This window comes from Channa argus, chromosome 9 (assembly GCF_033026475.1).
Source record: "Channa argus isolate prfri chromosome 9, Channa argus male v1.0, whole genome shotgun sequence".
Taxonomy (NCBI): Eukaryota; Metazoa; Chordata; class Actinopteri; order Anabantiformes; family Channidae; genus Channa; species Channa argus.
In genome coordinates, this window is record NC_090205.1 from 18,166,151 (window position 1) to 18,289,151 (window position 123,001).

Below are 123,001 nucleotides of genomic sequence, written 5' to 3' on the forward strand. Positions count from 1 at the left end.
AATTTTTCAAAATCTAAATTATTCAATTAGCAAATCCCCAAATTAAGATTGACAGAAAAGTTGACAGTGAGCATATGTCACTGCAGTGCTTTAGATTTAAATACATTATTATACATTACATGAAATGAATCATAACATGTATTGTCAGCATACATATGGCACAAACTGTATTGTATCTTATTTTTTTTACTAGTTATGTGTATTATTGTGTTGCTCATGTGCATTGGTATAAAGTCTCCCTCTTACCTTTAGATCATGTTCTTCCTGCCTAAATTTTATTCCAGGATCGGCGTCTTGATTTGTGGAACACTGCTGACATCCAGTGGTAAGTTTTGCTTAAAGGATTCAGTATGATTTTGACTTGATCAGCACTGAAGTTGCACGCTTGATGTATAAGTTACAATGCAGCTCTAAGCGCACGAGTCATAGAAACACTTGAGAGGCTAGTATCATATAGCTGCCAATGTGTATTAGAAGCTATAGCAGCTTTACACTTGACATGACACCCAAACTGTTACACATGGTAGTGGTTTTTTTAGTGGATCGGGGGCGACAGGGGCACTAAGAACTGTCTGCAGATGGGCAGACCCATACACAGCAAGCCTTGATGCTTGCTGATGAAGCCAGCGTGACATTTTTTCCACACTGACCCCTGTCCACCACAATATTAAAGCTGCCAGGTGTATTAAAAGTTATGACTGATCCATGTATATACAGTATTTGTGTTATGTAAGAGGCGATGTATTAGACTACAGGATCACCTAAACATTTGCTTTTGTCAGTGAGCATCCATCCATTATCTGTACTGCTCCTCCAAGCTTATGCCAGCATTGACTGGGCAAGTAGACCTGACTGCCTGTCTTTGTATTATGGAGGAGAGTGTTGCCATGCAAACTCCACACAAAAGAGACCACTGCTGGATTCCAACCAGAGACCTTCTCATTATAAGGGGAAGTGGTGACCACTTCACAAACATACTGTCCTGTCCATAATCAAGGATGACTAAAGTATAATTTGGGATGTCGTGAGACCTAGATTGGTTGTGACACTTCCTTATAAATTGTCTTCTCCTTTATTGTACCATTATTACTGTATTTAGTTTTTTAACCCTGACGATTAAAATACTGCATGTTATGTCAGGGCTTATCATGTAAATAGACATTTATTATGTAATTTTTCATATGATAAACAAATATGAGGACTGAAAATCTAGAAGTTGGCTGAGGTTTGCAGCACATTAGAGTCTATTACAGAGATGAGAGAACAGTATTATAGTGGATTGGTATGAACTTGACTCTGGTGGTAAAATGCTACATTGAGACAGAAAAACAATGTACTGTATATCTGAACACTCCAGGAGAGTGATTCCACTCTCTTCCACACTCCAGCAGATGAATGAAAAGCACTGCATGGTGCAAATCCAGCCTTGGTGCTGAATCTCTAAATTTTGTCCTTAGTCTGGCTAATTATTTTGACCTTTGGTTAACTTGAGTACATATAGTAACTGTCATTGTCTCCTAATTTGTCTTTGGAAACTGTCAAAACAAATCACAGATCTCAGTAGACATGTTTGCTCTCGATGCCTCATCTCCATGTACAGTAATGAATCATTTAAGTTTAAGTTGTCCTTGAGAGCAGCTTTCATACAGTGGATACTAGGTAGGCCTGTTCAACAAGGAAATTAAGTTTAAATTACATAAGCGTCATGTAAAGTGTGTAAATATTATGAAGGGGTTTATGGTGAAGGGTAAACACACATGCACATTTGCAGATTTAAAACGTCATAAATTGTAATTTCTAATCACTTGCAAACCAATTACCTTATAAAAAACAAAGTAAAATAGAGTATTTCTAACTTGTACCCACAAATAATTATTCATAAATGAGCATTTGTTGGTACAACTTACAATTCCTACTCTACTTTAGTTGTTTAAGGAAATGCATTTGCATGAGGTAAGTTAATTAGAATTTATATTGTATGAAACCTACTTAATGTGTAAGAGAAAGAAAGTCAGAGGTGAAAATGTCTCCCCTCTTTACCCTAATTAGGTAGCTCATCATTCTCAGTTGTCTTTTTCTACATAGGATTATGACAAAAAACGCAATCACCAACAATGGAAAACTGCCGGGGGGATGATTGGGAAAACATGAGAAACCTGTGCATGGCCCTTTATTACTGGGAGGGGGGTGATTAGCTGCCCTCCAAATTCTTCCCCTGATTGGTTGGGGTGCGGCTTAATAAGCTCCAGTGTCTGTCATCAGTGGAGGCACCCCACATTGTCTGCAGTGTTAAGTGTGAGTTTCAAATGGTGACCAAGCTTAAGGGAAGACGTAAATAGACAGCCAGGGTTCCTAGTCACTCTCTTTGCCAGGTTTCCAAGTGTAGTCTTGGCCCTGAGATGACAAAAATAATAAATGTTTCGTTTTAAGGATCTCTGATGATGATGTTTGTTCAGTGTTCTGTTCATATTATATCAAATAAACAGTTTTAAGTTATTGACATTTTATATGCTATTCAATACGGCAGGTTTATTTGTATAGCATCAGCGTGCTTTACATAAGACATGAACAAGAGAGTCAGGCTTACAGTGTAGTGCAAGATATGAGAGGAAAGTTCAGACTTTTTTTTTTAAGTGAGTGACAAACAGAAAAGTTTCCAGCTTTTAATTTAAAAGTTGGTGCTTATTCCAAATATGGGGTCCAAAATAAATGTAAGAAAAGCTACTAATTGCTTTCCCATGCCTGGTTTTGACAATTGGGACTTATGACTTGAGAAGTATGAATGCATAATAACATAGGAACAGATCAGAAATCTACAGGTGCCTTTAATGAACCAGTAACTTAACATCAATTAATTTAAGCCATAGTGCAATAATGATGAGTAATGCGTTGCACATATAGTAATATGAGTAATAGTGGTAATTCTGAATGTAGTCTCACAAACCAGGAGTAGGCACAGTTCTAAATAATTAATAAATTAATACATAAAAATACAACAATTACTTTGTATATGTCATTTTTTATTGTCCCCTTCAATCATCACTTGCATAAATCAAACTAAATGTATATTACTCTCAGAATATAAGTTCTACAAAGTTAATTTGTGTGCTGTTGTCATGTGCTATTTTATCACCATCTTCAGAACTGTCCTTTGCTCCCATCCAGATTCCGTGTTTGGGTATAAAAGACCCGCACGCAGCATCATCGTTCTTGTTTTGGGTGAAGGCATCATGACATTAAGACAGTGTGATTGTCCTGACTGAAATAGCAACTTCAGCCTCCAGAGTGTTAAAAGAAGTCCAAGTCATCCACTGCACAAAAAGGAGGAGGAGGCTGTTTCTTTTGGCTGGTATCCGATTCCCTTCCTCTATAGTGATGTAGAGTCCCCAATAAAAAAGGCCAGTGGGTAGCTTTGTTTAGCCTGCCCCCATCTAATCCCTGTGTTGCCAGTGGACGGTTTTTGAGAGAGCGAGGGTGGGAAAGAAAGCATGCAGCCCCCTTAAGGAGCCATGGCCCCCACTCTTAGAAATCCCAAGAAACTTCACACCTCTCTGCAGGGACTATAAATAGGCTCCATCTGTCCCCACAGGCTCAGTTACAGCCTCGTTCCTTTTGGCATGGTTGGTGGGCAGGGAAGGAAGCACTCAGGGTTTAAAAAGGGGGGACCGAACCAGTCCAAAATCTCCTCTCTACTCATCACAGATGGCCGACTGGGTCACCTCTGCTGCATGTTTTGCAGTAAAGGAAGTTCATCAATGGTAGCCTTCTCTACAGTCACACCTTTGATGCACCAACTCCCCACAGAGGCAAAATGGCATGCAGTGACCTGACCCGTCTTTGAAATATTACACCACACCTCACTCATCGCAATATTTTTTCTTCTTCACATTTCATTAATCATTCTTAGCGTAAGAGGCACTGTGTCTTAAAATCTGCTCCCTCCCGTCGTGCCCCCTTCGCAGAATCCTAATTGCACAGCTCACAGTTTCATGGCTGATGTTTTAGTCCTGATTCTGGTAACATGAATGACATTCCCAAGTTAGAAATAGTATGAAATGGAGGGTTGAGTTTGAAAAAAGCAAAGCAACAAGCGGGCATCCGTGCTTCAGATCACACCATTCATTCCTGAGAAGGGACAGTTATAGCGCCTGTCCTGAAACAAACCTGGGGGTGATTTGATGAAGTGCTCTGCTGATCCCCCCAAGGACAAAGCTGTTGGGTGATGATGTGATACAAAAAGGAAAGATCAAAGCGTAGTAGTTTGCAAAAAAAAAAAAAAAACGAAAATCAACCAAACTTGTTCCTTTCATACACTCAAAAAAGTCAAAAAGTGAAGTGTTTGATTTGCAAACTGTAATCATGTTTGACAAATAAGAGTATAATATGTTTGTTGAGCTGTAATGATGGAATCATGTTTGTTGCAAATAAATGAAAGAAATTTCACATGGATGAGATCAACTCTTGTTGATCTAATGAGCATGAAGCGTTTTAAAACAACAAGTCGCTAGTGCGCATGTCTACAACCTCCGGAAATACGTAAACGCAGCACCCGGAAGTCGGAGTGTCAAAGAGGGTGATTTGAATCTTCAGGCATCCTTGAACTTGTTGGTAAGTACACAATAAATAACTGTTCGCATTTAGTACTGTGGGATTGCTGATTAGTTAGAAGTAGTTATTGGACACATTTTTAGCAATATTATCTTGTTTAATGCTACCTTTAGCCTTACGCACATGTTACAGTCTATTGCCACATTCCGAACGTTAACTTTAATCTCTGCCAAACTGTCGGTATCCTAAATTTATTTCTGCTGAGCATACTAATAACTTTAAATGTGGCGAAAAACGAAACAAGCGGTAAGAACCTTTCGAATTGCCGCGCTACTCTTTACATATTTTGTAGAAGTGGCCGGACAGCATGGGAGAGCATGGAGGCTCTTAGTTCGGTTGTGTACGTCTGTGCATGTATATCGGACAGTTATACGCTAAACAATCTTACTTAAAATTTGTGGCACGATGCCATATAACACTTTGAAACAATCACAATTTGAAAAGTGAAAGAATTGGAAAGGTGAGATGAAGCCACGACTTTAGTTGCATGCACTCTGTCTCAATAATTGAGTATAATGTAATGGTAGGTGCAATATGGAATGACTTATGGTGGTTAGAAGCTCTGTGTTTTTTTTACTACTAAAGATTACAAAAAACTTTCATCTTCTTTATCAGATTTGCATCGTAATCTAAATCCTTCCCCATGCTCTTTGTGAGCACTTCATACATGGTAAGTCAAATTTCTTGATACAATATAGCATGAAAGTTTTATATCAAAAATTTTTGAATACATTCTTTTTCCTTTTCCCTTTCTTTCAGTGATGTGTATGTGGCAGTGCAGGCATTGTGCTACAAAGCAGAATTGAAGGTATAAATTACTGAAAAACTACAGACTCTGCCAATATAGTGGAAGCAGCCGTCATTATCTTAGTATATATTTGAATTGTCCATGTACATTTAAGACATGGGTTGCACTTAAAACACATGTTTATAGATCTCAAGATAATTTACTTTGTGATGCATGTTATGTGAACGCACAGACATTTCCACGGAGAGAGACTTTTTCCCTCACATTGGAAACCATTTGAAAAACAATGAGACGGTAAATTGTGTATTTGCTGGCTGCTCATTCAGGACAAATATTTTCAATACTTTTTATAATTGTTTTTTTTTTTGTTTTTTTTAGAAATCATTTATTTTCATATTTTTGAATTATTATAATTTCTTTTAGAAAATGGAGAAGACTTTCTCATACAGAAGACAAGAAGTTCTTCAAGGACAACCCATGATTGCAGACTTTAAGAGCAGATGGCCAGCTCTCTTTACTGCAAAGGAGGTACATATCCTGTATTACATGTGTCTCATAATGTGTTCACCCACAAACATTTAGAAGAACAGAAAAACAAGTTCTAAAACAAGCAAGAAACGTGTCTTCTATGCTAATTCTTTCCATTCTTTCGTATACACAGTTAACGTGTATTGTTATTTTTTACAGATTGATAAGGAGTTCATGAGGATTTCCACTGTCCCCCTACTCTCGACATTTTTCGCCGGGCTTGACCAATACATTCAAAGGCGGTATAGCTGGAAGAAGAATCAGACAGGTCATGCTTGCCATTTCTGAGGTTTGTGTTATGCTTTTATTTTTTCCCAAGTACTGTTGCCTTTTCATTCTCTCTTATACATTTTCTTATTTTATTTTCTGATCCCACAGGATGACAATGTACATACTAGAAGAGCTTGCATCTTTAGGTCTTTATGCGCCTACCTGAATGAAGACCATGAAAAACTAGTAAAGGAATATCTGGTGAGTTACGCTGTAAATACTCACATACCCTGTACTTCTGCTATTTGAGTGTATTAGTTCTTCAAAGCCCTCCAGAGATAGTAGAAAGCTAGATTTTATCATGGGAGAGATTGCTAACTGGTGCATGTGTACTCGCTACCAATTTCATTGGGTAAACTTATACAAACCTATACAGCTCTGTTTTAAATACCATCTTTACAAGGTTATATTTTCATTTGTAAGCAATATCACTGTCAAAATGATATTTCTATATGCATTTGTTATTTAGGCCATAGCTGGAGGTTTGTGTGAGTGAAGTTTTATTTAAGCCTCAATTTTAATTATTTGGAATGCATGTTTCATTAAATCTTTGAGTCTGTCTTGCTACACTTTATCTTATGTGCTTAGATGGAATTTCATTTTTTAATGACCCCTCTTGTATTTAATCCCACAGGACACAGACCTTGAGGTAGATAGTAACATGGAGGAAACAGTGATGGGAGTGTATGTCATACTGAAGGATGGTGCGCTGCCTGACGATGACCCACATGACATTGGTGTCCTCATTGAAGGTGTGGAAGTACTCACTTGCTTGGGGAACATTGCACTGGCTTGTGCTCTGTTATTTGGACTCATTTACTGTTTGGACCTAAGCTACCCAGCAGAGCTCAAATGCACTTTTTAAGTCCTACAGAAGATCTTTCTCAATCTTGATGGACAAAGGTTGTCATCCAAGGTTCAGTTTCTCAAAAGTGAGTTACGCATCTTTGACCTTCAAGAGTGGACTTGAAGTTCTAGTTATTGTATTGCCACAATGAAATTGACAGAATACAACACCACAGGGACGATTGTTTTAAATACTTTAAGGTTAGTGGTGCTCAAAACACTAATATATTTTAGTTTTAAAGTTACCTAAAGTGGCTATACTTATTTTTTTTTTTTTTTTTTTAAGGCATTTTTGTTGTATCTTTAGACTGATTATTTGGTACCTAAGAGTTTTTTTTATTGCTCATGTGTCTCTTGGTTATTTTGTGTAAAATATTTGAAATGTTAAAATACTTTTATGATGGGCATGTTTTTAGCTCAGATGTTACTGAAAAGGTTTCTTGAAGTCTGAAGCCTTGAAACACAAATGTTGTGTTTGTTTCTGTATTGTTGGTAAATGGCTTGTTTAAAAAAAACATGTTTTTGTTTTAATATCTAAATGACCAAATTCAGCATTTTGCAAGATGCATAATTGGTTTCTTAAAGCCACTACATTTATGAAATTAGAATACAAATACTCATTTGCAATTAACTTTACTAAAATAGTAGCTGTGCCACTGATATTTGGCGTGAATCTGCAAGCACTCACATCTCAGATTAATAAAATGTAGTGGCTTTGGCAAGTTGTCTTGCATGTTGGTACCCTGTAAACACTGACTGAAACTCGACTAATGTGTGTAATTTGCTTAACTGTTATTTACTCCAGCTATGTGTTAAACATTGAAATTGGATGTACACAGTGTTACTGCGATCCTAATTTGTGGCCTATGACAACACACAGTACAACAAATGTATGACATGGACCTAAGGGAAACAAGCCATTGTTCATGTATGTTAATCAATGGTTGTAAAACTGTTTTTGTTTTTATCTTTGTATTTTTGTGTCATTTGACTAAATTAAATCTAACTGAGACAAGGAAACAGGCTTGTTAGTTCATTGAACAAAAGGGATTTTAGGGTAATGGACAAGGTTACTGATGTAGAGCGAATTAGAAATACATTTACTAGCCTAACCAAAAACAAACATTTAAATACAACAAAATGATAATAGATTGGATGAACATGATAAAATTATTTCTTCTCAACAGCTATATGTAGTGTTCAATTAACATGTTCAAGACGGGCTGTGTTTACTTGGTTTGATTAGATGCATTAAAGGTGCTATGATAAAATCATGTTCATTGAACATTTTATTTTTTTGAGTGTACTTTAATCTAAATTGACACATAAATCTGTCTTAGTCTTAATTCGGATAAAGCAACTGAGGTCTCTGCTTTATTGCATTTACATACTGTGTTTTTGTTCTATCTACTTCAGATGTTATAGCCTGCAGCATCCCCTTCTTGGCTGCACAATCCCTCCATGCTCATGCAAATCAGGTGAAATAATTTAAATAAAATAGCTAATAATAGTGTTGTGTTTAAATGAACTAGATTTGTTCTGTTCCATTTTGTAATCACTTTGGTTGTTGCTTCCCATTACTCTTTGCTAAAGCTTAAACGCTGCAATTTTCTATTGGCAGCCGGCAACGTTTCAGTCGATCTTATTCCCGTCAGACTCAGAATAATATGATTATGATTATGTTTGGAACACCAGTGTTTTGGGGGATATAATTTGTTCAACTTAAAAAAAGGTTTGTATGGAAGTAAATGTAGATGTCATTATGTAGATACCCATACAAAATGACCAGTTTCTTTTAATAGGCAATGTGTATTTTTTGCACACATCATTTTGCAATCTTGAACATTCTAATGGAACTTTTAGGCATTTTTTGAGCACATGTTGGCCAAATGGAAATATTGCCAAAGAAAGAACACGGGTCAAGTAAAATATCAATAGCTGTGACAGCTGCCATTAACAGACAGGGCTATAACGAGGATATTTATAGGTCAGTATTGTTTGAGCAAAGGCTAAATAGTCACCCTACATTTCCTATGCACTATACTCATATCTGAGTGAAAATAGCCTAAATACTGTCTTACAACTTTTTGCTGAGGTTTGCTTCAACAATACTGATTCAGAAAAACTGCTTCTTTGGGTCTGCCCAAATTTACAGTGAAGCTAGCAATGTCCATTTTCCTGTTTTGGGGATTTAAGGCTTCATATGCACATGTGCTGTAAAACTGCAGGAATCGCCCCCAGATAAGAAACTTGCTGAGGGACAGTAACTACTGTGTTTGTGTAGCCATGATAGCAGCGTGGCTCTAAGGACGCCAATGTAGGTATGTTGCTGTGTCGGTCAGTTTGCAGATGAGTTCACCAATGTTGTTCAGCCTGAAATACGTTTGACTATTGTCTGTGATTTCAATACACCTGGTAAATGGTGTCCACAAATATTTTTTGGATTGTCTCTACTCTTAATGTAGCAGTATCAACAGGTAATCTTTGAAAAATCCACTACATGGTTAGGGAAAACTTTCTACACATATGCTTGGCTCCCATTGGACGTAATATTCTGAACGGGGACTTTCCTCATTCTTACGTCAGTGGTGACCCTGTAGAGTGATTGTTAACCCTGATATTCAGATGGCATGTGTCACTGCTGCGGCCTTTTACTGTAGTTACAGTTCAATCCCCCTTTGCCCTTTATAAGATCTGACCTCACACCTTCAGAATGGCTTCCGCAAAAGAGCTGGACAGTGCTGATGAATAAGTAAAGGGTTAGCCAAACAGTTCCCTTCAGACTGAAGTTCATTTGTCTTTGAGGGTAACCAGAGCAGGAGCTGGGGCCCCACTGAACAAATAGACTTTTTAAAAAGTTTTATTGTGTTATTCGCCATGGAAAATGTGAATTACAATGCAACATGTTCACTGTGTTCTCAGTCTCTCTGTCTCTCTCTCTCTCTGTCTCACACACACACACACACACACACACACACACACTTTGACTTCTTTGTCTATCATAGATTATTTGTGACCACCATTGCTATATATGATTCACACAAAAAGACTTGGTAAATGTGGTTACAAAATAAACCTTTGTTTTTTTTTTCTTGCTGACCTGCCATCACAGCTTAATAAAGACCAGCGCTACCATGCTGCTGAACCCATTAGGATTCTATAGTGGAGCCCAGATTGGACTGCAGCACAGGTGCAAGGACTGCGGCAGAGTTTCTATAGGGGGAGGGAGTGAAGAGAGGTTCAGTCTTGCAGAAGGTACAGTTGGGTGCCGGGGGTGAGCCCAGATGACAGCTGAGGGACTGAGGCTTTCTTTGGCTTGCGCTCATGGAGGTGGGTTCAGTGAAAGCAAGTGGGGGGGAGGTGGAGGTGCGGGGTGGAGGAATTTATGCAGTTCCTTCGTCACAAGGTCCTGTCATGGTGTGGGGGCAGGGCTGCACCGATGGCACTGGGGGACAGATTTAGACAAGAATTAAGGAGTCAGGTTTTACACTCTTTGCCTTGTCTGGGTTACTGGCATCAGCAGCTGAAAACTCCACTAGATCTCCAGCTCCTTGTGCTTTTACGTCACGTCCTCCCCCGGAGTGCTGGTGACTGATTACCCCACCAACACAGAGCCCCAAATTGAACACAGGTGCTTTCCTACCCAGCATGGATTGTCAGCGACCAGAAATAAACAATGTTTAAAGACATAATTTCTACTACCTGTCTATCTAAAGTCTGGTCCTTTGACAGTGGTGTTAGTATTAATACTGTACAGTATTAATTTAATATTTGATCTGGTTTAACCAGTTAATTCTTTCTGTGTCTGCAGCCAACAACACAGAAAGTCTATTTAATTTGATCTTTATTTTTTCTTTATTATTTTTGCACTGTTCAACACTAATACATAGGCACATTCATTTATAATGAGTGTAGTCAGACACATTTGTCACCTTCTGAACCTTTACACCAAACGCAAATATCCTTGATATATTGTGCAACATTTTATACACATTTTAATATGCATTTCTCCTAAATTCAGTATGATAACGTGGACTAACTGCACTCCTGAAAACTCTGAGAACTTTCCTAGTGCTAGAATTTCAAATAAAGTTCAGCTTAATGCTTGAATACACAGCATTAGATGAAACCCACTGATGAGTCCAGCAATAAAATGAGCTATATTTGGATCAGTAATGTGTAGGAAAAACTAGGAAAAAGTAAAATAAGTCAACTCACCATAGGGATAAAACCACATGTGTCGACATGATGATGTCAATGATTTACACTATCTATTGAAACTTGACTGTGAATGTGTGGCTTGAAGGTTAAAGGTGTATAAAGAGTTCAGCTTAAGTCACCATCGAAAACATCTCAGGTCCACATTGACACTACAGTGACCAGAAACATCGTTGATTTTTCTGAGAACCCCTCCCTTCCTTTTTTTCTGTCTATCTTATTTTTGACTATTCATCGGAACAGCATTTTTTTCCTCCCAGAGGTTGGTGTTCTCTTGCATAAGTTATGCAGCTCTGCATTGGAGGTGCTCTTCACTTGCTTTCAAATGCTCCATTCAGACATCAATGGTTTTATTCATTGAGATTATTATTGCAGATGAATGTTTATTTATTTGTTTTATCAATGCGATTATACTGACTGAAGTAAACGTCGAGACTAGGTCCAAGTCGTGCGTAACAGTGTCGTGCGTAAAGGTAATTCAAACCATTTTAAATGTTTTCCTTTTTGATTAGGGATAAAGGGCATGAATAAACACCTTCTGGCCCGCAGCCCAAATTCCATGTTTAGAGAGGAACCCCCACCAAACACACACACCCCTACAATATGTTATCCAATCCTTACGCGGGGGGCAGCTTTGACGGGGTCAAGAGAAAAAAAAAAACCCTCATATATATACGCCCAAGCGGAGATTTCTTGCTCCGAGTTCCCTCCACTTTGTGCTACACTCCTTGTGTTGTCACCCGAACCGAACTGAAATGGCACCTAAGAAGGACCCTAAGGCTCCCGCCAAGAAGGCCGAACCTGCACCAGCACCTGCACCGGCGCCCGAGCCAGCCCCTGCTCCTGCAGCGGCTCCTAAACTCGACCTGTCCTCCGTCAAGGTACAATGACGTGAAAGCATGATCTGATCTGCTGTGGGGAGGGATGGGGAGAGGATGATGGCTGCTCAGGAAGCGTCGGAATTTCACTTTTGCACTGTTGAATGAAAGAACCTACAGCAGTGGGTCTCAGAATGTCTCAGAATGGAGACGGGGTTTTTTGACCACGCAAAGCAACGTTCTCTCACCTTTGAATGAAGGACACCGTGACAGTGACAAAGGACTGCTGTGATTACTTTGATCATAGGTGTGAATTCTTTAGCAGCACAGATTTAGCCTAATTTTTTAGCCTTCCTATTAAAGATATCCAAATGATTCCGCTTAAAAGAGGGTCTGATGCATATTAAATTGCATATATGTCCGAGACGACACGTGTATGTGAAGATCTATGAGTGGGGACCCAGTCAAGAGAGAGGTAGTCAGAGTACCTGCTGCTTTGAAGGGCCACACTCAAAGTTGTGCAAAGGACTGAAGAGAATAGGTAGAACCATGGATAGCTCACCCTGCTTAGCCTACGCCCCCAGACTCTCTGGATTGGACTAACAAAGAGGTGACCAATGTATTAGGCATTACAGTGTGACACCAAATGAGGACATGTTAATGTGGCTAAAGATGGACCTCCATCAGGTGCCATCATGTGATGCTAATTTTAAAGTTTAAACCTAGACTGGATTATTTGTCTAGATTAGGTGGGGAAAGCCTGCGTATCCTCGTCCTTGGAATTAAAGTGGCTGCTTGTGAAAACTTTTAACTTTATACATTTAATACTAACATGGCTGCTTTGTATTGAATTGTAGGTGGAATTCAGTGCAGACCAGATTGAAGGTAAGCAAACCTCGTTTTACCTTTGCAAACACATGACAATGCAAACTGAAATATTTCTCTGCCTGCTGTGTGGCAGATCAAAAATAGCCAGTTAACCTGCCCTTAAAATGAACTCAGAGCAAAAATGAAATAAACTCAATGATGGGTCTAAAAGTGTTGATCGCCTCTGTCAAAAGTCATTTTGTGTTTTGAGAGTCCAGGAAAAGCAAACACAAACCTGAAGCCGAAATCATAAAGAAAACATCTATAAAATACCGACCTCTTAAACAAAGTCATAGTTAGTGCTACATTTACCAAGTAATAGCATTTATGTTGTGCGATGTTCAGCATGTAGTGCTAAAGCTCTGCACTTTGTTTGAACAAACACCGGCTTATTCCCCCATTGCCAAGAAAAGGTAAAAGAAAATACAATTTTCAAGTTTACTCATCAGACTATGTCCCAAATAAACCATAGCTGGAAACCACTGATGTAGCATTGTTTTCATTTAATGACCACAGGGCAGAGCTTCACAAATCCATTCAGCCAATAACTGTGTCCAGATAATAACTTCAGACTGTTTTTACTGTTACTGTTTTTATGCTTGACCAGTGATTTGAAACCATGTGCCAAGACGGGGATTTATTTTTATCCTTCTATTCCATACTGTACTTCAGTAAAACCGGATATGACCAAATATTACAGAAGGATGGTGTCGAATAATAGTGAAATCAGTGTTTGATTAAAAAAACAAAACAAAAACGTACATGCTATTGGTTTCTCGTGACCCTGGATCGGGCACCATCAGTCCAGACCTGTTGTCTGGCAGGCTACGTATTACGCTGCCATCAGCATTCCCTACTTTTACTCAGCTCACCCACAGAGGGCCTTGCCTTTAAAGGAGGGGGGCTCATATTCTCAGCTATGTTTATCAATTCCAAGGTGGTCTTTTAAAAGAGCCCATAGCCCGAAAGAGAGAGAGACAGAGAGAGAGGGAGAGGGAAGGAGACAGCTGCGATAGAAATAGTACGAGGGGTGGCATAGCTCGTCAGGAGTCAGCCTATTCAGCCTCTAATAACAAGCCACAAAGCAGTCTTGCCCTTGTTTTCCCTGTCAGTTTGTAGAGAAGTTGCCTCCACCTGCTGGCAGCCGTGCAACAGCCACAGCTACTGTACATCTCAAATGCAAACCACTCATTTTATTTTTAAAGCTGAATACAATATCCATATATATATATATATATATATACTTTCCAATTTGATAGAAATAAAATACTTTCATAATGAATAACGAAAAGTCCACAAGCAAATGACATTAGTCAAATCTACATAAAAAGATAACAATAGTTAAAGGTCAATAATAAATTAGTAAATTGATTTTCTACAGGAAATATCATTATCTATTTAAATTTCTCAATGAATATAGTAGGAATATCACATTCTACAGTCTAGTTATTATACAGTGACTTTCAAACACCCCTGACACACCAAGCTCAATCACTTAATGAGTGAAACAACTTTGGAATGCATGAAGGTTACGGTTTCCCCTTTTCCTCCTTCTTTGCAGACTACAGGGAGGCCTTTGGTCTGTTCGACAGGGTGGGTGACAACAAGGTGGCCTACAACCAGATCGCTGACATCATGCGCGCTCTGGGACAGAACCCTACCAACAAGGAAGTGAACAAAATCCTGGGAAACCCCTCTGCTGATGGTAAGAGTTCATCAAACTGTTGTAGGTCAAAATTTGATCTGATGATGTTAGGTTTTGACATATTTAAATCTTATCATTTAATGCAAAGAATGTTTGAAAAATATTCAGACATTCAGTATTTTCCAACAAATCTAATTTTCTTGGGACTGAAATGCTGCAGCACACTACTAAACATGAAGTACAGTACAATACAGTACTACCTCTAACATAAAGATAAATGAAATCTTTTTGGCAGTTGTTGTGTTGATAGTGTTATGATGTACAGTGTAAGTAGTCCATGGTTCTGTTTTTATTTTTTACTGGTTAAATGATGTTTGGACCCGATTTTGGTTTAAACAATGCAACTTGTGTATATTTTGTGATGGCTAGGGATAGAAAGAATATGTCAGTAACTGTTTTATTGACTGGATTTAGTGAAGTTCAGTGAAATTAGTCTTCTAATAAAAAATGTGTTAGAGATCTGACACAAAGACACAACACAATACAAGGGAATCTGGAGAAATATATAATTGAAATTGGTCAGCCTTCAATCAGATTTAAAACCTAGGAACAGGTCAGAGCTTTTCTTCCATTAAAGACTGGAACGGCTCATTATATATTTTAAATATGTTTTGTTTTCAAATCCGGGTGTCGTTAGTAACATTATTATCTCATATGGACTGAACAGTTAGTTGAATCTGGCCTTTTGTGATCTTTTACCAAAATGGCATCATGATGCTTTATGAATAGTGAGAGAGCCACTACTGCATGTCACATTGTACTCTGGCAAAGTCAAGACTACAAATGTGCAATATACCAAATAGGGTCATGCATAAAAGAACACATAAATACAGTATGTACATGTCTGAAATGGCATTTTGTCACAGACGTCTGCTGAACCTTCAGTACAAGTGGTAAAAGATAAGATAGATGAAATGCGAAATGTATAATTTTATCCATGTGGTGCCTGTCTCTAACCTGCAACTACGGGCGCAGCTTACTGTCATTTCTGTCTTCATGCAGACATGGCCCACAAGAGAGTAGAGTTTGAGTCTTTCCTGCCCATGCTCCAGACTGTCAGCAACAACCCAAACAAGGCAGGATTTGAGGATTACGTTGAGGGTCTGCGCGTCTTTGACAAGGAGGGCAACGGCACAGTGATGGGTGCTGAGCTCCGCATTGTCCTGTCAACACTGGGTGAGTCGGGTTAGGTGCCTGGTGTGTTTCTCTATGCATGTGTGTGTCACTTTGTGTGTGTTTAATGTTGGCTGTCCTCTGTCTTCCCCTACAGGAGAGAAGATGTCTGAATCTGAGATTGATGTTCTCATGGCAGGACAGGAGGATGAGAATGGCTGTGTCAACTATGAGGGTGAGCCACATACTACATTATCATCACAAATAATATATGCTTAAATAATAACCTACTCTGTGTTATTTAATGCATGAAATAATTAGTATAATAATTGCTATCTTCTTCGGTTCTGGAGCCGTAACAAAAAACCCTCATATGTCACCAAATGGAAAGATATTTAGCATATGCCTTTAGAATACTAGGGGCAGCATGATGGTCGATTGGTTAGTGGATTCGCATGTTCTCCCAGGGCTTGCGTGGGTTTCCTCCGGGTACTCGTCCCACAGTCCAAAGAGATGCATGTTAGGTTCAATTGATGGGTGTAAAATTGCCCATAGGTGTGAATGTGAGTGTTATTGGTTGTCTCTCTATGTATGTCTCTCTGTGTTAGCCCTGAGATAGACTGGAGGCTGTCTAGGGTGTACCCTGCCTCTCTCCCTATAACAACTGGGATAGGCTCGAGCCCCCCTGTGACCTACATAGGATAAGGGGTTACAGATATTGGATGGATAAATGGATTGAGGATACTTAGCTATGGGAAATGTAGGCCTGAGCATTATTGGAGTTTGTCCTCTAGTAGGAAGTAAAAGTCTGGATATTTGGACTTAGTCTGCTTTTTTTAGCCATCAGCCTCCCCCAACGTTTTGGAAGTGCAATAGTGGCATAACCATTTAAATGGACTTTATCCAGAAAATGATATACAATTTATTGATTGTAGTATTTTGTTTAGTGCACAAACCAGACCAAAAACTTTTCTTAGTTTTTATGTTTATAGTTGGAATATTAAAAAAGGGGGTAGGGGTGTGGTCCAGAGAAGCAGGTCATCCACTAACATGCAGAGTGCATGGTGTGATCCCCACCTTCTCATGTTCGCAGTGAAGTTTCTTTAGGCAAGACACTTAACCCATTGTAGCCACAGAGCTTGCAAAAAATGGGAGTTACATGTTCACTGGTTCCTGAAAAATGCAACAATAAGCTGCATTTTATATATTTATTTGTTATATTTATATACTTTATATAAATATAACAAATATGAGATGGGGCGGCTGTGGCAAGGGGTGGCTGTAACTCAGTTGGTAAAGCAGTCGTCCACGGAGACCAGTGGTTTGATCCCTGGCCCTGGCTATATGTCGAAGTGTCTCTGGGCAAGACACTGAACCCCTAACAGCCCATTCCTATCCCCAGCTGTGCAGTGCCGGTCCAAGCCCGGTAGAAATTGGGGAGGGTTGTGTCAGGAAGGGCATCTGGCGTAAAAACTATATATATATATATATACATGTGTGTGTGTGTGTGTGTGTGTGTGTGTATATATATATATATATATATACACACACATATATATATCATTATCCCAACTTCACACACACACACACACACCTTATATATTTGTTTTAAGTTTTTCTTCTTACACACTCACTCTTTTTTCCTTTTCTTCCTTCCCCTTCATGTCCTGCTCTGGTCTTCATCTGCAGCCTTTGTCAAGCACATCATGTCTGTGTAAGGACCCTGCCACTGCTGTGGTGAACATCATATATGTGCAGACCCCATGGTGTCACGACATCCACTCGCTGTTTCCTGCACCACTTGAGGAAGCAGGGGGAACAAAGGACTATGAGATGTCATTTCTTGAAACCTTTGTTTGTTTTGTTCTAAACTTTTTTTCTTTTATGTCCAACTGGTGCTTTTTTTCCCCCCTCTCCTCCTCCTCCTCCTCCTGCTGTTCAGGAAGACATCCCTATTTCCTACAAGATGCATTTTCTCTCATTTTCATCCGACTCCTCTTGTCTCACAGGCTTTTTTTAATTATCAATGGTTTCACAGCGGAACAGTGATGGAAGGGAAGTTGGGATAATGGTCCATCCCCTCCTGTCACTTTACTGTCTGTCAGGCTGTCTGGTAGTGAAATGACTGGTTTGGCCCAGGACTGGCCATCAAAATGAATTCAATCCCCACCCAACCCATCCCTAAGTCTTAACTTATTGTATCCTCTGCCATTTCACAATAAACTTTACATAAACTCCCATTTTATTGATGAATTTCTGACTCAATTTCTTGGATGAACATTCCCCCATTTTTAAAAATAAGCTTATCTGCTTTCTTGTGAAGCGATAGATAACATCAATTGTCAGTCAATTACTTTAGCACACAACTTATCATTGTTTTATGTAAACCAATACAATAACATTAAAAGCAGTAACACATTAAATGGTAAGCTCTTCATGTGTTGCAGCTGTGTTGATTTGTAACTTCTGGACAGAGCCAGGCTAGTGATTTCCACCCTTTATGCTAAACTAAACCAATAAGTGACAATGTAAATGCCCCCAAAATGTCAAACATCTGTTTTAACCATGTTGACATCTGAACGAAGAGAAAGAAAGAAGTACTCCAGTATAAGTTTGTCCTTTTTATTGTCATTAATTATTGTAACTGGAGTCATATCAACAAGAAAAAAACTGCGTACATCTACTTGACCTTTTTAATACATTTACAGTTGCTGTAGGGTGGAGCAGGAGGTGGGGAAGGGGCACACAAAGATGGGCAATGCAGAAAAAACACAGAAGCAAACTAACAGTTGCAGGTGAGGGCAGTTAATAGGCAGAAGGCGGGATGATTTCCACCACAGATGATCTCTGAAAAAGAAACTAGATAACGCTTTTTTTCTAGCAGATGTGAAAGAGTTTGACCGATTCCTCTTGGTCGTTATATTTTTCTTTATGATATGTCTTTTTAATGGATTTTTCTCAATTTTTTTTCCCGATTTCTTCCCCCACATTTTGCAACTAAACATCCAGACACAGTGGCATCCGTGGTAAATCGGCATGGACTCGTCACCAAACACGTGCACACACGCACACGCGCACATACACATACATACATACACACACACTCTTCCTAACGAGTGCAACATCAGCCTGTGTTCGCCGAGAAACATATGCACTGTTCAGTAGGTTGTACTTTAACTTTAAATGTCCCCTAAAAGGTTGTGTAATGAACTCTAGTGTTTGATATTAAACAGCTTTCTATATTGTACAAGTGTATGATGCTCTTCAACAGGAGTCACGCACCAAACCAGCTGTCTGACATTGTCACCAAGCATTTCACTGTAAACAACTAATAACTACAAAACATGAATTTGTTTAATTTTATCCAATAATTAAGGAAATAACTTACTAAAATTATTTTAAATTACAAAATAGCCTCTTTTGATATTTGAATCAATGCATGCTTGTCGTACATGACCTAGTTGTTGCAGTAATGCCATTTTACAGATATTTGTAGCCATATTGTCACTTCCTTTTTAAAATGTTTTGAGGACATGTAGATGGCAAATATCTATCTATATATTTGTTAAATATACTATATATTGGATTACAACAATGACTTGAAGTTAAGGATGCTTGGTTTGTCAAGGGGTTTGGCGTCCATGCACGTTCACTGAGCAAGAACAATACGTGCTGCATGGTTTGCTGGCCACATTACTTCTTACTTAAAGTAGAAAAAAGGCTGTATATGTTTTGAAACACTGAGCCTGGGCCAGTCAAGCCAATAACTGGCCGTTACATACTTAATCTTATCTAGGACCAGTGCTCAGACTATTCTATGCAACATCATTCAAAGAGAGAGGTCAACAAAGTATATCAGAAATAACACATATTTGGGTTTAAAATAGACAGGAAATAAATAGGACCAAAGTACAGTAGCTCCTTAATTGAGTCTCTACCTAAAGTTGAGATATAGACCTTGTAGTGGAGATGTTCAGAGGTTGTGGATTAGCTGAGACTGGCCTCAGGGTGGCAGGAGAGGGCAGACGTTAGAGGGGAGTTGGGTGAGGATGTCTGGGTTGCAGAGGATGAATCCACCGATCCAGTGTTCACAAACCCTGCTTAGCCAGAGCTGCAGTGACATCCTCAGCCAGGGTTGCTAGCTGTGGCGACTCCATCATGTTCAGGCTGCCAGAGGAGGATAAGTGGCTGTCCCGGTGGCGGTGAGGAGACATCGAGCCAGACAGACCGGGTGACTGGATGATGATCTCAGCTCCGTGGTCCACTCTGGCCTTGGCATGGTCCCGAAATGTCAGCCTGTGGCTCTCAATCTACTCAATACAAGTGGTTGTGAAGGGATAAGGAAAAGGAAACTATCATTTTCATATCACACCAAAAAATATTTATACCGTATTTGTCTTGTGTGTCAGCTTGAGAACAACTAAAATTGTGTGTAAATTTGATCCACTAAGTGTAAAAGTTGTTAATCGCTTTTCTACACTTTACTAAAAACCTACTGTTCATGAGCACAACTACTGTAAATGCTGTACCTAAATACTTAAGTTTGGATTAAAAGTTATTACTGATACTATACCTTTATGGCTACTGGCCTGTCACAGGATGCAGGAAGGAATACAAGTTTTTGAAAGATTGGCCTGTTGGCAACATATATTAAGTCTGCCTGAACATACACACACATACCTCCCCTCTTATATGTCACCCTATGTTCCTGCCTCTTCTGGAAGAAAGTGTTCACTACAGCCATTTCCATCCTCTTTGCAAAGTCTACCACCATCTGTCCTTCTGTGTTCCTGTCCTGAAGACCAAACCTGCCCATCACATTCTCATCACCTCTGTTCCCTTCACCTACATGCCCATTAAAATCTGCACCAATCACCACTCTCTCACCTCTGGGGATGCTCTGCATCACTTCATCTAACTCACTCCAGAATTTCTCCTTCACTTCTAACTCACATCCTACCTGTGGGACATAACCACTAACAACATTGAACACGCCTTCATCCTGTCTGATACTCTTTTGACCTCTAGAACATTCCTCACAAACTCCTCTTTCAGGATAAATCCTACTCCATTTATCCTCCCATCTGACCCATGGTAAAACAACTTGAACCCTGCTCCTAAACTTTGAGCCTTGCTACCTTTCCACCTGGTCTCCTAGACACACAGTATATCCACCATCCTTCTCTGCATCATGTCAACCAGATCTCAATCCTTCCCGGTCCTAGTCCTAGCATTCAAAGTCCCTACTGTCAGTCCTACACTCTTGGGTTTCCTCTTCTCTCTCTGCCTACAAACACGTCTTCCTCCTCTCATACCAATTTCCACCGGCACCTTATAGGTCAGCAGGGTCTGTGTTAACCCAGGCCCAAACAGATGCGGTATGGAAGTCCGATTCTGTGTGGAAGTCATGATCTGCACGTTTAATTTGGCATGTGTTTTACGCCAGATGCCCTTCCTGACACAACCCCTCTGCATTTATCCTGACTTGGGACTGGCACAAGAAGACACTGGCCTGTTCCCCTAAATAGTAAGACAATCTTTCAAAAACTTGATGTTTTCCTCTAAATGACGGATCATAAGCATGGAGCTGACACTCACCGTGAAGTGGCCTCCACCAGGAATGTGGTGAGCATTATCCAGGGAACCCACCTTGGCTTGGGCTTTGTCTTTGAAGTCCAACTTCACACTCTCTATACGGACATTACCGCCCCCTGGGAAGAGGCAGAGGAAATTTAACAACTAGAGTATAGAGACAGAATTAAGATAAGACGTTACTACCCAGGTTTACACTGAGGTAACAAATGACTAAGGGTGAAAGAAGAATCTGCGTGGTTTGAATAGCTGTAGCAATGTAGCCTGGAAATCTGTCTTAAACACATATGATCAGTCAGTATCCATGCTTGTAGTGTTCTTTCATCGTTTCAGCACAGTAAGTCAAATTCTGCAGTTTTTATGATCAACTGTAATTTAAATGAAAATCATGCCTACTTGGCTTCAATAGCAAGAGTCTTACCAACACAGTAGCTGAGGAAATGTTGTCCTTAGACCCTGAACTAAGCCATATACAAAATGTGTGATGTCTATGTAGTCAGTGATTGGAGTCACTGTTGTAGATCTGGAGTGGATCCAGGTTTGACCCAATTAATTTAATCAACAACATGGTCCACATTCATACACTCAGGCTAGAAACACAGAACACAGCAAGGCCACCGAGAACCACAACACCTCCCACATTCGGCCACCTGTGGAGACAATCATCAGGCTGTCAATCCAAACGCAGTTTTCTGCTTTTTCTGCTGTTGGTACTTTTTCAACTTATCATGATCCAGATCAGTGCTGTGGAAGGTAATTTCAGTGAGTGAAAAAGCTAAATATGTACACCTGTTTTTAGAATATGATATTTATCTGATTACATTATCTGGGTAATAATCCATTTGGATCTGGCACCGTTATCTCCATTCTGCCTGCACTGCTTTCTCAATACGCAGACAAGTTAAACTTCAAATTGTTTTTCACTTAATTCTCACTAGCTACTGGAGGCAGTGTACAGTGAGTTACTGAAACGTTAACACTGGCCTGCATTTAACGTGGATTCATCCATTCTTATTCCTTATCCAGATACGATCCAAAAACAGATCACATGTTAGGTTTTAGGTGCAGGATCTAATGTTATGCGATCAGACAGGTGTCAAGTGTGATTTGCTGTTTCTCCCAGTGAATACATGGTAGAAGGCAGTTCAGCTAAATTCATTGGATTTTATGGTTTTCTAACCTGGAAGCTGCCCACTATCACCATAGTCTAAAGTAAACAGATGCTGTAGGAAGCTTGCTCAAGTGCATCTCCTCCACATAAATTCATATAGCAAGGTTAAGGGGTCACTCAGGCGACAAGCACGCTTCTCTAATTGTTAACATGCTTCTCTGTCACTCTCAGTGTTGCCGCTACTGTAAGTTGCCCCTGAATGAGTGCCCGGCTGAAAGCTACCTGGCCGATGGTGAATGTTGTCTAGAGAGCCACACTTGGAGGTCACGTGGCTCAGGTCAATCTTCTTGTTCTGGATCTGCACCTGAAACAAGCACAATCAGTAAAAGACAAGGTCAAAGAGTGATAATGAGGCTACACTATGAGAAGCTATGCTCCTTTTGTCCATTATGGAAAAGAATACAATAGTTTTGATCAACACTACATTTTAGCAACTGTTTAAAGAAAATGATTGGGTATCAACTAAGAATGAAAGGCTGCAGAGGTCTACACAGTGATGTGTAATTACATGTAATTATTAGAAAACACAAGCAAGATTGCACAAGAGCACAATACAAGTGACTATTAAATAACAGGCCTTGTGTTCCGCTATGCAGAAAACTGCTGGTGTCTGTTAAAGAAATCGAACCGAGATTTAATGAAGGTTGTGAGAGTGCTTTAACTTGGTTTCATAAATCTGTATAATATACCATAGAGCATAACAGTGAAGATTCAGTGTGAGACTGTGAAAAAAGGAACGAACAGTTGAAAGTGGCTACAGGCAGAGAGGAGACAGGGATATGCAGTTATATGACACACCCTGGAGATCTGAAGAGAAAGCCACAAAGAGATATGTAAGGAGTGAACCGATGAGACAGCAAACAGAGAGGAGCTGTAAAGCTTTAGACACAGCACAATGAACAAGAAGAGATACACCACATTCTGAGATGTGAATTCCTGGAACATGTCTGTGCTCAACTATCACTTCAGCACTGATTTAGTTCATAGCTTATATCTTCAGTAATAATTTTTTCTAATTATCATCTCTTAAAAATCCTGAGAGGAAAAAAAATGAACAGGAAAATTGGGATTGTGATCACAAAACACATAACAAATCACAACACAATGAGCAAGCGTGCACCTTGAGCTCTACCAGGAGTTTCATACACATGCTTAGCACTAGCGACGGTATACAGCATGAGTTTAAAGACACAGATGAATTATGGTTTGTGTCAGTGCAGGTGAAAATCAGATGGCAAGTTGGCTCATCTCTCAAGCAAGTATATCTTTGTGAAATGTACCAGCTCTACGAATGGAATCATCTAATTCACATGGTTAAGCTCAAATTATTTGCAAAGAACACTCAGAAATGTAAAGACAACTTCACTGATTTTCATCTTGTATCTTATGGCTCAAGTTAGGGGAGTGTAGGTATATGAAGGTTAATGTCCCTGTACCTTTCATGTATTAAACATTATAAATCATCTATCCATCCATTATCTCTGGCGGGGTGGGCTGAAGCTATCCTAGCTGTCATCGGGCGAGAGGCTGGGTACACCCCAGACAGATCCCCAATTTATCGTAGGGCCACAGAGAGAGACATACACAGAAGGACAACCATTCACACACACCTTCACACCTACGGGCAATTTTAGATTCACCAGTTAACTTAACATGCATGTATCTGGACTGTGGGAGGAAACCGGAGAACCCGGAGGAAACCCACGCAAGCACTGGCAAAACATGCAAAAGAACCTGTCTGTCTAACCACTCCACCATCACGTTGCCCATTACACCTCACCAAAAATATTCATTTCATTAGAAACAAATGTTCTGCCATTTGACTGTAGCACTTTGTCTGTTTCACTCACTGTTATCATACTATCCCATTTTATTCCTAACCGATCAAATCCTAAAAGTTGAGAGGATCCACTCTAGTAATCGGACCATTTAGCCTTGAGCTCTCCCCCTTACTTTCCTGTTTTACCAGTGTCCTCAACTTTGTCATGTGAACAAACAGCCGAGGTTAATTTTACTTCTATATTAGGGTAGGCAAGTTTGGTGATTGTAAATCTATAAAATAGTTGCATCTCTCCAGTTAAATTAAGAGTATTTGTGCATAATGTAAGACCAGTGATTACCATTATCTTTGCATAATAATACACAATTTGTACTCATAATTATCCACATAATAACCACATTTGTCTTCAGTAATAAAAGCCAGTACAGTTAAATTTAGAAGAAAACAAAAGCTTTTTATTTGGCTGCATGACCTGACCATTTTAAACATATGCAGGCAGCTGTTATGCCTGGATCTTTCAGATGCAAAAAAACATGGTGACAACAGACATTTTTAAGGGAAGTGACATAGAGTCATGAAAGCTTGTGTAATTGTCTCATTATGATTTGGTTAGTATAATAATGTGTTCATAATGAATATTGCTCAAACTAGAGATGGCAGAGAGGGCATATGCAGTAACTGCTGACTTCAAATACAAGTAGTTGTAATCACAGTGTTTCATGCAGCATGAAACCTGCATGGAGTTTAAAGCTTTGCAGTGGTTGAGGAGAAGAGATGCTGGCAAGAGTCTTCCAATCCTGACTTTTTCTATCAAATTTGTTGCAAGACACAAACCACAAAGTATAGAATGATGTGTTAGGGTAAAGAGCACCAGCGTGAGTGACTTCACAATAAACTGGGAAACTGTGGAAAAGGAAGAGAACACTGAACAACACAACACAACTACAATACAGAAATAACACTGACATCAACACTAAGACAGACTTGGACAAGACTCACGTTTCCACCTCCTGCTGAGTAGCCCCGCCTGTCCAAGGACCCACACCTAGCTTGAACATGGCTATAGTCCAGCTTAACACTGGGGATGAGAACCTGCAGGGGCGGAGGTTAGGAATGATGTGGGAAAAGGCCTGGGCTTTTTTGGCATGGCACTTCATTACACGCATGTTTTAAACTGTTTCCATTCTCTTATTGTTCAATTATGTTGTTCTACACATGAGTTTGTTTGCCTGTAGCAGAGGCATAAAAAATGTTTAAAATAATAATTGAAGAGATGTGATACAGTGGACACAGTGTCTCTAAACTAACAGGCAGGACAGATAAATGTCATGGTGATTCACAGCAGGAGCTATGACCCTATGTGTTATCTTGATTTATGGACAAAAATGTGCTACATCTGATGACTCCTCAGAGGAGCCTCTTTACTCCAGGAAGCAGCATAACACCCTAAAGTATGAAACACTCGATTCCCAGCAAAAAAAAAAGCTATCCAAAGCCAAGTAGCAAGTAAAAGGCTCTGGCACAGATTGGGATTTTGTGTCCATAAAACAACTGTAAAACACTCTTTCTATAGAACTCTTTCAAAATTAAATGCAAAAAACAGCAGTTCAAACATTAAAAGGTATTACTGCAATAGCTGCAATGAGAGAAAGCAAAGTGTGAGAGGCAGAGTTGATACATAAACACTAACAAAAAATACATTTCACCCAGCAGCACAGGTATGTGCCTCCTAAACTCTTCTGTATTTTTTCCAAAATACAAAAACAACACTAGGAAATTCTGTTACATCTGTAATCAGTGTCAGTGATCAGAGTGAGAATGCAAAAGTGGTGATGAGTTTAAAGGCAGCAAAGAATAATAAGAAAACATACATACCTTATCTATAGACAAATGATACAGTAACTAGACATTAGACATATTACAACTAGACATATATTTTAGTTATGTGACTGTCACTACAAAAAGGACCATGGAGATCAGAAGAGCGTGTACTTAGTTTCCAATTAGCACAGTATTTTTTGCCGCCCCTTTCCATAGGTCTACCAAATATCTATATACAATAAGTGAGCATTTCTGGTCCTACGGTATGTAAGAGAACACAGGCATGGAGGCAGCTGAAGTAAATCCTATGTTACCATAATTCTCCCGAAATGCATTACCGCATCTAAACATTGTGTCATTTACTATTTCTTTACAATATTAAATTAGCACAAAGGTTTTATCATCTGTACCTACTCAAAATAATATGAAAGACTTTGTTGCTACTAAAACTTGCCAACACATTGGTACAATCTTAAAATGAATACAGAACTACAGCAGAAGATCCACACACTGACATGGTCGTTTAGTAGACGCTTCTATCCAAAGTGACTTACAACTAAGTAGCACACACTAGGGACAACTTTAGGGTTCAGTGTTTTACCCAGGGACACTTCAACATGTAGCCAGGAAGACCGGGCCAATAACCATTAACCCTGTGGTTTGTAGACAACTTCTCTAGCCACTGAGGTTGTAGCTCAGTTTGTTAGCACTAAGAATTGTTTATTCCCTTAGTATTAAAATTTACCATTATAATTTTTATCTGAGAAAAGAAAAACATCAAATATTGTATTGTATTGTAAAATGGGACATTTGGGACATTTCTGAAGTAGGAAAGAACATATTAATTTAATGGTAAATCCACTACTAGTATCTGAGACGAAATCTACAACAGCTGCAAGAAGAAAATGCAAAACAGTGCAGCATTAAAAACATGAATAAATAAAAGACTAATCAAAGGGTTTCTGTAGGGAAAATGTCCTACTTAAATAGCCATGCAGACATCCGCTAACACATTGCTTTGGTCATTTGCCCCTCTCTAAACATAAGGCCAGTTATTCAGGTGTTTATGGCACAGATCTCACAGCAAGAAGTTAGCTGTAATTTGTTTTTATACTGTTACTCGCTGTTCCTGGGTATATAAGTAAACTGTTATAATAATAGTAGTAATAATAGTACTGCTAAACAACCAAAATGACACTCTCAATCTAGGTGAAAGGAGAGACAATAAATTGTAAGTTACAAACTGAAGTGGCAACAGAGGGGTTGGACATAAAGTACAAACTAAAACACTAGCACAGTCGTGCACATGAGACTAAAATTAAACCATACTGCACATATGGGAATTAAATGGACATACTGACAAACTATGACCATCACCCATCTCCTCAACAATGAAAGGGTACTGTACATACATTGCCTTCTCGGGGAGAGAGCTTCAGATTATCCTTGGAGCTGCTTTTTGACAGCACGTGACTGAAGTCCACCTTCTTGTTTAAAATATGAATCTATGGAGAAATAAACACATGGTTTGGACTTTTTACATGGTGGATGGGAATGAATAGTTGCTATAATGCTACAGGGAGGAGAAACTAGAGTATTCATGGATATAAAATGTCTAATTTACAACATCTACATTCCCTTTAGTGTTACTGAGTATGGAGGAAGTGTTCAGACTGTGGGAGATGTTCACACTATTTATTTGTGACACAATTACTGCGAAGTGGTCTAATGGGAGAAACGCATACACCAAGTTTTTGTAAAGTTGTCGAATTTGTCATCCATCAGAACCTTAATTAATTGTTCCAGTTGTCTGGTGTTAAACTTCACAACACATTGCTATGTTTTTCATTAAGTAACATTAAATCTTTATGATAATATTTAATTGATAATGACGCTTTTTAATGACATCTCTAACTGGTCTAGAGAATTGGAAATACCATTAATTAACATTGTAGTTAAAGTTCATGTGTGAAAAACAACTTTAGAAATTTGTCCTATTTTCAACAACCATTGAATACAATTGTCTTTTTCCTCAATGTCTCATCAACATTAGTGACCAATGGGTTACTGGAATCTAGCATTTACACAATATTGCATTGGCCAGAAACGTGGTGTATTCCTGTAATTGTTGAAAACTACAGACCCTGAAGTGTGCCGCTGAAATATGTCACTATAAATTACAAATATATATTATATCTTAATTATAACCTCAAATAACATATTTATAATTAATAAAAAAAATAAATTATTAAACAATATTGCAATGTAATTGATTATACTTTAATTGAAATGGTGCATTTATAAGTTCAATGTAAAAAAACAAAAATGACGTCCTTTGTTTCAGTCTGTTTACTTCAGCCTGTCTTGTTCCGCTTGACAATTTACTGTATATACTTCATGCTTCAAAATGTTTACTTTTCATTACATTTATTTAAAGATGAATCTTTAAACTTAAAGATGAGCAATCACCTCAATGGAGGTGAACTAAAGTTAGTATCTGGATACCAACTTAAGTGGTATAGGTTTGGCCAAATATCACAACAGCTAATCATTAAAAGCCTTTAAAGCTTTTCTGTATGCACTATTTAATTACATTTAACATAGTTTAGGTTTTATATTCGCTCCAGTAGTACACTCTTATACAGGGTCTATCTAAAACACATGGTGCTATAATTAAATTCTCAGGTATACCAGCAGGTTTTGGGTCCAGATCACACTGTGTCCCGCTGACAGGCACAGAGTAACGGAGATCAGATGCAGCACTGACTTCCAGATCCAGGAGGCCTTGCGTTTGTTTGCATCTGTTGGAATATTTTGGTCCTTGTGCTTCTAAGACAACAGTTATTGGACATGTCAGTGGCAGAGATGTAGCTATGGGCTGGGGAGGGCTCACTACAGGGGCTGCATGGTTAATGGAACTACTCATTTCAGTCATATGAAAACTGCTGGTTGTACTTCTGTGTGTGACTAAAATATTGCATTTCAGTTGTGGCTTGAGAGGACTCTAAAGTACAGTCTCTAATATACTAAAAGCTGTTCAAAACATGTCATGTTTCTGACACAGTTGCAATAGGAGCCTACTGCATGACGGCACAACAATAACAATACAGAAAACTGGTTCTTTCTGTAACAGGGGACACAAGACAGACAAACTGTGTTGAGAAGAGGACTATGATAGCTCCAACTTTTCTCTAACTGCGTGACAGGGAACTAAAATTTTTTGCCACAGTTCTTTTTTCCATCTAATAGGTATTTTTCTGAAATCCACTTTTGAAATAAATATAGCAACATTCCTGCTGTCTAGACACTTCTTCATAAACCTCTTTAAACACAGATTTGCTCCATTGAGACATTTCATCACATGAGCAGTTTTAAGACAAATTTAATTCTGTGTGTCAGGCTGCTAGTAGCCAAAGAGAACTCGGGGAATCAGGCCAATAGCTTTGCCCAGACAGTCACCCCTTTGTTTAGGTACAAGCTGCCAACATCAGTTTGAGTCTGTAGAACACCCCAAATGTCACCCAAGGGTGAGACGCGGACACACACTGTGAAGGCCTGTGGATAAACATAGTCTACATTCTTCAGGTCTCTAGACACAAAACCAAACACTATTTACAACCTACAACACTCATTTAAGATGATTTGTGATTGTGCTACTGCTGATGTTAATGTTAATCCTGCCGCTATATTTTGTTTAATTAATAAATTATCTGTATAGTAAAAATATTTTCTAGGGTGTTCATACTGCACTTAATGTATGAAGAAATTATTACAGGGTTTTTTAAAACACAAATAGGCTACATAACTTACACTCACTTACCACTTTATTAGGTACACCTGTACACTCTAATGCAATCTAATATGGCAGCATGAAGTCTACTTTAATTACATTTACATTTACATTTAGTCATTTATCCGAATCAACTTACAAGTGAGGTACAAGTCTAGCGAAAATCTACGTCAATTATACTTATTATACTTTCGTTATAATTTCTCAGTTTTTATGTTGAAACCGTCAGAAAGGTGATAATTCTATTATTGAGATTATAGTGGGTGGTGGAGTTGTACTTGATTGCATTATAAGAAGAGGTTCTAAAGTTTTGGCCACCCAATTTCAAATGAATGAGGGAGTCTAGTCTATTTGTATTTATGATACTGTTTTTTTTTTACATACAAGCACTTTACTGTAAAAGGGGGCCTAGTGGCTTCAGTGGTAGAGCATTGGGTTGGGATGCAGAGGGCCGTGGGTTTGAATCCCACACCACCAGGTGTGGCCCAGCCCAGCCACCAAAGGCCACTTTGGTGGGACGGTTGCTGCAGGAAGGGCATGCGGCATAAAAACACATGTCAAATCAACGTGCGGAACACTTTCCACTGTAGTGACCCCTGAAGGGACAAGCCGAAAGGCTTTGAAGCACTTTACTGTAAGACTCAAAAAACACTAAGTCTGCACCAAGATGAATCCATTCCTCCAATGATAATGTAGGGGTTACGTGAATGTGCACAAAGAAGCCTGTTTTACAGATAACAGATGCACACAGGTGTGTAATGTTAACAACTTTAAGCAGACACATTACTGACTAAAATCCTTCTAAAAAGGTTAAAACTCCTTAAAGTGTAGCCCATGATGGGAAGCACTAGGATTCCAAAGACATCATCACACAAATGGTGCATTTGGTGATTTTTATCTGCACGACCCTCCTGATACAGTATATTTGTCTGTACACACCAAGTGATTAGCATGACAGAAAAAATGTTTTCAGCTTTAACACGGCCAGTGGTTAGAATTCAGCATCCATGCATGCATGCACAAATACACATGCAAACATGCACAGAAACTGCACTTAGGGCAATTCTTCTGAAAATAACAGGAAGGCTTTTGGGGCACGATCCCTTCCTATTTTGTGGCTGGCTGCACAAATCACTAGAGAAACTTGGGAAGTCATAAAGATGTCAGCCAAACACTTAGACTCCTAATCAGGTCATCAGTGGAGGCTTGTAAGAGCTGATGACTACAGACACACGGCTGTTTTCATTACTATGCCTCTTCCTGCAGCGCTGACTTTGTTTCACACTCGTGCTGGAACAAGACATTTGTCAAACAGTAGAACATACAATCCCAAACACACTGCTAATGCATATTCTGTGGAGCTACAGAAAAAACTACTTGAAATGCCGTTTTCTGCTGGTGGAAGCGCTGTCCTCAGCTCACAGAGCCAAGGGGTAAAACTGAAGGGACAAATACAGCTCACAGTTCTGATGCTCAGAGACATCAATGTCTCTGAGCTGACTTATTGAAATATGGGGCATCAGACTTGGTAAAATTAAGTTAAGAAAGTACAAATATGACACGTGTACGGGTGTAAATTTTACTTGATATCTTGTCAGTGTAAGAAATATGGTCAATTCAGTCTGTATTTTATTTACAGCAAAAAAACCCTGATGCACTACTTCCATACTTTATCTACCAGACACAGAACAACATAAACAGCTCTTTAAGGGAATTTGACCAATTTAAGGCTCACATTTTGTTAAATGTACCATTGCTTTCGTCACTCATAGGACCATTTATTGCTTTACCTTCCCCAGGGACACCGTTATCATAGGCCTTGCCTTCACAAAAGACAGAATGCATTTAATCTTGTGAGGGAGCTTGTCTGCTCTAAACAGCTTCCTATAGTTTCTTATAGGGAAAACAGTGGAATTAGACCACACTGGCTGGTAACTAAATGAGGTGAAAACTGAGGACTGCAGAGCTGAGTGTTGGATACTGACATTCTAACAATATATCAGAAATGTAGCTTTGATCTAAGCTGGTCTTTCTAGAAAAAAACATATACATTTTTATTTATTGTCTTTAGTCTGGTAGTATTTCATGGCTTGGTAAGAAACTTTCTGAAAAATTCTTTTTTTCTTCACAGAACACCCTTATTTCCCATTTTTCCTTATTATGACTCAGCAGGATGATTGAAAGACTAACAGCGTAATGAGTAGTTAGGGGGTAGAGGCACAGGTAAGAGTGAGAAGGGTAATGGGAAATTAGCAAATCAAGGCAGAACAAAAAGTCCAATTTTATAAAAAAAGAGACTTTACAATACAGTTCATACCAGCACCGTTTCTGTTGCATATTGATTCCAAAGATTGTCAATTGTCATTGTTTTATAGTTCAGACATTAAACAGAATCTGGGATTTTGTCTGATGCAGGTGATATCTACATGTACTGTAAATGGACAGAAGGAGTGACATTGAATAAGAATAAGACATTGCATACAACAGGAGCAAGACATAAAGAAATACTGAAAGTCAGAAGCTACAGGTTGTGGGTGAAGTGTGAGAGAAGAGCGTTACCTGTCCTCCTTTGGGCTGGTACTTGATATTCTCTGTGGAGCCAATCTTGGACTTGATGTTCTTGAAATCAGGCAGTGGCTGATTGATGATGCGAAGCTGCTTGGGTGTGGTGGCAGGCGACTTGGGTGGGGTGCGAATTATGGCCACTTTTCTCTCCTGGGAAATCAAACTGAGAGAGCGAGGTGTTCCAGGGGTCCTTGAAGATGATGAGTAGCTGGGCGGGGTCCCTGGAGTGATGGCTGTGGAACCAGGGGTGCGGGGGGTTGAGTGGCCACTGCGAACTGACCGGGACCGCACTGATTCGGTAACTGGTTAGAAGTAAACGGGTCAAAGTTGGAGTATGATAAGGTTCTATCGTTGCAACAAGTATTGTGTGTATTTTGTGCTACTACAAAAAGAAAATCTCTTCTACCTGTCATGCTAGGGGCTCGTCCTGTCCTGTGCTCTGCCCTCATCTCAGGGCGAAATGCTACAAAGCGCAAAAGATAAAAAAGTTTAACATTTAGTAACAAGAAAAAGGAAGAAAGAAAACGGAGAATCTGGGCTTGTTAGTAGCCCACTTCCAAAAGCATTCACCTGTATCTGTACTAAAAGTTAGTTATTCATTGAAAAACCATCAATCACAACTTTCATTGTGTGAAAAATATTACCTTAAAACTCAAGTGTGCCTTAAACATTTCTAAAAGCAAAGACATATTTAATATTCAAGAAATCACTGATCAGCTTTGGCAGAGTATACTGGCTGAATCACTGTTGTTTTGACCCATCCTGGAGGGTGTTGGTGTAAGCTGTTGGTGTTGGACTCCCTAAAGCCACCAAAAGACAGAATTTTTACAAAGGCAATTGGTTAGCAATTGAAGCGGCAGCCTACATGTGGGTCTGCGAGGAGCTGTGGAGCCAGAGCTGGTGATGGAGGTGGAACTCTCCTCGTGGTCTTGGTATCCACGGTGACTAAGAATGGCATGTCGAGGCAGAGAGGAGCTCTTGTCTGGACTCCGTGATCCACCATCCTTTTGGTACACAAAGAGAGACAAAAGGGAGATAGTTAGGTCAGCGAAATTGTGATTTATGAAAACAAAAGATAGAGTTGGGTGGTATTACAAAAACACAAATCATTGTTATGTTCTTTTCAGAAGTCCTGCAGCTAATTTGCAGTTTTACCATCCACCTACCTTGGCTATGAGTCTCTGTAATATTGGGTAGCTTTGAGGCTCTAGTGAGGATGGATGAGGTCTATTTAATGAGGCAGCCAGTCTGGATACGCAGGTGGGGATCTTTGTTAGTGGCAAACAACGGCCATGGCACTGAGATGGGACAATGATGGGGCCCAGTGGGTGAGTAGCACAACACCAAAATACAGGACACAAGGTGACAAAACAGAAGTGACAATAAATGGTATAACATGCATTATTAGTGCAAAAGGTCTGATGTACTGTATCTTTTGTAGGAGGAAGAGTGAGATATTTACATCAGATCTTGTCACAGCCCAAAACAAAACACACATTCAGGTACATCCAATGTGAACATGTCAGTAAGAATTGTAAAAAATATAAAAAGTATAAATCAAAAATGATGTGGGCTCAAACTGACAGAATACACTTTAAAGTATGTTGTAATGACATGACATTTAAGAAATGCAGAAACTGTGTTATTTTAGACACAATAACTGTCATTACTATGGTGGAGGAGTAAAATGGAGTCACGACCACAGCCGCTGGAGAAATGTCACAGGGTGATTTAAACACCCACTCAGTGAAAAAACACGCTTAATGGATCTGTCTTGTCTACTTGTGCAAAACTTATTAACAGGGCAACAGTAGCAATATAAAAAAGCTACCAAAAACAGAAAGAAGCTAAAGAAAACATGCAGGGATTAAAACTGAAATGAGAGCACTCGCTTAAACTGTATGGGATGTGCTTATCTGAATTGTTGATTAGGTTGTTCTGAAAGTCACAAGAGAAAAAGTGGTAATTCTAGAGATAATTATTTTGCCTAAATAATGTAGTGTGCAATGTTTCTGTGTCTGCACTAAAGATATGCAAGACAACGTGTGTAGAAGCAGTTCCACACTATTAGCAAGAAGTAGTCACTGGAATCTGTCCCACTAAAAATACGGAGAGAGACAGCAGATCAAATGTTGCCAAGCATAATTTTCAGTGGTCAGTCAGTGAGAACTGTTTAGGACTGTTTAGTTGTTCTAACACAAACCCAAACTGTGACTCGGGTTCTCTGTCATTTGGTTCCAAGTGTTGCCATTACTGCACTGCTTAAGTTTACTTACCGATGCTCTGTCACGAGACTGTCTTGCAACACTGAGAGGCTGACGGCTGTCTGGAAGGGACTCTGAGGTACAGAGAAGGAAACAGAATTTCATAAAAATCTAAATGTTATAGACAGAAGCCTTGTGTTAACCTTTATACACAGAAGGAAAAGAAGTTAAAGCCTTTGAAATGTCAAATTAAGAATGATTCTTTCCTTATTTTCATACTTGAGAGGCTATATTCTTAAGTGCAGAAACATAAAAATACAGATGCCATGAGTAGCTTTGCATTCTAAAATATTTAGTTTTAAGCTAAATGACAAATCGAATGTTCCGTTGCCTTCTTTAGAGCTCCTTTCTGCAAAGATTTGGCAAGATATCATACAGAATGGGGGATTTTGTATTATATAAGACAACCCTCGAAAATACTCTAATTGGGGCACCGCTGCAGTATACTGAGCTTTCATCATCTGCAACACATTTAATTCATCAGGGGGAAATGAAGTGCAAGTGTCTGGGATAAAGCAGTCTTTGAGGTATCAGGTTCATGGATCAACCAGGAATTTCTTGTTGCATGGGTGAACTTAGGGTTAAAATGAGCTTATAGTGAATATGTAATTCTTGAAAAGACCAGAGAGGTCAAACTGGTTTGTTAGTCTTTTTCAAGCTTCAAAATATTTTGAATAAATATAAAAATCATTATCATTATTGATTTTGCATATCAGCACAGCACCAAAAGCTCAACTATAATGGTAAGATATGTGAAGCATGCATTAAACTTAAATCAGGTCTTTTTGCTTAACTCTTTGTAGCGATGCATAGTAAGTTTAGTCTGTGTACAGATACACAAAGTGCACGTCTGAGCACACATGCAGTATACACGCTCAAGCAGAGTGAAACCACACTTTTGAGCCAGGTGTGAAGTTATTCTTTAAGCCATGGACTGAGAGAGAAAGAGAATGAGCATGAAACAAAAGAAAAGGAAAAACAAACAAACAAATACAAAAATCAGTTTTTATTGTGTTCAAATACAAAGAAACAAACACGACAAATCAAAGTACTGTAACCAAAAAAGAAAATGGTAAAATGGTCAAAATCTATGGTGAAATCAAATGGACCGTGACAGTGAGGGGAAAATTTAATGGGAAATGCTTTTCTAGTGACTCTCCGGTAGAAATCACCAGTTGTGTGACAGAATGAGGCAATGTGTCACCTGTGAACCTCCTTCTGGGGCAGGAGTGGTGCTGGGTGGGGCGGGTCTGGCGTACTGCTGGTTTCATAACATTCTTCTTGGATGGGGACTGAGACTGAGTCTCCATTTTTTTGGTAAGCTCAGTCTTTCTTATCACAGCTACACCATCAGAGGAAACAGGGCCATTGACAAAAGAAAAGAGACACAACAATAAGCAGAGACTGATGCTGAGAAACTCAAAATACAGCAAACTGTTGAGTCCCTTGATCACCATATTATTACTTTTTTTTTGTTGAAGTATATTAAAAACTATATTAAAAACAGCTGATTTAAGTCTGCACATTTTTTGATTTTCATACAAACAGATGTAAAGGCTATAAAACAGGAGCAATCGGAATTAAAGAAAATGAGAAGAACCTTTTTTCTTCTTGACTTCCTCTCTGGGGATATAGACAGGTTCTTTGCGGACAGCTTTGCGTTCAGGTGTGGAGATGCGACCTTTGGTCCGCACTCCCTTGGCCTTTGGTTTGACTGGCTTCTCCTGATTCTCAGTCCTCTTCTGTTGTGTCTGCTTGTTCTGAAGCACGGCAGGCTTTTTGTTTGGGCTGGGAATCATGGGCAATGGCTCAATCTGCTCTGTGAACATGCTCTTATCGTCATCTACAATGTGCCAAGGGGACATGGAAAAGCATGAAACACAACAACAGCATTTAATGTTTTTCTTTAAAGCAGAGAGAGAACCAGGAAAAAATAAGAGCTCACCTTGTGTGTCAATCCAGGAGCTGTCCAGGATGGAGTCGTCCATTGTGGTTTCATCTCTGTCGTAGCTTTCTGTCAGCCCTTCAGTTTCTATGGTTTGAGCTTCCTTCTCAGGAGAGGCAGGGGTCTCAGGAACATCACCCACCTCCTCTAGACTGGCAGCCTCCACATCTGCTTCTTGGGCCAGCTCCACCGACTCCTCCTCCTCTTCCTCTTCGTCTTCTTCCTCCTTCCGAGGAGCGATGCAAAGGCCTTCGGGCTCAGTGGGAGCCGAGAAACGAACGCTGTGCCCCGGCTCCTCTGCCTCATCGATGGTCTGGACCACTGTGATAAAATCATCTTCGACTGTCACCACTGATTCAATGGCAGCACGAGTCTCTGGGATGTCTTTAAGCAAAGCTGCTGCAGCTCCTGCCCCTGCTTTCTCTAACAGCCCTTCCTCACCTTCATCTTCCTCCTTGTCAACCTCCACAGCACATTCAGAGTCTGGTTGTCTAGCTATCTCTTCAGACTTTTCTCCAAACATTTTGTTCATCTCTGATACTTTCTCTCTCTCTTCCATCTCCACTTCCCTTTCCTTCTTTTCTTTCTCCTCCTTCTCTTTTAGTTCCCGCTCTCTTTTTTCTTTTTCTTCCTTTTCTTTCAGTTCTATTTCAATCTTTTCTTTCTCCTCCTTTTCTTTTAGTTCCCGTTCTCTTTTTTCTTTTTCTTCCTTCTCTTTCAGTTCCTGCTCTCTCTTTTCTTTCTCCTCCTTTTCTTTCAGTTCCCGTTCTCTTTTTTCTTTCTCTTCCTTCTCTTTCAGTTCCTGCTCTCTCTTTTCTTTCTCCTCCTTTTCTTTCAGTTCCCGTTCCCTTTTTTCTTTTTCTTCCTTCTCTTTCAGTTCCTGCTCTCTCTTTTCTTTCCCCTCCTTTTCTTTCAATTCTCTTTCCAGCTTTTCTTTCTCCTCCTTTTCTTTTAATGCTCGTTCTATCTTTTCTTTCTCCTCCTTTTCTTTCAATTCTCTTTCCATCCTTTCTTTTTCCTCCTTCTCTCTCAATTCTCTTTCCATCTTTTCTTTCTCCTCCTTCTCTCTCAACTCTTTTTCCATTCTTTCTTTTTCCTCTCTTTCCTTCCTTTCTCTCACCTCTTGCTCAATCTTTTCCCTCTCTTCTTGTTCTTTCTTCTCTCTTTCTTCTCTTTCTTTCTTCTCTTTCTCTAATCTTTCTTTCATCTCCTGCTCTTTCTGTTCTTTCTCCTTCTTCTCGTTCTCTTCCCTCAGTATTCTGTCTGTCTCTTCTTTCTCTTTTCTTTCTCTTTCTTCTCTCTCTTTTTTTTCCTTTTCCTTATTTTCTGCCTCTTCCTTGGATCTCTTCTCAGCCGCTTCCCTCTCTTGCGCTTCTCTTATTTTTTTCTCCATTGCCTCTTCGTCTTTGTATTTTGGCGACACTGCTGAAGCTGTTCTTTTAGGGGAGCCATAAACCTCTCTTTGTTTGAGCTTGGAAGGTGAAAGCACAGGGGAGAGCAACTTGTCATCATCTATGTTGCTCTCCACAGATGAAGTAGGAGAAGTTTTAACAGGTCTGGCAATTCTGTCTTTGGCCACGCCAGTCAGCTGGTACACATCTTCAGCATCCACTTCCTCATATGCCTCCTGGTGGACAAGCTTCACCTTCTCCCGGAGCTCCTGAAGTTCTCGTTCCTCCTCCAAACTAAGAGGCCTATCCTCCATTTCTAATTTACGGATCTGCCTCTCATAGTCAGCAATCTCAGTTTCTGATGCTGAGCCTTCACCGCTGCCTTGTTGTTCAGTCTCACTTACCGTCCTCCCACCTTCTTCTAGTGTCACAGTGACAGTCGGAGTCACAAAAGTTTCACTTGGTTGAACAGGAAGTTTCTCTTGCTCACTTGCAGATTTAGTGGACGGATAATCTGCAATGTCCTTGGCATTTTCTTTAGCAGAATCATCTTTCTCTGCACCTTTCTGGTCTTTCTCCGTGGCTTCGGCAGTTCCCGATGGCTGACTCTTGTCCTCCACAGACGTGTCTCTGACTGCTAATTTTCTTGCCTGCTCAGCCACTTTTTCCTCTAGGACAGAGGGGGTAAAGACCTGTGTAGTAGTATCTGTAGGGCTGAACACATCTGCAGGGGAAGGCATGGGCCCTGAATATTCACTGAACACACAATAGCCCATCTCTTCCAGCTGACTCTCGCTTCCTCTGGTCCTGGGACTCTGTTCCCCTGAAAGTAGACTAGCCAGTGGGTCATCAGCAAAGGCAGGAGCATCAGCCTGCATTGATTTTCTTCTGATGATTTCTGGCTCAGTGTTTTCTGATGCCACTCTAGAACGGGTACCAGCAAGGTCCAGCATTTCAGGCAAGTCTTGGGTCATTACTGTGCCATTTTTATAGTTGTTTTTAAGGGGCTGAGGTGATTCTGGAGACTCTGGTTCAGAGCTGGGCTTGGAAACTGGTTCGGTGGCCCTAGTCAGTGGAGGAGATGAGGAATCGGAAGTGACAGAAGCGGCAGTCTCCAGGATCAGGGGAGGGAAGGATGGAGGCTTATCAACAGAAGGTGTAGTGACTGGGAGGTAGTCTGCTGAATCATCTAGACTTCCACTAGTGTATGACATGATATCTGTGGCCAGTGGGGAGAAATTCCTTGGTCTACCTTGGCCACTCGGATCCATTGCTCCAATGGTGATGTTAAGTGAGTAACTCCTCTGCTCTAAGGCCAGTTTACCAGGTGAAAGCCTGCATTCATTACTCCTGTCAGGAACAGTGAACACTCTAGTGTCTTCAGCTGTATGTTTTTTTGTCTCAGATTTGTCTTGGGCTTCAGCTAGTGATGTGGGATCAACTGTACTCTTCTCATCACTGGCTCTGCTGAGTTCATAATACCCCTCACCCTTACACTGGGAAGCCTCATCATCTTTCATGGCTGATGTTTCAAAATATGCTGACATGCCAGATCTGTCTCCTGCATCTGCTTTTGAATCTTCTCCTTGAACTTTGACTCCCATGGAAGAGAAATCAGAAGGAGCACCGATAGTACTTATCTCTACTACCTCCACTGATGCCTGCTTTTCTGACACTGTGATGGGCTCACCATATGTAGGCTGAAGTGTGAGGGATCTGGCAGGTTCTTTGGCTTCAACATTTGGAGGTACAAACGACGGCATATCCATGGTTGGGCTCTCCGGTACAACTCGTTCACCAGCAAAGAACTCTTGGATCTGGGGTTCAAAAAACTCTTCTGGGCGTTTCTCTGATCCAATGCTGTCTGGGCTCATGGACCCACTGCCTTGCTTGTCTGAGTCCATCTTCAAAGCTGAAAGGACATCTGTAAGTTGGCTGTTTTGTTCAACATAGAAAAGTGTTGCTTTGGCATGCTGCAAGTGAGATATATACTTATTATTGCAGGGACTGGGAAAGCTGTTATCACAGAAACAGCCAAAGCTGTCCTCAGAAACTTACAGCACAATTATATGGCCATCAATCAAGAAGTTCGGCGAGATTATGGGTCCACCAAGTCACAGATGGATGACAATATGACATGGTATGTGACGGAACCGGCATGAGGAAACTGTGATGCTAATTTATGGGATACAAGAAATAAAGAGATGGGATGGGTATCCATGCGACTCTTCAAAACATTTGAAATTAAAACAAAAAAACAAATAGCACTTCTGTCAACACTACGACGTGTTTTCAGAGTTTTTCAAGCTAAAAATCCGTGCTCACATAATTTTGTTAAATGAATTTTGGGGTTGAATATTGACTCACTTCCGAATGTCGTTACATCATTCAAAGAAGATTAGCACAAAACTAAAAGAACCTTGCTGGTGAGTGACAGAAAAATGCCAAATGGTGTCACCAGCTATAGTGACAAAATAAAACTTACAAAAACACAGATGATTTAAATGTTTTCTAAAAGTAATGCACTGGATGATCTATAGTAACACACTGAACATGAGACAGCCAACATAACATTTTCCTGCAAATTCTGTGCACAAAAATATGATGACAATATGTTTACTAATGATGATTCATTGTTGAAAAAGGTGTACACACTGGCATACCAGCTCCAAGCCATGTTTCAGCTTAATAAGAAACCTGTAAGCTTATGGCAGTAAAAAAATAAAAAATAAATCAAAAAAAGCTTTTTTTATGTTCAGCAACACTTCATCATGCCCACACGGCCCAGAGGAACACATCAAGAAAAATACAAGCGCAAGATAACAAAGAATAAAACCAGGTTAAGTTAAAAGATGTGACTTTTCACCAACAAGCCTGTGTTGCCTTGCAGCCGCAGCAGAACGCAGGGAGGATTACTTGCCATTCCACCTGAATTAAAATGCTTGTATGTTTATAGGTGCCCTTTATCACAACTGGCATTCTTATACACTGGACAATGCAGTAACATGCAGGCAGGGAGAGCAGAGGGCAGGACACACCTGTGTCAGGGCTCTCCTCACCCTCTGCATTCTCCTCCTCTCTGTCCATAGAGCTTTCTGCAGTAGCACTAGCTGCTTCAGCTGCCTGCTCTAAAGGCTCAGTTTGGGGGCTGTCCAGCTCGGGCTCTTCCCCGCTCCACTGCTGCTCATCAAGAGCTGCTTCGGACTCTGCTGCCTCTGCACTCTCCTCCTCCTCATCCTCCTCCTCCTCCTCTTCCACCTCTTCCTCGTATTCAGCTGTAAGAGCCTCCATGGTCTCTTCTTCTCAAAAACAGGGTGAGAGGGGGACACATTAAGACTACAGGCAACACAGACTTGGGTTATGTGAGAACACAAGTTATGATGGGACACTTTCAGCTCTGGAAAAACATGACCTGAATTGTTTGCCTGTTAACAGATATAGGTGCATTACAGATATAATACACAGTGCTGTGTGAATGCATGTGAATGGTCTTATTGTGCTTCTATACTTTCCTACTTGCATGAAATGCTTTTCCTATTATTTACACTATTATGTATAATCACGTTTTGTAAAAAAATAAAAATAAAAATCACCAATTCAAACCAATAAAATTACACTTTCTCTTTTACACATTGCGAACACAACTGACCTACCATCACTGATAACTGAGGTTGTTAAGGAAAATGGAAACATATATATATATAGTAGCACATGGCACATTACACTATTGCAGAAGCACTTGTGTTTAGTTAGCTTCTGAAATGTCTGGCAGCTTAAAAAAGAGCTACAGTTTAGTGGAATAAAAAAAAAACAGTGTCTCGAACTGTTGAAATAGCACAGACTAGGCATGCAGCTTTGCTCTTCAGCAGCATTCTTTGCATAACATTTTGAGTTCTTTTGCAGCTTGAAGAAATTCTGCTTGGCAGCTTTGCAACCAAATGTTGCTGCATGTGACGCAGATGTTGGTGAAAGCATTTTTTTCACTAGGTTTTTCATCAGCATTGACAGTGACAGTTGAGGGAGTCTGGGAGAGTTAGCCACCAGAACCAGTCTGCATAAAAATATGTGCATATTATTCTGTTTCACAGTCAACAACAGTCTTTACATCTCTTCTTTCGACTGCGCGAAATCTGTTTGTGAGTCTGAGGAGCTGAAAGTCTTCCTTGTTGTCACATTGAATGTAAGAGTAGTTCAGGATGAGAGTCAGGAATTTGACATGGTAGAGCATAATTAAACGAATGAGGAGTTGTCTTGAAGAATGAACAAAAACAAAACTCTGAGAGATGACCGGTAGAGAAATTTGTGCATAGTGGTTATTAGTCATGCACAATATCTCTAAGGTTTTAAGAAAAGCCACTTGAGCTTTCAGTCATGTCCCCAAAGTCAGCTTCGTGGGCCATTTGGTCATACTGATGTATGAATATATTATCTCCACTAGCTGAATTACAATAAAACATTGTCCTACTTTAGAGGCATCACTGTGTTACAGTTAACAGCATGGCAACCACAGGTAGCAATGGGTTTGGGTGAATTAAAAGAAAGAAATATGACAAATATGAAATTGCTCAAATTTTGAGTGAATAAACATTGCAAGACACACAAACACAGACAAAGACAGACGAAGAGACGGACTGACGAAGAGACGGAAGGAGGGAAGTAGGGTGGGGGGAGGTCAAATCACAGAAGAAGAGGAAATCGGTGTTAAAAAGAGAAAGGAGAGAAAGAAAGAGAGCGGAGATGGAGGGGGAAATGGCAAAGAGGAACCATGCGTGGTTCACCTTCAATCTGTCTAAAGGCCACTGCCTGCCCTGTGGGGCGAGAGCCTGAGTGCGTCCACTCTGGGCTGAACAATGGGTGCTCATAGTACTCCTCGTCGGAGTGGTAGGGGTCGTCCTCGGGCACGGAAACTGAGATGGAGGGGGCGAGGAACTTGCACCTCTCCCGAGAATTTTGGAAGCGGCGGAGAGGGCCCGCCTCCTCCTCATCCCCTACATCTACAAACAAGACAGACACAAGGAGAAGAACTGCAGGGAAATCTGGACACAGACTAAAAGAGAGAGTGTAGAGGAAGGAAACACATGGAAGAGGAAGAAGAAAACAATAAAAAAATGGAGAACATGCCAAAGAATGCCCATCTTAAAGGTGATTTCACATAATATTGAATCTTTGATGACAATAACACAATGCTATCTGAACAGCACTTTGGCAAATTTGGTCAGAAACTAAAAACTTTTGCTAATTTATGTTACAACTATTATGTTTTCAAAAACGAAACAAAAGAAAAACGGTCACAGTTTGCTAAAATATCATAATTCAGAGCATGTAAGTTTATTTTTTATTATGGCTTAGCTAATCGCTGGGATTTCGGGCAATGAGAAGTTATTTGGATTGGGAGACAAGATAAATCACTATTTCAACTTGAGCCAGATAGTCATCCTTGAACGTTATAGGAAATGATTAAAGGTAACCAGGTTCTTTACTTCTTTAAGATGCACATTTTTGCAGTGAAAAGGGAGATAAAGAGAGAGAAACATTTAAAATGGGTAACGAAAACAGAAAGTTACAAGAAAGGGGGATGCAAGAAGAGGACTGCATTTGATTGAGAGAAGGAGAAACATAACACACACAGGACATTGACAAGGAGACAGTGACAGCTCAGCTTTGAGTGGCAGCTCAAAGGTGAACAAACTTTTTGGGCCAGCCATACCCTAAGACTAACAAAAAGATGGATCGCTTCATAGAGATTATTGCAGCGCACTTACATAAATAATAATACATTTATTAAAATACATACGATGCAGCAAGTAATTAAATGCATGTAAAACAGTACATATGCAGCAAGAGTAGTAAAAAAATCATCTGAAATATGTTTTGGCATTGCTGCTACGCAAGCTCTACACTAAACTGATGTCCTGAGATGACCGAGATTGTCAGTGCCTCTTCTTTTTTTATCATGTCTTCAGATGCAATAACACATCAATGAACTAAGCTGTTTACCACTATGTCTGGTCAAGAACATGAAACACAGTCACCCATGAATGTAAGGCTTAACTTCAATCATGTCTGATCAGTCTCTGATTCATACATTAACAAATCTGACCATCTGTGCATGGCTGGTCCACCTACACAATCTCCTCAATACATTCGTGCAGAGTGAGCAGACATAAAGACAAAGGCCAAGCAAAAAGCAGATTATAGATTTTAGCACTTCTTCTGGCAAACAGCTGACTAATACGATTGCATTGCTTTAATTCCAAAGATAAAGAAAAGAATTGCACAACAGTGCTAACATTAAAAATTTAATTTTTTTATGGCTTTAAATATTTTTAGTAAATATTAGTTAATTACCCTTTTTCCCACCTTACTTTAGTCAGTAGGTTTCGGTCTTAGTGAGAGGATTCTCTGGCTAAGGGTCTTCAAGGGATGTTTATAGAGCTAACAGCTGTTCAGAGCTTTTTTGAGCCTCCATGATGTATTATTTTACTGAAGCCTGCAATCCTGCCATACTGGCCAGGTTCCCTATGAAATAGAGGGTGTCAACCTCAATGATTAATCTTTAATAATTAAAATAAAAAACAACTTTGAGTTGTAGCCACAGCCAAACACGTACAAAAAGACGGACAGCGGACAATGACATGGTAACATACAACTGTGATCAGACATGCAAAACTTAAGTCCTCATTCAACTGACAAACAGGAAGTTGGAGGGTTTCCTAACGTGGCTGTCATATTAGTGTATGGGAAGACAGCAAGGTGTGGAGGTTAAAAAGAAAACTGGGAGAAGAAAATGATACAAAAAAAATGAGTGCATTTTGTTTTAACAAGGTGGTCATGCATGTAAGCCCTTCTTTGTTTCAAAGATAAATGGTGATGCTGGTGAAGATACAAATATTAGGTGTACTATGAGGAAGAGGTAACAGGGAGAAATTAATGTCTTAAAAATGGAGAACATGTTCCTATTTTTGGCAAATCTGGCATGTACAGGTTTCTTGAATGGATGTCAATGTGTGGTTTGTCCCCTAGAGACTTGTCCCCTAGGCATTTCTTGAGTAGGAGGGTTGTACCCCTCCAGGCCAGGCCAACCCACATCAGTACCCCAGTGTGCTGGCAATCACAAACCTCTAGAAGCTACTGTCATGGGAAAGAAGGAAACCAAACTCTCCTCCATGAGTGACATACTCCCATAAACACATTTATAATATATTTGGCCCTACCTTGTTCCAGAGGACCAAAGTGCTCTGCTGCAGGTGAGGGTGGGGGAGAGGGAGGCAGATTGGTGGTGTCTTCAACTGCAATAAGGACATAAGGGGGATGAAAGAGATGAAGAGATGATGTGCAGGGTACAAGTACAAAATTATACTTGAGGCATTTTATCAGATTTTTCTCAAAAAATTATCTACAGCTGTACATAATGTGCAGTGGTTATCAGGCTTGTGACGTGTAAAATCAATAGTGTATACATATGTATTTTATTTGTAGAAAGCCTTGTTGAAATATGCTTTAACCACAGCTGTAGATTTTCATTCTAGATGTAAATGGGGATTATTACCAGGGAATGGGAAACAGTCCAGTCTTTGCTGTGCTTAGTTTGGTATATTGGTATTTTCTTTGAAAATGCAGCTTGTTGTCTTCCCATGAAAAAAAAGAGACCTGACTTTTGTACAGTATGTGATGTCTGTTTTGTCCTGTCCTGTTGTAAATCTAGTTTCAATGCAATCAGAAGAACCCACACAGTGGGCTTAACCTGGTACAGGCTCCAGTTCCCTGTGAACACTAGATAGAAGAAATGTCTATTTATTTAACACTTTCAACAGTGTTAGATAAGTGTTTGTGGATACCTGATGGGAGCCTTTGGGTCTCCTGTTCTCCCTTCAGTACTGCCACTGCTTCTGCCGTGACTTCTTGCACAATCCGTGCTGAAACTTGCTCTAAACCAGACAATTATACAGATCCACACACACACACACACACACATCAAAGGTAAATCAGCTTTGGGTTATTTTTAAAAAGCATTCAGAAGAGCTCGCCTAAGGTGGACGGTAAAAAAAAACAAAAAACGTTAAATCCCAAGACTGGCTGGAAAAAAGAACTCAATCCCCTGCTGTTTCAGCACATACAGTGAGAGGACCATGGTTATACTGGGGATCATTCCAAACTTCAGTCTGCAAAAACAATTGGGTGAGAATGTAAAACTAGATGCTTATGGGAGACAGCGTGATGCTCAGCCCAATTTTATGGTATAAATCAACGTTAAACATATACAAAATTTCTCAAAACAAGTGATCATCAATTTCAATGTACTGTAGTTTTGAATCATATCACTCAAAACCAGTGTGATGGAGCCAAAATGTTTTTCATAACTGCAGGGATGCTAGGGCTGCTGGTGTAGGCTGTGAGTGTCACCATGGAAACCCAGCATCCTTGACAGAAAAGCAGACTGAAAATCAAACCTGGACAAAACAACAGTGTACAGTCTGTTAAAAAAAACTCTAGTACAAATAATGTTTTTCCCAGTGGGGGAAATAAGCTGCATTATTTTAAAGGAGGTTTTAAAAATATGTTAAATTTAGAAATAATATGTTGACCCTAGAGCTGAGATACGTAAAGCAATGCACTGAGGTAAGGCCCCTTTTCTTCTTTTTCATCTCTTCCCATCTCCATCAAATATGAATGATTTAAACAAAGTTTGAGCCAAACAAAGGATATGCAGGTAACCTGTTGTAAGCACAGGTTAGTAGCAGACACATTAATCACAAAATGGAGCCCACGTCCCTGAACCGTTAACATGGTGCCATTCAACATCACAGTCTCTTTTTCAATCTCTTTCTTTTCGTTTTTTTTTAACTCAAGGTAAAGAATCACTGTCATAAAGTGCAATTTTAGCTTCCAGAAATGTGTAAAATGACTTACTGATTCATACTAGCGTCAATGTTTAGAAAGATTCTGTCAGCACTGTTTAGCTGTCTGACACTGTTAGGCAATATGTGCTAAATATGGACATTTTACTACAGACAAACAGTTAATGAATCTGAAGGATTAAACAAACAAGGAACAATGATTTATGCATATGTGTAATATGTAATTGTGCTGCAATTTGAGAGCCATATAGGGACAATTTACTAAACTGGTCTCTGCATTAAAACATATACCTGTCTCACTTTAAGTATGTAATCGATTTGAAATTTCTATGGTATGCAGGGGTTCTGCACTTCTAATCAAACCTGCCTTCATTTGCATAGTGACAGTGGTTATGTGGGATTGGATGTCAATGTGATGCCAGCTATTACCGCTGTTTCAGGACCTTTTCTATCCAACAGCACCCACACATTAACACAAACTGGCACACACACACAAATGGAATTACACACACATAGACATGCTTCTTCCGGGAACACTTAACACAACCCACTCACCAACTCAAAGCAGCCATTTCCCATTTTCAATACCAAGGTGCGACAAACATGCACCATTTATTCGCTGCTTCCGGGCAAAACTTTTTCTTCCAGTGCAGAAAAAATAGAACTAAAACACGACAATGTAAAATACCATCAATGGCTGTGACATCAAACAACTAAAAAGAGACTCTAAAGCTAAAATCTGAGAGGAAACGATCCAGCCGATTTGTGTGAAACACCTCTGAAATGAGTCCCTATACAGAACATTCCTAGCATTACAGCTCACTGCTGATCGGATGAAATTACAATTTTCAAACGTGATCTTTGAAATTTTGCGTCTCAAGTTACTTTCAGGTTGTTTTTTATTCCTAAAACCCTGGTATGACAAACACAAAATACTCACATCAAAGATGTATTTTATGTGCAGCAACACCAACAATTTACATTGCTTCCTCTGAATAGATCTTCTCTCTCTGTTTGTTCCTCTCCTTCTATCTGTGCACAGTCCATGCGGCACTTGGCACAAATACACACAGATAAGCAAAGTGAATAACAAGGTCAGACAACAGGCACAGTGTGATTTGCACTCATCATTATAGTCAGTAATTTGAGGGAGGGGGGGGTCCTATCTCTCTCACTAGGTGTATCAGTTGCCTCCCGCTCACGAGAATAATATATGTTAGTTTATTCACCCAAATAAACAATCCAAGTAAGTCATTAAAGGCTTAATGACTTACTTGACTTACTAACCATTTTAACTTCCAACCATTAACTTCTAAATATAGGTCTATACGGTATAAATATATTTTGTGATAAAAGAAGGACCTTTTTAAAAAAACAGTTGTTTTTGAGAAGAAAAGTTTTTCTCATCTATGACAAAAAATGATTTTGTTTAGTAGGGTGTGTTGTTGGTTTATGACTGATCATGACTCATAGTTTTGGTCCCCATTTTAGTAAAATACAGTAAGAGAGTGCCCTCACAGTTCATACAGGATTTTAGGCTACAGTATTTCTTCTGGATGTAACATTTAAAAATCACAATTTATAATTTTTTTTAAAGGGAGGAATAATTGATTATACAGTATACAGCCCGACAAAGCAAAAAATTAAATCTCTGAATAATTTTGTCCAGATTAATCTACTTTAAGATTAAAATCGATTCATATATTCATGCTAAAACCTGGCAAAATAAGATAACACTTGAAACTTTACATACAGTTAAATGCCAACAAAAGACAGAAAATGCTACCAAAGTATCTAAAGAGGGAATTCAAGCATATGTCCATAGAGAATAAAGAAAGTGTCTCTTCCAGACATGCTTGGTGACATTCAAAAGCAACATGCAGACATCAGTGGGTAATTGTGGATTGATCAGACCTTCGAAAAAAAACACAGACCTGCACATTCACAAAGCAATAGCAGTGTAAAGAAATGTCCTTGTCACATTCACAAAGCTGGTCAGCGGTGATGATAACAAGCCTGTTCTCTTTGTCTCAGCATTTCTTTGACAGAGTGATGTCAAATGACATCAGCACATGCCTACTGGCTTTGACAGAGGAAAAAAAAACAACAAGGAAAAACTTCAATGTACAGTACAAAAAGGTTGTATTTTATCTGTGGATATAGATCAGAACATACACACATACATCCACACAGACACACATTCTCTACCAGTGAAGTAAAAGAATTTATTACCTGTACGACAGGCAGAATGAAGCTGAGAATGCTCCTTCTCTGAGCAGAGAGGAATGGAACTCTTGAGTCAATGCAACACGGAGGCAATGTCACACACATACACCAACACACACACACACATACACCAACACACAGCAGGACAAAGAGGGCACGAAGAGAGCAGGAGTGCCGTTCAGTTTGATACCAGCCGGTACCTAAAATGGGTACAGCAAGCAGTTGCCATAGCAACAGACTGGAGGACCACTGACTTGGGTCCATATGCAATTCAGATGCCAGCAACATATCAGCCTGTGAGCTACAACCTCCAGCATATAGGAAATGATGGCTTGTGATATGGCTTAACATTTTTGAAGCATTCACCCACTGAAATAAAAATGTGATTTCTTAAAACAGCTCAAAAATGAAAAAGTAAAAATACTGTAATTGATGTAAGGCATAAATCTCTAGGCATAACAAAAAATTCAAAAAACTTTTTTTTTATATGAACCCATTTTCCATGGAGATACAAACATGTCCACTCAGCAGGAAACCATGTGTTTGACTTTTGAAACACAAAACACGTAAATAAATAAATAAAATAAATAAAATTTTCATTGCTGCTAATCTGATGTTTCTCAGATTGTAGCATTTTCGAATACTTTTAAACAACACAAAAATATTGAACCTAGCCCCTGACCAATGAACTGCAGAGTTTCTAGAGTTTCTATAGTCTTTTTAGTATTACTGAAAAATAAAAGGTGTTGAACTAAACAAAAAATAAATAAAAAATTGTCTGAGGTTGTACATATACTGTTTCTCGCCCCTCTCACCTCCTCTTCCCATCTACCTTGTCTGGAAATTGTTAAAGCATCCAGGGCACACAACCACAAGACACTGATTGCAGATATGCTTTGTTTTACGTTTCATGCAGCATCATCGCATCTTTCTGCCTTTTTTGCTTCAGTGAGAAGTGGCCAGTGGTTACCAGGGCCAAACCTGATCTCAGGGGTTGGCCTAGAGACTGCTCTGCATTTCACTAGCGGTGGAATGTCACTTGGTTTTCCTCTTGTGGGTGTGTAGATGGTACATGGATTTTTTTAGTACACAAGCTACAGATGCTCCCTTGACATTCATCTTCAACTGCCCTAGAAAACCGGGCAGGTTGCCCTCAAACTGGTTGTCTTTGGTTTTCCAGTCATTTCTGATTTTGTCCCTGACCTCTGTTTGGTGGTACATCTTCAGCTCCCTCAGCATCATCAGCTACCTTACCACCCCACAGCTCCTTTAGTGACTTCAGATCCACTGTCCCCAATTTAATGTCACATTGACTAATCCTGATTAGTCCTGATTAGTCTATAAACTAAACAAGTCAAACGTTTAGGCCTTCCAATCAAGTGCTGCACTTAAATTCTATGAAATATAAAGACAATAATTGTTGCTCACTTTATGGAGATAATATACTAAAAATATTGTTTTTGTTTAAAAAAAAATGTTAATTACATTTTAAAAATATCAATTGATTTATCAAGAACAGCGAAGTTACAGTAATGCTATCAATGGCAGTTAATATATTTCCAGTGAAGTATGGTGTCCAATTTAGTGGACATGAAATTATTTGCATAATTGTATAAAATAAATACATGTATAAAATAAATATCTGTAAATCAAAATAAAACATATTAATCCTTAGATGATACTTGATGGTAGCATATTTTTTTAACCTGCAAGGGTGCCCTGCTGTAAAGGATTTACAAGATATTCCTGGAATGTTCCGCATTTCTGAATTTCTGTCGGCCATCTTGGATTTTTTGGTTTGCTATCTTGGATTTGAGTAAAAAAATGCACTTACCATTCCCAGCCAGGCTGTGCCATCATTAGTGGCACCAAAAGGCATGCAAACCTATAGTAGCCCTAAAGGGCTTGTAGCTCCTTCATCCAATTGAAGAGCAAATGCTCATTGGTGTGACCCACCTTATTTGCTTAGACTATGCTGCCACTGTTAACAGACTTAAGTGACAGCTTCTTCTCAATGCTATTGTCTGCTCAGTAGTTAAGCATTTATCCATACCTATCTATCAATTAGATACCACAGATATCACAGAATTACCCTTTATCTGGTGTACTTTTTAACATTCTTGAATCCTATTTCATTCAAAGCAAAGAGTACATATCTGGCAGCAAGACCCAGTCTTGACAGCAGAGCACATCTCTTTTATGCTGCAACCAAACACACCACTTAAGGCTGATGAGATAAAACAATTTGTCCAGGCTTCTTGCCACTATGCCACACAGAGATCTGTCAGTGCATTATCCTAATATAACACAAACATTCCTCGATTTACCCCATCGAAAAAACCTTTGCATTCTGTCTACTTTTATTAGTTCACCTGGTTCCTCCTGCCTCTCTCCATCCTTTTCTCTTGACCACTTCCAGCATGGCTGACTGGCTTTTACAACTTCATTTCAAAGGAAAGGCAAGAGGGCAATTTTGTGCATCAATAATTCCTAGCTGCGTCTAACGGGCTTTTCACAGGGAGAGGAGATATACCGAGTGCAAGCATCGGCCATTCTGTCACCCATCCTGTCCAACTTACTCTCCACCCTGCGCTGCTCTGGAGCAATGCTAATGTATGCTGACAAGAAGCTCTGCAGACAAGGATAGCTTTGGTTACACAGCTGCTGAAAGAATGTGTCATTTTGATGCATATTATTATTATTTTTGTTATTCTTCTTATTATAACAGATTAAAAGTGAGAGGGAGTGTTTAGCTTGATACTGTACTGATACTAATGCACATGCAAGTTAATTTTACTGATTAAGACCACAAGATGCTTGAATAACTTAAAATCTATAATTCTTCCCCTCTCTGAGAATGTGAACATCATTTGACATAGTTTTTAAGTCATGGCAGAAGTTGGAAGGAGGATTTTTACTGCTTGTGCCTTTGATTCAAGTTAATAATGAGTTTGAGGAACAGCTCAAGCAGTGGTTATTTATGTTAACCCACTGGCTAAATGGTACTGAAATGTGTTCTGATTAAAAATTGTAAGCTATGTAGCTAGCAGTAGTGACTTATATTCAAATGTGTCAGCCACCTTTCCGACAGAAGTGGTCAAATTTGATGCTCAATCTTTCTCAAATTAAGTTATTAAAAAATATCTGTTGTTATTCAAACAGGTTGATTAAAACAGTTTAAATTTCTGTTGGCATTTGCACATAAAGAAGAATTATGTTCCTAAATACAACCCACTGGATTCGAGCAACTGGGGGTTCAATGTCTTGCCCAAAAAGACTTTAACATGTAACCAGTAGGACTGGGACTCAAAGTTTTGATCCTATGGTTTGCTGAAGACTGCTCTACCAGCTGAGCTACAGGCACAATTTGCAATCAGACTGAAAAAATATAATGTAATATATAGATAATTTTGTATACAGTATGTGCAGACAAAGCAGTGTAGATAGAATTCACTTCTCTTGACTGGTTTACAACTACAACATACAATGAAGTATAATGTAACTCATTCTTTCATAGTTTTAAATGCATATCATATTTGGATGTTGTAAAAGAAATATCATAATGACTAAGGCAGTGATCTCCATTTATCTCCACGTATACAGTTTCAAAAAAACCTTAAAACGAGTAACATGTTCCCTGAATGATGTACTGATCACAATAATGTCATATTCATCTGCACAACAGATTTGTCATGCCACAATTCAATCCAGACAAAATTATACTAATTAACTAGAAAAAGCATTTCCAAAGAGAAAATGCACTGTGAATACATCAGTGCTGAAAGGATTCTCAAAGCAAAGCAACAGTTTTTGCTGAAATGGCTGAAACGAATGTTGCTTCCTTATGTACTGGCTAGGCAAACCTTAAAGCCAGTTAGTCGTAAAAATTTCAAAGGCAAAAATGTTGATGATGTCATCAATTATGTCATTGATGCCGTCATCTCTTTTAAAGTATAAAAAAAGGTTGAACACTGTTTCTAGCTGAAATTATGCCGAAGCAGTTAGGAGTCAAAAAAGCGTATGAAAGGTAGAAGTCAGAATATTTATAATAACAAATAATAAGATATCATTACTGTGAATGCTCCAGCATTCAGAGTAGATTAAAGATCAGCACTGAGAGTATAAAAATGGTCAAATAGCAATGGGTACAAACTAAAGTCAAAAATACTATTATCAGCCTTGTAGCTGTATCAACTAGTATCAGTTGAGCTTTAATAATGGGGAGATGGGAGGTTAATTAGGTTCTTGTCTTTACATGTTAAATGTCTTTGGCATGCTACAGGCAAAAGAACTAAAGCTCTGGAAAAGTAAATTGTAGGGTAGCCGTTGCCATGGCTACGCCATTGTTACATCATCATTCTTGTCTCCAGGGTGTGAGGGAGGGTGTGGTGATAGAGATTGTGGTAGAGGTGGTGGTAGGGGGATAGAGAGAGAGAGAGAAAGAGATTCTATGTGTTAATTATAGAACAGTAATAACAGTGTGTTATTCTAGTGAGGAATGAGTGCACAAAAGCAGACACACAAAATATTCTGCACATAAGCTCATATACTGACACAGTAAAACACAAACATGAGTGCCACCAAAAGAGCTCGCTCACACATGCACTCACACCCTCAAGCACACATTCAAACATAGATTTACAAACACACATATACAGTACAAACTTAGACAAAAACAACACACTGAATACAAAAACTACTAGTGTTCGTTTTTTACTATCAAACTGCTGATGTAATTTGCATAATTGACAAAATAGTGCCTGCTGGACACACAATGAAAAACAAAAACGAATTAAGCAGATATAGGATTTAGCTAAACTAACATTTGTTCTCCATGTGTTTACTTCTATATTTAAATAATTTAAGATTGACAGCAAAATCACTAATATATTTTCAATGCCCTATGGTTCTGACTATGCACTGGATGCCAACATTCTCCAACGAATTTCCACCTATTTTTTTAGTGACTATAGTGGAATGGGCTGATTGACCCCAGTCTATAAAAGCAGCTAAGTAAAATTACCAAGTTGTAAAGACATCTTACCTGCCGTTATAGCGTGAGCTCCAGTTAGCTCCCCATTGAATCCATTTTCCCTGGCAGAGAAGGTGGCCATGTGGGCCCCACCAGGCTGGCAGGTCCTGTAGGCTGAAGAAGAGTAGCCATTGGCCCCATGGGTGCCAGTGGGCTCCTGCCCCCCTGATGGGTCCCACTGGGGGGCACCGTCCTCTGGCTGTCGACTGTCTGCCATGCTGGTGCTAGCTAGCAGCAGGGGTGGGTGGGCAAGGGATGTGGTTTCTTCTTCTGGCTGAGAGACAGGAAGGGATGTAGAATTAAAGAGAGAAGTTGAGGCATGGTCAAAATCCAGCATGTCAGTGTTATTAACTGCAAAGTTAGCAGTGTATCACAAAGGACAGTGAAGACTGCAGAGTTGAGGAGGCCCTAGGACAAGCTGCATCAGTCACACTCACAAATCTCTTCTTGTCAGTTATAATCCCTGCTGCAGCTCCACTGAGCTTTAATGTCAACAATTCTGAAAGTGCATCAGGGCTTGTGTGAGTTTGTGTACAGGTGGTAGTGTGAAATAGTGTCCTTGGGTGTTGGCAGTCGAGTGACAGCTACTGGATGAAAAAGCTATTGATTTGTGTGTGTGGGTGTGTGTGTAGCATACGGCCAATGGCCCTAGTGGAATCAGAACACGTTGATAATGAACAGAATAGACCTTGGATTTATGTGACTCAAGCTTGTAGCGCAGTAAGGTGTGCTCCAACTAGACCCTGTCCAATGACAGACAAATAGCATGAATCAGCTAGCTACTATCTTGCACTGTCTGTATTTATCTGACAGTCCAAAAGCCTAAAACTAGAAATTTCCAAGTGTTGCAGCCACTGCAGGGCTTACATTGTGTGAATAGTTAATTGATGCTTACCAGAAGTAAAAAAAATATATATATATTAATCTGTCCACAAAAACACCGGAGGCAGGAACAGGCAGCAAGATTCAGTGTATTAGACCATATTGGGGAGAAGAGGCATAGATGGAGATTAATTAGTTTGAGTACTCAAGGCTGTGTATGCTAAGTCATTCAAATTACAGCAGCTAAATGAGTTACATTAGTTGAATAGGCATGTTGAGATTCTCTTTATTTATATTGGTTATATTGCTGTTCCACATAACATCACCACATGATTCTTATTTTTTTATTTAATACTACAATAACCGGAACAGTGTTGACCTTCAGACACTCAAACTAATGTGGCCTTACTGTGGAAGGACAGTAACAGAGAGACAGGAACAGGGAGAAAGCAGTAAGTGTGAAAACCACAAAATCAAAAAAAACGTGTGAAAGGGATTTCATAATTTTTTTCGGGATGATGGCTCGTGATACTTCAAGCATTTGCTGAGCATCCTGGCTAGTTGTACATAAGGGGATGTGTGAAGGAGCAATTTGTCATTTGGCTCTGCATTCCACAGAGACCCACAGATTAAAAGAAATTTTGCTGGAAAAAACACATGAGTCAATAGCTGCAACATGATGCCAAGGTACTGCCTCAGTGGTACACTCAGTGGTTTTTATTAAGGTTTAGTTGTTCAGAGAATCCCTGCGAGCTCTGGTGAGATTCAATTTCTATGAAAAACCTGAGAATAAATTACATTTGAAAAATTATAATTCATGTTGTAAAATAACAACAGTTACTGTTTAAATCCATTTAAAATGATCAGAAAGTTAAAAACAACCAGAAAAAAAAACAAAATTAAACAAGAAAAACAAAATGGCTGAAAAAGTCAGGAGTCCATGCATTTGCATTAAATCAGCTCTGCAGGAAACATCGGTGTGAATGAACCCTCCTCAGAGACTTCATGGCACACAACACCACCTCTCTCTGTCTCTGTCCAAAAGCCAGAGCAGCAGCATATTTTTGGTCGTCCATTCACTGGTCACTGTCTCTTGTGTCCTTGCTCAAGCCTCCATTGAAAAGCACTCTCAATATTAAAACAGTCATAAAATTTAGGGATGAGACTACTGTGCTGGTGATTTGTCTCAGTGTTGTCTGTCGGATGATGAAGGTCACTTTGGGCTCTGTGGCTAATCTATACCCAAAAAAATCATCCTGACTGGTGGCCATGCTCAGAGGGTCAGTGGTGGTGCACGAGGAAGAAAGGAAGGGTGGGCTGGCTTCCACGAGGCTTGCTGAGCTGCTGATAACAGCGTGTTGTGTATCGTCTGTGTCTTTGTCTGTGAGTAGACGTGTGCTGCATGTGTGAATGAAACAGCACCACCTGCTGGGTCAAAGCCTGAAAGGACTAGGACTACTATAAAGCATTATGTAAATGCACCATGCAAGAGCCATGTATATGTTCTATTTGCCATAACAAGGTAGTGGATTCATAAGAGCAGTAGAGACTCAAAACAAATATCTTCACAATCATTTTAGAGACAAAATGATGAGGACAAGTGATGAGCATAAAACTATATGCTCATCACTATAATATTCTATATGTCCGGATTGTCAAAATCCTCCAGGCACCGTGTCCGGTGAGGAGTGAGTGCATAAGACGATGATATGATAGGATTAGACACTGGGCATCTCAGCAAACAGTTGGTCTGTTGTATCTGGAAAAAAAAGCCAGTGGCAATTTGCCAGATGCATGGTTGACGTTGAGGCCTTTTTTCTCTGTGCCAATGAAAAATGGAACTAAATAGTGAGCAGACAAGCACAGCTATACACTTTCCAAACTGGACATTTAGAATAGCAAAGGTAAAGCAGTACTGATATCCTTCAAACCCCACCCCACCAGGCGTGGCCCTGCCTAGCCATCCAGGGCCACCCTGGTGTCTGTCCCGAGCCCGGATAAAATGGGAGGGTTGCGGCAGGAAGGGCACCCGGTGTAAAAACTTATGCTGTTGATCTTTTGATTATGTTTAAATGTTTTCATTGAAATAAATGTTTGTTACACTACAATCACTGATGTTTTTAAATCCCTGATTAGTAAGCAGTTATAATAGCAAGCTGACTTTCTGTAACTGGATGTGTCCCTGGAAATATTAATATAAACATTAAAACAGCTTTACTGAACACCTGTGAAGCACCATTGAATCAGTACGTTTTCAAAGATAGAACTGTAGAAAGCGCTGACATACATACTCCCTGACCCTTGTTTGGTACACCTCTTCAAATTCTCAATAAACAAATATATAATCAGCAAATCAGATGGCAGTAACGCATTTAGGCATGTAGACATGATCAAGATGATTAGCCATCATTCATCTGGTATAAAACTCTGTAAATTCATGACTAAAACTGTGTGTACGCACAGAGACAGAAATAAGCATATGCAAATTTCAGCTTCATTTCGAATTCCACAACTTGCCATTAATTGGAATTAGAAATGCAAATATTAATTAGTCTTATTATTATTATTGATTTGATTGCGAGAGCAAGGTTTCAGCACAAATGACACAAGGCTTTAGCACTGGTATTACTTATTTATCAGACATAGCAGTAAAGCACCATGACTTTGATCATTTTATCTTTTGTATTAAACTGTATTACAAAGATGGACCCCTAACGCTCACGTTTAAACAGACTTTACAAAGTGGCCAGGGTCCGGCCAACCAAAAGGTTTTGGCCACCCCAGGTGCCACCCTAAGACTAATTGGCAGAACTGTGGAAATATTCTATATCTGTATATCATTTTCTTTTCTGTGATTTCAAGCATTTGCCATAATGTGTGTCCAGCTTAAAGAGATGAAGCAAGACCAATAAAGTGTCTGTGAAAGCACCAGTCATGAAAAGTCTGCCGTGACAAGGTAATCACACAGCTAATTAAGTAGTCCATTTGTCATTTCCATGGCTGTTATCTGCTTCTTCTTTTGTCTGATTTCTTAACACATAGAAATCTTCCTCCCACCTATTTCTTCTTCCCTCTTCACCTTCCTCCACCTCCTCCTACTCCTCCTACTCCACCTACTCCACCTCTCATCAGGCTTCATCTTTCCGCTCGCTCTGCTCTCTCTCTCTCTCTCCTCATCTCCCTCCCACATTCTAAGCACTTTCACATGTCACCATCTCACACTATGTGTGTGTTTGTGTGCGTATGTGTGTGAGTCACACAGATGCTGCATTGCAGGGCTCTCCTCTCAAGGCCGTCTCACAGCTGCAGGAGCCAGGGAGCATAAGGATGCAAGATCTAGTTCCTGTGTGTGTGTAAGTATGGGTAAGGCTCTATAGATGTTGCATGCAAATTATTAAATCCAAAGACAAGCATATATACATTTTTAAATCATTTTTTGACAGTTTGAGGAATATGTTTATTGAGTTTAGATGACTGTTAATTATTTTTTGTGTGTATGTTAAATCCAGTATGTACCTGGAACTATGCTTCAATCTCTATATTATGATCTTGGTGGAAAGGTGATTTTAAGCAAACACGGGTTACAGGTGACTACAGTATCCTCAATTAAGTGACTCGTGTGTTATGCCCCTAACATAATAACAATAAAATATACACAGTATCAAGGAGAGGTTTAGAATATATGAAGTACAGCAATGTGTGTTTTTACTTCCTCGGACTGACCTTTATTTCATTATTTTCCCTTTTAGCTTTTTTCAGATCAAACCAATTAGTTATATCTTTGTGATTATTAAGCTTCACAGTAGGGCTCTGCATGTAATCAAATTTTGACTTAATTATGATTACAGTGTCTGATAATTATAAAAACTAAATAAGTAAGAAAAAAAAATAATGGCCCTTTTGTTTTGCAATAGTACTCTTGTTTTGTATTGTGTTATAAATCCAGCAAAGTCCTGTCCTTTCAACTCTAAGCTTAAACTTTCTCTTATCCAGGTTGCAAGCATGTGCAGATCAGGCAAAGATTCTACAAAACAAGATTTAGTTTAATTACCACAGAAGAAGAAACAAAAGAGCAAATGAACAAGAATTACTATGAAGATCCTTCTGGTCACTGGTAAAGCTAACAATTGCGAACAATAAACTAATATGAGACTGTGAAGACAGATTAGTGAGTAGATGAGTCTCAAGGCAAGATGACATTTAATGTTTAGTCTTATTTAACCACTTTTTAGCAACCATGTTTTTAAGGATATGTAAAAGCTCAAATTGCACAATTAGGGTATTTATTGATGATGCTGATAAGGCTTTAAATACTTCCTGAAGCATGATGATATCATTAATGGGTTCAAAATCCGTGATCGATCATGTTTGAAAAACTGCAATCAAGACTAATAATCCTAATACTGTGGAAAATGCGAGATTAATAACAAAAGTGACACAGAGGTGAAGTAAACAATGTACTAATATAAGTACTTTATATGTGGTTCACACATTTTACATTGTATTTTCCTTTAAGTCTTGTCCAATATTAATATAATATATTTAATCCGATCAAAAACTACAGACATATTTATTTCACTTTCCCACTAAGATAAAGAAGATGTAGATACATTGTATCTAATTTATTATACTGCATTTCTGCCTTTGAAAAATATTATTTCCACTTGCTCTTTTTTTAGGACTCTGACTGCAGATGTACAAGGCACCGCCAGTCACAATTTAAAGTGCTTTCTGTCATTTTTTATTAGCTATAATTGGTTCATTCCCCAGTCTTCTAAAATGTTTCTGTTTTAGAAATTGGTATTCTATACACCATGTCTACTACACACAAGATTTCTGGTTTATATTTAATGTGGATTTGCGTTGCAGCATGCAAATGTTGCATCTCAGTTTTTGTTCTGTTTTGAAAAGATTATTTACAAAAAAATGTAATGCAAGTCACACAGTGGAACAAACCAGAGCATCACACAATCAGGGAACATTTTCAGGATCACTTACATCAGTTCCTTTAGTTTCTATCAAGATGTTTTTTAATTTGTTGTAATCTTAATATGCTGTCTGAACTAGTCTGTTCTCTCCATTTTCCAACAACTCTTCCATATGTTAAATCCAGTATGTACCTGGAACTATGCTTCAATCTCTATATTATGATCTTGGTGGAAAGGTGATTTTAAGCAAACACGGGTTACAGGTGACTACAGTATCCTCAATTAAGTGACTCGTGTGTTATGCCCCTAACATAATAACAATAAAATATACACAGTATCAAGGAGAGGTTTAGAATATATGAAGTACAGCAATGTGTGTTTTTACTTCCTCGGACTGACCTTTATTTCATTATTTTCCCTTTTAGCTTTTTTCAGATCAAACCAATTAGTTATATCTTTGTGATTATTAAGCTTCACAGTAGGGCTCTGCATGTAATCAAATTTTGACTTAATTATGATTACAGTGTCTGATAATTATAAAAACTAAATAAGTAAGAAAAAAAAATAATGGCCCTTTTGTTTTGCAATAGTACTCTTGTTTTGTATTGTGTTATAAATCCAGCAAAGTCCTGTCCTTTCAACTCTAAGCTTAAACTTTCTCTTATCCAGGTTGCAAGCATGTGCAGATCAGGCAAAGATTCTACAAAACAAGATTTAGTTTAATTACCACAGAAGAAGAAACAAAAGAGCAAATGAACAAGAATTACTATGAAGATCCTTCTGGTCACTGGTAAAGCTAACAATTGCGAACAATAAACTAATATGAGACTGTGAAGACAGATTAGTGAGTAGATGAGTCTCAAGGCAAGATGACATTTAATGTTTAGTCTTATTTAACCACTTTTTAGCAACCATGTTTTTAAGGATATGTAAAAGCTCAAATTGCACAATTAGGGTATTTATTGATGATGCTGATAAGGCTTTAAATACTTCCTGAAGCATGATGATATCATTAATGGGTTCAAAATCCGTGATCGATCATGTTTGAAAAACTGCAATCAAGACTAATAATCCTAATACTGTGGAAAATGCGAGATTAATAACAAAAGTGACACAGAGGTGAAGTAAACAATGTACTAATATAAGTACTTTATATGTGGTTCACACATTTTACATTGTATTTTCCTTTAAGTCTTGTCCAATATTAATATAATATATTTAATCCGATCAAAAACTACAGACATATTTATTTCACTTTCCCACTAAGATAAAGAAGATGTAGATACATTGTATCTAATTTATTATACTGCATTTCTGCCTTTGAAAAATATTATTTCCACTTGCTCTTTTTTTAGGACTCTGACTGCAGATGTACAAGGCACCGCCAGTCACAATTTAAAGTGCTTTCTGTCATTTTTTATTAGCTATAATTGGTTCATTCCCCAGTCTTCTAAAATGTTTCTGTTTTAGAAATTGGTATTCTATACACCATGTCTACTACACACAAGATTTCTGGTTTATATTTAATGTGGATTTGCGTTGCAGCATGCAAATGTTGCATCTCAGTTTTTGTTCTGTTTTGAAAAGATTATTTACAAAAAAATGTAATGCAAGTCACACAGTGGAACAAACCAGAGCATCACACAATCAGGGAACATTTTCAGGATCACTTACATCAGTTCCTTTAGTTTCTATCAAGATGTTTTTTAATTTGTTGTAATCTTAATATGCTGTCTGAACTAGTCTGTTCTCTCCATTTTCCAACAACTCTTCCAATAAATTACATCATGATTTTTGCATGTAATAATTAGATTTTTTAAACTGATAATGACTGGCTCAAATAAACACACTCTGATCTACCATCGATCCCCAACCGCACTACCTGGAACACTGTCTTTGTGCATAAAACAAAGAGAATCCATGAAAGCGTGACTGCCTTTCAGCAGGCCTTGGTGCTGATTGTCTCAGTAAAGTAGCTCTTCTCTTCCCACTCAATACCCACATCCCACTCACAGCTCCTAGCAGCCTGCACTCACATGTATATCCACCCACACGGTCAATTCATTTGTGGAGGTTCTGAAACAGGCATTCTTTCTGTCTCTCTCGCTCCTGTTGTAAATTCTTTCTTTCTTTTTCTCTGACAGGTATTCATCGCCACATCTGAAATGTTCAGTAGGTGTTCACATGAATACATTATTTAGGTATGAACAAATAATGCCAACTGTACAATGACAAAAAAACAAAAAACAAAACATCTGAATTTTTGAAATAGTCGTTCAAAAAACCAAAGTTGACAAAATGTAACAGGAACATCACATCTCATTGTCATAACTTGTCAAATCTAAACACATTTTCAACCTTTACCAAGATGTCAGGAAGTCTGGTGTCCAACAAAGATCAGTGTCTCCTCTTAACCACATCAGCTCTTGTCTCATTGTCAGATATAGATGTTTTCTTGGTGTCAAGGTAATTTGGGTCAAGAACAGGATGTGCCAGATGCAAATACAGCTTTTGATGATGTAAACAAATCCACAATGCGCTAAAAACATAAACTGTGCCATGTTTTGCCTCAAGATCAGAAACTAAAGCTGCAACAGTCTGGACTTGACAGAGGAAGGAATCTGAAGAGCTAAAGTTAGGAGCATCTAAAAAACAGGCCCAAGGAGCTTTTAGTCAACAGTTTTGAGTTTTTTCCCGCACAAAAGATTTTTAGATTTATTTAGCCCTAATTTTCAACTCAGCTTAGACCTACCTTGTGTTGGAGGTTCAAACCCAAAGAGTAGATGTACATTACTGGCTAAATATTTAGGACAAAGTAATCTGTCTTAAATAGTATTGATTATGGCTTCCATGATTCCAGCATAGTGGGCCATCCTGGTGCATAGTAATGTTTCATCTCCAATTAACAGAATTAACATAACGATTTAGATGCTGCTGTGGTAAACGCAGAAACTTAAGACTCCCCTTCCTCATAATTGATTACAGTTTTATGTGTAATTGCATTATTCCAACTAAACGTATTCTGAAATTGACTGAGTTAGGGCCAATGAACTCACACGCTTCTCAATATTTAATTTCCTGCCATATAGGAAACAAGTGATAAAATTAACATCTTTTAAGGCACATAGGAACTGCTATCTTTCTCTGTCTCCATATTTAATGTATACTACTACTAATCTTCAGTTAAAGAGTGGGAAAACTAAAAAGATAGTCATAAAGGTTGAGAAGGAAATCAATTGAAAATTTTTAAAGAAACTTGAAATAGGAAAGTAATGTCTTCAAAATGGTAAGGTTGGCTCATTATGCAGCTTTTTCAGCAAATTAGAAATATTTGAGCACCACAAGGAAAGTTAAGTTCCAGTTTTACACATCTGTTACCCAAAGTGTGCTTTCTCTATTACAGTTTTTTTCTTTTTTAATGTCATCAGAGAGGCTTCTCTCCCAGCAGCTCCCCTTTAAGAAAATCCCCCCTGGGAAGGAAGATGAGACAACTCAGCTTTCAATTTGAACTTAAAAGAAGCACACTTCCTAAGGCTATTCCATTGAAAAATGGCAGACCTCTTGCATTCAAATGCCTCCTATAAATGGTTTTATGGTAGTTTGATTATAGAGCTTGCATACTTGTCATTATCACTGGAGCATGTCTTTCATAATTATGGTGTGTTGTGAACTTTGTTTTTTTTATAAATGGTTTTGTGATGGTTTTGTTTCAGTGTTTCTATCTCATTGCCAAATGAGTGCACATTTCAAATACATTCATTGTTACCTGTTCTTACAATGATGAGTAACATCCTCTCAATGAGGTTTATATGCTCAGTAAGGATTACTGACTCCCAATACTGTAAAAAATATTCTTTTAGGTGAAATGCTTTTTATTTAATAAGCTGGTGCAAAGAAGTGAGAGTCAAAGAAAAGTTTAAAAAATTGGTACAAGAAAATGCAAGAAAATCAATCAAATCACTGTTTTAAAAAGATCTATGGGTAAACTTTAGTGCAGCAAAATTTGGGGGGGATTTAGACAGAAAACAGCCACCAAATTTGGTAACATGTACTACAGGGTTTCTTACCTGCTCAGTTGGTCTGGGACTTTGTCAATGAGTCAAGCTGGCTACCGAAAATCTGGCGTCTCTCCAAATCTCACAGGGTTGACATCAAGATTGTCAGAGGAATGTTAAAAGTCAAGGGGGCAGCCTCGTAGTTGCACCTGTTTGGTATGAAAAATAATGAACAATGAAAAAATAAAAATTTTTGAAAAATTATTACTTAACCAGCATTTGTCTGTATTAAATTGGATATTAGCAAAGAGACACAGTTGTTAATCACAGTCAATAGGATTTTTAAATGCTATGTTTAAAGGTCCCTTCACATATAAAATAAATCAAATACTAGATACATCGTTTAAAGCCAATACACACACAGCCACACAATGAATCCTATCTGTTTCTAAAATTTGGTAAACTAATTAATATCATTATTGCAATGCACTGCAGTTTAACAGCACTGCAAACTGCACCCGAACAGTGGAGCAGTTTTGTAAATAAAAAATAGATATTGCATGTTTTATTACAGATATGCTGACGGCACAAGTGTGGCGTACATAAAAAAAATTCTAGAGTGTAAATGGGTAGAATTACTCTAATGTTGTAGAGATCATTTGCATACAAACTCCTACAGTTGGACACAACAATTTGTTTTGTGTGTACTGAACACAGATGGATGTGTGGTGATGTGCTGTAATGGATAATATTCAAAGACATACACAAATGACCACACATGAAAATAACATTTATTGTACAGCTTAATAAAATCACAGTAGTTTTGACTCAACACCTCCATGTTTACATTTGTACGGATCTTCTAAACTTCAAAAGGTGTTATGGAATTACTTACAGGATTACTCTGCATTTCTTCTACTTACTTGCATATTTAGCTGAGTATTTTATGACCACAAGTCCAGATGATGGTAAATGGTCTGAACTTATATAGCGCTTTTCTTCCTATTGGCACTCAAAGCGCTTTACACTGCTTCTTATTTACCCATTCACACTCACAATCAAACACACATTCATACACTGATGGGGGAGCTGCTATGCAGCTGGCCAACACTCACCGGGAGCAACTACGTTGGGGTTCAGCGTCTTGCTCAAGGACAATTTGACATGTGACATGTGACTGGAGGAGCTGGGGATTGAACCAACAACTGTGAGATTGGTGGACAACTGCTCTACCTTCCTGCGCCACAGTCGCCCCAATATGATGATTATACAGTAGTTATGAGTACATCCAGGTACAACTTGAGCAAATACCTGCAGGCTAATAACAAATGTTGCTGTTTTACCACTGATAGAGCCACATTCAAAAGTTTAATTTCTGTCAACCAAAACTGGTGGCTATTCAACCACCTATTCTATTTGAATAACTTAATTGCATAAGATATAAAAGTCTGAGATGGTAACTAGCTAAGTAAATTTACTTAAGTACTGAACTTAAATACAATGTCATGCTACAATACCTGTACATTACTGAAGTATTTCCATTTGAGGTTAGTTTTATTTTTACTCCACTATAATTCTAAGGAAATTTAGTTACTGCTTTAGTTACTAGTTACTTTCTCAGATCAAACTAAATTTAATTAACTAATCAATGTATTATTATGGATAAACCATCCATCCGTCAGTTCAGCAATTGTTTGAAATCAACTCACTGTAATATTACCAGCTCTGTTATGTTGGTTCCACACCGAGCTGCTAAATAACTTTGGTCCGTATTTTTCATTAATTACCTGAATTTTCACATTTGAGTTTGTGAAATAAATCTGAAGGGACTTTGGCATTCAGATTCAATAATGTTTATAAAATATTGTTTTCTTAATTACTTGTACAATTGTATTTTAAGTCAAATTTAGAGCATGTACTTTTGTACTTAAACTTTAGTAAAAAAAAAAAAAAGAATTGTGTTACTTCTACTTGTAATGGAGTGTTTGTTTAGGCAAATACCTTCACTTTTACTTGAGTATTGAGTTTGTGTACTTTTACCACCTCTACTAAAAGTGTTACTCGATTGCGAATGTGTAAAACAATGGAAGCCACACACAACAACATAATGCAAATGCTTTTAAGGTAATTTGGTTATTTCAGGCATCTTAAGAACTGGTATAGAAACACTAAACACAGATGGATGTGTGGTTCTGTGGTGGAAGAGATAATACTCTCTGTTTACAGTTATTCCTGTGTCATGTCCAAAAGTATTTATTTTTCAACTCTAGTTTTGCCAGAAGGTGGGATCTTCTAATATAACCTGTGAAATGAAGAGAAGAAGAAAAAAGATTTGTTTATCTAAATAATTTTCTTTAGCCAGAATGTGCATACTGTATTCAAACTCCTCTCATTATTATCATGGCATCTTGTTGAAAGCAACCAGCTAATGCATGGTAACATGAAGAAAGACTCATCTGACAACAACATTGCAGTATTCAATATTTTCATTAAGTCTGTGGCTAAAAACAGTCAAATTAAATAACTTTTATTAAAGCTCCAAAATCAGTATTAATGTTTATGAATGTGTGTGAATATTTTTTGTAGCTGTAGGTAAGGACTGCACTTCAGAACGTCCTCACATGGTGAAATCATCTTTGAAATTATTCTAAAGTCTTCCCATAACACAAACTTGTTTCTTTCCAACTGATTCACCCTTTGCTGCAATCTGTATTTGTGTATCCCATAACTGTTTTAATTTGTTTTACCCTTATTGTCATGGGTAATACATTTATGATGGAGAGAAGTGAGTAAATGCAATGTGTTCTACAAAAAACAGCCACCACAGTACTGCTTAGGAAGTCTGGTCACACAATAATATTATTATATTCAATCATAATATGCTCATAATCGGACAATGCTGATAATCATCATTTAATTAATTCAGTTTCTAAATCTATGTGAATTTCTAAGCAAACTGGAGATGTGTAGCATCTAAATGTCTAGTTCCTACAGCAAGATGTATACTATAATGTAAATTGCCAAGTAGCAGGTAACTATATCAAGTAAATTCACATGTTGTGTCCTCAAAATAATTAATTAATTTTAACTAGTTTAATCAGTTCCATCTTTTTATTTTCCTATTGTTTCATGTTATAAATTTCCTTACTAAAAACAGATTTCACCACATGCCATATAATATACCTAAACATGTCCTTTTACCTTCCTCAGAAGTACCAATACTGACATATGACGTACAGCAGGTGTTGCACGGTGGCAGCCTGATTTTCTTTTCAATTGAAAAAACTTCCATATGTCATTACTCTTACATGGAATAATAGATGTAAATTGGACAATATGCAAACTTATCGAAATTGATAACAGCCTGTAGGTAAGAGTCAAATTCAAGGGGGCCTGGTGGCTCGATGGAAGAGCGCTGCGTTTGGATGCAGAAGCCCGTGGGTTTGAATCCCAGCCCACCAGGTGTGTCCCGGCCCAGCCACCAAGTACCACCTTGGTACCGGTCCCGAGGCCGGATAAAACAGGAGGGATGTGGCAGGAAGGGCATCCGGCATAAAAACCAATGACAAATCAACATGCGGAACACGTTCAGCTGTGGCAACCCCTGAAGGGACAGGCCAAATGCCGTTGATCAGGTAAGAGCCAAATCCCCTGAGCTTTAAACAATGTTCAGAAAAGCGTAAGATATAGTTAAATGTTTTACTTCAGCTTAACAACAGCTGAGGGTCATTATCATACAGAGACCTTGGAAAGGCCTGTGTGTTCTCAGTGTAAATATGCAGTTTGGATCATCACCTCATGACACATCATATCACATTATATTACCACATTATAGGACTATTACAATATAACATAAACAGTTATTACAATTTAAGCAATATTAGCTAAAATGTTGCTAACCTGTGCAGGTTCAGAGACAGAAAAACAAACTGACACAGCTGCAAGTAGCACTGGAATCAATAGCAGCCGTGGCCTGTCTCTTGCAGCCACGCTCACCATTTTGTGAGCCAATAATCAAATAAATATTACTGAGCAGACCTATATCATGTGAGTGTTAACTGTAATGAAAAAGATGTGAAACATCTAACAAATAGTATTTCAATTCAACAAAATTGCCCTTACATTTTTTTCGTGAAACTTTCTATTTAAAATAAAAAAATAAGAAAAATAAGTTTTAGTTTATTTTAAATATTTTATTTTACAATCAAGCATTTTCTATACCATATAAATAGTTTTACCTTATACAACCATGAAAATAAGAACATTAAACTAATTTTATCTTCCCAGAAATAAATATGCTGAGCTACATTTCTGTCCAACAAAGAAAGATTTCCATTCCTAAAAACATAACCACATTTGAAAAATGATCAGTATCAGCATACATTTTTGAGTTGCAGGATTCTAAACTCTATAATTTAACATGATTACGGTGACCTTTACAAACCACAAATTGTGGACAAGTAAAGTAGAGGTCCACTGACTGGCTAATTCTACAATGTTTAACTCTATATATCTTATTGCAGTGAAACAAAATGAGCGTACACACACACTGTAGACTGCTTAAATGTGGGCTGACACATAGTGGCTGGATGGGCAGTTCTAAGAGAAAGAACAAAGTACTTTTATTGTGTGTGTGTGTGTGTGTGTGTGTGTGTACGTGTGTGCGCGTGCGATCCAAGTGACTGGGCTTTTACCTGTTTTGAAAATACGAGGAGCCGATGTACAATGTGACTATACTGTATCTGTGAGTTAAAATATAGACTATGTGCTGCTTCATCAAGGCCATTCAAGAGAAAATGTTTGAAGCTTTGCATTATTTAGTAATATTGTAAAACTAGAAGGTTTGATTCCGAATAATATGGTTATGTAAAGCTTTAATTATTAATGAGTGTGTGCTCTGAAAGCTAAGGCCTCCACCTCTGCCTGTATGATGCTGCAATATAACTCCCAAAGGAGACTGCATTTTAAACTACTGCATAAAGTTTTTAAAGGCAGATGACAATACCCACACTAACAGATACAAAACAAAATAATGCTAAACATGTCCTCTAACTAGTAAAATCCATAACCCCTAAGGTGCTTTTAAAGATTGTTTTTCTTTCCCCACAAGTAATTGCAGCATGTGTGGAACTATAGGTTCAGTGGATATTAATCCACACATTAATTTAAAGCTTCTTCTTAACATATCTATGTGACAGCCTACACATTACATCACACATCACCTAAAATGAAAAATCTCAGCTATTCAGTGGAATCGTTTCAGCTTTACCAAGTAATTATTTTTTCCACTGGCTTTGCATATATACTGCTGGTCCTTATTAATGTGCTCTCCCACAGAATTATTGGGTGCTGTGATCAACTGTGTGCGCGTGTGCTTTTAGCCTTAACCATTAAGGAAAGGTACAGTAACAGCATCCAAACACTGCCACTGAGTTTTAACATGCATCGACATAAAACACACTAAAGAAAACACAGTTTTTATGTGATTTCAGCTGTTAAAAGAATGGATCCTTTGGTACGATGTCAACATCAGAATTGTAAAAACATGATACTTGTACTTGTTTTCTACGTACCGATGTAAGAGAAGTATGGTAGTGGCAGATGCTGGATACCCACATTTCTTTGGCCTAAAACGGCACAAATTACAAAGTGACTGAAGGGAAATTGTTTATTGACCTGATAAAGAAACATGCCTCTCCAGAGAACACTGTTATAGGGATTTTGTAAGAACTCTGGAATGAATACATCTATGAAGGATTTTACACTAGTACTGCACTCCCGTTTAGGTTCGGTCATACACCTTACGCTCTGTGTTTAAGGCTTTTTAATGATTAATCAAGAATCTTTATTTGACGTGCATGTATGGTTATATTTTGGGAATCAGTGACGGTTGATAGAGAAGCAGTCTAATCACTTTAGATGAAAAATATGGGTGCTTTTGAGGAAACTCCCTCAAATTTTCTCCACAATGAGGGCACCTCCACGGGCCCTTTATCATGTTTGTGCTACTGTAACTGCACCTTATTATATTTGCACTACTGTAAGGGCACCTTAAAGGTAACTTTAGTGTGATATATATATATATATATATATATATATATATATATATATATATATATATATATATATATATATATATATATATATATATATATATATATATATATTATATTATATTATATTTGGCTTTTTTGTTTGTTTTTTTCGTCCTTTCGGCTCATCCCATGAGTTCAGGGTCGCCCCAATGGATCATTGTCCGCATGAATTGGTACAGTTTTTACACCGAATGCCCTTCCTGACGCAACCCTCCCCAATTTCTACGGGGCTTGGACCGACAGTGCACACCTGGGGATGGGAATGGGCTGTTAGGGGTTCAGTGTCTTGCCCCCCTTATTTATATGATTCACAAAACAAAGGACAAGATGTAAAAGACAATAATGACTGGACAGCGTTAACAAAAATACAAGAGGAAAGGATGTAAGCACTGAAATTAGATGAATAATATCACAACAGCAGCAGGCATAATAAGAATAGGAATAAGAATAAAGACAGGGAGGGTACTGTCAGAGCATTTGAGTGAGATGCTTGCTGTGGTATCAACATTTGTATTGAGAACAGCATAATTTCAATAGTATTGGTACCAACTATCAAATTTCTAGTATCATGTCCTCCCTAGAGAACATTCTGGTTCATTGTGGTTCTTGTCCACTTAGTAGGTCAGATCAATGTACAAAATATAAATACAAAAGAGTTTGGAGAGAACATCTTCATCATGATATCTTTCTGTTTGCATGGTATTGGTCACGCTGATGTTTATGACTCTGACTGACTATTTCCCACCTCACTCACACCAGTTGGCATTTTTGACTAAAATGTGTGGAGGGATGACAGAACACACTCTTCCTCTGTTACATTTTATTAATTTTTGGCTGAAATTCTGTGTACTTAATGAAATAGGTGAAATAGCCAAAGTTAGGGATTAGTTGATTGTTGATTCTTTAGAAGACAAACTCCACTCAGGATAAGTAAGGTGCCACTCAACTGTAGTTCAATGAATTTACTCCATCAAACTTGGTGGATGTTGTCCAACAAAGAGATACCATTTTTTTCCCCATTCATTACCAAATCTATAAATTTCCTCTTTAAAATGTGGGTTTTTCATTAGTGACTCTTAAAAATAAATAAGAGGACCATAAAGAAAAGAAAGTTGAGATGAAAAAGCTGTCGTATTCATCCTCTGCTTCAAGCTCCACAAAACTGTCTATGAAGCAGGTATGCACAGACTAAATATACTGACCCTAATTGTTGTAATTCAATCAAACACTTATTTTTCTTGTGTATGCATTATTTCTAAAATTTAAACATGTTCATATATAAATGTTTTTGATTATTCAGATAAGACAAATGTGTCTAAGGTGACCAGGGGCAAAGGCTTTTTCTCAATATTTTAATTTTGCCTCAGGGTACAGTACATACATAAACATCTCTTGATTTAGATAAATATACACACTGTCTCTGCAAATCCTTTTAAATAACATAAGAGTTATGTTTTAAATAACATAAGAGAGATAGACAGAAGGAAAGAAAGAAAATGAAAGAGTCTGGACTGTGTGTGGGGGGTGGGGGGGGGTGGTCTGGGCCATTACATCACCGCTGCAGTGGCTCACAATATGAACATTACTAACTCTCTCTCCAAGTTGCTCTCTCTGTCCACAATAACCATCATTTAAATGACATATTGTTATGACTTTTTACCTTTCTCTTACTTTATTACTGGTGCTATTAATCAGTCACTCTATTTACAAGAAATATTTACATATTTTATTAAAACATTCAAACCACGCTGTGGACAAGAATTATACGGTATGATAAAAACATATTTAGGACCTCATACAGTCATATCATATTACACTGCGTTTCTAATACTAAAAAATAAGTAAAGACCTAAGTGAGAATAAAAATTCAGTAAATGCACAAAGGAGACTGCGTCTTTCTGGTTAAAGCAAATTGTGGTCAAGATCACTTTCATGGAAAAAGATAACTAATTCATTGTTAGGAGGAAGGGGGAAAACTGTTGATATCAGAACTGGATAAATAGTCAAGCTGTAATGTAAGTGAACTGTGCCCAGGTCAAGGTCGCCTGCTCTTCTGGTTCAGCCACCAGCTTATCTGATGGAGGAGTGAGGAGGCAAAGAGAGGCTAAACAAATTGGAGAAGGTCAACCAGACCTGCTGGGAAATGCCACTAACGTTTTTCTTCACAAAGACAGCAGGGGAGAAACAGAACAAGGGAAGGCTTACATGTTTTCACATCGAATACTTTCATTGGGTTTGAATGTACTATATGTAGGTGTTTAAAGCTTACAAACAGTGCCCTGCTAGGCAACAGTGAATGTGCATGCTTGTGTGTGTGTGTGTGTGTGTGTGTGTGTGTGTGTGTGTGTGTGTGTGTGTGTGTGTGTGTGTGTGTGTGAAAAGACTCGGTGGAAGTAAGGAGAACTAAACACAGAAGCTGAATGATCAATACTGAGTGTAGAGTTATTAACATTGGATAGACAGCCATACTGTATGAAAAACTGCCAGTGAATTCTATCACTTGGAGTCAGTAAGGACCATTTGGAAAGCGAATTAACTATGTGGAAAGGCTCATTGATGTGCTGTCAGTGTAGAGTAGGAGTTCCCAACTTTATTTGCCCAGGGGACCAATTTTATACACAGTTATCGAGCAGTTAATGTAGGTAGGTTAGAGGTTGGTGGGGGCTTCACAATCGAAATATCTGTTTGGCTCTTTTTAAACTTATGTTAGTTATGTACTGTAGCTGCAACCATAGTAAGAAGATAGCACACGAGGACTAAACGCAGTTCAAAGCAGTTAATGCAAAAATGTTTTTGCTGAGTCATAGTATTAAAATCACTGACTTATCACCCCTTATTTTTTTCTACTATTTAGCACAGAAGAGTCTTGATCTAAGTGTAAAATTGTTGCTGCTTTCATGTTAGCCATCAGCTGCCTGCATTCATACCCAGCCATAACAGAGCAGATTGTGTTATTTTAGTTTAATCAACCTTGTCTGTAACAGTATAGCAACACCTAATAAAATCAAGTCCTAATGCATCACCAAATGCTTTTTTCTGCACTGTTTTACTTTAGTCACAACATATGCCAATTGAAAAGTGACATAATCACAGTCAGACATCCATAACATACTTATTATTGCCTCACTTACACGGAGAGAAAAAAAAAAACACTTCACCCCTGGTTTATGTCTCTTTGGCTTTAACAGCCATTCATTAGCATTTGTCTCCCACAATTTTACACTGGGCAGATACAGGAAAATGAATTTACCTATTGCAAGCTTGTGACCTGGAACCAGTGGCTCATGATTTTATGCAGGACCAGCTTATGACAGCCACAGCCACTCAACCACATTAGGCACTAAACAAACACTGTGACTGAAAACACTTAAAGCTGCATAGATCTTTGGGATAAAAAGATTGCAATCATTTCAAATATTTAAATAATAATCAGATTATTATAACTTAGTTTTAAACAGGAATTGCCTTTTACCTAGTAACATTTGGACACCAAAGCAACTACACTGTAAACAAGAGATTGTTTGAATTTGAAGATGCAAATCAAAGGGATGTCTTAAAATTTAATGTCAGTTCAAAAAATGCAATTCATTCCGACAGTTAAAAGTTACATTGATTAAACACTGCATGTTCTTTAAACTACTGTCTGGTTTGGTTGATTTAGACTCATCAGCTTATTGAACATTGTCTGTTGTGTAAAATTATGTCGAGTTTATTTATTGAACATTGTTGGTAGAGTCTGTTAAGTTAAAGAATTAACTCTTCTAAATGAGAAACAAATCTGGTCCTGTTGGAGTCAAACTGTACTAGTCAGTACAAAACCACGATGAAATACTGCTCCTTGTTGACTATATTCAATAGCATCGTATTCGTACATTGTTCCCATTATTATAAATAAAAAAAAAACACAATCCAATTTAACATGTACTGTAATAAAAATAGACAACACCTATCTGTCTAACAATGCATGCTGGGAAGTTTGTTAATATGCTAGTTTTGTTTTTATCAACTTATTTTGAAAGTTTATTTAATTCTTAGAAATTAATTGATTGAATTTATAATTTTAAATTAAAGTCTCCATAAAAGCCATAAAACTCTTGTTTCTAAATTCTGACAATTAAAAAAAACATTTAACTTATAAAAAATTTAGCTGATTCCACAAAACTCCTCAAAAAGATTTTACGATGTCCTATCTATGATGAAGTACAATTAAATGATTTAGATGATCCATAGTTTCTGTAGATATGTTGGCATCACCTTTAAAGAAAACATAACTAAAACAGCAGAATTTTGTATTAAAAGGTTGAAATAAAGTCAGTAAACTGCACATCGTAATCATTAGCCAACTCAACTAGTTTGTGCTGTTTTAGTAAAAGAGAAAAAGACCTGAGGTCGATGAGTCCATCTTTCTCTGGCCGGGGTGCTAGACAATGCAGTATCTACTTTACCCATTTGATTTGTCACTTCTAATAAGCAAAGAGGTGACCAGACCTGACAACTGAAATTATTTTGGACAAACAGAGTAATGCTACAGTTTCTCAAGTAGCTGGGATAATGTGCCCTTTCACTGTGCACCTGAACCATATGAAAATGAAACTGGCCAACAGAACGTCTGTCTGAGATTGTCTAGACATGTCCTCACACGCACAAACACGTAAACAAACCACTAATATAAGCTGTTGTTTTAACTAATTTATGCCCAACATATAATACTGACAAAAATGTAAACTATCACATATGCTTGAGATCTTGGATTCTTCATTAAAATATGTGGAAATGCATCAGTGATTTCACTTACACACAAACAAACAGACATTTCCCTGCAGGAAAAGGTGACAGACATAGAAAGAGAAACAGGTGGAAGAAAAAAGAAAAATGTATCTGTTCTTTTGTGCTACTGACTTAAGTGCTGCCTCTGTTCTACCATGAAATTACATTTGTGTCTATATACAACCAGCACAGTGACACAGCATCTTTGCAGCAGCACCCATAGGCATATGCAGTAAAGAGAGAGAGATGGGAGGGAGACAGACAAACAGAGAGCATGACGAAATAAACAGAGGGGAAGAGATTGAGACTCACCTGGCTTGATGGGATGTTGTCTGAGACTCAAAAGAAACGATAACATCCGAGACCTGAAAGGACGAGAGAGGATGAGGAGAAAGAACAGGGAGAGAGAGAGAGAGGGAGAGAGAGACAGAGAGAGAGAGACAGAGAGAGAGAGAGATTAGATTTGGCTGCCAGCTACCACTTTGGGAGTGCAGTGGCAGGTGGTACCTCAGTTAAAACACGCACACATACACACAAACACACATGCCTTCAGTATGTCTTGGTACCAGATGAAAACAAAGGGAGTATAGGAAGAGGTGAGAAAGCAGCAAGAAGTGGCTGAGGTGGGAGAGAACTGCTGACTGGTGGTTTCCAATCAATTGTGGATCTAAGAGCTGTCCTGGTGCCATTACCCAGCTGGGAGAGTACGGAGAGAAAGAGAAAAAAAGATAAATGACACAAAGAACGAGAGCTAATCAGTGCGCGTATGTGCGTGCTTGTTAATGTCACATGAGCAGCCTTCCATCGACAGCGGCCACAAAGACTGTGATGTATCTTACTTCTTCTTTGCTACTTACTCTGTACACACAACCCTGCAGTTCAATTTATCAGACACATAGTCACACACATAAGCTAGCACACACTAATTGGCTTAAGTCCAACAGCCACAGTCAGAAAAATGATACATGTAGACATTCTGGGTATCTCAACATGAAGGCACCAAGTTCATATCAATATGAACACTGCTGAACATGCCATATATGGAGGTGAATCAATAAAATTAAACTCAGCGCATTTACAATAACCAATCATCTGCAAAATGTTGACAGCATACTGACTTTTTTCAATATTGAGCTATTATATACTTATTTAGTAATGAGTAGCTTAAGTCTTATACAAAAACACCTGAACAGGTACAGTATGTCAAAAGCTGAAAAAGCCTTCCATACGCAACCCACCCCATATTCTGCCAAGCTTGGGATCGGCACTGCATGGCTGGGGATGGGGATGGGCTGTTGGGTGTTCAGTGTCTTTCCCAGAGACACTTAGACCCTATGGTCGATGGGCAGCCACTCTGGACACTGAACCAATGCTGCCCCCTTAAACCAATGTATAGAGGAAACTAAATATCTAAATATATGCATTTTAAACCTATTGTAAACCCCTACATGCAGTTATGGATTCTTATCCTCAGTTCATCCAGAGCACAGCCATGTTCAATCTTTTATAAATACAGATCATTATTTGCATGAGATGCCACCACTATAGCTGGACTAAATCTTTTCCATACATCCGCTGTGCCATGATGTTCTGTCCATGAATGTATGGACAAAATAGGAATGTAGCAAAACAGAAAAGGGGAGGTGTAATTCAGGTATAAAGCACCTGAATATGTTACACATACAACAAGAGCTGCTTTCAATTAAAGCCCAGTTCTACTTAAAGGGTGAGAAGCTGTTCTACGCTTCCAGAAAATAATGTAGAATCCACAGGTCTCCTCCTAAAGCTTAAACAATCTGTTGTAGCCTCCCTCCAAACACTTTTTTGCAGAAGCGTGGCCCCCTAGTTAAATAACAAAATGCAAAAAATGCTGACCTATTCACCCACATATTGTACTCAAGAATTATATCAAATTTATCCCAGGCTGAGGACAAGATCGAGGGCCTATAGTATTGGCATTACCAAGTACTGAAATGAGTACTCAACTGTTTCGCTTCTAGTATGAGTTACAAAGTTGGGCTGATGAGAGACACTGGCAGACACTGTCCAAATAGCAGTGGAAACAACTAAAGACAGTTCACACCTAAACACTGTTTCTACCAACTGTCATAGATTTCTAGTCTGTCACATTCTGCAAAGAGCACACACCTGACAAGTGGAATTTCAAAGGCAGACAAATTTGCAAATCCCGCGAGAATTTCCCTTCTCACATGTTTTTCTGCCAAAAAAATATGGCAGTGACCAGGGTTGTTTTAAACGAAGCAACTTTATCTGAAAAGAAAGAAAGAAAAAAGACAGAGAAAAAAACAGAGAGAAACCACAAATTTGCGATAAGAGCCCGGATGGAGAGTCGCAGACAACAGAAACAGTAGAGTCAACCAAGAAGTATCGTGGTAGAATATAACTTTGTAAAACAGAGCAAACTTCAAGTGAAGCTGTACATTTTTTTGTTGCCTGTGTAAGTCGTAAATATATTAAACATGTTTGAAATAATTTTGGGAAACATGTAATGGGATCTTAAGATTTTAGAAGAGCAGCACTTGCATTTGACTTTACTTTTGTGCTGTCATATTTTAAAAGAGCTCTAAATCACGGTACAATTTTCGACCTGCCTACTTGTGAATGTTATCTTGAGTCTATCTACGAGTACGAGTACCCAAGGGTGGTTTTGGATCCAATATCTGGTACTGGTATCAGCCTCAGGAAATCGCTACTAAACACAAACACCATACTTAAAAACACACACAAACATAAAGACATATTGATTGGTCCTTTATTAAGCAGCAGACCGAATTACTCAGTCCCTTATCTAATTATTTTTTAAAGATAATTCTTCCCCAGAAGCTGTGCTGCATTCAGAACAGAAATGGCATTACGAAAAAAGAAAGAACTTGACCACAACGTGTCAAGATTCATTCATTTCAATCAGACACCTTTATTAGTGCATTAGGGTTGTGGTCATTGAGGGCTCTGGGGAAAAGTCAGAGGGTCACTCAACTTTTACAACCCTGTGGCCCTGCATCATTCAGTGATGCAATACATTTGTGGATCAAATTTCAGGTAGTAATACCTTGCACTGTGTAATGTGCAGTTAATCTTAAGATTCAACTACGAGGCATCGAGACTGAGGACAAAACTATTGCTGCCATGACAACTTTCCAGAGTTATAAAAACCTGCCTCAAAGAACTGTTACATGTCAGGGCAGAGACACACCAAGCTGGCCTCGAAGAACTAGTTTCAACAAAAGCTTACTGTTGTGTTAGCTCACATCACCCTCATCTGGACACACTGAGACTACCAAGCCTACTGCCAAACACCAACTAACACGTTCTGAGTGAGGAAATAACTTTCCATACCAGCAGGTAGCAGCCATCTGTACTTGCCATTCAAAACCGGAAAGGGAAAGACCTACAACTGCAGACAGAAATGGTAAACAAAGCCATGTCTGCTTGTGGTGCAGGACTTTGTTTTCCAATGTAAGATTGTATTTAGTTTTTGTCAGGTTTTGTTGTCAATAGTACTAATTTGTTCAATGGTCATTAGGAAGACAGAGACATGGTAGAGCATCTTACTTACTTGTACTTGTAATAGTAACTTCTTAATGCAAAGCAAAGTAGTACATTATTCAGCCAGTCATTTAGTCGATGTCTGCACCTGTTTCACAGCTTCATCAGACTAATGCCACTCTGAATCAAAATGAAGGTTCAACAGGCAGTTATTCAGGAATAAAACACTTCCTCAGGCTTTGCACCATTATCGCACCGTGTCCGTCAGAATTTCCATCATTATTTTAAACCTACCACTAATAGGGATACTTACTTTGCATAGCTTTCCAATCTCAATGGAAAGTGCTTCCAAACAGAGATGTATTTCATGTAGTTAATTTGACAAATCATCAGTATAAAAGCTTGTGAATTGGATTGAGTATTTTGCTGATCCAAGATCACACTGTTGGTCACATGAACCAGTCTAGCAACACATGCTCTTTATTAGACTGAACAGATTACAGCCATCATACTGTTCCCTTCTGATGGATAGGAACTTACACTTCAGAGACCTCAGCTGGCTGTCCTGCTCAGTTTCCTGCCCTGCTGTTAGTAAGAGGAACTTGTTTTAATCTGATTAAATAGAGTTTGACAAAGAAGCTGCATTCCACCCATGAAATATCTCATAACCCTGAACTCAGTCACTGTTAAAGAAAAAATTCTACTGTGAGATTTTGTCTTGCAGAAGTGATGTGCGGTCATGCTGTGATGAATTCAACAAAGCATGGCCTTGATTTCTGTGGTTAGTGAAATGATCTAATAATTTCGACTGTCAAGTATTTATGTTATCATGAGTAGCAAAGCCCACAAACTGTAATTGGACTTATTAGGTGAAAAGAAAAAACATTTTATGTAGAAAAATTCCAAATATTTTGTCAATGGCCGTGGCCCACTTCACTTTGTATTTCTGTGTACTGTCTGGTTTCTAAGAATTGTGCCAGAAATCCAACACATGATCAAATGGCCAGCAGCTCTATGAGCAGCAAGGGGGCACAAATTCCATACTTTCAATCATTAAAAACGTATTATTTCTGTTAACGTGGCCATGCCTAAAGATGTCTAATATAACTGAGTGCATTATAAGGACTTTGTGGTCAAACTGTAAGGAAAATTACTCTAATACAGCCTTTGCCTTTCAGGGCTCTCTCAGCTGTGAAATTATAGAAATTACACACAAAGACACACAGATTCAAAAAGAAAGGAAATTAGGAGATGTCTTGGGGACTAAAATCAGCCAGTGAAACAATAACTGCCAGATGTCAAGTTTGATTTTGTAAGTATTTCTCAAACTGAATGAAACAGCAGGCTATTATGAGTCATAAAATTATCTTCTCCTTAGGACAGGTTTATTCGTCAAAAAAGAAAATGTGGAATTAAACTTTGATATGATGAGATTAGAGTTAAGCAACGTAATCAAAGAAAGACAGATGTGAAAACTTGATCCAGTTTATATTTGCACCTGCAAATTCCCTAAAATGAGGCTGGGAAATCAAATGATCCACTATCATCCAAGGACATCAACTTTCAGAGGAATAATATATGGATTTATTCCCAAGGGCACTTAGCAGCTTCTTTTTGAGTTTACTTTACAATAAGCCACTACAACAACACAATTTCAGCCCTGATCACTGTATATAAAATCATACAAATCCCTTTTTTTACAGAGCTTGCTTAACTTATTTAAAGACAAAATTTCATAAAGACTACAATTACTGCCTTCTACATGTACCATTGGTACATTTACTTTGCTCAATCTTAGACACCCTTTCCTTAATCAAATAGATTTAATCTAGAGAACTTTCACAAAATAGCAGAAAGAGAGCTTCTGTCTGTACCTTTGTTTTGGTTAAACAGAGACAAAACTGACTCTGTCCTCCTAAAAAAGCAGCAAAAGCTCCTTATCCTAAAAGGATATACACACCAGGAGGCACCAGGACAATGGAAGCAGGCAAGTAATTGGGGTGAGGAATGGGTCAGAAGAAATCTGAAAACAGAACAAATACTTAACCATGTCAGTAAATAAATCAATGTCTATCAAAAGTAGCAAATAGTATCAATTTAACCTTATTTCTTCTTATTATATGAGTGATAAGACAAAGATAGCGAATAGTCACAATGTGGAAGGAGAAGTAGAAAAGATGCTTCTTTGATCTTGTTTAAATTATCATCAATCCGTATGGTTAGCAAAAAAAGAAAATACATAAAGATAGAACAGGTGCAATAAATATAACAAGCTATTTTATCAATGAAAAGGAAAAAGTGTATTATTTTGTAATTTGTTTAATTTTCAAGATTGTAGACCGATATCTATCCTATCTACTATAGTAGATTCATTATTTTGATCACTTTTCCAAGTAAAAATTGGCAAAACGAGGAGAATGAGGTGTCTCCTGTTTGTCCTGCCATTCTTCCAGAACACAGGAAATAGACCAGTGTTAAACAAGTCACAACAGCACTGGTTTAAAATCAGTATGTAAACAGAGACAATGAGTTTAAGAAGCAACTCTCAAAAGACAAGTGCCCATGTCATCGCTAGATATGATGCCTGATCACACCTGATAGTTAGGGGAGACTTCAAACTCCAGCTAACATGTGATTGGCAACAGGGTTATTAGCAAATTAGCAGGGGCTGAATCAAATGCTAAAGGAGCTCAAACTGAATTTTCTTTGTGCACACTTCTTGATTCTTGCATGTTGTCATGCATGAAACTTTCCAGAACTGCAGCCCTATTTAGCAACCTCTGATCTGCAGCATGTGCATGTGTGTTTCTACGGGACTACTGTAATGTTGGAAAAAGTGAGGCACAGGTACAAAACTGGTTCCTTCCTGGACAGTGCGGTCTGTTCTGAACCCACATCAGTCACTTTCCACTAGGTGGAGTTTAGAAAATGGTGTCTGCTTTCTTCAGTTGGAGCACACACACGATCCAAATTCAAAAACACCCAAAATCAACAAATATTTTGTTGAAGCCGGAGATGCATTTGTTAATATGTCTCAATTAGTGAACTGTTGCCATTATTGTTAATTTGGAAAGGCTTGGAAAAGAGAATGTCAGGGTGGTCCATGACTGAATTCCCAATTCCTCTGCTACTGATGAGTAGAAATCCTGGATTATTTCCATTTCTCTTCCTAAAATGTTCTTTTTTAACCAATTCCTTTTATTCATCTACATGAATAATCAGTAACCCACAATAGTTGTGGCTGTCACCACACTCAATTAAATCAGATTGGCCTCCAGTATTTCATGAGTCAAACTAATTGGTATTCACTGTTTATTTACTAATTCACTCATAATGTACTTTATCTCATTGTGTAATATAAACTGTATAGTATTTAGGAAGTAAAAAGATCTAAGTAATTCTTTTAAAATGTGCAAAACAAATGCATTCTAGCCTAATGATTAAAAAAAAAAAGTGAAACTACTGTTTTTTAAGTGTCTTTCAGACACTATAAGTGTTTGTGGCAGAGGGAAAAGTTCTGTTTTCTGGGTCTCATTAACCAGCTGTTTTAAATCCCCAAACCCCCCAATGAGCAAATATTGTGTCCAATTTCAGTACAATTAAATTTACCATTGGCTGACGATTATTGTCTTTTCTATTCAAACATTTTTTTAAATAATTAAAATTAAATTAAAAAGTTAAAATTAGCCCCATGAGAGAACAATATATTTATTCATTCAAAAGAAAAAATGTCATTAAATGGTCTTTGCTGCATAGTAGAGTAACACAGTATTGCTTACATCATTACAGTACAAACTGTGTGCTCCCTGTGTGAATGTGTATACTTTAGATGGATATTACATTCTGCTGAAGGACTCTTCAACAGTCTCTTCAACAATCGACCAAAATAACCAGTAATTTCCCTGTGCAAATTAAAACAGAGAAGACACAATTGACGGGAATGAGAAAGAAAAAACTTTTTTACTGCAAATTATGGAGAATTTCTTCTTGGCCATTTTCTGGTCATTGCATTTAATTTCCTTGCTTGGTAAAAAAAAAAAAGAACGTGGCAATAATAACAAATGTTTAACAAACATTAAAGAATAAATGACCTAATTGGATTTCCCCCCCTTTGCCTCCATTTCCCTCTTTCACCTCTTTTTCTCTACCTCATTTTGCCACTTTGCACTCCCTCTATTTGAGAATGTGTTTTCTCAGTAGTCAAAGTGAAACAGAACCCACCATATGTATTGTCAAATAAAATGCCTGCCCTACCGGCGTCAAGCGCTGCACAGCTTCAGATGGTGGTGCTCTTTACAACAGAGCAAACATTTTCACAGCTTCTTTATTGGTTTCCGTGGGCAGCAATGTAAACAGCACCACTCAATTATATTACCAGCAAGCTAATGAAAACTCCCCAGTCTGTGATCTCGCACAAACACACCAGCGCACACATACTTAAAGTGCATGCACATCCATATGCATTCACTCACCTGCAGCATATGGACAGCTTATGATTGTGATCCCTCACTGTTGTTGCGTGGAAGTGGATGCAGCCTTCACTGCCACTGCAGAATGCAATAAAATATGTGGTTAAAAATATCTTAACTATTTAAAGGTCAGTCTTCTTTCAAGATGAACCACTTAAGTTTTTTAAAGAGCACCAACACTTGAGCAGTTCAGCACTAAGAGACTCAACAATTCATTCTGGGTATTATGTTTACTAAAAACCTTCTAGATGTGCGTTAGTGGAGCAATTGAATTTAATAGCATTGGATCATGCAATGATCCAACGCATAAGTAAAATTACAAACGTTAAACACCTATCTAAAAAAATAACCTGCCTGAGCACAGTCTTAATATCATTAGAGTAAAGATCATCTTAGGATTAAAACATTGAGAAAACTGTGCATAGACCAATATTTCAGTTTTTGTACCATACATTAAACACCATATGGGCAACACTACACAGCCTGTTTCAAGGACCTCTCTGACTGTGTAGGAGTAGCTTTGATTTTTATGTATCAGTATCACACAGACAACTAACGGGGGAGGAGTGAAACAGTGGGCAACTACTTCTTAATTAATAAACAACTGCAGGCAGGAAACAGTCATGAATACTATAGGTCAGCCCACAACTGCTTAAAATTATGTATTTTATAATAATAATGCTAAAACTACAATAGTGAGTGTTAGGCCAACTCCATCTTTTAAAAATTATACAACCTCTATGATTGGTCCATGTACTTGCTGCAGCAGCATGAGAGGTCAGTCACATAAAACTGGTACATTTTTAAAATGCTAACAAGCAGGATCAATTTCAAACAAAAAGCAATGCACCTGGAGCACTTTCTCATTGGTCATTTTCACAGCAGACATTTTGTGGAAATAAATGAATGCTGAATTGGATTTAGGCACTGACTCACTATCCCTCTACTGTATCTCTATGGGACACAAATGTCATCATGGTCACACCCAGAGGATACATGCTAACTGGACTGATAAAGATGATTATAATTCCTAATTTCCAGTGTGAGAGAGAGAACTGGCACTTTAATCCTGAATTAACCAGGTGAATGTGAATAGCGTTTGTGTTAAATAAAGCACTCATAATTTACAAACATTGCTATGGATTACACAGAATTCAGAAACTGGACAGTATCCATTATTATATGACCATGTATGGCTAAAAATACAGCTTACAGGTTTATGTTTTTGTGTCTGATGAAATGAAAAATACATATATTTAATTATATTAAATCATCAAAATGCAAAATGGTACGTACATATTCTCTAACTGTCTATGAGGTTAAACAAAAAACCCCACCATACACCTGTCATAGCCACAACTGCTACACAACATAAACATATTTGCAGTATCTGTGTTTATGCCTGTCTGTGTGCGTTTATATGTGTGTTTGTGGGGTGCTGGTTGGCACGGGGGGAAGAAGAAGGTTGCTATGGGTGGTAATGAGCAGCCGTTCCGTTTCTACAGCAACATCCTGACTCTGTCAGTCTCCATGGCAACTGATAACAGCATTAGCAGATTCGGCCAAAGTGAAGCTTTGTATCCGAGGGAGGGAAATTGATTTTTTTTCCTAAAAATGGCTACTGATGATAACTGGGACTGGGGACTCCTGGAATACATGAGCAAAAAACCCAGTTCCTCTAAGCCACTGGACCAAATACGTTGGGATGAGTGTAACATTAGTCAGTGTAGTAAACATATTTTTATTATCATCTCAGGCCATGACCTCAGTTGACCTGATTTTTGCTGAGAGTTTTAACTTTTTATGAACAGCCAATGAAATTAGACATAGCCAACAAAATAAGCACTGTGGTCGGAGTGTAGTCTATGTGTTTATGTAATAGAGTCACTGCCCTCAAGTTGAATCTCAGCAACTTCAGACCGAAAGTGAACACATCTTTCAAACAGATGCTGGTAAAGGTAATGAGTTGAATTACCTGGGATGCCTTTGGGGCCCACAGACCAAATTGTATAAAACATAAAGTAATCTGTGAGCAGTGATCAAAGACACTGACCCATAACTTAAGTAATGTAGCAGCATATTTACCCTGCACTATGAATTATAACCCAATTAGCACAAACACAACCCACATCAAATAAATACAGGAAGGGGGGGCTGGGGTTGGATGTGGCGAGGTTAAAGGAGAAATGAACAAATGAAAGAAAGTAGGAAAGTAAGAAAAGGAAAGCAGGAGGAGGCAGCAATTGGTGAGACATTCAAAGGAAAACTGTGTGGCAATAATAGAAATAGACATATTTGGGATTATGTCCATGTGTGTGTATGTGTGTGTGTGTTTGTAATAGTTTGGGTGGGCTTTGCTTGTATTAATGGTGACACTGGGTTTCTAAATCCAGCTCCCAAGAGGCTTTAAAAGTAGTTTAACATCTATTTTTACAGCATCCAATGTGTTTCAGCTGCATTTCAGACATCTGACTCAATGTCCAACTTTTCTTGTCAATCGTTTTGCAATCCACAACATTCAGTTATAAAATCATACAGAACTCCCTCTATAACGTTCAGACCTTATCGCATCTGAGTCGAAAGACAACCTACTAATTATTGTCAATTTCTAAATCATAGCAAATACAATGTGTTACCCCACTCCCACTTCACATCAGACACAGTGGGAGCTCAAACACTATTGTTCACTAATTTGGCACTATGTACCACTCCTGTGTTTCCAGGTGAGCCATGGCAAACTTGACGTCCGTACTTTTAATATAAGAGATTAAATAAATGCTAGTAAGATATCAAGGGTTTTCTACTTTCCTTCTACTGTGTATGTCAAAAACACCCAATAGTGAGAAATAATTATAAATAATAGTTTCCACATCACAAGTGAATTACTAGGGCCAGGTTGCCATGGAAGCTAAAGGGGTGCTCGATGCGATGGCTGAGCAAACCTGGCATGTATGAAATACAGACAGAGAGGAAAACAAAGAAAGGGAAGAGAGAGACGAGTGAGAACAGTCATCATGCTAATCCAGTCTTGCAGTTTCAAGGCTGTCCCCTGCAAGCAGTGACTGCAGTATATATATAAGGAAAGAGCTGGGGAGTGCAAACACTGTCTTCTCAAGGATTCCTTCATCTGCCACCTCATCCCTGCAGGCCCTGCTGCTGAAAACAAGAGAAAAGGCACATAAAACCCGTGTGCTGCAACACGGCAGAACGCTGCAATGAACAAATCAAAGAGTACACACACCTGCTGACATAAGGTACATAAATTGGAGGCAGTGAAAAAGCTGCAAGGTTTTGCTGTGTGGGTGTATTTGTACATGCCTTTATGTTAAGGTGTGAACAAATTGTGACTATAATTGTTGTGAGGTCAATTCTACACTATGAGGCCAATTAGTTCAAAGGGCTGTTTGATAGTTAAAACATTTTTTAGGAAGTCAAGGCTCAATACATAATTTTAACAGCCATGGTAATAATGATGTTAGACGTACTAGTAAAATTAATCATGAGTAGAGTTGGAGGCAGACAGTCTGTCCTTGTCACACTGAATTTCAGACAGTGACCAGTGTATCTGGGCTAGATGTAGTTAACCGAGGTAGTAAAATTCAGCTAAATATGGACATGGCAGCAGCATAAACATTGTATAAACCGGTTGTGTTGAAGAGTGTGTGGAGCTGCAAGGTTAAACTTTCAATTTAGCAGTAAGTTTACATTTAAACCCTCACCAATGGTCATATGTTTTGGTAGTGACCAAAAGAATCAGGTTGCATATACCAGCAACTAAAATAAAATGTTCCCCATAGGGTAGCCAAACCCAGTCTTAGAGATAGGGTATGGAGTTTGGACATCCTGAAGGGCCTCAGAGAAGAGCCGCTGTCCCCTCTTAGCAAATGGCCCAAGAGGCAGATAGGGACAATGGATGGCTCTGTTATACGTATTTTAGTTAAATTTATTGAATAAATCATTTTACCTTCTTATGTTTAACCCTTACTTAACCTGTGGTTATTTAACTGTGGTCCAATTATACATTTTCTGTATAAATTTCATCTTTTGGTAGTTTCTAAAGTGGAAATGAAGGTGCATTACACAGATTATGAGCAGAGGGAGGTCAAGTTATCTTTTCTGATGTTTTTGAAGTTTATTGACATTTAATAGCTCTCATCCAACAAACATCTAATTTAGAGCAGCCTTACCATTTCATTACACCTCCATTTGAAACTGTGTTTTTATTATTACAACACAAACAATAAATACAAGAAACAGTAACATGCCTATAAGGGATAAGCTCCTGTTTTTATCGATTTTATGACGTAGGCTGGTGAAGAAACATTGGACACAAAAAGGAAGAGAAAGGCTAAATTCATTGCTACACTTGTCATATATGGGAAAGCCCACCAGTGACATCCTCCTAAATATTTTCATGTTCTGAATGCTTTGCACATGCAAAGTGACCTCTTTTAGTTTGGTAAATATTGTTTGGGCCATTATGAAGGAGGACATTCTTCAATTCCTAATATAGTATTCTTCAAGTTTATTATGTGTTTATAATAAATTTCTTTAACTTTTTCAACGCACCGATGGAACAGAAACATACGGATGGGACAAGGATAGGTACAGTGAGGAGCAGATTGTTGTCTGAGTTAGGATGATCAAAATAGAGTTTAAGAGCAGATGGTTTAAGATTAAAGCCTAAAAGAAGCGAGCTGCTTTCCCGCCCCCTGAAGAGTCAATGCAAAGATTGCTTTTGAGAAGGAAGCAAACACAGGAATGGATCCTTGGTAGTACAGTTGAGACAGTAAATGTCTATTAAGTCATTATGGTGTGTAAATGGTAAATGGTCTGCACTTATATAGCGCTTTTTCTACCTATTGGCACTCAAAGCGCTTTACACTGCTTCTTATTTACCCAATCACACTCACAAACAGACACACATTCATACACCGATGGGGGAGCTGCTATGATACACTACACATATATATACACCAACACTCACCGGGAGCAACTAAGTTGGGGTTCAGTGTCTTGCTCAAGGACACTTCGACATGTGACCGGAGGAGCCGGGGATTGAACCAACAACTGTGAGATTGGTGGACAACCGCTCTACCTTCCTGCGCCACAGTCGCCCAAGTGTGGGGTGTGGATCCTGCTCTAAGTAGGAATAATTGCCAGAGTTACTGAAGTTATTTGTTAGGATTGGCCTGCGAAGAAGAGAAAAGTCTGTCAAAACTCGGAGACTACCAGATTAAAGGCAGATGCATTATTATCTATTGTCATCAACAATCAAGAAACAGTTGTACATATGTACAAATTGTACCAATGTGTTAATGTGTGTCTGATTAAGTTCTGTGTGTGAGTCTGCATGTGTGTAGGCATGAGTATTTATTACATAAGTTATAGAGGGACGACTTGCTTCCCCAAAGACAACAGCTGAGAAGATGATACGCAACACTTCAAAACAAAAAGGGAATAATTCATGGTCTTTTCTCATGTCTAACTTGTAAGCTTTTACACTCTAAATTCCCAAAGATCTAGAATGAGTTCAAAACCACAGATCACACACTCTACAAAGCGTCTGGTGACACTTCCAGCAATATGTTAGGAAGCAGAGAATGCCAGCACGCTGGCCGACAAAAAGCTAAATCAAACATCAGCTGTTTCTAAATGATGAATCAGCACTTAGTTCCATTTTCTACATTTTGAACGCTGACTGTCTAAAGAAACAATACTTTAATTTAGCTTTAGAATTACCTCAATACATTCCTTTATCAAAATGCAGACCACTACTCACTTCACACTCAGGTAATCAACATTTTAATTCTGTTTTTGTTTTTGTTTTATAAGCTATATGACATATTGTGTTGACCTGGACATTTCATTAACTCCCTATTGGTATTAAGATGACTAAATGCATCTCTCACTATCCCTGATGTGAATAAATAGACTTTATCAAATCTTGGATGCATTTATACCTGAAATTTCCTGGGACTTGCATTTTTTCTGAATATAACGCCATTACGGAAGTCATGTTTTAATGCATGTAGAAGGAAGGCCATAATGCTCTATTCACAATAGTGATTTCAGCCTGTTTTCTCCTTTAGTTGAGAAAGACAAACGGTTTTATTGCTCTGCAGTGCTGTCATTCAGGACAGTCCCGTGTGTGTTTTTGGGGGCGTCACAGTCATCCTCTATGCACACTCAAGAATTAGTAGGGTGAAAGACAGGGACATAATCATGAAGCATTCCAAAAGTGATCTGAGATGCAATTATCCACATAGAGGCTATAACCCAAGCAATTTATGTAAGTTCATATCGGTCTTCAGCATCAGCAGGTACAGTATGTTTGCAAGGAATTTCATAAAGAACAGCCTATAGGGGTATGTGATACGGACAAAAAATAATATCAGAATATTTTCTGGACTTTTATTGATGAAGATAAGCAGATAAAATTGGCAAAATGTAAAACTTTCTGCCTCATGCCATTCTGTGCCAGATTTGGCAAACAGAATGGCAGTGTGTATCTTGGGTTTAAAGTAGCGGTACTCAAGTAGTTTGAAATGATCTCTCTCAACCACTTGAATTGGCACCATGTTATTAGCAATGTAATTAGACAGCATTTGTTATGTCTGGCCATCTGTTGCTTTCCTTTTAAGGCTTTTTTGCAGAATGATTCCACTTTAAGCCTGCCATCGACAGCTGACTCCTGCAGCTTTTTATATTTTTCATATTCCATATAGTGGTTTGCAGATGTTGAAACGACTTAGTAGTCCAGATGCCTAAACCTATTTCCATCATAATTTGTAGATTGCCATCTTTTAAAGGTAAAACCACTTCCGAGTTGATTAAGAATGATCCATGTCTATCAATTAAGACATTAATTAATTAAATTTAGGACTGGTGTATTTTGACTATTTCTGCACTTTGTTCACTCAATTTCCCCTTGTCATTTTGCAGCTATGCTACCTTAGCTTGTGGTGCAGTGACACAGCATGCAGCAGTATATCCTACTAGGCCACATGACCCAGTTAAAGTATGGACTCACAATGTGTATTATTCACAATTTTTTGTAAAATGGGTGACAAAATTGATAATGCCAGCTTGCATATTGTTATATTATTGTTACAACTAAGACATTATCATAGATAGGGTTGGGTACGATTCACATTGAAATTCGACACTGCTACCTAAGTTCTCTTTTGTGGTACTTTTATTATTTCAATGTGAATTGGTACATGGTAGTACTACTGTGATTTGGTTTGTATCTGTTAAACTTACCGAGTTCAGTACACAGCCTAATCAAAGGAGACCACACTATCCATAGTTTTTTTTTTTGTTTGTTTAACATACTATAAAATGGTACTATGAAGGGAATTTTATTACACTACATGTATCCAATATAATATCAGATGATAAAGTGAAGCCTATAATAACACATTTGGCCATGAGCTTTATAATTTTCCTTTTAATTCTGTCAACAGCCTTGTGAAACCTCATGGACAACCTCTGGGAACCTGCAGCCTATTAACTCTGTCATAAATTATTGCACCTTAACTGACAGGACGTCTCAGATGACTCGGCTATCAGATTCAAGAATGTGGAGCCTGTCATCAGTACATGACAAATTGTTAAGCAATGAGTGAAAAGGGAAAATCTAAAGAAGGCTGTGGGGAATACGATGATATCTGTTTGTGAGCGGTGGGGATTTGATGGACAGTTGGGTGGAAGCTAGCATCTTTGGATTATCTTGGTTCTCTGAAAATGAGCTGACATTTTTCCATTGGATTGCTAAGACATTGCCAGAAATATGTTATTTTTGTCCAGCTGTCAATCAGTTCTATCATTTTGATCAGCTTTCCAAATTTAAAGTAAACTCACTTACTGGCTATAAGTTAATACTGTATTTCTACGAATACAATGTTGATTATATTATTGAAATATCTCCAGTATAAATATTATATATATGGTTTTGCTCCCACAACAGCGTTTCTCTAACTAGCTGATCATTTGACTCAATTTCCAAGCCAACATTCTGCAAAATGCAGGGAAATACTGAGTATAACTGAACTGGATGAAACAGGCTGAAAGAAACTAAATTACAGCATTGTGTCACAAACTAAAGCCTGTGAAGCACTCAGGATCACACATGAGATATCAAAGTAAATGACACTGAGGGTGATTTTCTTCCCCTCAACAGAAGCACATAAAACTGTAAATGATACCCACGCAAAAGCATAAACACCCACACACAGACTGAATATTGAACACTGACACACACACACACACACACATTATGTTCAAACACAAATGTAAGACACAAGGTACACACTGTAAAGATATAATTTCATAGAGAAGAAAAGAGAGCAGAGGAGAGAAGAGGAGAGCAGAGGAGAGACAGCTCTAAAGAGTTAAATGTGCTGTGAGTCAGCCTTATGTTTTTCTTGCTTCTGCCCACACATGTTTTTCTATCAGTTACCCATCTCCTCTGTCATCTGATGTTGAGAGATTATGTCTCTCTAGAAATTGTTACATCCTAAAAAATAAAGTCCCCATTTAAACCTCTAGTTGCATTTTATTTAGTTATACTGTACATGTACTATATATCAGAGCTAAGTTGCATTTCTTTAGGTGTTTCTTTTGTAACAAATATTTAATTAAACCTTTCAAAAATGCTTATGGAGGTTCAGTATGCTACAAACATCAGTAGTCTATTGTACTCAGATCTGTCAGGAAGACAAATGGAGTCTGGGTGCTGGGACAGCCTCTTGCAAGACTAACTTGACTTATCTCAGCCTCCCACAAACTAAAGGTCAACTAGTTTGAACCAAAGGCTCCCCAAGGAAAGGAAAATCCAAGGTGACAGCAAGTGAACAATCAGATCTTGACGGTGATTTTCTAGAAGGAAGAAAATGGGAAAGTATAGGAACCAGAGCAACAAATTGTGATAGCTAGATAACAAGGCTAGACAACAAGGTCAGAGCACTTGTAAAACAGTAGGTCTCATGTTGTGATCAGCATTTACAAAAGTGGTCCCAGAAAGGACTGCCTGTGAAGCAGGCTACAGTCGGGCACCCAAGGGTCAAAGATGTGTGTGCAGAGCAACGGTCACCTCGCCTGTTTTAATCCCGCAAAAGAGTTACTGTAGCACACATTGCTGGAAGATCTATGCAGGTTATGATCAAGTGATTTCAACATATGAAGAACAATATTAGGCAGGTCATTTTAATGTTGTAGCTGATTATTGTATATGAGTCCAGTGAATGTACAGAGCCAAGCAATTTATCAATGACAGGCTATTTATTTGTAGACCTTGTACTCCGACTTGTTTTTTCTCTGTGCCCTTGAAAGTAAGTTAGGTCAACGTCAAGTTCCGAGATAAGGAAGGTAATCCTTGGTACGTGAGTCTAGGCAGTTTGCAGTCATGGGCTGAATCTAAGCAAACTGGTATTAATAGTCGTCTACGGCAGGAAAAAGGCATGGCTGTGCAATGCTTTTAGAGTAAAGTCAATATTGTCAACAGGGCCAAAATCACTTTTTACTACTTGTGATTGTTTCATTGAGCACATGAAACAGTTATTTTAGACCTTTGGTGAGTTATTTCTGTACAGAACATCTGCTACTTTCCATCTCCGTTACGGAATGGCCAAACAAACAGTACTGTATGGAGATGAGGTTTTACTGTATGGAGATAAGACCCTTCAGGGGTTGGCTTACTTTACTTTTGGACTCGGAGCATGGCTGTTCTGAAATAATCCAACTCAGTTATAAGTGAATATATAATGTATAAAATAGGTAATGAATAAAATACCAAATATCAATTGTTTTATACCTTCCAAAAAGGTAAGGTATTTAAAGAACGTGCTGCTGTCAGACAACTTGTCAAAAGTGATAAAAAGAAGTGATGATGGGTACAAACTGGTATGAACCAAAATTAATATAGGCTAGATATACAGTATAATATCTAATTTAGAAACCGTCCAATATATTACTAAGCTCATCAAAATTTATATGCAAATCTTTTGAAATATGAATAATTTTTTACTGTTATTTTTCAAGCACGACCTAAAAAATCTAGTTCCAGTTTCTCAAATGTAAAGATTTGTTGCTTTTGTGTTTTTATTGTTATGATAATAAACTGAATACATTGTAGTACTGTGGTCTAATTAGAATTGGTATTTTCACTTCTTTTAGACAAACAATAGATTTATTTATTGCAGTTGCAAACTGCAATAAATGAATATAAATAATGCCCCTAGTTGACACTTAAGTGTTACGGGGAAGTTTAGGAGCAATCCCTAATTTCTTCAAAAACATGTTTGCCAACAAGCTAATCTTTGAAAAACCTGCAGTGTTATTATTTAGGCAGAGAGGCAAAGAGAGGGAGAGAGATTGGCAGCTAGCTGGCAGACATGGTGGTGGAGTGTGTTGATGCTGCAGCCAAAGATACCAAGATACTCATTGTCTCATACAAAGAGCTTCTCCCACTTCTTCTGTCTCTCTCTCTCTCACACACACGCACGCAGGCACGCACACACACACACACACACAAAGTCTTAGGCCAAGCTTAGAAAGTGACAAATGAAGACTGCTTGAGTGCCTGTGTGTGTGTGTGAGTGTGTGTGTGTGTGTGTGTGTGTGTATGTGTGTGTGTGTGTGTAATGGCCAGCTGACTAAGTATCTTTGCAGGAATCAGGATTAGATTGTCTCACTGACACACAGGGATTATGTAAAGCTGACCAACCGTACAGGCCACCACACATGAGAGTGGACTGGACTGGTGCAGCGATACCTGAGCATGCACCTCTGTACTCCTCACTGTGACAGCCTACGGTACTGGACACAACAGATCTCACAATTGTCACGCAGTCACCGCAAGAAGAGTCAATGAATTCCTTGGTACCAGCCTAATTTATTTGGTCAAATAATTAACTGGTTTTAATGTTCTTTTTTAAAGCACTGAATATTTTTGGACTGCAATCTTTTTCTGAGCTGCTCTGACCTTATTTCACTTTCCTCTTTCCTCACTTCCAAACATTCCCCCAAGACTGTAAAATAGGTATAAGACATTTAAACTAATTTAAACTAAAACCCTGTGGGATTTCTAGAAGAAGACCTTCGATCAGCTCCATCTTGTGACTCCAGGATATCTGACGGACTGACAGCCTTTCAATCCAACCATCTACTGTGTTGACCAAACACAAAACAGGCAGTGATTCTTCACCCAAACCATTCGTGCCTTAACATTTTCCCATTCATCTGTCTCTTCTCATGATTGATTCTTAATAAATAATTTCATATAATGAAATCGGTTGTCTAAATCAGCGTGCCATTTCTACTATGTGCTATCATGATGAATTTAAGAATGATTTTCTAAATAAAAGCACCTTCATCTTGGTGGGTCATTTCTGTTTCGGGCAGTGACAGGGGACAGTTAAGACTAATCAGCATCTCCTATCTCATAGGTCTATTTCCCCTCTATGCCTATGTAGTCACTGAGTTTGTAATCTGCACTAAAAGGAGGAGTAATTTTTGAACACAAAAAACCCAAATGACCAGAGCATTACGCAAACACATTCTGACAAAAACATCACTCACTCTGCGGAAGATCTACACATTCTGACAAACACATCATTCACTCTGTGTAAGATCTATGATAATGTGTGGATTACAGAGAGAAGATATTGAAAGGAAAGCAGAAAATACATATTTATTAACACTCCTAACTGTGGTAAACCTTCCAAATGTTTTCCTATGAGCTAGATGCATGTGATGGCCAATGATTTTACAGTATACAGCTGAATCAGCTCCTCTGCTTCGTTACAGCAGGCATAAAGCAGCCCTATGTGGCAAATTGGACACTGCTATACAACCAGCTCGGTCCTCCAGAAACATGGACCAGATCACATAGCAAGGTGGAGCTTTGAGCCGCCTGTCTGACCATTCATGACTCAGTATATGCCAGTCTCACACTGAATGCTTTGAGCATTGAAATGGTTCTGCACACACTGTAGCAAGTGCACTGGACAGACGGGACTCAACAGCCCGTCCCTGAATGTGAATGAGATTAGACTGAAGCCTACAAGGCATGTAACATGTATGAGCTCACTATTTTATATACAATCAGTACATAAAATGCCATCGCAGTGACACTACAACAACAAACCTGCACACAGGCTTTATTTGTGGTATCAATCAGAGAAATGATAGCTAATATGACTCAGCACCTATATTCGCACGCCTCACTGATTGTCTCATTAGGAAAATTATGAATCACTATTATATATCTGGATGGGCTTCTTTGCAATAATTTTTGAGATTGCCCTTATATCCTAGATTTCAACAGAGTGTTATAAGCTCACTACAGCCTGACAGACGTGCACTGCCACCGCGACAAGGAGCGTTCCTGCAGTGACCGCAGTAGGTGAAGCCTTTCTGTAGCACAACGCAGACTCGTCCAACCCGTCACCAGCGTTTACTGAACAAATGGAAGACAAGACACCTTACCCACTGCAGGGTCTGGTTTGTAGGTTATAAACTATCTGTTGCTCAGCTGCTATTTTTTAAATCAGACTTGCTCCACACCGCAGCTCATTCACCCTCACTGAAAACCCAGATCAGACGGCACACAAACCATCAAGAAGCCAGTCCCCGTTCTTCTTAGGCGAACAATGCGCCCTTTCTCCATCCACACAGAGAGGGGCACCTCATCACTTCAGCTTCAATGCATGCTAAAATGCCCATTCATTGTCTCCTCTAACCACTCAGTCTAGCCGTCAACATAACCTGCTCTTTTTGAGTAATTGCCATTCACACGTATTCGGCTGTATTACAACGTTTTTGTGGATAGAAAGACTCGGTTTTTTTTACCTGTCCGGTGCAGTGTCTTCCAGTGGAACTCCCGGTGTTGGACAGAGCGTCTCCGCAGCCTACATGTACCGTAATGACTGTAATAGCCTCGCCAGTGGATTGTAGCTGTGCTTAAACTGGTCCTTACGGTATTGTGGTTGACCCATTTGCTAGAAACGACCACAGACACACTATTAACAAAACTGCGAAGCTAATGAGTTAATGTACATGTAACTAGGTTACCTTCATGTTCTGCTACACTCTGTGGCCTGATCCAAGATGAAAATGTGCCGGCTGACACCAGTTCATCTTCATGTTTGTCGTTAAAAGCAACCCGCATTTATTAACGGCATGCCTAATTTATGACAATAAAACTTAACGGATCTATTTACGGTAGTTACATATCCATCCTCCTCTCTTGTAAAAAAGAAAAAGAAAGTTAACGTTAGCGGCAATGCTAAGTAAGCTAACTAACGTTAGAATAATAACCTGTTGACAAAATATAACATTTTTAATTATTTTGTGGAAGACAAGGGTCTGTCGTTGGGCTGCTGTCATTTATTGGCATTTAAATATAAAGTTTTTAGTTTTTAAGATTAAGATAAGATTTTATTTTACATCTGCAGCATCATTTAAATTTCCCTTAACTGACATCAATGAGGGAATGACGTCGCCTTTGTAAGTCATACAAAGTTTGGCTAAAAACCAGTGACACTTGTTTATTCTCACTGTTCTACTGCAATGTCTGATACACAAAAAATCATGCATGTCTTTATCTTACTAAGCCTAAAAAGTGAGTTGTCGTTATTTAGGGCTTTTAGATTAGACGACTAATCCAAAAACCAACAATAATCCGCGACTAATTACTTTTACTGTGTCAAATCCAGTTAAGTCAAACTTTGACTCTTTTGATCTACACTAAAGATGACTTGTAAAAGGAGTAATACAGCCCTCATGTGGCCACCATAGATTATATTTGCCTGCCAAAGATCAGAATCAGAGACAAAATCCGGCGCATCTCATGTCTGTGTCTGGGTGGAGATAAGGTGAGCCTGTAGGACATGCCTACAGCAGAAGAACAATCCACCCCTTTGATTGTGTATATTTTTAATATGTAGATTATGCATGTCAATCGTCCTCATGCTGTTTACCATGTGATTGTGCCAGTAATGGACATCTAGGCCAACCATCTGTATAGAGATCCTTACACACTTAACATGTACTGTAGATGAGAAGGATAACCTTGTCCACTTGATCTCCTCGTGCTGTGACAAAGGAAGCTATACATGTCAAAGTACAAACTGTTTCACTGGCACAATAGAGGCTTAAAAAGCTATGACCTCCGTAAAGGCTAATCATCCAAATAAGTAAAATTACCTCCTATCAGTTTGACCTTTCAGTATTACAGAAGACTTGATCAATAATCAGAGTCACTTTACTACCAGGCAACTTCACGAAATTTCAACTCGATTTCTATGGCTTTAGTTTAGGGTGTAAATGTACATTGATGCTTTTAAACTTCCTTATTACTTCCGTCTATTTAAATATTTCCTACATTTTAGCTGAAAACTCCTCCATATGACATTACCCAGAGGGGTATTTCATCATTAGGAGTGCAGATGATGTAGTCTGGGGAAACTCTGCAAAAGCAGATTGATTATGATTATAGTGTGAGAAACAAGATGACAGAATCCGAACTGAAGGTTCCTCCAAGTGATGTCACCTGGGGGAATTTTCCAGCTAAAAGTAGAGAGATATTTTTAATATAGGGTCAATGGAAAGTTCAATGGCATTAGTTTACATACCCAAACTAGAATCATAAGAAGCAAGTTCAATATCAGTGAAGGCGTCCTTTGGTAAGATATGGAAGTGCACTCGACTGAAGTAGAGTCTATAGTTAATAGTTAAAATTAAAACTATAGAGCCTTTGCTTGGTTACCTAATGCTTTACTTTCAGGAAGTGTTTATGAAGTATTAACATACAGTAATTAGCATACAGTAATCAGATTTACTGTGTATTCAAATTTTAGTCAATACACTCAAACGTTTCACCCTATTTTTCGCAAGTATATTAATCTGTCTTTCTTTACTGCTAAGGTGTAATGCATGTGGAGATTCCTAAAGTCTAAGCATAATTACAAATTAAAAAAGCACAAGTACCTCAAGCAAAAATTTACATAAATATTTATATATTTACACATCTGTGATAACAACTATATCAGATTTAAGACAATAGTGAACACTGAAAATAAATAGTATGGGACAACTACAAGTGGTACACAAACCTGAGGCTAAAGTGGAGGTCTGCTGGTATATATTCCTTTATATACAGTACGTCTTGTACATAAAACCTGAAAGTGTAGACAGTTTTTAAATACACCTTAAAATAGTCTAAAAAATGTACAGTTTTTCTTTATTGTATTAGACTAAAAACAACAAATCACTAGACTCTGTAATGCATTAAGTATGCCAGTTAAAGTTCATAGGAGGCAGTTTCTCCTCATGGTCCCAGATGTGAGGAGATCTGGAGAAAAAACATTAGAATAAATAATGTTATTGACAATATAACATAAGAGTAATTGCCTGAAACACTGTTGGCATTGTGTGAACATAATTTTTTTTGCAGCTTCTTCCACTGTTTTACTTATCAGATTTTTAAATTATTCTGAATGATCTATTTGTCAGTGAATAAATCAACATGCAAATGCTGCATGTGAAAAAGATAAAGCAGAATCCATCAAGAAATTATTATTATTTCTGCTATATGTATTACATGATGATGTAATACATATAGCAGATGTAATACAGTATACACATTTACAATCTATGTAATACTTTATGTATGGACGATTCAATAAAGGACTTAATCAATTTAGAATCAATCACAAAAACAATAAAGGACCTAATACATTTAGAATCAATAACAAAAACAATTAAATTGATTTATGAGCTGAAGGGACACACCATGAGATGCTGTTGCCTCATGAATATAGGATTATTTAATTTATGATTATTATTTATTTACTACTAACTTGTTCAGCTACTTTAAAAAAGAAAAGAAATGATATACAGAACACATGCCATTTTAATAAACCAATTTTTAAGAAAAAATCAGTTAACATCTGAATAAATTATTATACACAACGTACACACACTGTGCCCCCACCTTATTTAGCAAGAGTTAAGGCACTTTAAGTCTCCCTCAGCTGCCACTGGGTGTAAACGTCCAGCTTTGTCCACCAGAGGGCGGTGTAAAACCAGACGACCGAGCTAAGGGGAGCTGGCAGTTTGAGTTCTTTGATGTGGAGGAGCTGGACCTTAACTCTGGCCATTCTGATGGAATGTTTTCTAAATTCTCTGAGAGCAGGGTTTCTTCCTCCTCCTTACCCAGAGGAAACACCCGTGGTTCCCAGGGTGTTGGAGGCTGGGAGAGGGCAGAGATGGTAAATAGCAGTTTAATTTGTCAAAATGAATCGTTTCTCACAACAGAGTATAGTATTTAATATACATATGGCTTGCTAAGAACACTGGGATAAGAATGTAACACATAGGTGGCCCTTCTCCAAAGGACGTTACATGTGTAATCATGCACTGTCATAATAAGAGATGGTTATAAAATAAAGCTGAATAGAAAACAGTCTCTTGATTTATATCATGCTTTGGAGGTTGGTGACCAATAGTACGTGTCTACCCCCCCACTGGATAATTATTTAATATTTTGCTCTACTACGAGGTGTACATATAGGCACCCTGTCCATAAATCTTGTAAGCTACCTTTAAGGAAGGCACTGTGCTGAACACACTGCTGTAATAGACAAGAATTTTCCATTAGTCAACCTGTGTTGTTCTTTTCATCTCTAAACATTCAGGTTAGAGAATTCATGTTAAATTCTGAATCAAAATATTTGATGTTTACATGTAAGTTCCTTAGCTGTAAATAGACGTTGAAGACTGTTAGCATAGCTGTGCAAGGCTCAAATAGCAATCTAAAACAAAATTCAAAGGTAGTGCTTTAATCAGAGTTTGTATGGTTGCTGGAGTGCATTTGACAAGTGCAAAGCAGTGATGTAGGGTAGAGAAGGTTGATTAGAACAGTCTGGTTTAGTGGTGACTCATTCTTTCTCCAATCAGAGTGAAGTGGTATGGAACAGCAAATCAGAGCATCATCAGCTAAAGAAAGAGTGGAGATGAGTATCTTTGTAGGTTCTCAAGGATCCATCTAGCCTTTACATCTCACACAATACGAATGTCAAAGTCTACTGATTAGTCTGTAACTCCTTTTGCTACTCTATACACGCTACACAGCTTTATCTTTGACTGCAATTTTACAGAAAATATCCTTTGAGCAATGTTTATGGGATGAAGTCTAAAATGATTATCCACTGTATATATAGGCAATATGATTTTTAACCTCCTTTATATAGTGACTTTATGGAAAGAAATCCTTAATCTATTTAGTCAGCTTCTTCTAATGTTTTCCCATAGAGAGGAGTGCAGTTGTATAGGCCAGCGCTGACCAAATTGGGGGACAGCATCCATGATTGGTTCCCCTGCCTCTTTATTTTAGCTTCAGTGAGACAGGTGAGTGTTTGCACCTACTGTAGATCAATAAGCAATAACAACAAATGTTGTCAGGAGGTGGAAAAAAAAATCTTTATTACAGTTCGTCTTTCACTGAAATTAATGTTTTAATGCTTTTTGATGCAGTGCTGATTACCAAAGAAAGTTCTCCTGACCCACTGACACCTTCAACAATAAAGTAAAAACATTTTTTGACACTTTTCCTTATGTAATAAAAGAATAGTCAAATGTAGAACATGAATATTGTTTAGGTAAATCACATGTTACAATCTATGTTATGTGTCTCACTGCCTTTTTTTTTTTACATAAAATTACCCTCTGACATGTGGAAACAGACGAGAAACACTTAATGAAAACATGACAGCCACTAGAAAACTCAAAGAGTTCCCTCTATTGCACCTGTATCAGCATGCTTGAATATTCAGTTTGTTTCGGGGGAGATTTCAGCAGTATTGCTTTTGATCTTACCAGCCACTCCTCTGAGCTCGGCTGTTCATCAGTATCCAGCTGAGCACTACTCCAATCCACAGAGCTCTCCTCTCCTGATGTGCACATCGCGCCCCCACTGCCTGACAACCTGCTGCCAGATCTGGAGTGAAAAAATAAGCATACCCCATGAAACTTTGCTGAAGAAATTTCACAACATTGCACTTTCACACTGGTTATATTTACATGCACAGAGATGAAAAAAACAAGTCTGGAACAGCTGCACTGTGGAGTCTTTGTGAGTTTGGGATTTAATCCAATTGTCAAATGCATTTCCTTGCTATCATGGCAACACAAGTGGTTAATGTGTGTGTGTCCACCTTTTTGGAAGCCTACAGCATTTTCTCTCTCCCCAGAATGACCAGTGCAATTTCTCTCCCTTCTCGAGTGTAAGGTGTCTCTGAGCAAAGACATCATCACTGAGATCCTCTATCTGTACACACAACACATGGAGGGATGAAGTAATTTTGTCCAAATCATTAAAGTTCTCACATCCAAAAGATTAAAATGTTACCTGCCACTGCTCGCTGTCCTTCCCGCTCTCTGCCTCGCTCTCTGTCAGAATGTCAACCATCCGCCAGCTGCAGTACAGAAAGAAAATTTACTGTGGATTATTTGTAATAATTAACGAGCCACATAAAATTTTTCCTTAAAGAAAAAAGTGTAAGTGAACAATTTCAAAGTAATAAGTGTTAACAAATAGATGCAAAACTCTTGATATTTGGCAAAATAAATTAAAGATTATTAATATTAATTAAAGAATAGAAATTATTATATTATAAAAATGTTATTTAGATTTTCTAAGTACAGTTGTGAATTCATTTACATAAACCAACAGCAAATTTCCTGTGCTGTAAATGTGATCCTGGGCTTTTACATTGCTACGGCAGGTTGGTTCCACACCTGGGTGTTGCGATGTCTTTGTACTGCAGCTTTTCCACTTTAGGCAGAGACATGGGGATGAAAATGTTGTTGATGTTGTATACACTCTCTCCTTGGCGTTTGCGAACAAAGTTCTAAAAGAAAAGAGTCAACATTCAGAATCCCTCTGCATCATTAGGTTGCCACAATAAAGTTTTTCTAACTTTTGCTTTCACATACACATTTCAAGTGAGGCATGTGGATCTATATTATGTTACACAGCATTTATACACACTGTCACAAACAGTGTGTTTAATCTTTAGTACATATCACACAACACTAAAACTCCTGCAATCTCAAGTAACCTTCATAATTGAGGAGTAAATTTGGCATTAATATAGAATTAGAATCTGAGTAATATGGTTGAAATGTGTGTTTGACCAAATGTGACCTTTCAGCCCATACAGTATATTACAGATGAACAAATGTGAAGTCAGTCATAAAAATCTAAACTAATTTTATGTAGTACGTTTATTACAATTGGGTGCAAAACTTTGTATCCTCTTTTTTAAAAAGAGAAGAATACTTTTTAATTAATATGATATTTACATTTAGCTACAACAAATATTATTTTATAAGACATTAAGTTAATTTTTCATTAATTTATCAACCTTTGCACCAATATAATCATCATCGTCACTATTTTACTATAACTTTTTTTTAGACTTCTTCCTTCTGATGACAAAATAATATTTTTTTAAATAATAATTAATTAATATTAGCTGAATGTGCATCAAACACTACTTATTGTTGCGGGGGGGAAAAAATCTTTGTTTTATCCTTTTTGATGTTTCAAAATAAGGGGATGCAAACATTTGCACCCCACCCAAATCATATACTACTGTTAGCATAAAAACATAAAGCATATTTTAGGAGATATGTATGCATGTGTGTTTGGTACCTGTGCAGCCTGATTATGTGAAACCTGTCTGTAACTCTCCTCCAGCACTTCATCTGAACTTTCCTGTTGGTCGTACAACTGGTACAGGCTATGCTCCTCATCTATGTATACACACACATACACTGGCCTCAGAGTATTCAGACCCTTTCACAGTTTTCACACATTATTGTGTTGACACTTGAACACCCAAGACACACAACATCCAAAGACAGGAACAATTTTGACAAATCTGAGGAGCACCTGCCAAAAAAAAAGAAAAAAAAAAAAAGAAAAGGACAAACTGTCCAAATCCAGGTGTAAGAAGCATGTACAGATTTTGTAGATAGTCAGTTAAGGGTCACTTTCATTAATGAGAAATATCAATTTTGAATGTTTTAAAAAAAATTGTAATAGTATTCAAAATGTTGTCAGTCACTTTGTCATTTGGGGTTGAGGAGTATAGCTCATTGGGCAAAATGCAGAGTGATTTATTGTGCATCTGCAATTCAGTGTGAGCATGCACTGTACACACACACATACACACACACACCTTCGTTCAGTTGCTGGATGGGTTTTCTCTTCTTTTTCCTCTGTTTGGCTCTGTGTTTACTCTGAGCAGAGCCTACTCTCCTGATAGATGACAGGCCCATCACTTTTCTTTTTTGTCGTCTTGCATGTCTCTTGTATTTGTGACCTAAAATGAAAACACACATGAACTGAGCACATCTTACTCAGTGATTTTACACTTTGGTTAAATAAAACCCAGTCCTTAGTCCTTAACTACTTATTTTGGCAGATGACTTACCTTTCAGCTCTTACACAAGCAGCTTTATTTACAATCCTCATAGTGCACATAAATTGGCAGCCAAATGTAAAACTGTTTAATTAATGAATTTGTTCACAAATTTTCCACATCTGTTTTAAAACATCAGGTCCCATATAAACACAGAAAGAGTTTTGCTTGCTTTAACCATTGCTCCTGTTAAGAAAAGCTGTTAGGAGATCTTTCTAAAACATACCCCTATGTAAGTGATTCAGAGCCAAAATCCACAGTCTTCCCACAGTGCAAAAAAAAATATTTTTAAAAAATTTCAAGTGTTACAGCCTTTAGTACAAATTTTCCTCCTTTTGTTTAATTTCCTATTTAGACACTAAAAAAGAAACCACTGATATCTACTTGATTTAATAACCTCTGTCTGCTTAAGCCTCATATATGCTCTGTCTTTATAATACAGGCAAAGTAGAGTCATCAATTATGCATTTCTTTGGATAGTGGGAAGAAATTATGCAGAAGTAGTTTATCTTTGTTTTTTTTTAATCTTTGGGCATCAACTAGCAATAGCCTGATTAAAAATCAAATTTTTAATGGTATAAATTATGTTCTTAACCTACATTTACATTTTGAGTTCCAGCAGTCCAACATAGCTTAAAAAAATGTCTCAGTCTGAATGTGGCAAAATATAATAGTATGAAGCAACCAGGGTTTCACGTGTTTTGTTTATGTTGTGTATAGTAAGGTTAGTTTGATTACGAATTATATGTACAAGCATTCTTATGATGTCACTAATGACATCACAGCCATGTGATGTCATTAGTAACATCATAAGAATGCCTTTGAAGTTTGCCTTTTAAGTTTGTTTAACCAGTTGTAAAATAAAAACAATGTAGATAGAAGGTTGGTTACAAAAGTAAGTTGTGCAGCTCAGCTACTGGAAAGAAATGACAAGGTAGCGAAAAAAAATAAAAATCTTTGGACCACCAGACACGAGTAAGCCCTGCCTCTACAATAAGTATTGACAGCAATTAACTGTCCCATCACATAGAATGAATATCTCAACCTCACAAATCATCTTATTCAGTGATGCCTAGATAATACTAGGAGGAACTGCTATGCTACTGAGTCTTTTTTAACTGCCAATGCTTCCTCACTGAAGACAGACATGATACAGAGCATCTAGGTTAAAGGTCTGAGGGTGTTTGACTCAGAAGTTGCATGTAACATTATACTTAACAATGTTGCTGCAGGGCATTAACTTACTGTTGTGCAGTCGTGTAGAGCTGTATCTGCTGTAGTGTGCTGGAGCAGGTTGTTGCTCTTCTCTGGCCAGTGATCCCTGTAAGTGGTGGGACAAAGCTGTATCTGGGTGGAGAAAATGCAATGTGAAGTTAGAGAAACTGAAACAAACTGCTTTATAAAAGAAATAGTTTAATGGTCAATAACATTTCTAAATGCGAGAACATCAAAGCCAATACATCTACATGCACTTTTCTACAGTTTGTATTTAAACAGTTTGTTCTTAGTTTACTCTGTGAAATAAAAGTCTACATGTTTAAATCAAAACTCTCCCTATCCTTTAAAATGATGTTAATAGTTCACATACCAAAGGAAAGAGACAGCATAGGATGAGGTCTGGAGCTAGGGTTTCTTGAGGACAGGGCCCAGCTGGAGCTGCAGTCAGCAGCAGAACACAAGACTACACGATCACAAGAGGAGCAACAGCTACAGGAAGATGGCGAGAAAGAGGAGGAGAAGGTGAATGTGGACTGCCCTGAGACCTAAAGGACAAGACAGAAAGAACAAGAGAAGGGAAACAACTATTTAACAAAATAGTCAATAAAGCAAAGTCAGGCCATGAAGTTTCCAGAAATACAGTATAAAATTGGTTGATTCTTTCTTTTTTCTCGGGATGTGAGGTTTTATGGAAATTATCTCTGCTTGAGGCTGTAATTAAAGTAATTAAGTCGTTAAATGCTTTCTTTGTCACTTGGCAATATCGCAATAGTGGTGGCACAGTGCTGCTTAATATAGTAACTGCAGTTGGCTGGGGTTCTATGCCATCCAAAATAGCAATGTTCAGATGGATGTTTGCACTATAAATATTCTGGCTTGGGCCATTTATGCTATGTTGCCCTTTTAAAATGTTGAACTTTTAAATGAGGAGTGAAACTTCTATTGGTTTTAGGCCTGTAGAATTTTCAAATTGCTAACGTGAACCTGCATTAGAACCTGCAAATTCCACACACAGAGACCCAAGGTTCCCAAGTAAGAGAAAATCTTACCGGTTCAACTTAGTTAAAAGAGTGTGGAAACAGCTGTCTTGGGTACCAGACCAAAAACAGTAAGCTGAAAAATAGTTAGGTGTTCCAAAGAGCTTTGAGTTATTGAGTTATCCATAGGATTAACTACTTTTACACACACCAAAATCAATAGTGTGTTAGTGTGAATTTAGCAATAAGCGATGTCTTCAGGCTAAATAATAAACTAAAGCTTTAAATAATCCCATGCATTTGTTTGTTTGAAGCAAATCCAAGAAATTCTATTGTTTAATTAAAAGCAGGTGTGCGGCTTTAAACATTAATTCCTACTTAATTTGTGGAACTACTTAAGGGATATGATATTGCATCACTGGGGCCTAACCAAGCGTAACTGCTTTAGAAAATGTACTTGATATGAAATAACTGAATAATTTTAAATAGGGGCAGCAGTGGCTTAGTCAGTGAATTAAGCGGCTAACGATAGTAGCGTCAGTGGATCACACCCTGACATGTCGGAGTCTCCCTGGACAAGACACTAAAGCCCCAAACTGCCCAACCCCAACTGTTGAGTTTTCATAAGCCAGCTCACATCTGAACGATGGTCCCAAGGCCAATAAAAATTCAGGAGGGTTGTTAGGTATCTGGTGTAAAAATCTGTGCCAAATCAACATGTCGACAACAAGATCCACTGTGGTGGCCCTGAGCTTATGGGACAAACCAAAGGAGAAAAAAAAATGAAAAAAATATTACATTCAATTAAAGGGCATAAGCATTTTGAAGTTTCAAACATGGCCCCAGGCATCAGCTTTTTTGAGCTTTAATATTGAAATAATGTAAATCCATTATTATTATTGCTGTCACATAAACACTCGTACTCAGACACAAATGTGTCACTACAGGAAAATCAGTTGTAGCAGAACCACATTAGAATGTAATAAGAACTGAAGTATACAAGTGATAAAACTGGATAAAATATAAACAAAGCAGCACATAAAGACAAAAAATAATGGCACAGAAACAAACCAGACTAATTATGAGAATGCACATGTGTTATTTGACAATTACATAGTTGGTAAATCATCAGGTGTACAGAATGGGGAACAGAAAAACATATGTATACAGCAGGCTACCTGTGGAGAGCTGAGGATGTGGGTGTTGAAAGTGAACAGTCTGGGTTTATGGTAGGTGACCAAAGGTCGAGTTCGGGCACACACACACGATACATCAGCCTTGAAGAGCCTCCTGTTTCCCAGTCTCCTCCTTTTAGAGCTCCCATGCTCAAAAACCTTGTCTGCTTTCTGACCACTGCAGGGACAAGATCAGATGAGGTCATGTGCTGAAAATGTCAGCGATGTGAGTCATAATCACATACCGCTAAGTTTTTTTCAGACCATGTTCATGAATACCAATCAAAAACAAAAAATACCTATATTCCTTAAAAAAAAGGAGAATGTCTTATGTTGCTTTTGTTTACCCATCCAGCAACAAAGAGAAATTCAACAGGCTGCGGGAAGAAAAGATATGAAGAAATGTTTCATGTCAGGCCAGAATGAGGGGAATCCACAGTTTCACTGGGTTATATTACAAACAGGGAACATGCTTTCAGACTTGATAATTTATCCCACAGTCCAGGCCTGAGAAGGATTGTATTTCAAAAACAGCTAATATTAACCTCTTCTATATTTGATTTCCCCCAGGAGAGACAAATAATGTCTGATCAGAATGAGTATAACTGCAAGAGTCCCATGTCTATTTCAGATTATCATAAAAATGCATTAAAGTAAAAAATTGGGTGTAAAAGCACGTGAAGACTTGAGTTATTATCACATAGGCATTAAACATTCTCACTGTTCTCTACCTTTTAAAGATACTTTCGTTCCAGGTCTGCGGTTGTTTTGAGAGAGGTGAAAAGCTGAGAGGAGGCATCAGACTGTTAACAATGTGGCTAAGCTGGGCACTCTGCAAAAGGAACATACAATACATTTCACATGTGACAGACTGCAATTTCCTGGTTGTCTGCATAAATTGGTCATAAAATCTAATCTAATCTTCACCAAAATCAGAAAGATCAACACAAATACTGTAAGCTGATACATATCCAGTCATGTCAACATCAGATAGTCATCTGTCCACAGATATTGTGGAGACAATATGGCTACTCTTGATAGACATACCCAGCCAAAAACACTCCAAAGGCACAACACAGAATGCTCAGTGAGGTAAGAAAGAAACCCAGCTAAAGACTGAAGGATTCAATGGAGCTGGTTAAAATCTCAACATGATAACCAAGGCAGGACCACATGCAGGAAGCCATTGCTCTCTATAAACAACACTGCGACATAACTTTAAGTTTGACAAAGACCACCCTGACACTCCACAACAATAGTGGAAAAATGTCTGGTGGAAAGATAAAACAAAGGGAGAATGGTTCAGCACTATGCATGGTGTAAAGACAGTACTGCATACCAACATGTACAGAGAAGGAAGCATTAGGATTTGGGGCTGTTTTGCTGCCTCTAGACCTGGGCTGCTTGCCATCGTGGAGGGGAAAATGAATTCCAAGTTTATTAAGATATCCTACAGGACAAATTCAGGGTGGCTGTCTGCAAGCAAAAACTCTGAAGCTGGGTGATGCAGCAGGACAATGACTGTAGAAGTAAATCTAGTACAGACTGGCTTCAGAGACAAATAATTTGCCTTTTGGAGGGGCCCATTCAGACCTCAACCAAATAGAGATGGTGTGGAAGAACTTCTAAACAGCTGTTCCTAAGAATATGTCGAAGCTGAACTAGTTCTGTAAGAAAGAATTGGCCAAATATTTTCCTAAATGTTTTGCAGGTCTAAACCACAGATACAGGAAGAGCTTGCATGAGGTCATTGCTCCCAAACATGATTCAACCAGTTATTAAAACACTGTTGCCGTTAGTTTTTCCACCATGACTTTGTACATGTAATGGGTGTGTTCAATAGACTTTTAGGATGACTGTTGTGTTGGATTCGCTTAGAAATATTGTTTTTGTTGATATTTATGCCTTCAGTAAAGAAAAGATCATATTTCATGACCAATTTATGCAAAAAAACTGCACAGTCCCACAACTTTTTCTTGTGACTGTAGGTAACAGATGTTTGTATTATTCTGTCTAATCCATTTGTATCACTGATAAATGATAGAAACAACTCTGTATTAGATAGTAAATGTCAATAGCAGCAGAATCAGGCTGGAAAATGACCACACAGTTGAAAATACACTTCTATAACAGATTCAACAAAAATTTAACATTTCTGTGATCAAACGCATCTCTCTGACATGTTTTTGTAATTTTTTTTCACGGTCATATTTGTACCTTTTTTAAAGTAAAGCAGATTCACCTGAGCATCTTTATTGTGTGATTCTCAGCCTTTATTTAAGACGCAATACTAATTAGATGAATTCTTTAAATCCCAGTTGACTCCACCTATCTACTCAATCTAACACTAAAATACTACATACTACATACTGTACAGGCACTTCTGTGCTTTTTTACCTACTGACTGACGAGAAGATAAAAAACGATACAAAGAAATATACAGATTATTGTTAGTCCTCTTACTTTTAGACTTCACACACTCTTTATACTTTAAGTGTGTGTATTAGTTCCTTTCCTACCTGTCTCTCTATGTTGTGCAGAAGGCTTGAGGGGCTGCAGGCTTCAGTGTCAACATCTGTTGCTGTGCAGGAAAACCCTCCCATTTGCCCGAGCAGACTCTGCTGAATCTGCCTGTCTGTCAGTGGCTGGGATTCTGCAAGCACCACACTGCCCTTAGACAGTAACATAAACACACGAAAATGAAATGAGTCAACTCTTTAAAACTGACTCCCCTCCATGAGGTGGGCTGCTTTAAATTAATGGATTTGGTCTTTTCAAAGATTTATTTTCATGTACAAGGGATTTACCTTTTCATATATATAAAGTTTCTGTTTTTATTCCATGAAAGTTGCTGTTACAGAAGTATTATTTTACCTTATAAGTGTGAATGTGCTTGTGGAGTTCCACCAGTTGTTGTATCCTTCCCTCCACATCAACCAGACGCAGCTGCAACCAGCTCCATCTGCTGCCCAGCTCTGCTCTCTCTTCCAGCCACTGCCTCTCACTGCTGCTACTAGGAGAGATAGGTTGATGGATAGATTTGGAATTTGTTGAAATAATGCAGCTTTTTTAGTTTTATGATACTGTATACTCTCATTAACCCTATTTTTTTTTTCAATTTCAATTAAATTTTATCTATATAGTGCCACATAATAACAACGTTATCTCAAGGCACTTTACAATGTAAGGTCAAGACCTTAAAGAATTATAGAGAGACCCAACAAATGACGCTCCTTTTAACAGAAAAAGTCTCGAACAGCACCAGGCTCGGGGTGGGACTGGGGTGAGTGGTAAGTGGAGAGAGAACAGAAAAGAAGAGCAACATAAAGCAACAGACACAACACAATCAGAGAGCCAATGAGGAACTTTTAGGTGCCACCATGAGATATTGCCTGGAACACACAGCTCCTTTCCATCATACCTGGAAAAAGGGCAGAGAGGGAGGGAGAGGAGACGAACACATCCTGGATGCTCATGTGCTTGGAAGTAAGAAACAGCCGGTTAGAAGATGCAGTGATTTAACTTAACATTTGTACTGCAGCACTGTCAACAGATGACCTATTTCCATAGTCATGTTGCCATGTACCGTGTAAACTGTTTAGCATCCTAACAGCATATGGGTAGTGAATTTTGCTGAAGCACAGAAGCTTATCTAGGCCACAGAATGAAACACGGATTTGTTGATTTGTGTGGTGTGTGTCTACAGTATGTTTCCATGGCACTAGTCTGTCCAGTTAGCATTCTGTGTGTGTGTGTGTGTGTGTGTGTGTGTAGTTGGCTGACTTCAGTGGGGCAAGAGTTGCTATGGCAGTGCTCTTGGACCTTGGCTAGGACAGGGAGGGACTCACCCCACTTCAAACACACTAATGCAGGACAGAGAAAGGTTAGGTCAGTGAGCATGCAGCTGCACACAAACCCTTTGGTATTACCAGGTAGCTATTTTAAATTTTGTTGCCTGCCAGACCCGAAATACACCTGCTTTGAGGTAGATACGAAGCAGAACTTTGCAAACGAAAGCAGGACATACAATTGGTTGAGGGCTGCTTCTCAACTCAGTTTATACTCAATCCCTTTAGACTGTTTGTTTAAGAGTAGGCTCTCTCTTTCCTCCACAGAAAAAGACCAGACCTGGTTGCCTGGCAGCTCTTTCCAAATGTATATGAGCAAATTCCAGGAATATTTGGCAAGCATCAGGTGACTCAGTAAGAGAGAAGAGGTTGCTTTATACCTGTTAATGTCCAAAAACTACATATTTACACACTATTTATCATGAAAACACTCAAACTTCTAAATAAAATGAGAGTAGGAGATTCCTGGCTGATTCAAAGGCCAGCCCAAGCAAGTACTTCTGGGTTTACAAATTCCCCATTTGAGCAGCGTTCCTTTACTCTTGTAGAGGCATTAGGATTTTTGGGTGTGCCCTGCACTTAAACTTTCCAACATGCAGCCTTTCAAAAGACTCCCATAAGATTATTCAAACACAGATGAACACTCAAAACAAGCGGCAGCTGAAAATTAAGAACTGCCGCCAGTTCAGAAAATGGGTAAAGATGGTATGTGGTTTGAAAGTCAAGACATACCAACGTCATATTTAGTATGAATGTGCACATTTTCAAAAGGAGGGTAAAGACCTGTCCCCATTCCAACAAGATCTCCTCTTCAAGAAGGAACCTGCCATAAAAACTTCCCAGGGGGAGAATTACTCACATAAAAACAGACAGGACATGAGAACAGACACAAACAAAAGAGAAACTGACACATTTAATAAACTGACAAGGTGACTAAAGCTGGCCAAAACATCCTTTCTCTTTACCATTAAAATCAAACAGAAGAACTACATTTTACTGAGGATTCTGAATAATAAGGATTGAGAATAATTCCAAAGTCAAAAGGTGGCCAACCTACCACAAGGCTAACAAATAAATAAAAAGGTCTCTGTTCCATGGTAATGATTAGTCATGACTGTTGACTAGTGGCATCAACTAGCACAGACGAGGAAACTGTGGCTCAGAATTCATTCTTTTCGGACAAGCAGTGAAAAAGTAAAGAGGTTTTTGACTTTTTTTTTAAGTTGTATTGTTACATTCTTCACGACAGGACCAGGATGTTTTCCCTCCTGTCTGAACACTGACGGCAAACTGACGTCCACACATTGTTGACTAGGAAGAGTATTAATTATGTACAAATAATTAGACTTACCATCTAAACCAATAGAAGGATATCAGAACAAAAGCTCTGGCTTGGTGCCATTGTTTATTGGGAGACTCTCCTTTCCGAACACAGATGTGTTTTTTTCTCTCCACTGTCTTGTTTTGGTTGTTTTTAAAGAAGGCTGTTTTCAATGTAACTAGGCATGGGCTGATTCATCAGTGAAGTGGAGATATTAAAAGACCAAAACTCTCATCCTTGGCAAGGCACGTGTTTTTGAGTCTGGAAATAGTCTCTTTTAGAATCACAGCACTACAGAAATTATTTAAAGAAATTAATTTCTCATTATTTGCTAGAATATGAAGAAGCTTGGTAACATACTGGTTTAATCTAAAGCCCATAAAAGACAAACTAACGATAATAAAGACAAATTTTCTTCTACAGCCTCAAAGTGTCTCTGCAAAAATGTCAAAACCAAATGTCACAAAACACAAAAGCGTCCCTTAAAATATGAAGCTGCTACCGCTACCCAACAATGCAACTCCCTTCAAGCAAAGACATTAGCACAGCAGCACCATCCAAACCAACCACATACAAACAGATACGCTTTTAAAGTATTTTTCACTAGAAAGAGGAGGAGCTGGGGCGTGATGGCAGAGAATGGCTGGCATGTTGAAGTCCTGCAAGCATGTGTGTGACTGTTTCCTACCCTGTGGGTACAGAGAGCAAGCTAGTCTGTTGAATGTGTTATGACTGCACCATGGAAAGTGAAAGAATGTGTGTGCATGGGTGAAAAATGTCATAACACCCTCCCCAGCTGGAAGGCTGTAGCTTGTACTTACTACAACCACAATATAAACTCTGCCAGGAAAAATATGCACATAACACTGCAGAGGGACAGAACATCCTACACTGGGACAGCTGACTTTACAAATGGTACAGTGTCATCCTGTGTAAAATATTAATTGTGTCATACCAGAGATATGTGGATGTGTGTGATTGTATTCACCCCTTCTTATAAAGTCAAATAGATGCAACTAAGTATGCTCATCCTCTCAAATTGACACTATATTTGGATCTTTATTGATCTAGTTTGTAAAGCCTTCATTGTCCCCAACTGAAAGGTTGCTTAGTGACTCCACTTGTCTGAGTTAAAACAAGGCCACTGACTCCAGCGCGAACCAACAGCCGGGTCTGGAAATCCTATCCTAGAACAGCACAACAAATCTTTTGGCAGGAACACAATTGTAGAGATGCCTTTGAGCTGGTTATTATTTTCACAAAAGCAACATTAGTTAACTTCATATAGGACACAGTGTAGAATGATAGGATTTCACACTGTGTCAACTTGATATGCAAAATACAGGTTCAGGGGATTTCTTCCTGTATGTACACACTGGCTCTGTACAACACACAAGCTGTAAATAAGAAATGCATATGATTCTCAAAGAAAATTACAACTCAAGAAACAAAACAGAAAAAAAAAAACCAATCGTTCCATGTTTTTTGTCTGGAAATGTGACGGAACAAGCAACTTATACATTTATATGATAAATTAGCTATACTGCAATGATAGTAAGAATGCCCACTATATGTGTAACAATGATTTTTTTTCCAATATTCACAGTTACCAAAAAGCATATGACAATAATGGTCCTTCAGTCGGCTCAACCCAGTGCCTTTGTTGTGCATATTTGCGCAAAACATACGTTGAAACTACTTCTACTTGCACAATACTTACACAGGTGAAGCTCTCATTTTAACATGATTGTTATCTTCCTCTGACTCATCGTCTGAGCTGCTGCTGGCTGTGGCCTCAGAGTCCAAGGCTTCCTGCAGGCTTCTCAGCACTGCTTGGCTGGAGCAGCTGAACTCTCTGAGCTCTGCCCAAGAAGTGGTAGATGACCACGAGAAATGGGGGTTACCGCCAGGTTTTGGTGGTAGTATACCAGGACGTAAGGAGTCCAGGCTGTCATGGGTCACATCTCCAAGTAGACAGCGACTTTTCAGCCCCTCCAGTTGCTGGTTGCAGTGTAGCAATGTGTGCTCTACCAGCAGGGCTTGCAGTCTCTTTTGCAGCTTCAAAGCTCGGCTCTGCAGCCCTGCCTGCCTGTATAGCTGATCCTTCAAAACCTTCTCTAGTGCAGCTCTGGATACCAGATGGTCAAAGTTCATTCTGCCACTGCAGCGCTGCATTGGAGCTGGAGGAAGACAGCCCATGTCAGCTCCTTTCTCTTGTGTCATTGTAGGTGGGGGCACAGAGAGGGGATTGTAACCCTGGGATTTTACCTCGAGAGAATAGGAAGAAGAAACACTGCTATGGGTAAAAGAGGAGTGACACATCACATCACTACCATATGGCCCACATTCAGAGGCATCACCACTGCCTTGCAGCAAATAAGCCTCTTGGCTATTGTGCTCAGGGACGAGGCCTAAAAACATGTCGGATACACCTGGTAGGATGGGCACCACCTGATGAGAATCTTTCGGGCCTTTATTGATAGACAGAAGGCTGAATGAGGAAGCAGGGCTGGGGGGGAGCACTGTCTCACAGTCGCTGGCAGACACCTGCAAACGTGGGGAGAGCACAGCATCAGCAGATACATCCAGGAGGCTCAGTGGCAAGCAGGGGTCAAGAGAGGCAAATAAGGAAAGGTTGTTCCACATCTTCTGGAGGTCACTGTTCTCTGTCAATCGCATCTGAGGGTCCAGCTCAGTATTGTGCACAGGTCTCTTATCTGAGTCCACTCGGATAGAGGCAGGAAGTGAGGACAGGTGGATGCCATGACCATCTTTTAAGATTTTGGTGAGGGCTGGGGCCATACCCTTTTCTGAACCACTGGAGCTCTATACAGCCAAGGCAGCAGACTTCACAGACTACACCTTAGAGGATCTGACAGTGAGAAAACCACATGTTGGTAATTTTTCATACTGATGCAAAATAAGCACTAAATCTCAAACCATACAGGTAATAAAATCTAAGAGTCAGCATTACTTTACAGTTTAGGGTTATGGGCAGGTTTATTTAGAAGAGCAGTGGTAAGATCTAATTAACAGAAAATTCTTATTTAGATCCTCCTGCTTGAGTTAACTGATTACCGTTGTTTCTAGTCAACAACGGCTACGCGACTAAATTAAGAATCTAATTAACTGCTAACTAGTAAGTATATGCTGGTAAACACTCTTGTCTCGAAGAGCGTTAACGGCGTCAAGTAAATAATACGATACAATGAAGCACCAAAGTTCGGCTTCGCATGCAAAAGCCAGGTAACGTCAAGAAACTGTTTATTAAACTAACGTTCCTCGTTAATCCCAGAGTTCAGAGTAACGTTACGGTAAACTGGACGTAGCATTTGCAGTCACTAGTTAAACTAACTGGCTAAACCATGTTTGATACAGGACGTTAATTCTTTACAAAGTCCGGCACAACCGGGTCTAACTGTTTACGTTACTCACCGGACCAGAAGGTGAACCGCCGACTTTACATCGCTTATTCCTGTGGAATTTGGGGATGAAAATGGCATTTCATGCTTTTCCTCTGCTAATCCATCACCCATGAAAGACTTAATGACACCGTCTCATGTGAAGGTCCAACGATGCTAACTATTTCTTCCACATTGCAGCAGCTGTTCCCTCCGTCCTGCCTCCCCCTCAGCTGTTCTTCAACTGCTGAGAAGAGGAGGATCCGCATCTGAAGGAGCGGGGGATGGACCGCACTCACGGTGCCTTCAAAGACCACTTCAGAAGCTCGGACTTTTTACCATGCAGCCTAAAATTCCACTCCCAATTTCCCCTACCAGACAGAAAGAAACTGAAGTCAAAACGAGAGACGGAACGAGGAGAAAAGAAAAACACAAGTCTGTTTTCTCCAAGAATCAGACGGGATAGTGGTAAAGACTTATCTCCTATGGTGTGTCAAGTGTTAGTGACCTCTGATACCAGAAGAAAGAAGACCACAGGTCATGATGTTTTTTGCTGTTTGTTTATAAGTAATTTAGTAATTTTCCTAATATTAAATTAGTAATTGTTTTATTAGATATAAGAGAACAATTATGGCCCGTGGGTGGTGTACATAAAGGTGTGCCGATGACGTCATCTCTGGCTTCACATAACGGCCTTTGAAGTTTTTGCCTTTGAAGGTTCAGCATCCAGTTGTCAAGGGAACAGTGTTTGTTTACAGCTACTGGAGCTAACGGAAGGAAATGGACAAGGAAGTAGTGGAAAGTTGTGTGTGTAGCTATGAAGGAACACAGTTTCTTACCTTGTTCTGTGGAATGATTTTCTTATCAGCTCAATTGTGGGGGCAGTGTTTGTCATACAACAATCTCTGGATCCTTTTTGGACCAGCGGACACGAGTAAGCTTGCTCCTGCTCGTTTTAGCAAAGCCCTCTTTTAAATGAGAATTGTTGCTGCAATGTTCTTTTTATATTATTACACTTCAAGAAGGCAGCTAGATAGTAATCAGATTGTGTTTTTCGGTTAAAGCTGATGACATGCTTCATCTGCTGATCGTGTGCCAGAAGCTATTGCAACAGATTGGGGCATCAAATAGATTTTACCACTCTAAATATTTCTGAGTTGAGCTTAAATGTCTTGTGCTTATACATTAGTCTCTTTCCACCATTGAGCTGCCCTGGTCTGGATGTTTGCTGCTCTGTTGTTGAACACAGTCTGTCCTGCTGCAAGAGTAAATGTGGTCATTGTCAAGTACATGTTGAGGACAGTAAAATCGGTATATGGTCTAAGACATGTAAAAGAAAGGAAATACACTGAGACAAGGCATATGAAATGCACAGGTCCTAGAACGCAAACATCACTCCCTGCAGTATGCCAGTGACACTGACCCTCCCCTGAATGCTGAACTGTGAGCAGAAGAGGGTCATTCCATTTACTTTCACATGCTGCATTTGTCTGCACAGACTACAACTGCATGTCACCATGAGACACAGAGGCAGAAAAGGCAGCAGACCTTAATTATAGAAGCTAGAAGGACACTGAGATTGAGAAAAGTATCAGTGACATTTCTCCTTTTCTGTGGATCAGTCCTGCTTAAACTGTTTGGGAGGTTGCTATAACTAATTGTTATAGACATAGATAGACATAGATTTTTTTTTTCCAGTTACATATCTAAACTACTCATGTTGTAACATCACATAGTGACAGTAACAGCCTAATTAACAGCACTGTAATTCACTGATAAATGTCAAGAGAGCCAATAATAAGGTCAGGACAGACATAATTAGGGAGCCACAGCAATCCATTAACAAGGACAAGATAAGCGTAAAGGTCCGTGGTTACCTTGTAGTATTATTGTTTTTTCACCCGATTGAGCCCAATAAACACAGTGGATAGTCCCGAATAACACGCGTAACAGTGGCTTTCTTCCTTTAGGAGAGTAAAACAAAAAACAACACGTCAGACAATAAATCATATTAATTTATGAATCAACAGGGACCAGCTCTGTCCCAGTTCTCAGCGTAGCAGCTTTGCACTACTTTACATGTCCCAATTTTCTGCGGTATGGCGCAAAGAGAAGGAGAGTGAGCCAAGGTCAAGTTCAAGTTCAGGAAACATGTGGAGAGCTTGTTTTTATATTGTATGGCCAACTTTGACGTAGCACAGTGAATTTAGTGAAGCAATTGCTGTCTTGCTAGGGATTAATTTTCATAAAAATATGGAAAAAGTACAAGTACTTCGTGTCTGTACTTAAGTACATTTTAAGTACTTTCCACCCCTGCTCTGGACAGTTGGGTTTTATATATACACCTAAACATTGTTACAACTAAACAACCAAAGCTTGTAGGGCATATAATAAAAAGGTCATTTGCATCCCCTGTCCCTGAATACAACTTACCAGTTTTACATTAGAAGACAAGTTGATGACAAATACTGCTCTTCATAAAGAAGCAAGATAAAAAAAACTTCTAAGAGCTACTGCTGAAGCCTAAAGTGAGTATTTGATACGCAGTAAGAGAGAGTAAGATGCACAAACCTCCACTGTTGTTTAAAAAACTACATGTTCCTTCATCACACCATGCAAATACACACACACACACACACACACACACACACACACACACACACACACAATGCTGCAAAAACTGACTAGAGCAACAAAAGATTTTTTTTTTTGGTTAATGCACTGCTGAAAATAGTCCCCTGCATTATTTCAATATATGTTATGCTTGTCTTTGTTGTACATATCAGTAAACTGGACAAAACATTTTTACTTCATAAATGACCAAGATCTTTAATCAGTTACTGAAATTGTCATTTTTTGATGGTTGATTTGACTCAGATGGTATTTCACTGCTTTCTAAGGGCCAAACTGTTTGTCTTCTGCAAACTGAGTTTCACTTCTTCATATTAACTTGATAAGTATCGGTCATAATGAGTGTACATTATGAAATGTGTGTAACTGTAATACTGAACCCTGAGCGTTTCTGTTTGAAAGAGATAAAAGAGATGATCAAACATATCTGAAACCTCAAGAGAGGTAACAAAACTTAATTCACATCCATGAGGATGACTTCACCTTTAAAGCGACAGCGATATCAAAAGTATAGTGCTGTGTACTGAATATTCCCATGTTTGTTGCTACACTCAGATCTTTGACAGCTTCTTCTCTGTCATGTTCACTCACTGTGTCTCTCTCTTACTGTAGAACCAAACAGAGTAATAGCATGCAAGTTGATGACTCTGGGCATCAGGAGATATGGCTTGGGTGGGTAAATCTACATTAAAAACACACAAGCACAAGAAACAAAAGTAATGATTTATTTGCACGCATGGGAAAGGAATAAAATAAAGGTACTCACTGATTCAAACAAGAGTATCAGTTGTAACTGATGACTTTGCATATTCGTGTATCGAGTTTCCAAACCTGGCCCACATCTGTTTTATAAACTCCAGCCTCCAGAGTCTGCTCACACTTAGAGAATTTGTCAGAGATGTCAGCTGTCAAGAGGAGGTGTGAAGCTTGGTACCTAAAGCTGAACAGATCAGGTAAAGTGCCTACAAACACACACATATACACACACACATAGAGAAACTGTCATCAAGACCAAACAAATGTCAGATTTAACAGAGATTGTTGTCTTCCTTGTTTCTTTTCTTCCTTCTTCAGGAATTTCATAAACATTGTGAGGTGTCACAACTCTGTTGACATCTTCCAGGTCCTTCTTTTGTTCAAGATCGTGATATCTGTGCATGCTCATCAGTTCCAGGACATCAGCCAGAAAGTAAGTCAGCTATTTTGATGTTTTTTATTTTTTACTGCTCCTTGTAGTTTCTCCCATGTGCATCCCCTCTGTGTTCTTCTTTGTTTTCAGGACGCTCATGAATTCTTGACGTCTGTCCTGGATCGGATGGGGAATTTTTCCCCAATAATGTCAGAAACTGCTGCCGTCCTGGGAACAACTTATAGTTGTCCCGTTAGGGAGCACCTGGTTTTTAGGACACAGAACACAGGACCTAGAGTGGGTAAAGCCACAAGGGAAAAGCACATCACACACAGTGGGAGATGATAGAAGGAAAATTATATACCTGCAACAGTGGATGTGTTAGGTCACAAACATAGGAGTCACTTAGCATGACCACAAACCGAAGCAAAGAAACATCTAAGGAACAAAAAAATATCATAACAAAAGAGTAAACAACTGAACTGAACTGAAGACACAAAACATTGATGAGAATCTGTTTGAAAAACCAAAAACAGACCCAATGGTTAAAATATACACAAAATGACCACAAATTGATGTAACATTTTCACTTTTCTGTTGAAAAATGAGCAAAGAGACACAGCAATGCAAAAATAAAAAGGGACAAACAACATGACTACTAAATAGATTCAAAAGACAGAAGAGACAAAAGTGACCAATAACACACACAAAATGATGACAAATAGATGGAAAATTACCCAAATGCTGATGCTGCATGTGAAGCGTTTCCACATCACCTGGTTCCTTTATTTGGAGAAACTCAGCCCCCCGATCAACTTGTTCAGAGAGCTGATGGTGACCTCCAGCCAGGTAAGTACTAACTCACCTGAACTAACGTACGCATTTGGTCTGCGGGTGTTTAATGTTTGAGAGCGTAGCTCACCTTTGTTAACTGTTTTGCATTTAAGGCTAATGGTTGGTACAGTCTGCTTATTGTCATCAGCTACCTGAGCGACAGAGGGAACACAGGTAAGAAAACCACACACTGAATATCACCTGGTCCTCTATGAAATATCTATTTATAATTTTTTCTCGTATTATGTTCCTTCATTGCATAACAAAATTGTTGTTGATGTAAAACTTATGTAAGAGATGAAAAACACAAAGCATTCTCTTAACCACGGAACTCAGCTTCCACACCTGCTCTAACAGGATTTCTCTCCTGATAGGACACTACATTAGTAACCTGAAGCAGAGGAGACCCTGCTGAATGCTGGCTCAGCTATGATGATTCACAAGCGACAGAGACGAACGGGGCTGACTGATGTTTTTTATTTTTTTATTTTACTGTTTCACTGTACAATCTGAAGAAGGGAGAGTTTAAGCTTCAGGCTTCATGATGGCATCCACAGGAAATTCACAGGTAAGTCTGTTTTTACCTTCACTGTTGTCTTGTTACAGGTGGTGAAGGTGAAGAATCTGGCTCATCTTCTCACTGAAAGCAGTGGTCCCCCAGCCCTTAGTAGTCCAACAAAAGAGACCTTGAAGAAGCATTTATATCTACACACTTATCTTTTTTAATGTTTTATAATATGAATAAAGACATTTTAATGACATTCCGAGTGTTACAAACTTCTCTTCAAGGTGAATTGTCTATCTTGTACAGAACTTAGAGAAGTGAAGGTAAAGTTAACATTTGGCCACTTTGTCAGTGTTTTTGGTCATTTGGTGTCTGTTTTTCTTCATGTTGTGCCTATTTAGGATAGTTTCAGGTTGCTGTTTATATTTTGAGGGGTTTTTTTCTGGTTGTTGTAGTGAGTCCGTGTGTGCTCATTTTGTGACATTTAATTGTTCATGTTTTTTACAAACAAGAAAAACAAATAGTAACTTTAGAGATTCTGGGCTGTGGGTTTATGTTTCTGCACTTAAACCATGGCTGTAGCTCAGTTGGTAAGGCAGTCATCCACAGACCACAGGGTCAGTGGTTTGACTCCAGGTCCGTCAGCCAAAATTCTGTTCTTGCTGCAGTCTAAGAAAGGAAACAGGATCTTATAAAACAAAGGCAACATTTAGGCTAACAGACTTTTTAACCAAAGTTTAATTTAAGCAACTAACTCCACCATGACTACTTACTGTAGCTCTACTAATAGAAAAAAGCTTAATTCACAAAAGTACATTAAGAGTAATGTTTAGCTGTTTCCTGATTGATTTATTGTTTAAGTGAGGAGGCATGTTTCTACATGTGGACAAAACACCATTTACCATGAAAACAACCACTGATCACACGTGTGTGCCTGTGTGCTTGTGTGTGTGTGTGTGTGTGTGTGCATTTATCTGTTCACCACACATCTCACTGACATTAAACGATCACAGCTTCTCACTGGCAGTGATCTCTCCCATGATCAAATCAAATTAGTGGGGACAACAGAAACCAGCTTCAGGCTCAGGGCTCCATCAGCTCCATGGTGCTGCTCCCTGCTCCAAGACTCCTGCTGGAACCCAACTCATATGAAAGGTCCACAAGTGCCACAAAGTACATCTGAAAACATACATGAAAGCGAGGCAGCAACAAACACATATAAATCACAGAAAATAAAATACAAAAACAGTTACCATAGTAAAAAGAGTTACACAAATGTCAATGAGCATGTGCAACAAGCACAGGGACTAGAAAACTGAAAGAACACAATAATGATTTTTCCCCAAGATCTTGTATTGGGTGGGAGAGTCAGACCACTGCCTTAAGTCTCCTCCTGCACATGGAAGAGATTCTATAGGGTTTAGGGTCTAAACTCTCCGGTGGCCAGTTGATGTGTGAAAACAATGCCTCATGCTCCCTAAACCAGTCTTTTACAATTTTAGCACAATGAACCCTGGCATTGTCATTTTGAAATATGCCATCAGGGAAGAAAAGAATCCATTGAGAGAAAAACCTGGTTATTCACTATATTCAGGTAGTTAGCTGACCTCATTCAGCTACATAACATTGCTGAATCAGGCCAACTGAACAGGCACAGGCACTTACAGTAGACTATTGGGATGATGGTTGGATCACTTCAACTGCCTCTCTTCTTACTCTGCTGTGCCCAACACTGTGGAACAGGGTAAATCTGTACTCATCACACTACACAGTGTTGTTCCATTGCTCCAGAGTCCAACCTCTATGCTCCCTATAGCAAAAGATTTTTTTCCTGATTATCTTCATTGACATTTTCCTAAGGCTGCACAGCTGTTGATTCACTTGAATTCTCTTTAGACTGTATTTGTCGAAAAGCTGAGAAAAAAATTACTATTAAACAAAGCCACATCTTCTACTGTTGATTTTCTAAAATTTAATTTTACCAAACAGTTAATAAATCTGTAATCACCATCATTCCTGAGTTTTTTTCTGATCACATTTATTTCTCGAATAGGATGGTTCACAACTATCTTACCAAATTCAAATAATGTGTAGGACAATTCTGAACCTTATTCTAGTTGTTTCAGCAATATCCTTGTTGTTTTCTTTATTTGATCTTTATTTGACCCTCTTGATACAGAGTTATATCTTCTCCACAACGATGGGATAGGTCTCATATCATGTTTGATTAGTACATGAGAAGTTACTCATTGCATCAGTTTGAGCTTAACAGTTATGCCACCTGAGCCATATTTATTACTGCGGTAAATATCCATGGAAGGCTATTGCCTATTTTTTTGGTTAAATAAAAAAAAAATTAAAAGGTGAATAACCCAGAAACCCGAAACAAATTAAAAAAAGATCCAAGTGTCAGGATAAAATGGTATGTTACTGCTGAAAAAACACCAAATAAAAAATAAAATCATTTAACCAACTGAAGGTTTAAAGCCTTTCTCCTGGCAGGCAGCATGTAGTCACCCTGCTGTTCCCCAGGAGAAAACATAGCTGTGCAGCAACATTATATACACTGTGTGTCCTAGGACACAGCTTCTTTATAAAAAAGAAATCACTGTGGAATTGTCTGGAGCCAGAAAATGCAACTGACTGAAAAAGACAGATATCTGGATAACAGCAGTTGACCATTACAACAGTACACTGATGCTGTGCTTTTCACAGTGTTGGCCTGCTT

General features: G+C 38.5%; 3 protein-coding genes across 22 annotated transcripts; 1 reads left to right on the top strand and 2 right to left on the bottom strand.

Annotated features, from left to right (window-relative positions):
* Nucleotides 1-11,903: 11,903 nt before the first annotated feature.
* myl1 (myosin, light chain 1, alkali; skeletal, fast) lies at nt 11,904-17,966 on the top strand. The gene is made up of 6 exons (XM_067515605.1): nt 11,904-12,099; nt 12,894-12,921; nt 14,465-14,608; nt 15,611-15,784; nt 15,879-15,956; nt 17,411-17,966. The coding sequence occupies exons 1-6, from the start codon at nt 11,974-11,976 to the stop codon at nt 17,437-17,439; spliced, it is 579 nt and encodes a 192-aa protein (XP_067371706.1). The 5' UTR covers nt 11,904-11,973; the 3' UTR covers nt 17,440-17,966.
* A 363-nt stretch (nt 17,967-18,329) lies between these two features.
* map2 (microtubule-associated protein 2) lies at nt 18,330-95,737 on the bottom strand. Of its 15 annotated transcripts, none has more exons than XM_067515591.1 (23): nt 95,595-95,737; nt 75,311-75,459; nt 75,076-75,128; nt 63,974-64,110; nt 54,169-54,430; nt 45,879-45,968; nt 45,255-45,329; nt 42,819-43,034; nt 41,079-41,339; nt 36,650-39,952; nt 36,305-36,547; nt 35,909-36,046; nt 34,717-34,778; nt 33,607-33,738; nt 33,306-33,444; nt 32,847-32,903; nt 32,435-32,742; nt 28,777-28,914; nt 27,498-27,590; nt 25,264-25,356; nt 22,707-22,788; nt 21,320-21,432; nt 18,330-20,031 (listed from the first exon to the last, which is right to left on the bottom strand). In XM_067515591.1, exons 5-23 carry the CDS (start codon nt 54,371-54,373, stop codon nt 19,810-19,812), a joined length of 5,970 nt encoding a protein of 1,989 aa, XP_067371692.1. In that variant the 5' UTR covers nt 54,374-54,430; nt 63,974-64,110; nt 75,076-75,128; nt 75,311-75,459; nt 95,595-95,737; the 3' UTR covers nt 18,330-19,809. The 15 variants fall into 15 exon arrangements, with proteins under 15 accessions (XP_067371692.1, XP_067371693.1, XP_067371691.1 ...); XM_067515592.1 differs by lacking the exon at nt 75,311-75,459 and adding an exon at nt 65,017-65,087 and having other exon boundaries at nt 95,595-95,730; XM_067515590.1 differs by lacking the exon at nt 75,311-75,459 and adding an exon at nt 82,743-82,817 and having other exon boundaries at nt 95,595-95,718.
* Nucleotides 95,738-97,740: 2,003 nt separating this feature from the next.
* Nucleotides 97,741-115,428, bottom strand: kansl1l (KAT8 regulatory NSL complex subunit 1-like). 6 transcript variants are annotated; one of them, XM_067516674.1, is made up of 16 exons: nt 115,209-115,427; nt 113,494-114,645; nt 109,479-109,614; nt 109,124-109,276; nt 107,336-107,436; nt 106,608-106,782; nt 104,823-104,997; nt 104,480-104,581; nt 102,992-103,135; nt 102,463-102,563; nt 101,544-101,656; nt 101,155-101,221; nt 100,961-101,073; nt 100,623-100,743; nt 98,740-98,997; nt 97,741-98,097 (listed from the first exon to the last, which is right to left on the bottom strand). In XM_067516674.1, the coding sequence occupies exons 2-15, from the start codon at nt 114,573-114,575 to the stop codon at nt 98,776-98,778; spliced, it is 2,805 nt and encodes a 934-aa protein (XP_067372775.1). In that variant the 5' UTR covers nt 114,576-114,645; nt 115,209-115,427; the 3' UTR covers nt 97,741-98,097; nt 98,740-98,775. The 6 variants fall into 6 exon arrangements, 3 of the variants coding, with proteins under 3 accessions (XP_067372775.1, XP_067372774.1, XP_067372776.1); XM_067516673.1 differs by having other exon boundaries at nt 109,479-109,617; XM_067516675.1 differs by lacking the exons at nt 97,741-98,097; nt 100,961-101,073 and having other exon boundaries at nt 98,857-98,997; nt 109,479-109,617; nt 115,209-115,428.
* Between the last annotated feature and the right edge of the window lie 7,573 nt (nt 115,429-123,001).

Bases quoted from the DNA above. Each gene is read 5' to 3' on its own strand.
- kansl1l (XM_067516673.1), bottom strand. From the start codon at position 114,575: ATGGCCCCAGCCCTCACCAAAATCTTAAAAGATGGTCATGGCATCCAC. The intron at 101,657-102,462 runs GTACCAAACACA...CTTTTCTTTTAG, and splicing joins CACATAATCAGGCTGCACAG to AACTTTGTTCGCAAACGCCA. The intron at 101,222-101,543 runs GTGTGGAACCAA...TCTGTACTGCAG, and splicing joins AAAGACATCGCAACACCCAG to CTGGCGGATGGTTGACATTC.
- myl1 (XM_067515605.1), top strand. From the start codon at position 11,974: ATGGCACCTAAGAAGGACCCTAAGGCTCCCGCCAAGAAGGCCGAACCT. The intron at 14,609-15,610 runs GTAAGAGTTCAT...GTCTTCATGCAG, and splicing joins GGGAAACCCCTCTGCTGATG to ACATGGCCCACAAGAGAGTA. The intron at 15,785-15,878 runs GTGAGTCGGGTT...CTTCCCCTACAG, and splicing joins CATTGTCCTGTCAACACTGG to GAGAGAAGATGTCTGAATCT.
- map2 (XM_067515591.1), bottom strand. From the start codon at position 54,373: ATGGCAGACAGTCGACAGCCAGAGGACGGTGCCCCCCAGTGGGACCCA. The intron at 45,969-54,168 runs GTAAGATGTCTT...TGTCTGGTTTAG, and splicing joins AGCTCACGCTATAACGGCAG to AGCAAGTTTCAGCACGGATT. The intron at 28,915-32,434 runs GTAACGCTCTTC...CTGTTGTCTTAG, and splicing joins ACCAGCCCAAAGGAGGACAG to AAGCACAAGGACCAAAATAT.